At 53.6% G+C, this 144,179-nt stretch overlaps 2 protein-coding genes across 4 annotated transcripts; one reads left to right on the plus strand and one right to left on the minus strand.

The window, feature by feature from the left end:
• Positions 1 to 2,499: 2,499 nt before the first annotated feature.
• On the minus strand, positions 2,500 to 17,256 carry LOC132833866 (mucin-2-like). Of its 2 annotated transcripts, XM_060852499.1 has the most exons (8): positions 16,863 to 17,256; positions 14,706 to 14,826; positions 13,630 to 13,746; positions 12,625 to 12,768; positions 12,292 to 12,435; positions 9,951 to 10,115; positions 5,300 to 6,982; positions 2,500 to 2,679 (listed from the first exon to the last, which is right to left on the minus strand). In XM_060852499.1, exons 2-8 carry the CDS (start codon positions 14,752 to 14,754, stop codon positions 2,591 to 2,593), a joined length of 2,391 nt encoding a protein of 796 aa, XP_060708482.1. In that variant the 5' UTR covers positions 14,755 to 14,826; positions 16,863 to 17,256; the 3' UTR covers positions 2,500 to 2,590. The 2 variants fall into 2 exon arrangements, with proteins under 2 accessions (XP_060708482.1, XP_060708483.1); XM_060852500.1 differs by lacking the exon at positions 9,951 to 10,115.
• Positions 17,257 to 23,863: 6,607 nt separating this feature from the next.
• On the plus strand, positions 23,864 to 114,359 carry lipeb (lipase, hormone-sensitive b). 2 transcript variants are annotated; one of them, XM_060852731.1, is made up of 11 exons: positions 23,864 to 23,947; positions 46,890 to 47,422; positions 58,287 to 58,377; positions 66,639 to 66,784; positions 70,066 to 70,251; positions 100,613 to 100,762; positions 102,126 to 102,270; positions 103,272 to 103,499; positions 104,527 to 104,688; positions 110,393 to 110,805; positions 113,195 to 114,359. In XM_060852731.1, the coding sequence occupies exons 1-11, from the start codon at positions 23,890 to 23,892 to the stop codon at positions 113,513 to 113,515; spliced, it is 2,433 nt and encodes an 810-aa protein (XP_060708714.1). In that variant the 5' UTR covers positions 23,864 to 23,889; the 3' UTR covers positions 113,516 to 114,359. The 2 variants fall into 2 exon arrangements, with proteins under 2 accessions (XP_060708714.1, XP_060708715.1); XM_060852732.1 differs by lacking the exon at positions 23,864 to 23,947 and adding an exon at positions 31,860 to 31,934.
• The last annotated feature ends 29,820 nt before the right edge of the window (positions 114,360 to 144,179 follow it).

The following is a 144,179-nucleotide window of genomic DNA, read 5'->3' on the forward strand; positions in this document are numbered from 1 at the left end:
CACTTTGTTCATGTGTTGTGTCCAGTTGAGTTTCTGGTCAATGGTCATCCCCAGGACATTGATACTGGGCGATTCAGTGATGGGAACACCATTGAATGTCAAGGGAACCATGGTTAGACGGTCTCAGATTGGTGATGGGCACAGCCTGGCATTTATGTGGTGCCAATGTTACTTGCCACTTGTCAGCTCAAACCTGGAGAGTGTCCAGATCTGCTCCAGTATCTGAGGAGTCGCGAATGGGGATGAACACTGAGCAATCCTCAGCGAACATTCCCACTTCTGATCTTATGAAGGAGGGAAGGTCACTGATGAAGGTGGTTGGGCCTAGGACACTATCCTGAGGAACTCCTGCAGAGATGTTGGAAGGGAGCGGGGGGATCCCTCAAGGAAATTCAGGGGAGTCAGTTCTGCCCTGAATGACGTTGGAAATGGTGACGTGGGACTCATCGCAACATGGCCGCCTTCCTGCCCTTCCCCCATTGGTGCTTTGGAACAGTGAGCCGACGTTCCGAATCCGACTTTGCACTTTGACCTGCAGCTTGGTTAGTATTCAACAGAGGAAAGGACGCACAAACTGACAGGTGTTTCTGGGAAATGGCCTGGAAAGTTAACTCCAGGTTAATGATTGTTCTAAGGACAGTACAGTCATTTCACCACCGGAGGCACATTCTGCCCAAGGGGTTAAAGGGGACAATCAAAGCGTGGCCACTGCCAGGCAGGAAAACCGCGAGAACATTGAGAAACAAAAGGGAAAGACAAAACCCAACTTGAACAGGTTTTCTCTCTTTCTTCAGGCCAAGGCAGTGAGGCTGTGGAATCTGTCAGCGCGGAGTTTTGGTTGCTGTCTTGTTTATCTCCAATTATTCAAATGATTGTAAATGCAGAGGAAAGAGCCACAGTCTATAAACCCTCTGTAAAAGTCTTCCAGAGCTCTGTGGAAGCTGTTTCCATTAACAAGTGACTTCGGAATTCACGTTGATGTGCCTCGTCCCATGTGGCATGCAATCCTTGGATAACGAGTTGTTCACAGGCACACAAGACTGGAGACTTCAGATGGAGCTTCCCTCCAAACAGTCCATCAGTTTTGAAGCATCATTGCTGTTTTACTGCTTTGCCTTCCTTCCTCCCTCCCTCTCCCTCTCTGTCCCTACCTCATGTTCCCCCCCACTTCTATCCTCTCACTCTCTCTTTCCTTCCCTCCCTTTCTTGCTCCCTTTCTCCCTCTCTCTCCCTCCCACACCTCCTCCTTCTCTCTCCCTCCCGTTCCCTCCTGCTTCTCCCTCTTGCTCTCCCTGTATCTCTTGCTCCCTCCCTGTCTCCCTCTCTCTCCTTCCCTCTCCTCCTCACCCCCTTCCCTTCCATCACTTTATCTTCCCCAACCTCCCTCTCTCTCTCCTGCCCCTCTCCCTCTCTCCTCACTCTCTCTGTCTCCCTCCCTCCATTCCCCCCTCCCTCTCTCTGTCACTCTTTACTTTCACCTCTCCATCCTTTCCTCCCTCCCTCCGTCCCCACTCCTCCTCTCTCTCCCTCCGTTCCCCCCTCCTTCTTCCCTCCCTCTCTCCCTCCCTCTCTCTCCCTCCCTCCATTCCCCCCTCTCTCTCTCACTCCATACTTTCATCTCTCTGTTCTTCCCTCCCTTCCTCCATCCCCACTCCCTCTCTCTCTCCCTCCGTTCCCCCTTCCCTCTCTCCCTCACTCCTTACTTTCATCTCTCTGTCCTTCCCTCCCTCCCTCTGTCCCCCCTCCCCCTCCCTCTCTCCCTCCCTCCGTCCCCACTCCCCCCTCCCTTCCTCCGTTCCCCCTTCCCTCTCTCCCTCCCTCTCTCTCCCCCCCGTTCCGCCCTCCCTCCCTCTGTCCCCTCTCTCCCCCTCCCTCTCTCCCTCCCTCCCTCTGTTCCCATTCCCCCTCTCTCTCCCTCCGTTCCCCCTACCTCTCCCCATCCCTTTCTCCCTGCCTCCGTCACCATTCCCCCTCTTTCTCCCTCCCTCCCTCTGTCCCCACTCCCCCTCTCTCTCCCTCTGTTCCCCCCTCCCTCTCCCCCTCCCTCTCTCCCTCTGTCCCCACTCCCCGTCTCTCTCCCTCCGTTCCCCCTCCTTCCTTCCCTCTCTCCCTCCCTCTCTCTCGCCCCCTCCATTCCCCTCACCCTCTCTCCCTCACTCCTTACTTTCATCTCTGCGTCCTTCCCTCCCTCCCTCTGTCCCACTCCCCCTCTGTTCCCCCCCTCTCCTTCCTTCCCTCCCTCCCTCCATCCCCACTCCCTCCCTCTCTCCCTCCCTCCCTGTCCCCACTCCCCCTCTCTCTCCCTCCATTCCTCCCTCCCTCCCTCTCCCCTCCCTCTCTCCCTACCTCACTCTGTCCCCAATCCCCGTCTCTCTCCCTCCATTCCCCCTACCTCTCCCCATCCCTCTCTCCCTCCCTCCGTCTCCACTCCCCCTCTCCCTCCCTCCGTCCCCACTCCCCCTCTCTCTCCCTCTGTTCACCCCTCCCTCCTTCCTTCCTTCCCTCTCTCCCTCCCTCTCTCTCGCCCCCTCCCTGAGTGCTCCCTTCCGTGAGCGGTGGGGGTTGTGGGGGTGGAGGAGGGGGTGTTCGATCACAGGCCCAGCCCAGACAGCGAGATGGCACTGACCAGGCCGCTCACCAACAGGGTGGAGATGCTGCTCACTTCCACGCTGCCTCCGACTGTGGGGGGGGAGGGGGGAACAAAACCCAAAACCGTCAGTGAGAGCCGCACGCAACGGGGGGAGGGAGGGGCTGGTGTAACGCTCGGGCAGCCCCTCATGGGGGAGGGAGGCAGGGAGCAACATTGGGGGGAGGGAGGGGAGAACGGGGGGGGGAATGGAGGGAGTGGGGGGGAGTGTGGGATGGGAAATGGGGGCATGGGGGTGGGGGAATGGGAAGGATGGGGGGTGGGGGATGGAGGTTTGGGGTGATGGGATAGTCTGGGATGAGGAAATGGGAGGAATGGGGAGTAGGGGAACGGGGGAATGGGAGAGGGGGGAATCGGAGAGTGCGGGATGAGGGATGGGGGGATGGGATAGTGGGCGAATGGGGAGTGGGGGGAAGGGGAAATGGGGGGAGTGTGGGATGGGGGAATGGTGGGATCAGAGAGTGGGGCTGAGGGAATGGGGGATGGCAGTGTGGGGGGTGGGAATGGGAAATGAGGTTTTATGAGTGGGGGGATGGGAGAGTGGGAGATGAGGGATGGGGGGATGGGAGTGTGGGGGAAGGGGGGAGTATGGGAGAGTCGGGGATGAGGGAATGGGGGGATGGGAGAGTGGGGATGGGGTAATGGGGAGAGTGCGGGATGCAGGAATAGGGGGATAGGATAGTGGGTGAGTGAGGAGTGGGGGAATGGGGGAGTGGGGAGTGAGGGGAGAGTGGAATGAGACTGGGTGGGATATTAAAGGACATTGGTGAGTCCTCGTCTGGAATACTGTGTCCCGTTCTGGTCTCCCTGTTATCGGAAGGATATTATTAAACTGGAGAGGGTCCTGACGAGATTTCCCGGGATGTTCCCGGGTGTGGAAGGTTTGTGTTGGAGAGGAAGGCTGGGTAATCTGGGACTTTCTTCACTGGAGCGAGTGTGTATAAAATAATGACGGGGATGGATAGGATTAGTGGGCGGGGTCTTTTCCCCAGGACGGGGGGGATTTTGAGACTCGGGGGGGGGAACATTTTGAATGTGGGAGGAGAGAGGTTTAAAAAGGAGGGTAGGGGGCCGATGTTTGTCCCAGAAGGGGGTTTGTGTGTGGAATGACCTTCCTGAGGAAGTGCTGGATGTGGGGACAGTTACAACATTTAACAGATGTTTGGATAAGGCCAGGAATGGGAAATGTTTGGAGGGATATGGGCCAGGAGCAGGCAGCTGGGATTGGGTTACGTTGGGATTGTGGTCAGCACCGACTGGTTGGGCCGAAGGGTCTGTTTCCGTGCTGTAGGATTCTATGAAGGGGGCGTGGGCGACCAAGAATTAGGCAACTTTTCAGAACGGGGCGTGTGATTGGGATGTGGGAATGTGCTGTCTGAGAGTGTGGCCGGGTCGGGGGAGGGGAACGAAGGCAATAATCCCATCGTCGCATCCGGGAGAACGCCGTGGAATATCAGGAATCTCAGGACCCGGCCTACCCACACAGGCTCGGTCAGTGACAGGACAGTGATGGGGGGGAGGGGAGGGGGTCCTACCCACACAGGCTCGGTCAGTGACAGGATAGTGATGGGGGGGAGGGGAGGGGGTCCTACCCACACAGGCTCGGTCAGTGACAGGACAGTGATGGAGGGGAGGGGGTCCTACCCACACAGGCTCGGTCAGTGACAGGGCAGTGATGGGGGGGAGGGGAGGGGGTCCTACCCACACAGGTTCGGTCAGTGACAGGGCAGTGATGGGGGGGGGAGGGGGTCCTACCCACACAGGCTCGGTCAGTGACAGGACAGTGATGGGGGGGAGGGGAGGGGGTCCTACCCACACAGGCTCAGTCAGTGACAGGACAGGGATGGGGGGAGGGGAGGGGGTCCTACCCACACAGGCTCGGTCAGTGACAGGGCAGTGATGGGGGGGAGGGGAGGGGGTCCTACCCACACAGGCTCGGTCAGTGACAGGACAGTGATGGGGGGAGGGGAGGGGGTCCTACCCACACAGGCTCGGTCAGTGACAGGACAGTGATGGAGGGGAGGGGAGGGGGTCCTACCCACACAGGCTCGGTCAGTGACAGGACAGTGATGGGGAGGGGGTCCTACCCACACAGGCTCGGTCAGTGACAGGGCAGTGATGGGGGGGGGAGGGGAGGGGGTCTTACACACACAGGCTCGGTCAGCGACACGACAGTGAAGGGGGGGAGGGGAGGGGATGCGGAGGGGGTCTTGCAGTGCACAGAAAGATCCCACGGCCCCTTCCAGGCCTGAGTGTGTGGAGTGGTGTGGGGTCAGTACCTGAGGGAGGGGGTGAGGTTTGAGACGGGGGGGTTCGGGGAGGGAGGTGGCGGTAGAAAATCCGGTCCCATCCCACAGTCTCACCCAACGCTGTACACCAATGGGGAATGTTGGCATTGTCCCCTCCCCCAACACCCCCACCCCCCCCCGCACCAGGGGCAGGGACTGGAGTCTGACCCGCTGAGTGCTTGACCCCAGCTGCTGCTTTCATTCCCCAGTGAAAGGGAAATGTTCCTGGGGGAGGGACAGGAGGGGGTGATGGGGAGAGGAACGGAGGGGGTGGGAGGAAGGGGGCAGGACCCCTCGAGTCACTGAGTGATAAGGTAGGGGCCTCCGTTTGACTGGAATCACCAGGCTGCACGTTTGAAGTTACCGTTTGCTGGGGTCGATGTACTGGTTCCTGCAGGGGTTGATGTGCTGGTTGTTGCTGGGACTGATGTGCTGGTTCCTGCTGGGGTCGATGTGCTGGTTCCTGCTGGGCTCGATGTACTGGTTGCTGCTGGGGTCGAAGTGCTGGTTCCTGCTGGGGTCGATGTGCTGGTTTCTGCTGGGCTCGATGTACTGATTGCTGCTGGGGTCGATGTGCTGGTTCCTGCTGGGATTGATGTACTGGTTGCTGCTGGGACTGATGTACTGGTTCCTGCTGGGATCGATGTGCTAGTTCCTGCTGGGATCGATGTGCTAGTTCCTGCTGGAGACGATGTACTGGTTGCTGCTGGAGACAATGTACTGGTTGCTGCTGGGGTCGATGTACTGGTTCCTGCTGGGATCGATGTACTGGTTGCTGCTGGGATCCATGTGCTGGTTGCTGCAGGGGTCGATGTGCTGGTTCCTGCTGGGCTCAATGTACTGGTCGCTACTGTGGTCGATGTACTGGTTCCTGCTGGGGTCGATGTGCTGGTTCCTGCTGGGGTCGATGTACTGGTTCCTGCTGGGGTCGATGTGCTGGTTCCTGCTGGGATCGATGTACTGGTTGCTGCTGGGACTGATGTGTTGATTCCTGCTGGGACTGATGTGCTTGTTCCTGCTGGGATTGATGTTCTGGTTGCTGCTGGGACTGATGTGCTGATTCCTGCTGGGGTCGTTGTGCTGGTTCCTGCTGGGCTCGATGGACTGGTCGCTGCTGGGGTCGATGTACTGGTTCCTGCTGGGGTCGATGTGCTGGTTCCTGCTGGGGTCGATGTGCTGGTTGCTGCTGGGATTGATGTGCTGGTTCCTGCTGGGGGCGATGTGCTGGTTCCTGCTGGGATCGATGTACTGGTTCCTGCTGGGGTCGATGTGCTGGTTCCTGCTGGGGTCGATGTGCTGGTTGCTGCTGGGATTGATGTGCTGGTTCCTGCTGGGATCGATGTGCTGGTTCCTGCTGGGATTGATGTGCTGGTTGCTGCTGGGGTTGATGTACTGGTTGCTGCTGGGGTTGATGTACTGGTTCCTGCTGGGGTTGATGTGCTGGTTGCTGCTGGGGTCGATGTGCTAGTTGCTAATGATTCTGATGTGCTGGTTATTGTTCGGAATGAAGTGCTGGTTTCTGCTGGGGTTGGAGAGCTGATTGCTACTGGGTCTGATGTGCTGGTTGTTGTTGGGATCGATGTGCGGTTGGCTTCTGGGTATAATGTGCTGGTTGCTGCTGGGATCGATGTGCTGGTTGCTGCTGGGATCGATGTACTGGTTGCTACTGGGTCAGATCTGCTGGTTGCTGCAGGGTCTGATGTGTTGGATGCTGCTGGCATTGATGTGTTGGTTGCTGATGGGATCAATGTACTGGTTGCTGCTGGGACCGATGTACTGGTTGCTGCTGCGATCGATGTGCTAGTTGCTGCTGGAATCGATGTGCTGGTTGTTGTTGGAGTCGATGTACTGGTTCCTGCTGGGGTCGATGTGCTGGTACCTGCTGGGGTCGATGTGCTGGTTGCTGCTGGAGTCGATGTACTGGTTCCTGCTGGAGTCGATGTACTGGTTCCTGCTGGGGTCGATGTGCTGGTACCTGCTGGGGTCAATGTGCTGGTTGCTGCTGGGGTCGATGTGCTGCTTTCTGCTGGAGTTGATGTTCTTGAACCTAAAAGCAGTTCAGACAGACACACTGAGTGGAGAGAATGCTGGGAAATAATTGATCTGAAGTCCCACATGTATCGAGGAGCCAAGACATTGATGGGCCAGATTGAGTGGGAAATTGGCGATGGGTTTGTAATAACTGTCTAATTCCGATTCTGAGGTCTCCCGAGTTGGTGCTGAGGATTCAGGAATCGATAAACCTGTCAGTTTATCCCCAGTAGCTGAGAAATCAGGAAAATCCTGAACCTGGCAAGAGATGCCCGGAGATTTGGAACAAATACACTCCGTAAGGACGGCGAATTATCATAGAATCCCTACAGTGTGGAAACAGGCCCTTCAGCCCAACAGGTCCACACCGACCCTTTGAACATTAACCCACCCAGACCCATTCCCCAACCCGATTAGGGTCGGGTACGTTTTGGCGCCGACCATTTGACCGTGTCGTTTTGGGTCTAAACTGTTTTGGCCCTCATTACTTTGGCGCTGAGCTGTTTTGGTGCCAATTCAGACTAAAAAACGTCTTGTTTTGGTGAAAGACGAGAGGATGACTAACAACGCGATGTCATTTTCTCAACTAGCAAGAGTTGATAGTCAAAGCTGTGAAGACCCGCTGTAGATTCAAATCCCGTTTTGTAATCATTTTCTCATCTAACAATTGTTAATAGTCATCCACTGCCTTGATGATACTTAAGCCCTTCTGTCTTCACATCGGAAAGCTGTCATTCTTTCTATTTTCTTGTGGAGCCCAGACTAGAAATAGCTGAAAACATTCTCAGCAAGAGAGACATACCAACATTTTCACACGATGGTTATCTATATGTGTTTAATAAATGTAGAGATTTGTTTTGATAATGAATAGGTTAAAAATAATGAATAAAGAAGAATTAGATTTATTTCTTACAATGCAATAAAAACAAGTCTTACGGGCTCCACAAGACTTTTTTTTAGTCTGAATTGGCGCCAAAACAACTCAGCGCCAAAGTAATGAGCGCCAAAACACTCTAGAGCCAAAATGGCAGCGCCAAATGATTGGCGCCAAAAGAACAGCGCCAAATACTCCCATTCTGACCCTATTATTCTGGATTTATCCCTGAGCAATGCACCTAGCCCACACGTCCCTGAACGTGACAGGCAATTTAACACACTGTGATGTGGCCAATTTAATTATTAATCCGTGCCCTCATTAATAAAGCAAGGAGATCCCTGACAGAGATGGCCAATGGCCTGCTCACTGATCTCAGTTCATTCCAAAACACCAATTGGAAATCTTCATCACCAGATGTTCTCCGTGAACAGGAGAAGGATTGGACTGGGCAGGATCTGGAAGATGATGCTTCCTAAGAGGTTTGGGAGGAAGGGGGAGGGATTTGGGGATAAGGGGGGGGGGGGGGGGGGGGGGGGGGGGGTTGGTGTTGAGATTTCCACTGCACCTGCCCCTACACTCCAGGCTGTGAATGATCTCTCCCCAGGTCACACTGGGTTAGTGGGAGCTACAAGTTGTGGAGACCGCTCTCGTCAGGCAGAGTCGGAGACTGAAGGATTGAGGGAATGGGCTATTCTGGGATGAGTGAGATTCAATAAGTGAGGGGGAGGGGAGACGGTGGGGGGATTGGAGAGATCAATCCCTTCGGATGGAGAAAGGGGAACCAGTTTCCAGGCAGTCCCCCGGGGATTATGAACGAGCTCCATTTGCAAGTTGGCCTGGAATCTCAAGTCGGAATCTCATCCCCAGCAAAATAAAGCAGCCGTTTGTAAATACAGGAACCATGAGAGCGTTGGATGGTTATAATGACAGCCCAGGATGGGATCACCTTTGTAAGGAGGAGTGTCTGTAAGGGGGACGGCTGTCAATCTGGGAGCCCCACCCCTCTGCTGTATTTTCGAAATGGATGGAGTTAGAAACTGTGGGGGTGAGGAACATCATGACCAGTCCACCATGTGGGCACTTTGGAACTTAATTCATCGGCTGCTTCATTCTGATGCAGAAGTTGAATTTTTCATTGACAAATCAACATTGAGGGATCTGACCATCTGCAATGCTGTCCAGCAGAATGGGTCTCACTCCCTAAGGAGAGAAATTCCTCCCGGATTCCTTCCTGGGATTATTTCCGACTATTGTGACTCCTATTCCCGGAGTCACCACAACGGTTAAAGATATTATCGGAGAACGTAAAGTTCCCAAATGAACCGGCCGTTTAGCCTGAGGTGGGTGGGAAGCACAGACCAGGTTTCTGAGCAAGGAATATTCCTGACCTCAGGAAGGAATTGCTCGGGACAGAAGGTCTCAGTTCTGGGGAACTGCTCACCAACCAAAGACCAATCAGCTCCTGCTCTGGGTGTGTCTGCTGGGACTGAGCTGGTTTCAACCTGGACTGGCCACCACCCCCTCCCCCACAACACACACACACACACACCCTCCCCCACAACACACACACACACACACAGACACAGACACACACATGAAGCAGCAGCTGTGTAAACATCACTCACAGTGAGGAGCAGGGAACTTACTTTTCCAAAATGCTGCGAGCCCTTCACACCCTCCTCAGCAGTAACCATCACACTGACCCCCTTCCCCACCCAACCCCAAAAGGTCAGGAGATTTGAGGAAGGTTGCGTACCTGAATAAAACATCCTGAAGGAGTGTTGGGGATTAGGACACATGATAGTCTCTCTCCTGCATCCAGTGAGGAACAGGGAAGGAATGTCCCTCTGTGGGGAGATGAACTCATGACCACAGGCAGGTGGGGTGGCTAGCTCAATGCATTTAAGGGGAACAGGGTCTGAGGGGGAATGGATCAGAGGGATCGGTCGATGGGGCTGAAAGTGAGGGGATCCCACTGAAGCAGCACGATCCGAGGGGATCTGGTACAGGATCTAGACGCCTTTATTGCCTGGGGACAGTGGGGATCTGAAGATCTGAAGGGGGGACGGTCACTGGGTCTCTCCCACCGAGCCTGTGTCCCCTTTACCTGGATCCACTGTGGTGGTGATCCCTGTGTCTCCATTACACAAAGAGCCTTCACAGCAGGACAGGTCGCTTAGAATCAAACCAAACGGTCGCAAATCCACCCCCGCTCCGCACTGATTCGCCGAAGCACATCCTTTAAATACAACATCTCCGCCAATATCTGACACTGCGGGGCAGAACAGAGAACAGATCACATCGCAACAGAGTGGATCCCTGACAGGAAACTGGATCACTGTCCTGATTGGAGGATCAGTGAGAGCAGGAGGCTGTGATTGGTGAATCAGCGAGAGAGGGAGGCTGTGATTGGAGAGTCAGTGAGAGAGGGAGGCTCTGATTGGAGGATCAATGAGAGAGGGAGGTTGTGATTGGAGGATCAGTGAGAGCGGGAGGCTGTGATTGGAGGATCCCTGAGCTGGGCTGGGGTTGGTGGGTTCCCGGGGAGAGGTACAGCTTTCACCCCGCGATCCGAAATAGAGCGTTCCGAAGAAACCTTTCAGAAGCCGAAATGGCACAAAGTGAAGAATCGGTTCCTTTTCTGGTAAAAGTGAAAATCCTCTTTGGATTTCTTTCGGTGAGTGAAAACAGGTCCTAATGTAGGTCTTTCTGAAAAGGGAGGTGGGGGAAAGTGAACTTTCCAAAAGCAGGGGATACCTGTAGGACGTTACATTCTGAGCAATGTCTGGGTGTGGGCTGTGAGGCTGAGAACCAGAGGAAGAGATTCTGCTGGAGAGCTGCAGGTTCGACGCTGCGGACGTGCGCTGGCGGGGGAGAAATCACGGGGATCGTGTTGGGAGTCATCGGAGCTGCTGCAGACCATCGTTGATACGCTCCTCCCAAGACTTGGCGCACGCCCCAGCCCCAGCACCCCCCCCGAACCAAATACCCAGCACCTCCAGGTGGTTGGTCCTGAAGGTGAAGGGGATCGAGGATTGGTCAGCCCAGTTCCCGAAGAGCATGGCCTCGCTCTTGCCTCGGTTTAGCAAGTAGTGGTCAGCACGTAGTGTCCTTGAGACCCTTCGGGAAAAGGAGAGGACGGATCCTATCGAGCAGTTCCCTGAGCAGACTGTCAAAGCCATTTGGCAGAATGCCTCATCGCTAGAACTTTCCAACAAGCACCAAGACATGGCTTGGCTGGTGGTGAGAAGGGCTCTGCCTGTGAGATCCTTTATGCACGCCCGGACTCTCAGCCACACCGCACGCTGCCCTCGAAGCGGCTGTGGGGGGGGGGGGGGGGGGAACGAGACTGTCACACACCTCCTTCTGGAATGTGCCTACGCAGAGGAAGTCTGGAGAGGAATGCAGTGGTGTTTGTCGAGATTCGTCCCGAGCAGCGCCGTGACGCGGAACTCTGTGCTCTAGGGTCTGTTCCCCAGGACGCACACTGAGACGAACATCAACTGTGCCTGGAGGATCATCAACTCGGTGAAGGACGCTCTCTGGGTGGTCCGAAACCTGTTGATCTTCCAGCTGAAGGAATTGACCCCGACTGAGTGTTGCAGACTGGCACATTCCAAGGTCCAGGACTACGTGTAGAGGGACGCGCTGAAGCTTGGGACGGCTGCCGCCAAGGCGCGGTGGGGAAAGACCACTGTGTAACATCAGCCTGTCTGAGAAGAACAGGGGGCCCACGCAGTCATTTGGACTCCACTGACACCTCAGCTAAAAATATGGGCATATGATTGATAAACGTACATACCTGTATATAACAATGATAAATTCTGATCTCTGTACGTAAATGTTTACGTATGTATGGCATGACCAACTGTACAGACAATCAAATGATTTTATGAATAAAGTATATTTTTGAAATTAAAAATACAAAAAAGTGAGGCTGAGAGCCAGACCAGGGGCCTGAAAACTCCCTCCCCCAGACCCCTACCCTCCCAGGGGATGGTGGGGGGGGGGGGTGAAAGATGCACAGGGAGCAAGAGCTGGATTGGGGAAGGGGCCCAGACTCAGGCACATTCCCTGTCAGCGGCTCCCTGTCAGGGGATGATCCCGAGCCAAGTGCTGAGGCTCACAGAGAGTGTAGGCCCAGGCCCAGGTGAGATTGGGGCTGAAGGATGTTCCCATTCAGCACCAGCCAGTGACCCACCTCTCCCTCTGCATACAGACTGTGGACTGGCAACTGGGTCAAGCAGGGAACCCAGTCTGTACTGCACCCTGGTGGACAAGAATGGGCTGAATGGCCTCATCCTGTGCTGTGCTATCCCATCATTCCACTGTCCTGAACAATGGCTCCCTTCAATCTCCCAAAGCTGGGAGTGAGTTGGACGTTGACCCTGAAGCTCAGTGACCGAGATTGGGGAGAGAGCAGTGGAGGATGGAGTGTATCTACGTACACAATCTCTGTTGGCCTGTTCCATTCACACAGTGATTCTCCAGACCCACACACTCCACCTTCTGTAGATTGGCCAGGCAGGAGGCCATGGATGGGCTGTAGCATCCGAAACATTGCAGTCCGTTCAGGGTGGTGTTGGCAGGCTCTGAAATCACAAAGGGAAGAAGAGAAGATGCCTTCTTTTTGATTCAAGGGCAAAACCATTCTCCCCTCAAACCGTCACATCCCCTCCCCCCAACACAACTCCCCAAACCTGACATTCATCACCTCCCCACCCACCCCCCGGGGTTTTCATGTGGGTCTGCATCGTGACAGACCTCACTGTGATCCTCACCTGCTACTGTCTGGTTATTACATCGGTCTGAGCCACAGAGACGGCTGCTCCGGGAGATATGCACCCTTCCAGTGCTCAACGAAACATCTTCGAAGGGATCCTCACAGCTTTGTTGAATGTGTGTGACAGTCTCAGTCCCATTGTCTACGGTAAACAGGCTGGAGTTAGAACTTCACCACATCATTTGTTTAGCTTCACCCCATCTGCAACAATTTCTGTCGATGTCCCACAGAAAGTATCCTATCCGGATGCATCACAGCTTGGTATGGAGCACAAGAAATTACAGAGAGATGTGAACACAGCCCAGTCCATCACACAAACCAGCCTTCCCCCCGTTATCTCCATCTACACTTCCCATTGCCTCGGGAAAGGAACTAACATCATTGAAGAGCCTTCCCAGCCCGGGAATACTCTCTCCCACCCTCTTCCATCAGGTAGAAGATACAAAGGTTTGAAAACACGTACGAACAGATTCAAGACCAGCTTCTTCCCCGCTGTTATCAGACTAATGACCCGACCGTTCATATGTTCGAGTTGACCTTTCTCTGCACCTTCCCTGTGGCTGGAACACTATATTCTACATTCTGTTCCATTACCCTGATGTACTTCTGTAAGGTGTGATTTGTCTGGATATCATACAGAACAATACTTTTCACTGTATCTCGGTGCATGTGACAATAATAAACACCACATCAACATGGAGATATTTTCAAAGCCATGGTGTTTTGGAAAATATGACCCTATGCTTCTTCCCCGGGGGGGGTGCGTAGGGGGACATTGCCACCGTTCCTGTGTCAGTGCTGAGGTGGATACCCCACTGCATCATGGGAGCAGGTCAATCCCCACTCCCAGTCCCTACAAACACCGACAATGGGCCTGACCCTGAGGAAGAGGGAAGACACGTCTGCACTCAGGCAAAGGGGGAAAGAAACTTCCCTTCACTCCATCTGGGCCCTTTCCCTCCAATCTGGGAAGAGTCGGCTTTCAACAGAAAGGCAGGATTACCGATGATGGTGTGGGATGACACAGTCTGGCAGTTGGTGATGCCAATCAGGCAAGTGGTCTCTCTCAGTGAGCAGGAACCCGAGGAGGCTGAACACGTGAAACATTGAAGAGATCGTCCTGGAAAGGGAGAGATTGCAGAGAATTCAGTGAGACTCGGAGTTTCAGTTTGAGGGCCATTACTGTACTGTGCTTTCAGATTACAGCCCCTCATTCCGATCATAACCTCAAACACTTCACTCACACTGCCAGGGATATAAAGGGTGTGGGGATTGAGAGGGAGAGTGGGATTAGACTGGGTGGGTTTATTAAAGGGTGTGGCGAGTGATGGGGGTATAGGGTGGTTAGACTGGATGGGATATAAGGAAACTGGAATTGGAAAGATGACAGTTATTAACTGAGGGGAACTCCTTCCTGAGAAACTGAATTTTAACATAATTCCTAGATGGAAGCCTTTTCCCGCTCTGTGCTGAACATAACTCACACTCAGTCAGTAGTTCTTTGAGGTTAGTGTCACAGGGGGACGGGGGATAAGAAGGGGTTGAACACGCTCACCATCATTGCTCAGAGCTTTGAGTATCAGAGTTGGGACGTCAGGTTGGGGTTGTACAGGACATTGGTGAGTCCTCGTCTGGAATACTGTGTCATGGGGGGTAAAGACAAGGTGAAACGCAGGTGTTTCTTTTCCCTTGGGTGGAGGATTTCCAGACTCCGAGGGATCTTTTAAGGTGAGAGGAGAAAGATGTAAACAGACATGGGGGGGTAAGGTTTATCTACAGAGAGGGGTTTGTGTCTGACATGTCCTTCCAGAAGAAGGGGTGGCTGTGGACACAGTTACTCTGTTTAACAGACATTTGGACAAGTCGGTGAATAAGAAATGTTTGGAGGGATATGGGCCAAGGGCAGGCAGGTGGGATGAGCTAGATTTGGGAATATGTTGGGATTGGATGGGTTGGGTCTGTTCCTGTGCTGTCTGACTGTAACTCAGCACCTTGAGGGGCAATCCCAGAGAGTGGGACATCAATGATAGCGTCAGGAACCCCCAACCCGATCAGTGACACAAACAGATCATTCCTTACCTGCTGTGATCCCAGCACAGAGCAGGACAATGCTGAAGAACCCCTTCATGTTTTCCCCTGCAGAGCCGGTGTGTCTGGGATGATGGGGAGCTGCTGTCTGTGTTCACAAACTGCTCTCTTTCTGTCCCGGAATCAGGAAACACCATTAGAGATGTTGAAACGAGCCCTCTGCCAGCAGCCACACAGTACAGGCTTCACCCCACCCCGTTCCCCTCCCACAGTCTGTGCCGTGTCGGCTCAGGGACAGACAGTGTACCTCATGCTTTAGAAACTCCGTGACCATTCCTGCCTGACCACAAGGGAAAGGATCGACAGCTCATGGACTCCCTGTGACCCTGCTGCAGCTTTCCCAGGAACAGGGTGGGAACGTGCCTTACAAATACCTCAGGGGCTGGGGGTGATCACCGCGTACAGGGCACGGGGCTGACCCACTCACACAGCACCAGGGACATGGTTCACCACAGAAGGAGGCCATTCGGCCTTCTCTGCCTGTACCAGCCCGTTACACCCAGTGCCATTACCTCGTGCCAACCTCCTGCTTTCTCCCCACAGCCTTGCACGTTGTTTTATGTTCAATCCCCCCCCTCACCATCCAATGGCCCTCTTCCATCGTACCCACCTCCCCCCCATTTCCAGCCGGAACTTTCGGACCCTAACCGGCCAATGGGCCAAGAGAGCTCTTTTGTGCTTTCTGATTCGATGTTGAAACACTCAGTGAGTTAACAAGGCCTCACCTGTCTTGGGGAAATCACTCCACATTCATTCGGTTCCTTACTGAGAAACCTCAGGGACAATCAAAGGCTGAAAGAATGATTTTATCCTTCTTGCACGCAGCAACCCAAATAAGCCCCTCAACGAAGCGAGTTAAACCTCACAACCCGACCTGATGATGGCCTGATTAATGGTGGAACTAGGCCACAATCCCACCAATGGTGGTCCGCCTTTGGAAGTCTTCAGGGTTCCATCCTGATGCCAAGCTGATCTCCAGAATCCTGCTAAAGCTGTTCGATTCTTGCACAAAATAACATCCTTCGGGCCTTTGAGGTGATTTGTTGATCATTTTTCAAGTCCCTTTCATCCAAAATATTGATCATCCTCCTGGTGCCATGAAGTCATACAGCATGGAAACTGACCCTTCGGTCTAACCCGTCCATGCTGACCAGGTATCCCAATCTATTCCCATTTGCCAGCATTTGGCCCATATCCCTCCAAACCCTTCCTGTTCCTATCCCCACCCAGATGCCTTTGAAATGCTGTAATTGTACCAGCCTCCACCACTTCCTCTGGCAGCTCATTCCATACACGCACCACCCTCTGTGTGAAAACGGTGCCCCTTTTAAATCTTTCCCCTTCTCACCTCATACCAATGCCCTCGAATTCTGGACTCCCCCACCCCAAGGAAAAAGGCCTTGTCTATTCACTCTATCCATGTCCCTCATGACTTGATAAACTGAAAGAACTGTGGGTACAGGAGATCAGAAACAAAAACAGAAACTGCTGGAAAAGCTCAGCAGGTCTGGCAGCGCCTGTGGCGAGAAATCCGAATGAACATTTTGGATCAAGGGAGCCTTCCTCGGAAATGAGCTTTTCCAGCAATTTCTGTCATTTTTATGATATTACAAACCTCTGTAAGGTCCCCCCCTCAGCCTCTGAAGCTCCAGGGTACAGTATACCCCAGCCTATTCAGCCTCTCCCTGTCGCACAAACCCTCCAGTCCCAGTAACATCCCTTAAATGTTTACTGAACCCTTCCAAGTTTAACAACATCCTTCCTCCAGCAGGGAGACCAGAATTACACACAATGTTTTAAAAGTGGCCTAACCAATGTCCTGTACAGCCACAACCTGACCTCCCAACTCCTGTACTCAATGCACTGCCCAATAAAGGACAGCATACCAAACACCTTCTTCACTATCCTCTCTACCTGTGACTCCACTTTCAAGGAGCTATGAAGCTGCCCTCCAAGGTGCCCTTGCTCAGGAGCACTCCCAGGGTCCTCCCATTAAGTCAAGAAGCCCAGCCCTGGTTTGCCTTTCCAAAATGCAGCCCCTCACTTTGATCTGAATTAAACTCCATCCACCGCTCCTCAGCCCTTGAGACTGCAGCTGGCTTCCTCCTCAGCAGGAACGGCTCTGTTCCTTGTTACCTTTGGCCTTACCTGGCAGTTGGAACACACAGTTTTCCTGCGATGAACTCCTTCAATTCTCCTTGTCTTCTGGAGTGAGAAAGCATCCACTTTCTCAAGCAGGTGTCCAAGCAGTTTGGAGAATGTGATCTCAACTCCCTCCAGTCCAAGAGCTGGCTAATTGCTTTCAGTCTCTGCTCAACAGCACGTCTTTGTTGTTTAACAGGTTATTCCGTGCAGAGTCATTGATGTTGATTTCTCTGTGTTGATTTGGTAGTTCCAGGAATAGTTAAAAAAAGTTTGTTACCTGAAGTTTATAATAACACAGACCACGCCCTTGTTCCTTATGACATTATGTTGTGAATTTTTGTAGAGTCAGGGACCCACAGAATCATACAACAGGGAAACAGACGCTTCGGTCCAACCCGTCCATACCGACCAGATATCCGGAACTGATCTAGTTCCATTTGTCAGCACTTGGCTCATATTCATCAAAACAATTCCTTTTCACCTACCCATCCAGATGCCTTTTTAATGTTGTAATTGTACCAACCTCCACCACTTCCTCTGGCAGCTCGTTCCACGCACGTACCACCCTCTGTGTGAAAAAGGTGCCCCTTAGGTCTCTTTTATATCTTTCCCCTCTCACCCTAAACCTATGCCCCTCTAGTTCTGGGCTCCCCCACCCCAGGGAAAAAGACTTTGTTTATTTCCCCTATCCATACCCCTCATGGTTTTATAACCCTCTATAAGGTCAGCCCTCATCCTGCGACGTTCCAGACATGACGCCCAGCCTTTTCAGCCTCTCCCTGTCCCTCAAACCCTCCAGTCCCAGCAGCATTCTTGTCAATCGTTTCTGCATCATTTCAAGTTTCCCAACGCGCAGAAAACCAGGCGGAATTATAACCAGCCAAGAGACAGAATCAAATAGAATGGAAAGAACAAAGCTGGAGCCTGATCTCGGAGAGGTACAAATGAGGAACCCAGCTGGGAGGGATTGGGTTAGGGTTAGGGCCAGAGTTAAGGTTAGGGTTAGGGTTAGGGTGAGAATTAGTGGGAGGGTTAGGTTTAGGGTTGAGGTTAGGACAAGGGTTAGGGTTAGTGTTAGGATGGGTTGGTAGGGTTAGGAATAGGGTTGGGCTTAGCGTTAGTGTTTGATTTAGGGTTAGGATTGGGGTTAGGTTGTAGTGTTTATGTTAAATAGGCTTGGTGTGAAGTTCAGGGTTAGGGTTAGTGTTCAGGTTCAGGTTAGAGGTCAGGTTATGGGGACCGATTGGGATGATGTTAGGGTTAGGGTTAGAGTTCAGGTTTGAGAAATGGATAGGATTTGCCTTAGGGTTCGTGTTAGAGTTAAGATTAGATGTTTGGTTAAGGTTACGGTTAGTGTTCGAGCTTTGTTGGGTTAGAGTTAGGGTTTGGGTTAAAGTTATGATTAGTGTTAGGATTAGGGATAGGGTTAGGATTTAGGTTTGGGTTGGGCCAAGGTTTAGGGTTCCGGATAGAGTTAGTGTTAGCATTAGGGTTAGGGTTAGGATTGGGATTAGGGTTAGGGTTAGTGTTAGGATTAAGGTTAGGGTTAGTTTTTGAGTTCGTGTGTAGGATTCAGTTAGGGTTAGGGCTACATTTTGGGCTAATGTTAGAATTTGGATTAGGGTTAAAGTTCAGGTTAGAGATAGGGTTAAGGTTACAGTTTGGGGTAATGTTAGGGTTAGGGTGAGGGTAAGAGTTCAGATTAGAGTTAGGGTTAATGTTAGGTTTCAGGTTAGTTTTACAGTTTGGGATAATGTGAGGGTTTGGGTTAGGGTTAGAGTTCAGTTTCGGGTAAAGGTTAAGGTTCAGGTTAGGTTTACAGTTTGGGGTAATGTTCAGGTTTGGGCCTGTATTAGAGTTCAGGTTAGAGTTAGGGTTCAGGTTAGGTTTACAGATTGGGATGATGTTCAGTTTTGGGTAAGGGTTGGAGTTCAGGTTAGAGTTAGAGTTAGGATAAGGGTTCAGGTTAAGTTTACAGTTTGGGGTAATGTTACGGTTTGGGTCTGTGTTAGAGTTCAGGTTAGAGTTAGAGTTAGGGTAAGGGTTCAGGGTAAGATTACAGTTTGGGGTAATGTTAGGGTTTGGGTTTGTGTTCGAGTCTATCCCATCCACGTTCTTGTTGACCGTTACCCACCAGAATAGAGCCGATTGAAAACCAGCTGTAATCTGACTGCGGGCCTGGTCCTCCTCTCGGAACTCCTGTTGTGTCGACATAAATCCTATCATCAAAAGAGGTGTCTAATAATGATCTCCTCCTTTTCAAATGCCACGGTAAATGGAATTGTACAATTACACATATCCCTCTCCAATCTGGAAGTAGGGTGGGTCTCAGTATTTTGCCTCCACAGTCCCACCACAGATCAGCTCGGGGAACCTTTAGTGCTGAGTAGTTCCCTCCCTTGTCCATTTCGGTGACATTCTTAATCTCTGTACATAATTTCAGCTCCCCCAAATCTCTAGACCGACTTGTACCTCGTCTACACACACACGAGTGATTTCCAACTGCAGCTGAAAACATGGTGGGGGGGAGGTGCTTTTAAGTCTTTCTTCTCCAAGGGAGGGAACATCAGAGATAGGGAGGTACAATTCCTATCATTCCATGCAGTCTCATCCTGATACAGGGCTATCATACATTTCATGCCCTTCCTGTCTCGCTTTCACCCGAGCGGAAAGGGAACCGCCTGGGCCACTGGCCTACCGGAGGCACATGCATAGCAATTGCTTTTGTTCAGACTTTTTACCCATTCAACCCAGGCATTTGCATCCCCGTACCCAGTTTCTATTTCAATGGTCTGCTTCATGTTCTTCACCTCTATCATTTTTAACCACCTTACGGTCATCGGGAGGGGTGAAAGGTTGTACCTTATTATCGAATAGTTCTGCCCGTTTTCTCTGTCCTACGCTAATTCGAAAACTACAGCCCGAGAAATCTTTCCCGTTTGTTTTAATTTCTATCCCAAATGTTTCATCTAATTATACCCGAGAGGTGCCCCCCCCACCCCCCCCCAGAGTTGCTTTGTGCCACGTGGTTTTCTTTATCGTTAAGTATATTGGGTTACACTTTTTATCGGGACAATTGAGAGCTGGTGAGAACGGGGCCCGGTGTACTGTGACGAAGCAATTATACCAAGTACCATCCCCGAGACCATCCCCAAAGGACTTAAGATGTATCTCTGAGCTGCGGTACTGTCTCTGATTATCTACATCCCCACAATTTACTAAGCTGCATGCATCAGCGTCTATTACTTGCAGATTATCAGACTCAGGGACCATTAATAACAAGTATGAAGACGATGTTTGACAAAATCCCAATGCTGAGAGAGCTAATATCATAACCCTAAGCACTCCCAGCATTCTACAATAGTATTGAAACACTGAGAGACTCTACAGGCAATCTATTAAAAAATCCATCCAGCGCTCATATCGCCATGGTATAATCAGTCACTTAAAGTCTTTTTAGTCTGAGTTTCAGTGGTTCTTGTGTTGATTTGGCCGTCCAGACTTCTTTCTCAACCGGGAATTCGACTGGTCCCTTAATCCTGGTGCAGTGAGTCCAGTCTTTCTCTGCTGCTCTTATCGCCAAAAGAGCCTGGTACGGTTCCTCCCAATCCGGTTGCAATTTAGTTTCTGTCCATGCCTTAATTAGGACCCAATCTCCCGGCCGGGTGGGATGAACGGTGAATTCAAGGGGCAGAGTCTGTGCCAATAAACCCTGTTTCCTGAGGAAAGACAAAGGGGAGGACAAGCCCAGTATATACCTCTTTAAGAACAAGTCTTTAGTTTCTGGGATCGGCAGTTCCCCTTTTGTTCCCAGGTAGGGCAGGCTAAACAATATCTCATAAGGATACAGCCCGATACCTTTCCTTGGGGCCGTTCGCACTCACAAGAGGGCTAAAGGTAAACACTTAGTCCAAGGGAGTCTGGTTTCTGTGATTAATTTCGATAACTGCTTCTTGAGTGTCTGGCTCATTCTCTCAACCTTTTCTGATGAGAGTGGGTGCCAAGGGGTGTGGAACTCCCAGGAGATTCCTAACCCCTTCATCGTACCCTGGAGTACCTTGGAAGTAAAGTGACTTCCCCGATCCGAATCTATATGCCTCACAATCCCGTATCTGACAACTACGTGTTCAAGTATTATCTTGGACACCCCACTGGCGGTGGCAGTGGCCAGAGGATATGCCTCCACCCATCCAGATAAATGATCAACTATTACCAACAAAAATCTGTCTTCCCACTCTGGGTAATTTGGTATAATTTATCTGGAATGGTCTTAGCCCAGGTTCTCTCCCTCCTAGGTTTTGTTTCCTTAGCCCCTTCTTGTTTACCTTCCTGTATGTTATACATCCCTCATGTATCTGTTTGGCTATTGTATACATCTCTTTGCATCCATATTTCCTTAAGACTAAATCACACATTGCTTGCACTCCCCAATGACTCCCCTGATGTAAGACAGCCGTAATCTCTTGCATCATTTTATTCAACATCTCCCTCCCATCTGGTAACATCCAGCAGCCAACCACTGTCTTTGCAGCCCCTAAGTCTTTTAGTTCCTCTTCCTCCTTTGCAGTAAACAACAGGGTACCCTAAGGATCCAGAACTACAGGTATTAGGGAGTATATCGCTGCTCCTTGTGGATTCAGGGCCACTTCTTTAGCTACCTCATCGGTCAGTCTATTTCCTCTTACTTCCGGATCATTCCACTTTTGATGTCCCTTTATATGAACTATCACTATTTCCCTCGGGAGTAACACTGCCTGCACACACTCTGGCCTGTAATGTAGCTTTCCCATTCTTTAATTAACAATGAATTGATGCGGTTCATGTTTTTAATTAACCATGAATCAATATGACAGGTCACTGAGAATGTGAAGGAATCCTGCCAATTAATATTGATTCAGGCGAACACAATTGATTTATTATAAATAGTAATTATTCATTAATTATTATCTAAATAAAATAATCATTATCTGTAATTCAGGGTGGAAACGCAACAAGTGACTAAAACATTTTAAAAACTGTATTCTACTGCTTTATCCTTCTTATTGCATCATTCCCTTCCATTCTGTAGTTATCTCCTTGCCTCTATTTTCATTTTAACCTCATTTAACTAATTTATCAATTTATGCTTGTCTAACTTTAAAACCTAACGATACATTTTGGAATCTTACTTGTAAACATATTTATATATTATAAATTCATTCACTCAGTATTTAATATTTAAAATGCATACAGTTCCACTATAATTACCTGGTTTTAGTCCCTTAATTTAAATCCAAAATTAGTTTTCTTAGGAGTCCCGACCAGTCATTACTCAATTACAATGCTATAGGTCGTGAAATAACTGGAGCTGCCTTAAAAGGATTTATCTATTCAAGTTAAAAAAAACTTCTAATGCGTGAATAATGGCCAAATCCAAGGTCACAAATATTAAAATTAGATTACTCACAGAGTGGAAACAGGCCCTTCAGCCCAACAAGTCAACACCGACTTGCAACCCACGCATACCCCAACATTTACTCCCTTCTGCTAACGGTACGGACAATTTAGCATGGCCAATCCACTCTAACCCGCACATCCCTGGGCACTATGGGACAATTTAGCACGGCCAATCCACCCTAACCTGCACATCCCTGGACACTATGGGACAATTTAGCATGGCCAATCCACCCTAACCTACACACCCCTGGGAACTATGGGACAATTTAGCACGGCCAATCCACCCTAACCTGCACATCCCTGGGCACTATGGGACAATTTAGCTTGGCCAATCCACCCTAACCTGCACATCCCTGGGCACTATGGGACAATTTAGCACGGCCAATCCACCCTAACCTGCACATCCCTGGGCACTATGGGACAATTTAGCATGGCCAATCCACTCTAACCTGCACATCCCTGGGTACTATGGGACAATTTAGCATGGCCAATCCACCCAAACCTGCACCTCCCTGGGCACTATGGGACAATATAGCATGGCCAATCCATCCTAACCCGCACATCCCTGGGCACTATGGGGCAATTTAGCACGGCCAATCCACTCTAACCCGCACATCCCTGGGCACTATGGGACAATTTAGCATGGCCAATCCACCCTAACCTACACATCCCTGGGCACTATGGGACAATTTAGCATGGCCAATCCACCCTAACCTGCACATCCCTGGGCACTATGGGACAATTTAGCATGGCCAATCCACCCTAACCCGCACATCCCATGTGCAAACTCCACACGGACAGTCACCCGAGGCTGGAATCGAACCCAGGTCCCCAGCGCTATGAGGCAGCAGTGCTGACCCACTGAGGTATTGACAGAACTGAAACCAACATGGTTGTCCTAAACAACGAGAGGCTTATCAAACAATCAAGGTATTTTTCAATGTATAATTTCAGTTACATCACACCGCAAACTGAGGGGGAAATGAGGAAACTGGTGAAGTCCACATTGACGCGCTGGGGTTGAAGGGTCTGGAGACAGAAGATGAGGCGTTCTTCCCCCAGGCGTCAGGTGGTGAGGGAGTGGAGGGGGCCCAGGACCTGCATGTCCTCGGGGGAGGGGGAAGTTGAAGTGTTCGGCCACGGGGCGGTGGGGCTAGTGGGTATCCCAGAGATTGATGAGGACCCTGTCTCTGAATAAAGGCGGCTAAAGGCCATTTTATCGCTCACTGCCTCTCACTCCGGCCTGGTCTGGGCTGGGCCTGACACGTGACTCCAGACCCAGGGCGGGGCGTGAGCGGGCGGCCGCCTGATTGACGGGGAGGCTGACGGGTTATGATTGGCCCGGCACTGGGGTGGGCGGGGCCGGCGCCCGAGGGCGGTCGAAGCGCACGGGCTCCGATTGGTCCGGATGGGAGAATGTGGGCGTGGCGCTCGCTGACGGACAGGGCGGGGGGGCGTGATCACTCGGGGTTGGCCAGCCCCAGGAGAGGGGCGGGGCCCGGCTGTGACCGACAGCGGGAGCCGGGCGCCGATTGGCCGAGAGCGGAAAGGTGGGGGGGGCGGGACCGGCGGGGGCCCAGCCCGGGGCCGGAAGATGGCGGCGGTCGGACCCGGCACCGGCGGCGAGCCCGAGCAAAGAGAGAGGAGCCGGGGTAAGAGGGGGAGGGGACGACAGGGAGCTGGGGTCAGGGAGGGGTCACCTGGGGGAGGGGAGGTGGGGGGAGACTGCACAGGATCTCCCAGAAAACATCGGGGTGGGGGGCATCCGGTTGTCAGGGCGACAGGTATGGGGGCGTATTGTTGTCAGGGAGACGGAGATGGGGGTATCCGGTTGTCATGGAGACCTGGATGGGGTGTCTGGTTGTCAGGGAGACGGGATGGGGGCATATTGTTGTCAGGGAGATGGGGATGGGGGGGACATCTGGTTGTCAGGGAGACAGGGATGGGGGGTATCTGGTTGTCAGGGAGACGGGATGGGGGCATATTGTTGTCAGGGAGATGGGGATGGGGGGCATCTGGTTGTCAGGGAGACAGGGATGGGGGGGCATCTGGTTGTCAGGGAGACAGGGATGGGGGGGACATCTGGTTGTCAGGGAGACAGGGATGGGGGGGCATCTGGTTGTCAGGGAGACAGGGATGGGGGGGTATCTGGTTGTCAGGGAGATTGGGCTGGCCGTATCTGGTTGTCATGAGGGACCATGATGGGGCTTCTAGTTTTCAGGAGGACTGGGATCGGAATATAACATTGTCGCGGACACCTGCAGGGGGGTTCTGGTTGTCAGGGAGACTGGGTTGTCAGGGTGACAGGTTGTCTGGGATACCATGATGGGTATTTTGGTTGCAGGGAGACCATGATGAGCTTTGTGGTTGTCAAGGACACTAGGATGGGGGTATCAGGTTGTCTGGGACACTATGAAGGGGTTTCTGGTAGTAATGGGAAACCATGATGATGTTTTAGCTTGTCAGTGAGACTGGGATGGGGTTATCTAGTTTTCAGGCAGACTGGGATGAGGTTGTGGGTGTCAGGATGTGGGAATCTGATTGTCAGGGAGACTGGGGTTGAGGTTCTGTTTGCCACACATTGTCTGGGTGTGGGGTACAGTTTCAGGATACTGTAGTGCCTGGATGTGGGGTACAGTTTCAGGATACTGTTGTGACTGTGCCTGGGTGTGGGGTACAGTTTCGGGTTACTATAGGGACTGTGCCTGAATGTGGGATGCTGTTTTGGGATACTGTAGGCTGAGGGTGGGGTGCAGATTCGGGATACTGTAGGCACTGTTCCTAGGTGTGGGGTAAAGTATCGAGACACTGTAGTCACTGTGCCTGGGTGTGGGGTGCTGATATGGGATACTGTAGGCTGAGGGTGGGGTACAGTTTTGGGATACTGCAGGCAGTGTGCCTGTGTGTGAGGTACAGTTTCGGTGTATTGTAGGCACTGCGTCTGGAAGTGGGGTACAGTTTCGGGATACTGTAGGCACTGTGACTGGGTGTGGGGTACAGTTTCAGGATCCTGTTGTCACAGTGCCTAGTTGTGGGGTACAGTTTCGGGGTACTGTAGACACTGTGCCTGGGTGTGGGGTACAGTTTCAGGGTACTGTAGGCACTGTGCCTGGGTGTGGGGTACAGGTTTGGGATACTGTCGGGACTGCGCCTGGGTGTGGGGTATGGTTTCGAGACACTTTACAATGTGTGCCGGGGCGTGGGGTACAGTTCCGGGATACTGTAGGCACTGTGCCTGGGTGAGGGGTTCATTTTTGGGATACTGCAGGCACTGTGACTGGGTGTGGGGTAAAGTTTCGGGATACTGTAGGGACTGTGCCTGGGTGTGGGGTACCGTTTCGGGATACAGTAGGCACTGTGCCTGGGTGTGGGGTACAGTTTCGGGATACTGTAGGCACTGTGCCTGGGTGTGGGGAACAGTTTCGGAATACTGCAGGCACTGTGACTGGCTGTGGGGTACAGTTTCGGGATACTGTAGGCACTGTGTTTGGGTGAGGGGTATATTTTCGGGATACTGCAGGCACTGTGACTGGGTGTGAGGTACAGTTTCGGGATCCTGTAGGCACTGTGCCTGGATGTGGGGTACAGGTTCGGGATCCTGTAGGCACTGTGCCTGGGTGTGGGGTACAGTTTCGGGATCCTGTAGGCATTGTGCCTGGTTGTGGGGTACAGGTTTGGGATACTGTCGGGACTGCGCCTGGGTGTGGGGTATGGTTTCGAGACACTTTACAATGTGTGCCGGGGCGTGGGGTACAGTTCCGGGATACTGTAGGCACTGTGCCTGGGTGAGGGGTTCATTTTTGGGATACTGCAGGCACTGTGACTGGGTGTGGGGTAAAGTTTCGGGATACTGTAGGGACTGTGCCTGGGTGTGGGGTACCGTTTCGGGATACAGTAGGCACTGTGCCTGGGTGTGGGGTACAGTTTCGGGATACTGTAGGCACTGTGCCTGGGTGTGGGGAACAGTTTCGGAATACTGCAGGCACTGTGACTGGCTGTGGGGTACAGTTTCGGGATACTGTAGGCACTGTGTTTGGGTGAGGGGTATATTTTCGGGATACTGCAGGCACTGTGACTGGGTGTGAGGTACAGTTTCGGGATCCTGTAGGCACTGTGCCTGGATGTGGGGTACAGGTTCGGGATCCTGTAGGCACTGTGCCTGGGTGTGGGGTACAGTTTCGGGATCCTGTAGGCACTGTGCCTGGCTGTGGGGTACAGGTTCGGGATACAGTAGGCACTGTGCCTGGGTGTGGGGTACAGTTTCGGGATACTGTAGGTACTGTGTTTGGGTGAGGGGTATATTTTCGGGATACTTTAGTCACTGTGCCTGGGTGTGGGGTGCAGTTTTGGGATACTGTTGGGACTGTGCCTGTGTGTTGGGTAAAGTTTCGGGACACTGCAGGCACTGTGCCTGGGTGTGCGGTACAGTTTTGGAATACTTTAGCCTCCGTGCCTGAGTGTCAGGTAGAATTTCAGGAAATTGTAGGCACTGTACCTGGGTGTGGAGTACAGTTTCGGGTTACTATAGGGACTGTGCCTGAATGTGGGATGCTGTTTTGGGATACTGTAGGCTGAGGGTGGGGTACCGTTTCGGGACAGTGTAGGCACTGTGCCTGGGTGTGGGGTACAGTTTCGGGATACTGTAGGGACTGTGCCTGGGTGTGGGGTACAGTTTCGGGATACTATAAGCACTGTGCCTGGGTGAGGGGTTCATTTTCGGGATACTGCAGGCACTGTGACTGGGTGTGGGGTACAGTTTCGGAATACTGTAGACACTGTGACTGGGTGTGGGGTACAGTTTCGGGATACTGTCGGGACTGTGCCTGGGTGTGGTAAAGTTTTGGGATTCTGTAGAGCCTTTGCCTGGGTGTGGGATTACAGTTTCGGAATACTGCAGACACTGTGCCTGGGTGTGGGGTACAGTTTTCGGATACTGTCGGGACTGTGCCTCAGAGTGGGGTGCAGTTTCGGGATACTGTAGGCACCGTGCCTGGGTTGGGGTACAGTTTCAGGATACTTTAGGCACTGTGCCTGGGTGTGTGGTACAGTTTCGGGATACTGTAGGCACTGTGCCTGGATGTGGGGTACAGTTTCGGGATACTGTAGGCACTGTGCCTGGGTGTGTGGTACAGTTTCGGGATACTGTAGGCACTGTGCCTGGATGTGGGGTACAGTTTCGGGATACTGTGGGCACTGTGCCTGGGTGTGGGGTACAGTTTCAGGTTACTTTAGGCACTGTGCCTGGGTGTGGGGTACAGGTTCGGGATACTGCAGGCACTGTGACTGGGTGTGGGGTACAGTTTCGGGATACTGCAGGCACTGTGACTGGGTGTGGGGAACAGTTTCGGGATACTGTAGGCACTGTGCCTGGGTGTGGGGAACAGTTTCGGGATACTGCAGGCACTGTGCCTGGCTGTGGGGTACAGTTTTGGGATACTGTTGGGACTGTGCCTGTGTGTTGGGTAAAGTTTCGGGACACTGTAGGCACTGTGCCTGGGTGTGGGGTACAGTTTCAGGATACTGTAGGGACTGTGCCTGGGTGTGGGGTAGTTTTGGGATACAGTAGGCACTGTGCCTGGGTGTGGGGTACAGTCTTGGGATACTGTAGGCACTGTGCCTGGGTGTGGGGTACGGTTTCGGGATACTGTAGGCACTGTGCCTGGATGTGCGGTACAGTTTCAGGATGCTGTAGTCATTGTGCCTTAGTGTGATGTACAGTTTCAGGATACTGTAGGCACTGTGACTGGAAGTGGGTTCAGTTTCGGGATACTGTAGGCACTGTGCCTGGGTGTGGGGAACAGTTTCGGAATACTGCAGGCACTGTGACTGGCTGTGGGGTACAGTTTCGGGATACTGTAGGCACTGTGTTTGGGTGAGGGGTATATTTTCGGGATACTGCAGGCACTGTGACTGGGTGTGAGGTACAGTTTCGGGATCCTGTAGGCACTGTGCCTGGCTGTGGGGTACAGGTTCGGGATACAGTAGGCACTGTGACTGGCTGTGGGGTACAGTTTCGGGATACTGCAGGCACTGTGTTTGGGTGAGGGGTATATTTTCGGGATACTGTAGTCACTGTGCCTGGGTGTGGGGTGCAGTTTTGGGATACTGTAGGCACTGTGATTGGGTGTGAGGTACAGTTTCGGGATACTGTAGTCGCTTTACCTGGGTGTGGGGTACTTTCTGGGATACTGTAGACACTGTGCCTGGGTGTGGGATTACAGTTTCGGAATACTGCAGACACTGTGCCTGGGTGTGGGGTACAGTTTTGGGGTACTGTCGGGACTGTGCCTCAGAGTGGGTTGCAGTTTCGGGATACTGTAGGCACCGTGCCTGTGTTGGGGTACAGTTTCAGGATACTTTAGGCACTGTGCCTGGGTGTGGGGTACTGTTTCGGGATACTGTAGGCACTGTGCCTGGGTGTGAGGTACAGTTTCGGGATACTGTAGGCACTGTGCCTGGGTGTGAGGTACAGTTTCGGGATACTGTAGGCACTGTGCCTGGATGTGGGGTACAGTTTCGGGATACTGTGGGCACTGTGCCTGGGTGTGGGGTACTGTTTCGGGATACTGTAGGCACTGTGCCTGGGTGTGAGGTACAGTTTCGGGATACTGTAGGCACTGTGCCTGGATGTGGGGTACAGTTTCGGGATACTGTGGGCACTGTGCCTGGGTGTGGGGTACAGTTTCAGGTTACTTTAGGCACTGTGCATGGATGTGGGGTACAGTTTCGGGATACTGTAGGCACTGTGACTGGCTGTGGGGTACAGTTTCGGGATACTGTAGGCACTGTGTTTGGGTGAGGGGTACAGTTTCGGGATACTGTAGGCACTGTGTTTGGGTGAGGGGTATATTTTCGGGATACTGTAGGCACTGTGACTGGGTGTGGGGTGCAGTTTCGGGATACTGTGGGCACTGTGCCTGGGTGTGGGGTACAGTTTCAGGTTACTTTAGGCACTGTGCATGGATGTGGGGTACAGTTTCGGGATACTGTAGGCACTGTGACTGGCTGTGGGGTACAGTTTCGGGATACTGTAGGCACTGTGTTTGGGTGAGGGGTACAGTTTTGGGATACTGTAGGCACTGTGTTTGGGTGAGGGGTATATTTTCGGGATACTGTAGGCACTGTGACTGGGTGTGGGGTGCAGTTTCGGGATACTGCATGCACTGCGACTGGGTGTGGGGTACAGTTTCGGGATCCTGTAGGGACTTTGCCTGGGTGTGGGATTACAGTTTCGGAATACTGCAGACACTGTGCCTGGGTGTGGGGTACAGTTTTGGGGTACTGTCGGGACTGTGCCTCAGAGTGGGTTGCAGTTTCGGGATACTGTAGGCACCGTGCCTGTGTTGGGGTACAGTTTCAGGATACTTTAGGCACTGTGCCTGGGTGTGGGGTACTGTTTCGGGATACTGTAGGCACTGTGCCTGGGTGTGAGGTACAGTTTCGGGATACTGTAGGCACTGTGCCTGGATGTGGGGTACAGTTTCGGGATACTGTGGGCACTGTGCCTGGGTGTGGGGTACAGTTTCGGGATACTGTAGGCACTGTGCATGGGTGTGGGGTACAGTTTCGGGATACTGTAGGCACTGTGCCTGGGTGTGAGGTACAGTTTCGGGATACTGTAGGCACTGTGCCTGGATGTGGGGTACAGTTTCGGGATACTGTGGGCACTGTGCCTGGGTGTGGGGTACAGTTTCAGGTTACTTTAGGCACTGTGCATGGATGTGGGGTACAGTTTCGGGATACTGTAGGCACTGTGACTGGCTGTGGGGTACAGTTTCGGGATACTGTAGGCACTGTGTTTGGGTGAGGGGTACAGTTTCGGGATACTGTAGGCACTGTGTTTGGGTGAGGGGTATATTTTCGGGATACTGTAGGCACTGTGACTGGGTGTGGGGTGCAGTTTCGGGATACTGTGGGCACTGTGCCTGGGTGTGGGGTACAGTTTCAGGTTACTTTAGGCACTGTGCATGGATGTGGGGTACAGTTTCGGGATACTGTAGGCACTGTGACTGGCTGTGGGGTACAGTTTCGGGATACTGTAGGCACTGTGTTTGGGTGAGGGGTACAGTTTTGGGATACTGTAGGCACTGTGTTTGGGTGAGGGGTATATTTTCGGGATACTGTAGGCACTGTGACTGGGTGTGGGGTGCAGTTTCGGGATACTGCATGCACTGCGACTGGGTGTGGGGTACAGTTTTGGGATACTGTTGGCACTGTGCTTGGGTGTGGGGTACAGTTTCGGGATACTGTAGACACTGTGCCTGGGTGTGGGGTACAGTTTCAGGATACTGTAGGCACTGTGATTGGGTGTGAGGTACAGTTTCGGGATACTGTTGGCACTGTGCTTGGGTGTGGGGTACAGTTTCGGGATACTGTAGACACTGTGCCTGGGTGTGGGGTACAGTTTCAGGATACTGTAGGCACTGTGATTGGGTGTGAGGTACAGTTTCGGGATACTGTTGGCACTGTGCTTGGGTGTGGGGTACAGTTTTGGGATACTGTATTCGCTTTACCTGGGTGTGGGGTACTTTCTGGGATACTGTAGGGACTGTGCCTGGGTGTGGGGTACAGTTTCGGGGTATTGTAGGCTCTGTGCCTGGGTGTGAGGTACAGTTTCGGGATACTGTAGGGACGGTGCCTGGGTGTGGGGTACAGTTTCGGGATACTGTAGGGACTGTGCCTGGGTGTGGGGTACAGTTTCGGGATACTGTAGGCACTGTGCGTGGATGTGGGGTACAGTCTCGGGATACTGTAGGCACTGTGCCTGGGTTTGGGGTACAGTCTCGGGATACTGTAGGCACTGTGCCTGGGTGTGGGGTACAGTTTCGGGATACTGTAGGGACTGTGCCTGGGTGTGTGGTACAGTTTCGGGATACTGTAGGCACTGTGCGTGGATGTGGGGTACAGTCTCGGGATACTGTAGGCACTGTGCCTGGGTTTGGGGTACAGTCTCGGGATACTGTAGGCATTATGCCTGGGTGTGGGGTACAGTCTCGGGGTACTGTAGGCACTGTGCCTGGATGTGGGGTTCTGTTTCGGGCCATCTAATCTCTCTGTCTGGTGTATATTCTCAAATAACCTGTGTCATTATCGCGATGGTGGTGTTTGTGTGTTCCTCATGTCCCTAAAGCCCGGTCTGCTCATTGTTAAAAATGACCGATAACCATACCAGTTGCAATATGGTTCGGGTTCAATTCAGCCTGTTCAGATATTTTCTCTTCAGCCTGTTCCTAGAAGTTTCGATAGTCCCCGGCCAGTAGGTTTTAATCCTGAGCCTCCTGGCTCAGAGGTCTGGACACAGAAGCCCCCTGTGTCAATCCCCCCTTTTTAACTCTCTCCTCGGGATCTGTGTGATTTTGAGGCTGATAGATCTTTTCTCCCCTTCCCCAGTGCCCAGTAAAAGTTGGGAGAGTTCGTGTGCACATGAGTCACTGGGCTGCCCTTGGAACTGTGCTATCAGGGCCAGAAGGAATGTGTGCAGCCTCATAATTTATTCAGACAGGGAGATAAAAGGCTGAAGGGCGTTCAGGCAGGCAGAGCTGAGCTGTCCGAGTTGGAGAGAGGACCTCGCGCTGTCTCTCTCAGAACAGTCAAAGAGTAAACTCAGGCTGTCCCCTTCCATGGACTGGACGACAGCAGGTAAAATTAATCGACAGTTGTGTGTTCATTCAGGCATCGCTGCCTGAGACTCTGCCTTCAGCAGCCCTGCCTGAACTACTGCGGTCTGTTCAGTGTTGGATCACCCACAATACAGGATGGGGAGAGACGTGGGCAGGCGAGAAGGTGGGAAGAGATGGGGGGGACGGAAGAGGTGGCGTTCGAGAGGCCGTTTTGGGCAGGGGTAACGGAGAGAGAATGAAACAAGGAAGCATGGAGAGGGGGAGAGAAAGAGAGAGGGAGCAGGGAGACTTGGGGAAACAGGGAGTAAGCGAGGGGCAGAGTTGGAGAGGAGACAGATTGTCCTGGTATTGACTGAGCAGTGGAGGGGAGATGGACCCATGGATGTCAAAGTCAGACGCGTACCTTTGGAAGGCCCCCTCTTTTTTATCGTGCCCCGTCTCCCTCCTGCCTTTTGTAGTCAGCCTTTTCTGTCTGTCTCTCCTGATTACCCACGGCTATTTCCCTTCTCGCCCCTCAGTTTGTCTCATTTCCTCCATCCTGGTCGCTGACACTTCCCCTTCCTCCTCAGCTCCCTGAATCCATCGTCATCCCTCCCACCCCATGCTACCTGTGACCCTGTATCAATTCACAAACTTCGTATTCTTCCCAACCTACACTGAGTTAATCATAAATTATTGCCATGTCTCTCACACTCCTCATAGCCACCTGACATTCCACAAACTAATCCCACTTTCCCACTCTCTCCCTATAGGCCTGTATGAATCCCCACACTAATCCCACTGCTGTCTTCCCACAGTCCTGTGTCAATCCTCAAATTAATCCCACTGCCCCACTCTCTCCCCTTCACCCTGTATCAGTCCCCACACTAATCCCACTGCCCCGCTCTCTCCCCATTGCCCTGTATCAGTCTCCACACTAATCCCACTGCCCCGCTCTGTCCCCTTCACCCTGTATCAGTCCCCACACTAATCCCACTGCCCCACTCTCTCCCCATTGCCCTGTATCAGTCCCCACACTAATCCCACTGCCCCACTCTCTCCCCATTGCCCTGTATCAGTCTCCACACTAATCCCACTGCCCCACTCTCTCCCCATAGCCCTGTATCAATCCCCACACTAATCCTACTGCCCTGCTGTGTCCCCATAGCCCTGTTTCAGTCCCCACACTAATCCCACTGCCCCGCTCTCTCCCTATAACCTTGTATCAGTCCCCACACTAATCCCACTGCCCCGCTCTCTCCCCCTAGCCCTGTATCAATCCCCACACTAATCCCACTGCCCTGCTCTGTACCCTTCACCCAGTATCAGTCCCCACACTAATCCCACTGCCCTGCTCTGTCCCCATAACCCTGCATAAATTGCCTATCAATCCCACTACTTAGCTCTGGTTGTAGCCCTGCATAATTCCCAAAGTAATTCCCATTGCCATGTATCATTCCCAACCAAATCCCACTGCCCCTCTCTCCCCTTTGATGTGTCGGTAAGAGCTGTGAACTAAAATGTTCAGGGGAAGGGATGAAGTTTGTACAGCGAAAGAGAAAAGTCAAGGGCGTTGAGTTACGTAGCAATCCATGTAAAATAGCACCGAGAGTGTGGCTGGGGTGGGGGGAGGGAATGTCATGGGGCAACACTGATGAATTATAAATCAGGGAAAGATTGTCAGAAGTTTAAAATTTATAGGTGTTTTATCTGAATGCATGAAGTGTTTCGAACACAGTGGACCAATCAATTGCACAAATCGAGATGAATGAGTTTTAGTTTAACCGTCCTTTTCAGAGACGTGGCTAAGCATTGGAAAGTCAGTGTACAGCAAGGGTCCATTCAGCCTGCTGTCTCTTTGCAAACCAACCAATCGCACCTCATTCTGCTTTTCAGCTCTTAGCTCTGTGAATTAGAATACTTTCAGCCAATGGCCACACGTTTTTCTCGGTAACATGTAGTTGGAGCTTCAACCTCTACTTCTCAGGCACTGAGTTCCAACCCCGCCCTCCTCTCCCCCCACCCCGAGTGGGGGTGGGAGAATAAAACTTAACCCCTGCCACTCTCCCCACATCTTTCTGTCAGTGAATTCAAATCCATACCCCCTCTCTCTAGTTATCAGCATCTCTGCTAAGAGGGGAGCAGGTCCTTCCTATCCACTCTTATCTCAGCCGCCCATTAGTTTACAAACCCCGATGGGCCGAACAGCCTGCAGGGATTCTCTGTCAGAGCTCAGGCTCCTCATTTCGAAAGGAGCTGGGCCTGGGTGGAAGGAACAGAGTATAAGCCATCCAAGTCTACTGATGCTGCAGGAGAAATGGAATTGAATTGAATTGATTGTCACGTGGCCCGGGCCCAGTGAAAACCTTTGTCTTGTGAGCGATACAGGCAGATCACAGAGTTAATGAGCATAGATAGTAAATAATAGGGAAACAGCGGCAAAAACAAAAACACAGGGACAGGTGAATGTTCAGAGTTTGAGAGTCCGTTCAGTATTCGAACAACAAGTGGGTAGAAACTGTTTTGAAACCGGCTGGTGTGTGTGTCCAGGCTCCTGTACCTTCTCCCTGATGGGAGAGGCTGTAGAAAAACATTGCCAGGGTGGGATGGAGCTTTGAGAATGCTGGCGGCCTTTCCCTGACAGTGGGCCTGGTGGATGGATTCTATCGATGGGAGGTTGGCCTTTGTGATTGTCCGGGCTGAGTTCCCCACTCTCTGTAACCATCTCCGATCTTGAATGGTACAGTTGCCATCCCAGGTAGTGATACACCCAGACAGAATGCTCTCGATGGTGCACCTATAAAAGTTGACAAGGGTATTCACCGTCACGCCACATTTCCTCAGCTGCCTGAGGAAGAAGAGACGTTGTTGGGCCTTTGTAACCAGTGTGTCCACATGAAGAGCCCAAGAAAGCCTGTTGTGGGTGACCACTCCCAGGAGCTTGACACTCTCCACTCGTTCCACCTCTGTGCTGTTAATGTGTAGGGGGGGCATGAGTAACATCCCACCAAAAGTCAGGAATGAGTTCCTTGGTTTTGCCGACGTTGAGAGCTCGGTTGTTCTCAGTGCACCATCTTCCAGGTCTTCCACCTCCCATCTGTAGTCTGTTTCATCACCATCTGAGATCCGACTGACTATGGTGGTGTCATCAGTGACCTTGTAAATGGCATCAGTCTGGTATTTGGTGATGCAGTCATGGGTATACAGTGAGTACAGTAGGGGGGCTGAGTACACCCTCCCACCCTGGGGGGGGCGGGGGGGCTCCAGTGTTGAGTGTTAGTGAGGGTGAAATATTGTCCCCAATCTTCACTGATTGTGGCCTGTGGGTCAGGAAACTGAGGATCCAGTTGCAGAGAGAGGGGCTTAGTCCGAGATCACTAAGTTTAGTAATCAGTCTCGAGGGGATAATCGTGTTGAAGGCTGAACTGTAGTCAATGAGTAGGATTCTGACGGAGCTGATCTTGGTGTTCTATGAGGACACGAGGAATCTGGAAAGGTCATGTGGGGGGCGCATTGGGTGCTAGGAAGTGCCAAACGGTGAATATAAAAGTGTGAGGTGATTCACTGCGGTAACACGCCGACTTCAGAATGTCACTGTTCAGAGAGACGAGAGTACAGAAGTGTTGCAGCTGATGCGAGCGACTGAAAAGTCAAACAGTGTGTTAGCCTTTATTGCAAAGGTGTTCCCGAGTGAAGAAATCTTGTAGGGAGCATCGCCGAGAGCTGACGAGTGTGTTTACTGCTTTGCCACTGTATCTGAGGAAAGCCACAAGCGTGTGGAATAGGAACCGAAGTGGACCATTTGACCTTTTGTGCTGATTACTGAAAAGCACAGAAAGCTCCAGGGGTAGGCAAGGGGCTTTGTGACCTCCCCCTCCTCCTGGTTGTTTATGTTGAGTTTGCAGCTCAGTGATGGATATCGAGGACAACAAAATTGCATCACTTTAACACCCCTTCGACGTGGAGACAGGTCCAAAGGTGCTTGGCAGGCGTGTGATCAGGCAGCAAGGGCTGAGGCAATCCGTTGGCGTTTTGCTTCACAGCCGACAGGAGGGAAGAAAGGAATCCGCGTGGGGAGATGTGACACCAGCTATCACATTGCATTCACTGCCGCTGTCACTCCCTCTTTGTCCACCCACCCAGCTGAGTCAGAACATGAATTACTCACGAGTACAGTCCCAGCTCTTGTTCCTTGTTTACTGGCTTGCTACTCAGGAGACTCCCTTCATGAGCAACTGCGTGACAATGGCAGACAAATGATGGACCCTCTGCTCCTCCACCTTCACAGTACAGTCCACCCCCACCACTGGCTACAAAGGACACATTCATGTGGCATAAAGACGCACCTCCTGCTAAAAGTTTTCAGTGCGTCTCAGCTATCACTGACCTGGACAATTCCACCCCTCTTCGGGCTCAGCTCCTGTTCAGTGTCCTGCCTCAGCCCAAGCAACACTCTATTGGCCGCAACTTCACTCAGGTCAAGACCTGCGCACGATTGGTCTGCACTCCCTGTCCGGGAACATGTGAATTTAGCCCTTGTTTATAAGTCCCACTCTGTTAGCCTCACCAGGCGCGCGCGCGCACGCGCACACACACACGCGCGCGCACACACACACACACACACACACACACGCACCAACACCTATCCATCCATCCATGAACTTCTTCCAAGATTCAGGAATTCCCTTCCTAAATCTCTGCCTCACTCATCTCCCTTGAGATGCTCTTCATATCGATCACCCAGGGTTTTGCCCACCAGTCCTGATATCTCCTGAATTTAATTTTTTTTTTTGTTTTCAGTCGTTCCTGGGTTACGGGCACAATGTCCATCCCGAGATAGCACGTGGGGAGCAGTGAGCTGTCCTTGCACCTCCGCTCCCTACGTGCTGTAGGTGGGCCCCGCTCCCTACCTGCTGTAGGTGGGCCCCGCTCCCCACGTGCTGTAGGTGGGCCCCGCTCCCCACGTGCTGTAGGTGGGCCCCGCTCCCCACGTGCTGTAGGTGGGCCCCGCTCCCCACGTGCTGTAGGTGGGCCCCGCTCCCTACGTGCTGTAGGTGGACCCCGCTCCCTACCTGCTGTAGGTGGGCCCCGCTCCCCACGTGCTGTAGGTGGGCCCCGCTCCCCACGTGCTGTAGGTGGACCCCGCTCCCTACGTGCTGTAGGTGGACCCCGCTCCCTACCTGCTGTAGGTGGGACCCGCTCCCCACATGCTGTAGGTGGGCCCCGCTCCCCACGTGCTGTAGGTGGACCCCGCTCCCCACGTGCTGTAGGTGGGCCCCGCTCCCCACGTGCTGTAGGTGGGCCCCGCTCCCTACGTGCTGTGGGTGGGCCCCGCGCCCTACGTGCTGTGGGTGGGCCCCGCTCCCCACGTGCTGTAGGTGGGCCCCGCTCCCCACGTGCTGTAGGTGGACCCCGCTCCCCACGTGCTGTAGGTGGGCCCCGCTCCCCACGTGCTGTAGGTGGGCCCCGCTCCCCACGTGCTGTAGGTGGACCCCGCTCCCCACGTGCTGTAGGTGGACCCCGCTCCCTACGTGCTGTAGGTGGACCCCGCTCCCCACCTGCTGTAGGTGGGACCCGCTCCCCACGTGCTGTAGGTGGGCCCCGCTCCCCACGTGCTGTAGGTGGGCCCCGCTCCCCACGTGCTGTAGGTGGGCCCCGCTCCCCACGTGCTGTAGGTGGGCCCCGCTCCCTACGTGCTGTGGGTGGGCCCCGCGCCCTACGTGCTGTGGGTGGGCCCCGCTCCCCACGTGCTGTAGGTGGACCCCGCTCCCCACGTGCTGTAGGTGGACCCCGCTCCCCACGTGCTGTGGGTGGGCCCCGCTCCCCACGTGCTGTAGGTGGGCCCCGCTCCCCACGTGCTGTAGGTGGACCCCGCTCCCTACGTGCTGTAGGTGGACCCCGCTCCCCACGTGCTGTAGGTGGGCCCCGCTCCCTACGTGCTGTGGGTGGGCCCCGCGCCCTACGTGCTGTGGGTGGGCCCCGCTCCCTACGTGCTGTAGGTGGACCCCGCTCCCCACGTGCTGTAGGTGGGCCCCGCTCCCTACGTGCTGTGGGTGGGCCCCGCTCCCCACGTGCTGTAGGTGGGCCCCGCTCCCCACGTGCTGTAGGTGGACCCCGCTCCCCACGTGCTGTAGGTGGACCCCGCTCCCCACGTGCTGTAGGTGGACCCCGCTCCCCACGTGCTGTAGGTGGGCCCCGCTCCCCACGTGCTGTAGGTGGGCCCCGCTCCCCACGTGCTGTAGGTGGACCCCGCTCCCCACGTGCTGTAGGTGGGCCCCGCTCCCTACGTGCTGTGGGTGGGCCCCGCGCCCTACGTGCTGTGGGTGGGCCCCGCTCCCCACGTGCTGTAGGTGGGCCCCGCTCCCCACGTGCTGTAGGTGGGCCCCGCTCCCCACGTGCTGTAGGTGGGCCCCGCTCCCCACGTGCTGTAGGTGGGCCCCGCTCCCCACGTGCTGTAGGTGGGCCCCGCTCCCCACGTGCTGTAGGTGGGCCCCGCTCCCCACGTGCTGTAGGTGGACCCCGCTCCCCACGTGCTGTAGGTGGGCCCCGCTCCCCGCGTGCTGTAGGTGGGCCCCGCTCCCCGCGTGCTGTGGGTGGGCCCCGCTCCCCACGTGCTGTAGGTGGGCCCCGCTCCCCACGTGCTGTAGGTGGGCCCCGCTCTCCACGTGCTGTAGGTGGGCCCCGCTCCCTGCGTGCTGTAGGTGGGCCCCGCTCCCCACGTGCTGTAAGTGGGCCCCGCTCCCCACGTGCTGTAGTTGGGCCCCACTCCCTACGTGCTAAAGTAGACCATCAGTGGTTTGGTGGAAGGAGTTGAACAGTTTTGACCCCAGGACTGTGAAAGGAAAGGTGATGTAGTCCCAAGTCAGGATGGTGTGTGGTTTGGTGGTGTTCCTATCTCCCTACTTCCCTTGTTGTTCCAGGTGGTAGATTTGAAAGTTACTGCTGAAAGAACCTTGGTGGGCTTGCTGCAGTGCATCATTGTGGATGGTCTGCACTGCCTCTACCCAGTATTGTTGGTGGAGGGAGTCTATGTTGATGGTGGTGGGTGTGGTGCCAATCAAATGTGTGCTTTGCCATGGAGACAGTTCAGTCAGAAGTTTAGTTACACTCCGTTGATATCTTAGCCTCCCACCCACTCTTGGAGCCGCTGTGTTTATTTGGCTCATCCAAGTCAGTTTCTGGTCATTATTGATACTGGGAGGTTCAGTGATGGTAATGCCACTGAATGCCAAAGGGCATTGGTTAGATATTCTCTTGTTGGAAACAAAATCATAGAATTCCTAGAGTGTGGAATTAGGCCATTTGGCCCACTAACCCTCCACAGAGTACCCACCCAGACCCATTACCCTCCCCTATTACACTACATTTACCCATGACTAATGCATCTAATCCCTGAACAATTTAGCATGGCCAATCCACCCTAACCTACACATCCCTGGACACTATGGGACAATTTAGCATGGCCAATGCACCCTAACCTGCACATCCCTGGGCACTATGGGACAATTTAGCACGGTCAATCCACCCCAACATACACATCCCTGGGCAATATGGGACAATTTAACACGGACCAATCCACCCTAACCTACACATCCCTGGACACTATGGGACAATTTAGCATGGCCAATGCACCCTAACCTGCACATCTCTGGGCACTATGGGACAATTTAGCACGGCCAATCCACCCTAACCTACACATCCCTGGGCACTATGGGACAATTTAGCATGGCCAATCCACCCTAACCTACACATCCCTGGGCACTATGGGACAATTTAGCATGGCCAATGCACCCTAACCTGCACATCCCTGGGCACTATGGGACAATTTAGCACGGCCAATCCACCCTAACCTGCACATCCCTGGGCAATATGGGACAATTTAACACGGACCAATCCACCCTAACCTACACATCCCTGGACACTATGGGACAATTTAGCATGGCCAATCCACCCTAACCTGCACATCCCTGGGCACTATGGGACAATTTATCATCCAGGGAACAGGAGATTCGACGTTTTGGGCATAAGCCCTTCATCAGGAATGAGGAAAGTGTGTCCAGCAGGCTGAGATAAAAGGTAGGGAGGAGGGACTTGGGGGAGGGGCGATGGAGATGCGATAGGTGGAAGGAGGTCAAGGTGAGGGTGATAGGCCGGAGTGGGGTGGGGGCGGAGAGGTCAGGAAGAAGATTGCAGGTTAGGAGGGCGGTGCTGAGTTCGAGGGATTCGACTGAGACAAGGTGGGGGGAGGGGAAATGAGGAAACTGGAGAAATCTGAATTCATACCTTGTGGTTGGAGGGTTCCTAGTGGAAGATGAGGCGCTCTTCCTCCAACCGTCGTGTTGTTATGGTCTGGCGATGGAGGAGTCCAAGGACCTGCCTGTCCTTGATGGAATGGGAGGGGGAGTTAAAGTGTTGAGCCACGGGGTAGTTGGGTTGGTTGGTGCGGGTGTCCCAGAGGTGTTCTCTGAAACGTTCCGCAAGTAGGCGGCCTGTCTCCTCAATGTAGAGGAGGCCACATCGGGTGCAGCGGATGCAATAGATGATGTGTGTGGAGGTGCAGGTGGATTAGGAGAAAGTGAGGACTGCAGATGCTGGTGATCAGAGTCAAGAGTGTGCTGCTGGAAAAGCACAGCATGTCAGGCAGCACTCCCTTGTCATGGCCTTCCCTCAACCCTGACCCCTCCCTGCTGCTTCTCGGACACTATGCTTTTCCAGCACCACACTCTCTCCGCTGTTTCCTGGGATGGCAGGACTGACGTATGAAGCGAGACTGGATCAATGAGGACTGTGTCCACTGAAGTTGAGACGAATGAAGGGGGATCTCTAAAACGTGAAAGAGGGCGAGACAGGATAAATGCAGGAAGGATGTTCCTGGACTCCAGAGCCAGGAGGCACTGTCTGAGGAGGCCGGATAGGCCCTGTAGGACTGAGATGTGGAGAAAAGTCTTCATCGAGAGATTGGGGAGCTTGTGGAATTCCCTGGCATAGCAAGCTGGTAATGCCAAAGTGTAGAATCATTTGAAGAAGGAGTTCAATATACAGATGTGAGAAACTAAGCTCACACACTTCAATCATTTCAGTCCGAGACAAAATCTGAATCAGTAGTGTCCTTTATTTTACTCTTGCAAGCGGGTGTCAAGTCCACCGTCTGTGTACAAGCCAAGGGACTCACACACCGAATTCAACGGATACTCGATATTTATATAAATTGGTTTCTATTTTTTTATTATTTCATTGCTCCTCCCCTGTTTACATCCTCCCCTTCCCTAAGACCGGTACCCATTACTCCTGTTTATCTCTTGTCTTATCTGGCCTTGTCTGTGACAAAATGCCTCACAAGGCCGTTTGACCTCATCCTGCTGTGGGTCATTGTTAGGCACATCCTTTCCGTACCATTATCTACTCCCTCCATCCGTGCCACCCCTCTCATACAGATCATTAAGGCCCTTTTAATTGGGGTTTGTTCCTGTGTTTCTGTAAAAGTGGGAAACAGATGTTTATACCTACTGTTTGTCCAGGCGTATCTAGCTTAACTCCCTCCCCTCACAGCATCTTATCTAGTCACCTGTAATATCTACCATTGTTTTGCAGTCCCCTTTCTTTCTTGCATACATTTTTAGCTCATACAAAAAACAATTATACATTTCCTCCACAGAGTTCCCATTCTTGTTGACTCAGCTCTTGGCTGAAACAGTTACACACTGGTGTGAGTTCATTTACTTTGTATAAGTCATTATAATTGCAGAAGTAACACTACTTTACCGATATCCCACACAGAGGAACCTCGATTATCCGAATATTGGATTATCCGGCAAGGTCCTGATGCCTAGCTGAACTATGTTATCCGGTATCCGATTATCCAGACTTGGATTAACCGGACAAAATACTCCCCACCCGTGTCCTTCAGATAACCGAGGTTCCTCTGTAGTTCTTAGGTTGAAAGCTATCGAAGGGGCTGGGGTGAATGTGGCTGCAGGGGGCAGAGTTGGATGATCAGTCATGGTCATATAAAATGGTGGAGCAGGTTTGAAGGGCCCAATGGCCTACTGCTGTTCCTTGTTTTCTATGTTTCTGTTCCCAGTCTGTGTTTCGAGACGCCGTTTAATTCACAGTAGATAGATATAGTTGGTCCCAAGTTCCCTCATTATTGGTTCTGCAGCTGCCTTGGGATAGCAGGAAATCACGATAATTATTCAGCCGGAATCTTAATTAGTAAATGCACTGCAATTACAATGTTAACGAGTCTTTAATAAACAGGGGGAGCAAGGCTTGGAAGGAGGCAGCACGAAGCCTTCTGTCTGAAGTTGGACACTTCAAAGAGCCTGCTCTTTGTCCTCGAGTCTGAGGCTACACTCTCCAGCCAACCGAGCTCTTTCTAAAGTACCGTTTCTGTAGTAATGCAGGGAATGTGGCAAACACTTGGTGCACAGCAAGCTCCCACAAGCATCAGGTGATCAGGACAAGAGAGTCTGTTTTCGTGATTTTGGTTGGGAGATAAATATTGACCTCAGGACTCCAGGGAAAACTCGCCTGCTATTCTACCAGCAACACCATGACATTTTTAACACTCACTTGAGAGTACAGAGAGGCCTTGCCTGAGTGTCTCGTCTGACAGACAACGCCTACAACAGTGTAGCACTCTCTCATCAGGGCCTTCCCTCACTCCTGACCCCTCCCATTGAGGAGCGCTCTTTCAGGACAGCACTGCTCAGAACCTTATTCCCTTAACCCTGACACATCCCACCGTGGGGCACGACCTCAGTACGACATTCCCTTAACCCTGACACATCCCACTGTGGGACACTACCTCAGTACGTCACTCCCTTAACCCTGACACATCCCACTGTGGGACACTACCTCAGTACGACATTCCCTTAACCCTGACACTTCCCAAAGTGTGGCACTACCTCAGTACGACATTCCCTTACCCCTGACACATCCCACTGTGGGACACTACCTCAGTACGACATTTCCTTAACCCGGACACATCCCACTGTGGGACGCTACCTCACTACGACATTCCCTTAACCCTGATACATCCCACTGTGGGACACTACCTCAGTATGTCATTCCCTTAACCCCGACACATCCCACTGTGGGACACTACCTCAGTACTCCATTCCTTTAACCCTGACACATCCCACTGTGGGACACTACCTCAGTACGTCATTCCCTTAACCCTGATACATCCCACTGTGGGACACTACCTCAGTACGACATTCCCTTAACCCTGACACATCCCACTGTGGGACACTACCTCAGTACGTCATTCCCTTAACCCTGACACATCCCACTGTGGGACACTACCTCAATACGACATTCCCTTAACCCTGACACATCCCACTGTGGGACACTACCTCAGTACGACATTCCCTTAACCCTGACACATCCCACTGTGGGACATTACCTCAGTACGACATTCCCTTAACCCTGACACATCCCACTGTGGGACACTACCTCAGTACGACATTCCCTTAACCCTGACACATCCCACTGAGGGGCATTACCTCAGTATGACATTCCCTTAACCCTGACACTTCCCAAAGTGTGGCACTACCTCAGTACGACATTCCCTTACCCCTGACACATCCCACTGTGGGACACTACCTCAGTACGACATTTCCTTAACCCGGACACATCCCACTGTGGGACACTACCTCAGTACGTCATTCCCTTAACCCTGACACATCCCCCTGTGGGACGCTACCTCACTACGACATTCCCTTAACCCTGATACATCCCACTGTGGGACACTACCTCAGTATGTCATTCCCTTAACCCCGACACATCCCACTGTGGGACACTACCTCAGTACGTCATTCCTTTAACCCTGACACATCCCACTGTGGGACACTACCTCAGTACGACATTCCCTTAACCCTGACACATCCCACTGTGGGACACTACCTCAGTACGACATTCCCTTAACCCTGACACATCCCACTGTGGGACATTACCTCAGTACGACATTCCCTTAACCCTGACACATCCCACTGTGGGACACTACCTCAGTACGTCATTCCTTTAACCCTGATACATCCCACTGTGGGACACTACCTCAGTATGTCATTCCCTTAACCCCGACACATCCCACTGTGGGACACTACCTCAGTACGTCATTCCTTTAACCCTGACACATCCCACTGTGGGACACTACCTCAGTACGACATTCCCTTAACCCTGACACATCCCACTGTGGGACACTACCTCAGTACGACATTCCCTTAACCCTGACACATCCCACTGTGGGACATTACCTCAGTACGACATTCCCTTAACCCTGACACATCCCACTGTGGGACACTACCTCAGTACGTCATTCCTTTAACCCTGATACATCCCACTGTGGGACACTACCTCAGTATGTCATTCCCTTAACCCCGACACATCCCACTGTGGGACACTACCTCAGTACGTCATTCCCTTAACCCTGACACATCCCACTGTGGGACACTACCTCAGTACGACATTCCCTTAACCCTGACACATCCCACTGTGGGACACTACCTCAGTACGACATTCCCTTAACCCTGACACATCCCACTGTGGGACATTACCTCAGTACGACATTCCCTTAACCCTGACACATCCCACTGTGGGACACTACCTCAGTACGACATTCCCTTAACCCTGACACATCCCACTGTGGGGCACTACCTCAGTACGACATTCCCTTAACCCTGACACATCCCACTGTGGGACACTACCTCAGTACGTCATTCCCTTAACCCTGATACATCCCACTGTGGGACACTACCTCAGTACGACATTCCCTTAACCCTGACACATCCCACTGTGGGACACTACCTCAGTACGTCATTCCCTTAACCCTGACACATCCCACTGTGGGACACTACCTCAGTATGTCACTCCCTTAACCCTGACACATCCCACTGTGAGACACTACCTCAGTACGTCATTCCCTTAACCCTGACACATCCCACTGTGGGACAGTACCTCAGTACGACATTCCCTTAACCCTGACACATCCCACTGTGGGGCACTACCTCAGTACGTCATTCCCTTAACCCTGACACATCCCACTGTGGGACACTACCTCAGTTCGACATTCCCTTAACCCTGACACATCCCACTGTGGGACATTACCTCAGTACGACATTCCCTTAACCCTGACACATCCCACTGTGGGACACTACCTCAGTACGACATTCCCTTAACCCTGACACATCCCACTGAGGGGCATTACCTCAGTATGACATTCCCTTAACCCTGACACTTCCCACTGTGGGACACTACCTCAGTATGTCATTCCCTTAACCCCGACACATCCCACTGTGGGACACTACCTCAGTACTCCATTCCTTTAACCCTGACACATCCCACTGTGGGACACTACCTCAGTACGTCATTCCCTTAACCCTGACACATCCCACTGTGGGACACTACCTCAGTACGTCACTCCCTTAACCCTGACACGTCCAACTGTGGGACAGTACCTCAGTACGACATTCCCTTAACCCTGACACATCCCACTGTGGGACAGTACCTCAGTACGACATTCCCTTAACCCTGACACATCCCACTGTGGGGCACTACCTCAGTACGTCATTCCCTTAACCCTGACACATCCCACTGTGGGGCACTACCTCAGTTCGACATTCCCTTAACCCTGACACATCCCACTGTGGGGCATTACCTCAGTACGACATTCCCTTAACCCTGACACTTCCCAAAGTGTGGCAGTACCTCAGTACGACATTCCCTTACCCCTGACACATCCCACTGTGGGACACTACCTCAGTACGACATTTCCTTAACCCTGACACATCCCACTGTGGGACACTACCTCAGTACGACATTCCCTTAACCCTGACACATCCCACTGTGGGGCACTACCTCAGTACGACATTCCCTTAACCCTGACACATCCCACTTTGGGACACTACCTCAGTACGACATTCCCTTTAAGCTGACCTCTCTCCCCTGTCCCTGACCTCCCCCACAATGGGAATCTTCCTTAGCCCTGACCCCATTCTGGGTTGTGCATTCTGCTGCTGGGGACGTGTTGGTGAAGATCTTGCTGTTATTTCTGTGGGGTGGGATGCGAGCCTCTGACCCCATTCCAAGTGTCATCAAGTCCCACCCCATGGCTTTGTCACTGGATTGCTGGTCAATATATGGTTACTTGATTGAGTGCAGTTCATATACCCCTTGAGGGGCATGGGTGATGTTCAGTTTGTATGATGTCAAGGCAGCAGTGAGGCCAGACCTGCAAGTTTGTGAAGGGGCAAATTTCTCCAGTGGTGCTGTTTGTTAGGTGTTCCAGGATCCCATTCCAGTGACTGGGAAGCAATATACAATCTGAGTTACAGCAATAAGTGCACTTCACACATCCTCGTTCAGTTAAAAACTCTTTTTTCAATGTCTTAGAGTCCTACTTGAGGCACTGTAGCATTCCTCATTTGTTGAAACGCGGTGATGTGGGATGGACGTTGGTGTGATGTTGTTTTGCACAGGGCTGCTCCTATTGTCATAACTCTGCCCCTTCCCAAAGGTCTGGTGAGGCTGGTTCAGTAGATCACCATTAGCGCTGAAAGGTCAATCCAGCGAGGATGGGGAAGAGGGTTTCATTTACAAAATGGCCAGGGCCTGACCGAATGGCAGAATAGTCTCGAACATCTGGTGCCAAGAAACTGGACAGCAGACCCCCTCCTGGTCCTGTTCAGGGGCAGAATGAGATTCCTCCCCCTCCTATTTCACAGGCTTGAGGAGCTGAATGATTCCTCCTGCCCCTCTGTGACCATCTCTCTGGGCTGAATAGCCTCCTCCTGGCCCTGTGAGACAGGTTCAAGTGGGCAGAATGGCCTCATGCTGTCCGTGTGTGACTGACAGGTGTGGGTCGAATGGCCTCCTGCTGTCCCTGTGTGACTGACAGGTGGGGGCCGAATGGCCTTCTGCTGTCCCTGTGTGACTGACTGTTGAGTGGGTCAGTGGATGTGTAATCACCGTGCCCTCCTTTCCCTCTGTCTCGCAGCCACGGTGTCCACTCCATCCATGGACGTCAGGACCATGTTCCTTCTGCTGCACTCCGTCACCGAGGACAACATCCGCTTCTTCAGGCTCAACCCCACGGAGACGGCCCGGCGCTTTGTCACTGCCTTCTCTCAGATCCAGGAGCACGGCCGCCACCTCCAGCCGCTGGTGCAGAGCTTCACCGGGATCTTCCCCATCTTTGACTTTGACGAGCGGACGCCGGCCAACGGCTACCGCAGCCTCATCAAGGTGGTGCGCTCCTGCATCCTGCACATCATCCACAAGTCACGCTACATCTCCGCCAACCGGCGCAGCATCTTCTTCAGGACCAACCACAACTGCATGGAGATCGAGGCCTACTGCTCTGCCCTCTGCCAGCTCCGTGCCCTCGTCTACTTTGCCCAGAGGCTGCTGACCGCCAACAAGCACGGTGACCTGTTCTTTGGTGAGGAGAAGGGGCTCTCAGAGGACTTCCTGCATGAGTCCAACTCCATGCACAAGGGCTGCTTCTATGGGCGCTGCCTGGGTTTCCAGGTCAGTGCAGTCCAACCTCGTCATTAACACACCACCATGGCCTCTTCCCCGACCTATCTCTGTAACTCCCTCCAGCTCCTACACCCCTCCCTATCTCTGTAAACCCCCTCCAGCCCCTACACCCCCTCCCTATCTCTGTAACCCCCTCCAGCCCCTACACCCCCTCCCTATCTCTGTAACCCCCCTACACCCCCTCCCTATCTCTGTAACCCCCTCCAGCCCATACAACCCTCCCTACCTCTGTAACCCCCTCCAGTCCTGACACCCCTCCCTATCTCTGTAACCCCCTCCAACCCCTACACCCCGTCCCTATCTCTGTATCCCCCTCCACCCCCTACACACCTCCCTATCTCTGTAACCCCCTCCAGCCCCTACACCCCCTCCCTATCTCTGTAACCCCCTCCAGCCCTGACACCCCCTCCCTATCTCTGTAACCTCCTCCAGTCCATACACCTGTCCCTACCTCTGTAACCCCCTCCAGCCCATACACCCGTCCCTATCTCTGTAATCCCCTCCAGCCCTAACACCCCCTCCTATCTCTGTAACCCCCTCCACCTCCTACACCCCCTCCCTATCTCTACCCCCCTCCAGCCCCTGCACCCCCTCCCTATCTCTGTAACCCCCTCCAGCCCCAACACCCCCTCCTATCTCTGTAACCCCCTCCACCTCCTACACCCCCTCCCTATCTCTACCCCCCCTCCAGCCCTGTATGCCTCCCTTTCTCTGTAGCTTCCTCCAGCCCCAACGTCCCTCCGTCTGTCTGTAACCTCTGCCAGATCCTATAACCCTCAGATCTGTGTCTCTTAAGGCTATTCACTGGAGCACTCATTGGACAAAAATTGACCTGGATTTCCTTCATTGGACGATTGTTGGGCGTGCCATCAGATGCCTGGGGTCCTGAGCTCTGCAGCTGCCTCCCTCAACCTTCCCATTCCTCTTTTTCCTGTTAAGTCAATGCTTAGAATGTCCCGCTCGGAGCAGAATCACATCCCAAGGCGAGGCTGCTGTTCACTTGGCCCGAAGTCCAATTTATGTTCCACTATCCCTCCCGTGAATTGCCTTGGGACAGTTTAAATTGGTTCCTCGCAGGGGCTATGGGCAGTTACAGGGATAGAGGAGGGTGGGGGTAATGTGAGGCCATGGTGTGTAATCTGTGGGAACTTCCCCTTCTCCCATCCTTGGGTTAGTGGTACCTCTGAACTCAAATTGCTTGGAATAAGGACCTAACCTCTGACCTGGAGCTATATTGAGTCAAGGAAAGCGACAGCTGCCCTTGTGAGACTCCCTCCTCTGTCTTTATTCAGGGCTGAGCAGGAAACTCAACTGCGCCTCCACTCATGTTTCCAAATAACCTCTGCATTCCTTACCCTCGGCTTCATTAATAGCATCGCATCGTATGTGAGCCAAGGAGGTTCGGAGTTAAATTTGTGTGCAACACTAGCTGAGTGTGGGAGCAAACCTAACAACTCCTCCGACCAGCTAGCACCAGAACAGTGGGCTGAGTGGTCTCAACGGTTTGGAATTTCATTGCCTAGGGGGAAGTTGAAAAGAGGCTGCGTTCTCGGGGTCTGGATACCATGGGTTGGCCATGGGAAATTGCCCCACAGTGTCCAGGGATGTGTAGGTTAGGGTGGATTGGCCATGCAAGGTAAAAACAATGACTGCAGATGCTGGAAGCCAGACTCTGGATCAGTAGTGCTGGAAGAGCACAGCAGTTCAGGCAGCATCCAACGAGCAGCGAAATCGACGTTTCGGGCAAAAGCCCTTCATCAGGAATAAAGGCAGTGACCCTGAAGCGTGGAGAGATAGGCTAGAGGGAGGTGGGGGTGGGGAGAAAGTAGCATAGAGTACAATGGAAGGAGATGAAGGTGATAGGTCAGGGAGGAGAGGGTGGAGTGGATAGGTGGAAAAGGAGCTAGGCAGGTCGGACAAGTCTGGACAGAAGTGTTCCGAGGCGGAAGATGAGGCGTTCTTCCTCCAGACGTTGTCCCATAGTGCCAAGGAATGTGCAGGTTTGGTTGGATTGGCCATGCTAAATTGTCCCATAATGCCCAGGGATGTATGCATTAGCCAAGGGTAAATGTAGAGTAGTAGGGTAGGGGAATGGGTGGGTTATTCTTCGGAGGGTTGGTGTAGACCTGTTGGGCCGAAGGGCCTGTTTCCACCCAGTAGGGATTCTACGATTCAGTGGCCAGCTGCTTTGCCTTGGGCTGGTCATACAGCCCTCCGCCTCCAGGAGGCGCCTTCCCATTGACGTGGCTGGGGTGTCACTGTCAGCACGGGGTCAGGCACTCTGCAGTAAGTGGTCTATGACTGTGGCCTCAGACACCCGAGTCCTAGAACTACAGGATAGTACAACAGCAAAGAGGGCCATTCAGCCCATCGAGTATAGTATGTCTTTTTGCAGGACAATCCACCCACCGCTCTCATTCCATCATATTATGTCCTACGTGTTTTCAACCATGTGTACTGTGTGGCCACAGCCCCTATCCAAACCTAATCCGAACTATTTGTCATGTCAGAAAGTTCTTCATCACTTCCTTCCGATCTCCATCGCTCTGCCCTGTGTGTTCCTCGACCCTGTTGCCATTGGCAATAGTTCCCCTTTGTTGCCTGCGGCTATAGTCTCCTCGAAAGTCAAGCACCTGTATCAGAACCCCTGTTCAGCTTCACTGCTCCACAGAGAACAATCCCAGTTTCTCCAGTATACCCCACTGCCGTCACCGTCATCCCTCACTCCTGGCTGTAGCCTGGATCCTCCTAAACGTATGGTGCCTGGCAGCGGACTGGGGCTGAACCACCGTTTCATCAAGAATTTGGCTTAACGTTCTGGCTTTTGGACTCCAGATGATCATAAAGATCAGGATTCCACATGGTTTAGACTCTGCTTCCTTAACCCATTCGTCCTCATCCAAGGAGTTTAGGGGTAAAAAGATTTATCTTTCCATGAAAATTTGTGGTGTGTCCAAAGATTGGCCGGAATTTTTTTTAATAATGCAAAGCACAACTGCTAAAAGAACATAACGAGGGAGAAATCAGAGGAAGGGGGATAGCTCACTAGAAATATGAAATAACATAAGAAGATTTCTGCAGGTATTTAAAAAGGACTGGAGTAACTTATACTGCGTGTAAGTTAGCAGGGACACTGACAATGGAAAATGAGGATACGGCCTACCGAATTAAACTGATATTTTTCATCTGTCTTCACTGCAGAGTAACATCCTCACAAGGAATTGTAAGTCAAGAGGTGAAAGGAGCAAGCGACTTTTTATCAGGACAGGGTATTGAGAAAATTATGAGAACTAGAGACTGGCAGGCCCCCTCTCAGACCTTATCCTGGGTTCTGAAAAGAGTGAGATGGTGGATGCACTGGTTTTAACTTTCCACAGTCCCCTGGATTCTGCTGAGGTGCCATCAGAATGGAAAGCAGGAAACCACAAGACGGTTAGCTTTCATCCTGTTCACTCACAGAATGTGGGCGTCCCTGATTAGGCCAGAATTTATTGCCCATCCCTAATCGCCCAGAGGGCAGTTAAGAGTCAACCACATTGCCGTGGGTCTGGAGTCACATATGGAGGGGTGATAGATGGAGGACAGATGTACAGGACACTTATTAAAGTGTCACATAACCTGAATCAAAGGGAATCTCTAAATGTGGAGTATCATAGAATCCCTATGGTACTTGGATTTACAGAAGTCAAGGTGCTAGATCAAACTTTATACCCAAAATAATAGTTTATGGTGTGATGGGAGTTACGTATTAGCGTGGATAGAGCGTTGGTTAGCTAACAGGAAACAAAGGAACACAGACGGCTCATTTTTTTGGCAAGATGCGACCAGTACCATAGATCAATGTTGGATCCTCAACTATTTGCAATTTATATAAATTACTTGATAAGTGGACTGAAGGTGCACTTGCTAAATCAGAGGCAAAATATTGCAGATGCTGGAAATCTGAAGCAGACCCAGAGCACTGGAGAAACTCATCAGGTCTGGCAGTGTCTGTGTAGAGAGAAACAGAGTCTGGTGCGACCCTTCTTTGGAGCTGTTTTTCCCTCGATCCACAGCTGCAGCCAAACCTGCTGAGTTTCTCCAGTGTCCTCCATGTGAGTTGCTGGCTGAATTAGCAGATGAGTTGGAAAGGCAATTGTGAATAGGGGTCTGCAAAGGAAGACGTAAAAATGAGTGAATGGTACGGTGTAGGCAAAGTATGAACTTGGCCACTGTGGAGCAAGAATACAATAAAGCAGCATAGTCTTGAAATGGAGTAGGATTGTAGAACCCTGAGAAATAGCAGGGACTGGGCGTTCTGGTACATGGTTGACAAAACGTTCATGTGCAGATGCAGCAAGTGGTTAGAAAGGCCAATGAATTGTTTATTGTGAGAGGAGTGCTATGTAGAAGGAGGAATGTTTCCAGTTCGATGGGGCATGGCTGAGACCCTGTCTGGGGTCCTTGTACAGGTTTCGACTTGTCATTTAAGAAAAGATATAATTGCATTAGAAGCAATTAGAGCCGTAGAGATGTACAGCTCGGATACAGACCCTTCGGTCCAACTCGTCCATGCTGAACAGATATCCTAAATTAATCTAGTCCCATTTGCCAGCATTTGGTCCATACCCCTCCAAACCCATCCAGATGCCTTTTTAATGCTGTAATTGTACCAGCCTCCACCACCTCCTCTGGCAGCTCGTTCCACACACGTACCACCCTCTGCATGAAAAAGTTGCCCCTCAGGACCCTTTTAACTCTTTCCCCTCTCCGATGCCTCTATGTCTGGACTCCCCCACCCTAGGGAAAAGACAGTGTCTATTTTAGTATCTTCTTGAACTGCTGCAGGGTCAATGTGCTGTAGGTAGACCCACAGTACCACTAGTGATAGAGTTCCAGTGACACTGAAAGAACAGTGTCTGTGCCCCTCATGATTTTATAAACCTCGATAAGGTCACCCCTCAGCCTGTCCAGCTCTGGTTGCTCTGTTATAGGAAGGATATGATTAAGTCGGAGTCAGTTCAGAAAAGATTTTACCAGGATGGGATGGGACTTTTGTCACTGGAGCATAGGAGGTTGAGGGGTGTTCAGGGAAAATCCAAAGGAATCAGAGAATTTCTGGGATCTCTGGCCGAGGAGTGGGGCAAGGTTGGACGAGCTGGGTCTGCGTGCATTTGGTGTTTAGAAACGTGAGAGTTGATCTGAGTGAAACTTGTTGGACCCTGAGGGTAATTGATAGGGTGCGTGACAGAGGGATGCAACCAGAGAGTTGCATTCCCTCCCTCCCCACCCCCATTTCAGTCTACACAGAAGCCCTGCGCACATTTACCTACAAAACTGTGACTCAGCTACAAGAGGAGATTTCCATCCCCCCATCTCTTTCCTTATTAGCACATTCACACACATCAGGCTACCCCACCCCAGTCGCTGTTAGGCGGTGTCCTGGCTCTGCTGTGCATGAGACCGGAAAGAGAGAGAGGGCCGTTTTTTAAAAAATTATTCATTTGTGGGATGTGGGGTCTGTGGCTGCACCCATCATTTATTACCCCAGTCCTAGTTGCCCCTGGAGACGGTGGGGGTGAGCTGCCATCTTGAACCCGCTGCAGTCCACCTGCTGTGGGTTGACCCACAATGTCCTGAGGGGGAGGATTCCAGGATTCTGACTCAGTGACAAGTGTTGGAGCGGCGATATATTTCCAAGTCAGGATGTTGAGGGGAGGGGAGCTTTGAAAATGATGGTGTTCCCATGTATCTGCTGCCCTCGTCCTTCTGGATGGAAGTGGTCATGGGTTTGGAAGGTGCTGTCTGAGGATCTTTGGTGAATTCCTGCAGGGCATCTTGTAGATAATACACACGGCTGCTACTGATCGTCGATGGTGGAGGGAGTGGATGTAGTATTAAAGGATTAGAGAACGTAAGGGGGTTAAGAGCTCAGCGAATGTCATGTGGTTGCTGTCACCCTGCTCCTTACGTGGCCTTCAGTCCAGATGCTGCCTCTCTCTCATCACTGCTACGTTCCTTCAGATCCTGGCTGAGAAAGTGAGAGAGTTTAAGTGAGCCTGGGCAGGCAGTACAGCCGCAGCGAGGAAATGATTACCCGACCTGACCCTGTGGGCAGAGAGAAACGCGCAGGTACACAAATGTCCCGCCAACACACGGGCAGGAGTTCCGTGTAGCCCAGGCTGCTGCCTTCTCTCACTGTGCTCACTGTGCCTCCCTCCCTCCCTCATAAACAGACCTCTCGCCTGCGCTCCCTCATGTACACACTCTCTCGTGTTGTCTCGTTCCCTCTTAAACAAGTTAGACAACTCTGAGCAGAATGTTATGAATGAACATGCCCAGGTGTCACCACAATACCGAAGCAGTCAAATCAATGTGAACACAAGCGTGTACCAGTGCAGAACAGTCCCAACTTTATTAGGAAAAAGTTACGAGAACCTTTGGTATGAAACATACTCTCTATTTGGCCCCTTAACACTTGCAATACTTCCCAAGTCTCTTAATAAATTTATACAGTCTCTCTCTCTCTCTTCCTCTCCCTCTGTCTCTGCAAAGCTGCTTTCCACCACCACCCTCTTTCTCTCTCTGTCTCTCTCTCTGTCTCTCTCTCTGTCTCTCTCTCTCTGTCTCTCTGTCTCTCTTTCTCTATTTCTCCACCTCTCCCTCTGCGAAGCTGCTCTCTTCCTCTCCCCCCCCTTTCTCTGCAAAGCTGCTTTCCACCCCCTCCCTCTCTCTCTCTGTTTTTCTTTCTCTCTCTTTCTGTCTGTCCCTCTGTCTCTCTTTCTCTTTCTCTCTCTGTCTCTCCCTCTGCGAAGCTGCTCTCTTCCTCTCCCTGCCCCACTTACTCTCTTTTCCTGGAGCTCTATATTCTGCCCAGTAAAGGAGACACAGTCAGTAGTTTCAATATTGTCAGTCACTTGGATGGCGTAGTACTGCTTGATGTTTTATGAAGCAGGATACAGTGCCTTTCTATCAGTCCCTTCTTTGTTTAGTGGATAAATTGTTGGGAATATATCTATCCAGGATAACTGTTGCCTTTTACATTATGCTGAAGTCATTAACACCTGGCTTCCATGTTTCCAGTGTGTCTGGTATGTGAGTTTTGTGATGTTGCTTGGCCAGTGTACCCAGCATTCCTTTCTGTTTGGCCAAGTTAGCCATCTACTTGTGTGTTAGCATCCAGGAGGCTGCTACACCCTCATTCACTCTCATGTGCGCACAAGCACTTACTGTCGCCTTCATTGATGCACTCCTCGCAGACGTACACCAAACAGATATACACATGTTCTCATACCTCCCCTTGTACTCACTCATCCCCGCTCCCGTGCACTCCTCTCTCAGTTACACTCCTCGTGCATACAAACAAATGCACAGTCTCTCCTCCTCGTGGGGTGCCTTCTATACATACAGGCACACCGCAAGAATACATTCCTCATTCACGCTTTTTAAGTTAATTCCTGGAATCTAGGAATTGTTCGCCAGGGCAGCGTTTATCATCCATCCGTCACTGCCCTCGAAGGTGGTTATGAGGTTCCTTCTTGAACTGCTCCAGGGTCGATGTGCTGTAGGTAGACCCACAGTACCACTAGCGGTAGAGTCCCAGCGACACTGAAAGAACAAGGGATATACGTCCAAGTCAGGATGGTGAGTGGCTCGGAGGGGAACTTGCAGGGGACGGTGTTCCCATGTAGCTGCTGCCCTCATCCTTCCAGCTGGAAGTGGTGGTGGGTTTGGAAGGTGCTGTCTGAGGAGTGTTGGTGAAGTTCAGCAGTGTATCTTGTAGTTGGCTGCTCCGACTGAGCGTCGGTGACGAAGGGGCTGTTTGACTGGCTGGTTCGGTTCAGTTTCCAATCAGTGGTAACCACCAGGATATCATTTGGTGTCACAACTTCATCACCTCATGCAGGTTCCTCATATTAACACGCAAGGCAGCTGCTTACTTACACACGTGCTCACAGAGTCCTCATTCACATACACCACATAAATGCACACATGGCTTAATCCTCATCCACACGCACCACAGCCTCATGTTCTCACACACCACAGGCACGTACGTGCATGCAACACACGCTCACAGCTCTCATTCGCATATACTACAGACACGTACATACATGTGCAATCCTCATAACATGCACGCCCCCCCCCCCCCCCCACACACACACACACACACACACACTCTCACGGACGCACACACACACACTCTCACGGACACACATGCAACCCCACAGAGAGACACACACGGACATGCACACACATGAACACATGGACACACACTCACGCAGACACACACACACACACTTTCTCATGGACGCACGCACACACAGACACACACACTCTCACAAACCCACGCAGACAAACAGTCCTACTTCCTGCCCATTCCTTGTGAATATACTCTCTACCTTTGAAAATGCACACACATCCCAACACAAGCCTACCCCTTCCCAACATTCTCAACAACTCCCACCGTTTGGTTTCAGTCCCAAAGCGAGAAGCATGTTTCTTGTAGTTTCCTTCTCTGATTTATGTATTATTCGCCCTGCCCACAGCTCAGTGTTAATGCTGTAAACAATGGCCTCACTGTCAGAGAAGCTCTTTGTCAAGTGGTCCTTTCAGGACAGGCACCGGCAGCTCGCGATCAGTGGCTGCTTGTGCTTGGTACAGGCTGTTTGCAGTGTGAGTGAATCCCAGCTCACAGCCTCCGCTCTCTTCACAAACCCAGCAGTGCACACTGAGCCTGACCATAGCTATCCCCCATGTGCTTCCCGGTATTTACTGAAAACCAATCAAAATCATTAACTCTGACTGTAAGATGAGATAAGGGTGGCACGGGGGCTCAGTGGTTACCATTGCTGCCTCACAGCGCCAGGGACCTGGGTTTGAATCCAGCCTCGAGGTGACTGTCTGTGTGGAGTTTGCACATTCCCCCCTGTGTCTGCGTGGGTTTCCTCCCTCAGTCCAAATATGTCCAGGTTAGGGTGGATTGGCCATGCTAAATTGTCCCATAGCGCCCAGGGATGTGCAGGTTAGGGTGGATTGGCCATGCTAAATTGTCCCATAGCGCCCAGGGATGTGCAGGTTAGGGTGGATTGGCCATGCTAAATTGTCCCATAGAGCCCAGGGATGTGTAGGTTAGGGTGGATTGGCCATGCTAAATTGTCCCATAGAGCCCAGGGATGTGCAGGTTAGGGTGGATTGGCCATGCTAAATTTTCCTATAGTGTCCAGGGATGTACAGGTTAGGGTGGATTGGCCATGCTAAATTGCCCCAAAATGGCCAGGGATGTTCAGTTTAGGGTGGATTGGCCATGCTAAATTGTCCCATAGTGCCCAGGGATGTGCAGGTTAGGGTGGATTGGCCATGCTAAATTGTCCCATAATGCCCAGGGATGTGTAGGTTAGGGTGGATTGGCCGTGCTAAATTGTCCCATAGTGCCTCCTTACTGGGCTCAGATAGCATTGCGGAATGCTGCTGCTCCTTCCTGTGCCTCTCACTACGTTTTCTCCTCAGTGTTGTCTAGCTGCAGCAGTGAGTGGGAAGAGGTGGGTGTGCCCTGTGTTGGCTTGGTGCTGCACATCACACATGCCCACCGTAACCCTTCTTCAGAGTTGACTGAACTGGGTCATCGGAGTCGAAACGTCAACTCTGCTTCCTCTCTTCACATATGCTGCCGGACCTGCTGAGTTTCTCCAGCAACTTCTGTTTTGATTTGCAAAAACTTTCCCGCCCGTCGTCTCAAATTGCCTGATAGGATCTTTTACGTGGACCTGTCCGGGCGTGATGGGGGCCTTGTAAAGTAAAGTAGTTAGTCTTAACTTCTGCACTCAGTACGTGGAGTGGGCTCGAACCTGGAAGCACGTGGGTCAGGGGGTGAGAGTGTGGCTAACTATTTACCCGAGTAACTCCTGGGGATAAATGTCAGGAAGGGGATTTCGTATGTATTCCTGAGAAGGTGGAGGATTAAGGGTTGGGTATTGTTTAGAAGTGTTCCACCTGTGAAGGAAATCAGGCAGTTAAAGAGTAACGGTATCCCATAGACGGGGGTGTCACGGTCCAAAGGTTAGAATTAGAGCTGTCAATTCTGTATGCAATGAGATCTTGGAATTTTGTTTTGAAAGCTGCAATTAATGCTGGACCAGTGGTTAATTTTAAATCCAAGATTGGATTGGTGTCATCCGAAGATGTTGAAGGGCATGGGTGTGATGATACCATGGCTTTAAGTGGTGTATTTTGTCCTGGGTGTTTGTTTTTGAGGAGAAGTTTTAGGTGACGAACAGTCTATTGAAAACCAGTAACTTGTGAGGCCTTCAGTTTTTAATAAAGTTGGAACAATAGAAGCAGCCTGAATGGGTGGTGTCTGGCTCCCACAGAACCGGGATTTTTATTTTCGGTTTTAGTTTCTCAGTAGCCGTTGCTGGGATCTCGAAGCTGGATGTGAGCTGGGGGTCTCTTCCTGTGAGGCAATCTATTTTCCTGAATTTGCCTTTGCCGGGGTCTGTTTTTGGACTGTTGCTGTTGAGTTGGTAAATAGTCTATTATTCTGTTAAGCTTGCCAATAGAGTCGTTATTCCAATTTCTCCTTCTGTTTGTATTTTAGCTGGAGGATAAGAATAAAGTGTGTTTTGCTTCAAATCTGGTGGCTTGACCAATCAGATTGCACCCAGAATGCAACACCTTGCTCTTGCCTTAAAAACAGGAAGAGGTTAGAGTTAGGTTACCTTCTTAATATATTTTGAGGGTTTGGTCCAGTCTATCCCAATGGGGACAGGCAACTGTATAGAATTAGCTTACAGCTCAACTATTGAGTGGAGGGGAAACAAATTCACTCCATTTCTATTTCCCAACATTACTTGTGACCTTTCTCTGTCCCTTGCAGTTCACCCCCGCAATCCGACCTTTCTTGCAAACTATCTCCATCGGACTGGTATCGTTTGGGGAGAACTACAGGAAACATGACACTGGCTTGGGTAAGGAGCACTGGCTAGCGCACGAGTGTGTTCACCCGTGCGTACGTGCGTGTCTGTCCACTGAACAAGTCTGTCCGTTTGCTGGGCGCTCAGCCTTTATTGCATTTTGTGTCGGCGTTCAGCTGAGTGAGTTTTTGGTGCTTGTTAAAGAGAGAGGCTCAAATATTCAGATTGTTGCTGATCACCCAAAGCCTACCAAAGTTAGTCAGCCCTGAATTTCCGAACGCACTCAATAACTTTGGACTGATTCAGAGCTCTCGGATCTGATCTAGAACTCTCCTGTAAACTTTACTGTGTATCTAACCCCGTGCTGTCCCTGTCCTGGGGTTGGGGGACAGTGTAGAGGGAGCTTTACTCTGTATCTGACCCCGTGCTGGCCCTGTCCTGGGAATGTTAGATGGGGAGACAGTGTAGAGGGAGCTTTACTCTGTATCTAACCCCGTACTGTCCCTGTCCTGGGATTGGGGGACAGTGTAGAGGGAGCTTTACTCTGTATCTAACCCCATGCTGTCCCTGTCCTGGGAGTGTTGGATGGGGAGACAGTGTAGAGGGAGCTTTACTCTGTATCTAACCCCATGCTGTCCCTGTCCTGGGAGTGTTTGATGGAGGGACAGTGTAGAGGGAGCTTTACTTTCCATTTACTCAAAGAGTAGAGAAAGCTTAACCCTGACTTGGAAAGCCGTTCCGTTTAACACAACCCAAAATTCTCAGGATGGATTTGAATTAAGATGGTGAGGGAGATTCAATGGTGTGTGCACAGTAACTTTGAAATGTTTTGTCTCTGTTTTAACTTAATGCCTTCATTAGTGGAAGTCAGTAGCTTACCTCAGTACGGTGAGTGCCTTTCTCTTTCTCTGTGAGGATGTTCACTAGCTTGTAAAACCTTCTACACTCTGTGAGGACACGGGTGCGAATCCGGGTCGTCTGAGGGTCTCGAAGGTCAGGGTGGGCGGGGGGGGAATGTGGGGAGGGAGTTGGGTGTGGTGTTTGGGCTGTGTGAGAGTCTGAGGGTACCTGTCTTGGGGGCGAGCCTAAGTAGGGGGCTTCCTCCGCTGTTTAGAATTAGATTTGTGTAATCCTGTGACAGTGAGTGCAGTGAATCGGGGACAAAGTCACCATTCACCAGCACCGTCTTGGTAACAGAACCATAATCTTGGGGGAAAAAAAACAATCGTCTTAAACCATAGTAACAGCAGAAATAAAATAAAAACAGCCCAGAGGAAAGAATGAAAGAAAGAGAGCGTGGTTGGCGTGGAGTCTGGGACAGCCTTGCGAGTCTCAGATCGATTGTCGGTAGGAGTGGTGACCTTGCGCCCGCCCCGATCGCTGGGAAGCTGCCGCCATTTTGTGTACGGCCCACTCCTGCCGATCGCCAAGAGGTGCTCTGGGAAAGGCCGTGTTGCTCTGCTCTCGACGCCTTGCCGATACCGCCTCACAAGTCTTGAAAGGAAAGGAAAGGCAAAGAGAAAAGACAGCAACGGTTAAAAGAAAGAAGACGAAAGAAAGAAAACCGACAGGAGCAGAAGAGCTTCAGTCTCCGCCGCATTGGGGCAGTGGGTGGATTTCGGGGGCTGCCAACCCCCATTAGAGATCCTTTGGCCTTGGGAGGGCAGCACACGCGAAGGTGTCTCTGACCCCCAAAATGTCCTCTGAAGGGGCACCCACCTCACGTGAACTTTGCCAGACCTGTTCCATCTGGCACAGGCCCTCCCCTCCCCCCACTTGCCCCAGAAGGCTGGCTCCTGTTGCTTGGAGCTCACTGACTGAAGCTGCCCCGGTATTGGGACATGACCAGGAGAGTACCCTCCTCCTCCTGTGTACCCCGCTCCAGTCCTCTGCTGGGCAGCGAGTCTGCCAACCTGATCCACGGTGGCATCCAGGTCCCAGTGGCCTAGTTACAGGAGGTAAAGTGCAGGTAGATGCGAGATTATCCACTTTGGTTGCAAAAGCAAAGAGGTGGATTATGATCCGAATGACAAAAGACGATATATCGGGAAAGGGGCAGGTGCAACATTACCTGGGTGCCATCGTACCCCGGTCGCTGAAGGGAAACATTGCAGGGACAGCAGGGGGTGAGGAAGGTGAAAGGTAGAGTGGCCTTCATAGTGAGAGGTTTGGAGGACAGGAGCTGGGAGGTCTTGCTGCAGTTATACAGGGGGCCTTGGTGAGACCACACTCTGGAGTAGCGGGTGGACAGTTCTGGTTTCCTTCTCTGAGGAGGAATATCCTGGTGATGGGGGGGGAGGTGGGGGCAGTGTAATACAGGTTTCTCAGTCTGACTCCCGGGATGGCAGGACTGACGGATGAAGAGAGACTGAATCGGTGCGGACCACATTCAGTGCAGTTTGGAGGAAATGGAGGGAGGGATCTGACCGAAACCTGTGAAATTCTAACCGGACCAGGCAGGGGGAGAGGATGTTCCTGACGACGAGGGAGTTCAGATCCGGGGTGGGGAGGGGAGGGGGGGGGGTCACAGGCGAAGGAAACGGGATCAGCCACTCAGGACTGAGATGGGGAGATTCACCCAGAGATTGGGGAAGACTGTGGAACTCTCTGCCACGGGGAGAGCGATCGAGGCCGAAACACTGGAATGTTTTCAAGAAGGAATGGGATAGAGTTCCTCGGACTGAAGGGATCAACAGGGAGAAGGTGGGAACAGGGGACTGAGTCGGGTGGTCAGCCATGATCATATTGGATAGTAGAACAGGCAGGAAGGGCTGAACGTGAATAGAGAGGATGGCACTAGGAAAGCACAGCAGGTCAGGCAGCATCCCAGGTGCAGGAGAGTTGACGTTTCAGGAATAAGACCTTCATCAGGAATGAGGCTTGTGGGTCAAGGGAGCTGAGAAGACCCAGAAGCCACATTCCTGATGATGAACTCATTCCCGAAACGTCAACTCTCCTGCCCCTCGGATGCTGCCTGACCTGCTGTGCTTTCCCAACGCCCCTCTCTTCAACTCTGATCTCCAGCATCTGCAGTCCTCACTTTCTCCTCAAAGAGCTGAACAGCCTCCTCCCAATCCTATTTCCTACATTTCTATGTTAATTTCTACAGATCAATAAGTCGCTGTTCCTCCCATTCCCATTGTCGAGCCCACTCGCCATGTAAGACTGGGAATATGCTGCCCGCTCTGGGCCAGCACACAGATGGGCAGTCAGAATTATTTCAGCTCATCTCCCAATCCCTTTGAGGACTCAGCGCCATTCTGCGAATCCTTCTCACCCTCCTACCCTCTGCATCTTCACCTCAATCTCTTCAATAGCCTTCACCCAGTCTGTCTCTTCATTCTGCCTTTCCCGACAGTATCCATCAACTCCTCCCTTTCCTTGCTCAACTCACCACCACCCTCTGAAGACCATGATGTGGAGGTGCCAGTGTTGGACTGGGGTGGACAAAGTTAGAAATCACACAACACCAGGTTTATTTGGAAGTACAAGCCTTCGGAGCACTGTTCCTTCGTCAGGTCACTAGTGGGGCAGGATCATAGGACACAGAATTTATAGTAAAAGATCACAGTGTCATACACTGGTTAGCAAGGTTAGATCTCATGGAATACAAGGAGAACTAGCCATTTGGATACAGGACTGGCTCAAAGGTAGAAGACAGAGGGTGGTGGTGGAGGGTTGTTTTTCAGACTGGAGGCCTGTGACCAGTGGAGTGCCACAAGGATCAGTGTCATTTACAGAAATGATTTGGATGTGAGCATAAGAGGTACAGTTAGTCAGTTTGCAGATGACACCAAAATTGGAGGTGTAGTGGACAGCGAAGAGGGTTACCTCAGATTACAACAGGATCTGGACCAGATGGGCCAATGGGCTGAGAAGTGGCAGATGGAGTTTAATTCAGATAAATGTGAGGTGCTGCGTTTTGGGAAAGCAAATCTTAGCAAGACTTATACACTTAATGGGAGTGTTGCTGAACAAAGAGACCTTGGAGTGCAGGTTCATAGCTCCTTGAAAGTGGAGTTGCAGGTAGATAGGATAATGAAGAAGGCATTTGGTATGCTTTCTTTATTGGTCAGAGTATTGAGTACAAGAGTTGGGAGGTTATGCTGTGGCTGTACAGGACATTGGTTAGGCCACTGTTGGAATATTGCGTGCAGTTCTGGTCTCCTTCCTATCGGAAAGATGTTGTGAAACTTGAAAGGGTTCAGAAAAGATTTGAAAGGATGTTGCCAGGGTTGGAGGGTTTGAGCTACAGGGAGAGGCTGAACAGGCTGGGGCTGTTTTCCCGGGAGCGTCGGAGGCTGAGGGGTGAGGGGAACGGATTTCCCCCTGGGGTGGGGGAGTCCAGAACCAGATGGCATAGGTTTAGGGTGAGAGGGGAAAGATATAAAAGAGACCTAAGGGGCACCTTTTTTATACAGAGGGTGGTACGTGTAGAATGAGTTGCCAGAGGATGTGATGGAGGCTGGTACAACTACAGCATTTAAAAGACATCTGGATGGGCATATGAATAGGAAGGGTTTGGAGGGATATGGGCCGGGTGCTGGCAGGTGGGACTTGATTGGGGTGGGATATCTGGTCGGCATGGACGGGTTGGGCTGAAGGGTCTGTTTCCGTGCTGTGTATATCTATGATTCAATGGATGCAGGTTTCAATTCATTAACATGTACATCCCAGAACTTCTTTCAAGTCACATTCCCAAGATAACTTGAAGTTTTGTCAGGAGATGGAAAGGTGACATCTCCACTCAGACAGGTGTGAGGTTAGAGTCTGTCCGGTTCCCAACCTGGAGACCAGTTGGGGAATGAGCGACCAATGCCAGCCCAGTTTGGGATACCTACAGACCACAGTCAACTGGTTTCTCTCTCTTGACCTCCTTCGCCCATGGAGTGACATTTTGAATTTTCTCAATCCAATGGCATCATTCCTCAGCAGAGTCGAGAGTTTTGGAAAACTCACATCCGAACTTCCTGCAGTTTGGACATCAACTCCTCAACACTCTGGGGTGTAAGCCATCACATCCTGGACAGCTGTCTGTCTTCAGTCCCACGATTTTCTTCCATGGCCGTTCTTTTTCTCCAAACATACTAAATTCCTCTACTTACTTTAGTTTGATTTCTTTGTCCTGTTGTGTTCATGAAACCGATCTTGAGCCCTCGTATAACATTGACAGAAACTCAGAACGCTGCTGGTGCTGAGCTCTGAAATAAAAGCTGACTGCCCTGGAGAAAGTCAGCAGTCCCAGAAGCATCTGTGCAGAGAGAGAACCGGAGGCCGAATCGACTCTCCCTTGGAGATCCTCACGTGGAAAGTCTCTGCCTTCCTTTCCATTATCACCTGTGACTGTGTAAGGTAGAGGGGGCGGCACTAATCAAGGCTAACACCTCTCTCCTCACCCTCCTACCTCTGCCGCTCGGTTTGCTGGTCTTTGTGAGATTTCATCTGGTGTCTTTGAGTCCCTTTGTCACTTCATATCGTTGTTTCAGTCTGCTGGTCTCTCGTTTTGCCTCTTGGTGTTTTACCCAGGCTCCTGTAGTGACAACTATCGCTTTACTTTAAGTAGCGTTTCTTCTGTTTTTCCTCTCCGTTGCTTCTGTGTTAAAACTTTTGAATCGCTCCTGCCCTACGGTCACCTGATAACCATCCATCCATATTCACTGCAGCGTTTGCCTTCCGTCTCACCGCCTCCCCCTAAAACTCGGTTATGTTTGCACCCGTTGTCATTTGTCATTTCCCATGAAATCCGCTCCCCCTCTGTGTTCCAAGGCACAATGCAGCAGACAACGGCCTGGAACGCACACTGGAAATTCACTGCCTTCCTTTCCAGCATGATCTCCCCCTGGTCTGTGGCTGAAGCCTTCTGTTGTGTTTGCACAGGAATTAGGGAGCAGGCAGTTCAGCCCTTCTAGCCCGCTCCGCCATTTAACGGTGTCCACGATCTCAGCTCCACTCTCCTGCCTGCTCCCCATCGCCCTTTATCCCTAGAAACAGACCTGTTCCTTTCTTGTTGGGTGATTCTGCAGATTCGCAACTCTCTGAGAGAAGGAGTTTCTCCTTGCCTCAGTTTTGAACCTAACTCCATTATCTGTGACCTCTTGTTCAAGACTAGCCCCCCAAAGAGACATCCGTTCAACACCCACCTCATCAACCCCCTTTGGCATTTGAAATACCTCAGTCAGGTCCCCCCTCACTCGAGAATAGAATGGAACAGATTCCCTAAAGTGTGGAAACAGGCTCTTCAGCCTCACAAGTCCACACTGACCCTCCGAAGAGTAACCCGCCCAGACCCATTCCCCGAATAATCTAGATTTACCCCCGACTGATTGACCTAACCCTGGACACTATGGGACAATTTAGCACAGTCCATCCACCCGAACCTGCACATCCCTGGGCACTATGGGACAATTTAGCGTGGCCAATCCACCCTAATCTACACATCCCTGGGCACTATGGGACAATTTAGCACGGCCAATCCACCCTAACCTGCACATCCCTGGGCACTATGGGACAATTTAGCATGGCCAATCCACCCTAACCTGCACATCCCTGGGCACTATGGGACAATTTAGCATGGCCAATCCACCCCAACCTGCACATCTTTGGACTGTGGGAAGAAACCGGAGCACCCAAAGAAAACCCACGCAGACACGGGGAGAATGTGCAAACTCCACACAGATGGTCGCCCAAGGGTGGGATTGAACCCAGGTCCCTGGCGCTGGGAGGCGGCATCGCACTGAGCCACCAGGTCACCCCCAAACTCCAGCGGGTACAAACCCAAGTTCTGCAACTGCTCCTTGGACCCCAGCCCTTTCATCCCTGGGATCAATTTGGTGTACCTCCTCTGAAGCACCTCCAGTGCCACCACATCCTTCCTCAAGGAAGGAGACCAGAACTGGGCACAATGCTCTAGGTGTGGTCTCGCCAGCGCCTTATATCATTGTAACAACATTTCTTCATTTTTATAATCCAGTCCTTTTGTAATAAACACCAGAAGTGTGTTTGCAGACATCACGGGCAAGTGTAATGACTTTACCACAACCACCCGACCCTGCACGACTCCCATCAGAGTCTGGCGCCCAACGCTGTCCCTTAACCCTGCAGCTACTCTTCCGACTGCACACAACCTCTGAGGTGGTCAGCCCCTGTGGGGAACGGTGGGGAGCAGTGTGCCCTTGAAGGGGTGGGGGGTGGTGGGGGCAAAATTGCTCAAGTGGGCGCATTGGCAGAGGTGCACTCTGCAGGGCTGAGAGGAAGATGTGACCTCACATGACACCTCTCCGAAATTTCCTGTTTTCTTTATTCATTCACAGGGTGAGGACGCTGCTGGCCACCCCTGCATTTATGACCCGTCCCTAATTGCCCTCTGGGCAGTCTGTCACCTTGCTGTGGGTCACATGTAGGCCCAGACCAAGTAAGGAGGGTAGTTTCCTTCCCTTAAGGGCATTCGTGCACCCAGTGGGTTTTTTCCTGAACAATTTTCAGTCATTGTTAAAGCTCCTAATACTAGACGTGTATTGAATTTAAATTTCTGTCGTGATCGGGTTCGAACCGTGGATCCCCAGAACGTAACCGGGCTCTCTGCATTGACGATCCAGCGATAATACCATGAGTCCATCACCTCTCTTGTACCAGCAGTAACCCTGCTGCGCTCTGGGCTGACCCACGCAGTGCAGGGAAGGGGCTTGGGGGAGGTGGACAGTGCTGCTGTAGGGGCCCCTAAGGTCAGTGAGACAAAGGATGGGGGGGAAGGGGGAGTTGGGGGCGCTGATCATTGTCTGGGAACAGGAGCAGTGCAGATGGCCACCTCTCGCTGCCTTGCTGAGCCTGACAGAGCAGTGATAAGAGTGAGACGGGGGGGTATGAACCTGTTTCCCTTGGCACAGAGTGTCCGGGGCTCATGGATTCAGGGGAAGCTGTGGACGGACTTCGAGGGGACACAAGGATAAGGTTCCATTTTCACGCTGAGGATGACGGGTGCCTGGGATTCACTGCCTGCGCTAAGTGCTGGAGGCACTTGGTTTACAAGGACCCAGGGTTTTAATGCACCGCCAGCGTGGAGATTAGAAAGGGCGCCTGGGGCCGGCACGGAGGAGATGGGCCGAGCGACCCCAGTACGTCCACGTTGTATCATTTCTGCAGTCCTGCGCCCACTCTCCTGGGTTTGGATGGTGGGGGTAGGGAACAAGGTTGTGCGGGAGAAGGGACGAAGGCGTTCAGGCTGGGGGAGGAGACGGGGAGGGGGTTTGCGGATCAGTGACGTGCCGCTCCCTGCTCTCGCCGATGCTGACGGATTGATTTCCTTTCCCCCACTTCAGGCGTGGCTGCCACCTCCATCTTCACCAGTGGCAAATACGCCATTGACCCCGAGCTACGCGGCTCCGAGTTCGAGCGACTCACTCAGAACCTGGACGTGCATTTCTGGAAGAGCTTCTGGAACATCACTGAGACCGAGCTGCTGGCGGTAAGGAGGAGCAGAGATTTCCCTCACTACCCCGTCTCCTCCCCACTCCAGGGGAGGGGCAGGGGCAGGTCAGAACAAGGGCCCCCTCCAGCCCTCGGGTGGGGGGGAGGTGGCAGGGGTGTCATAAAAGGACAACTAGAAGGGCAGAACGCACACACTGCAAGCCCCTCGGATTGGCACCACTTCCCCGTTATCCCTCCACAGCCCAGGCTCAGTGTGTACCGTCTGTAAGGCATGCTGCTGAAACTCAACGAGGGTGCTCGGAACACAGAGGCGGTGACAGCCTCTCCTAGTACCGTCGCCCAGCTGGTAATCCAGGGACCCTGGTAATGCTCCGAGATTCTCGCCACAGCAGATGGTGGAATTTTAATACGCTGCCTCCCAGCGCCAGGGACCCGGGTCCGATTCCAGCCTTGGGGTGACTGTGTGTGGAGTTTGCACATTCTCCCCGTGTCTGTGTGGGTTTCCTCTGGGTGCTCTGGTTTCCTCCCACAGTCCAAACATGTGCAGGTTAGGGTGAATTGGCCATGCAGAATTGTCCCATAGTGCCCAGGGATGTGCAGGTTAGGGTGGATTGGCAATGCTAAATTGTCCCATAGTGCCCAGGGATGTGCAGGTTAGGGTGGATTGGCCGTGCTAAATTGTCCCATAGTGCCCAGGGATGTGCAGGTTAGGGTGGATTGTCCATGCTAAATTGTCCCATAATGTCCAGGGATGTGTAGGTTAGGGTGGATTGACCATGCTAAATTGTCCCATAATGTCCAGGGATGTGTAGGTTAGGGTGGATTGACCATGCTAAATTGTCCCATAATGTCCAGGGATGTGTAGGTTAGGGTGGATTGACCATGCTAAATTGTCCCATAGTGTCCAGGGATGTGCAGGTTAGGGTGAATTGGCCATGCTGAATTGTCCCATAATGTCCAGGGATGTGTAGGTTAGGGTGGATTGACCATGCTAAATTGTCCCATAGTGTCCAGGGATGTGCAGGTTAGGGTGAATTGGCCATGCTGAATTGTCCCATTGTGTCCAGGAATGTGTAGGTTAGGGTGGATTGTCCATGCTATATTCTCCCATAGTGTCCAGGGATGTGCAGGTTAGGGTGGATTGGCCATGCCAAATTGACCCAGAGTGCCCAGGGATGTGCAGGTTAGGGTGGATTATCCATGCTAAATTGTCCCATAGTGTCCAGGGATGTGCAGGTTAGGGTGGATTGGCTGTGCTAAATTGTCCCATAGTGTCCTGGGATGTGCATGTTAAGGTGGATGGGCTGTGCTAAATTGTCCCATAGTGTTCAGGGATGTGGAGGTTAGATGCATTAGTCAGGGGTAAATGTAGAGTAGTAGTCTATGGGGAAATTAGTCTGGGTGGGTTACCCTTCAGAGGGGCAGTGTGTGCTTGTGGGCTGAATGGCCTGTTTCCCCACTGTCGGGATTGTGTCTGTGTTCTGTGATCGGTACAAGCCTGTGGTGAAGTGTCTAACAATGAGCATACAGTTGTTGATAGTTTGCAAAGCCCCTCTGGCTCACTGGCGTGATTTAGGGACGGAAATCTGCTGTCCTCGCGTGATCTGGCCAACATGCCACTCCAGACCCACAGCAACGCGGCCGACTCTTAACTGCCCTTTGGGCAATTAAGGATGGGTGATAAATGCAGGCCTGACTCACGATGTCCTCATCCTGTGAACGAATTTGTTTGACAGAAGACTGCATCTCCCGAACCCATGACCCCTTCCACCTGGTACATAGAACACCATCCAAAGAACGTACAACTTTCCAGTCCAGTACAGACCCTTCGGCCCTCAATGTTATAGAATCATAGAGATGTACAGCACAGAAATAGACCCTTCGGTCCAACCCGTCCATGCCGACCAGATATCCCAACCCAATCTAGTCCCACCTGCCAGCACCCGGCCCATATCCCTCCAAACCCTTCCTGTTCATGTTGCACCGATCTGTGGAACCAATCTGAGGCCTATCTAACCGACACTATTCCATTCTCCTCCATACGTCTATCCAATGACCACTTAAATACCCTTAAAGTTGGTGAGTCTGCTACTACTGCAGGCAGGGCGTTCCATGCCCCTACTACTCTCTGAGTAAAGAAACTACCTCTGACATCTGTCCTGTATCTGTCATCCCTCAATTTAAAGCTGTGTCCCCTCGTGCTACCATCACCATCCGAGGAAAAAGGCTCTCCCTGCCCACCCTACCTAACCCTCTGATTATCTTATATGTTTCTATTAAGTCACCTCTCAATCTTCTTCTCTCTAACAAAAACAGCCTCAAGTCCCTCAGCCTTTCCTCATAAGACCTTCCCTCCATACCAGGCAACGTCCTGGTAAATTGCCTCTGAACCCTTCCACATTCTTCAGCAGCAACCAGAACTGTACACAATGCTGCTGTAAATTCCCCTCCGAATTAAACGCTATAAGGCATTGGCATCACAGAATCCCCCACTGTCACCATCCTGGGTGTTACCGTTGACCAGAAACTCAACTGGACTCACCACATCAACACGGTGGCTACAAGAGCAGGTCAGAGGCTGGGAATCCTGCAGCGAGTAACTCACCTCCCGCCTCCCCAAAGCCTGACCATTATACAAGGCACAAGTCAGGAGTGGGAGGGAATATTCCCCACTTCCCGGGATGGGGACACCTCCAACAACACTCAGGAAGCTCGACACCATCCAGGGACAAAGCAGCCCCCACTTGATTGGCCCCACACCCACAAACACCCACTCCCTCCCACCCCGACGCTCAGTAGCAGCAGGGTGTCCCATCTCCATGATGCACTGCAGACATTCACCAAGACAGTACCTTCCAAACCCACGGCCACTTCCAGCGGGAAGGCCAAGGGGCAGCAGATCCATGGGACACCATTCCCTGCAAGTTGCCCCCTGAGTCACTCACTATCCTGACTTGGAAATGTATCGCCGTTCTTTCACTGTCACTGGGTCAAAATCCTGGAGCTCCCTCCCTAACAGTACTGAGGGTTTCACTCTCCCGAGAACTGCAGTGCTCCAAGAAGGCAGCTCACCACCTTCTCACGGGGCAACTAGGGACGGGGTAATAAATGTTGGACCAGCCAGCAGCGCCCAATGAACGGTGTTTTTAAAATAGAGCCCAGATTAATCTCTATCTGAGTGTGAGGTTCAGTGTTATCCACAAGCTGTCTCCCTCCCCATCGTCCCCATTCTGGGCTCCCTGCGTCCCCCAACGTCTTCAACACCTTCACCAACTTCCCCTGACTGACTGAGTCCATTGTCTTTTCTCTTCCTGCCAGTCTCTGGTGACTCTAACCTCGACCACGGTGCGTGTGAACAAGACTCTGGCCGTCCCACCCAACCCCTTCAAGCTGTCGATGCAGGCTGACCCCAATCTGACGGTGGACATTAGCCCTCCCGTGGCGCACTCTGGCCCGGGGCCGGTACACATGAGGCTGATCTCCTACGAGCTGCGAGAGGGACAGGTAAAGTGCCCCACAGGGTGGGCTGTCGGCTGAGGAGCGGAGGGAGCTGATGTGTGCGCGGCACTCTGCTTCTTACCGGGGCAACCAAGGCATGTGCTTTGCAGGTCTCAGCTTATACGTTGGAGCGGGAAAAGATGGTGTCCATGGTGGGTTTCACTATGTGCACTGCAGCCCCACACTGACCCCCCACTGGGGCAGACACCTGGTACTGCAGCCCCACACTGACCCCCCACTGGGGCAGACACCTGGTACTGCAGTCCCACACTGACCCCCCACTGGGGCAGACACCTGGTACTGCAGTCCCACACTGACCCCCAGGGATAGACACCTGGTACTGCAGCCCCACACTGACCCCCAGGGATAGACACCTGGTACTGCAGCCCCACACTGACCCCCCAGGGATAGACACATGGTACTGCAGTCCCACACTGACCCCCAGGGATAGACACCTGGTACTGCAGTCCCACACTGACCCCCAGGGATAGACACCTGGTACTGCGGTCCCACACTGACCCCCAGGGATAGACACCTGGTACTGCAGTCCCACACTGACCCACAGGGATAGACACCTGGTATTGCAGTCTCACACTGACCCCCAGGGGCAGAAACCTTGTACTGCAGTCTCACACTGACCCCCAGGGATAGACACCTGGTACTGCAGTCGCACACTGACCCCCAGGGATAGACACCTGGTACTGCAGTCCCACAATAACCCCCAGGGGTAGACACCTGGTACTGCAGTCCCACACTGACCCCCAGGGATAGGCACCTGGTACTGCGGTCCCACACTGTTACCCCAGGTATAGACACCTGGTACTGCGGTCCCACACTGTTACCCCAGGTATAGACACCTGGTACTGCAGTCCCACACTGACCCCCAGGGACAGACACCTGGTTATGCAGTCCCACACTGTCCCCCAGGGATAGACACCTGGTACTGCAGTCCCACACTGACCCCCAGGGATAGACACCTGGTACTGCAGTCCCACACTGACCCCCAGGGATAGACACCTGGTACTGCAGTCCCACACTGACCCCCAGGGATAGACACCTGGTACTGCAGTCCCACGCTGACCCCCAGGGATAGACACCTGGTACTGCAGTCCCATGCTGACCCCCAGGGACAGACACCTGGTACTGCAGTCCCACACTGACCCCGAGGGATACACACCTGGTACTGCAGTCCCACACTGACACCCCAGGGATAGACACCTGGTACTGCAGTCCCACACTGACCCCCAGGGATAGACACCTGGTACTGCGGTCCCACACTGTTCCCCCAGAGATAGACACCTGGTACTGCAGTCCCACACTGACCCCCAGGGACAGACACCTGCTACTGCAGTCCTACACTGACCCCCAGGGATAGACACCTGGTACTGCAGTCCCATACTGACCCCCAGGGATAGACACCTGGTACTGCAGTCCCACACTGACCCCCAGGGATAGACACCTGCTACTGCAGTCCTACACTGACCCCGAGGGATAGACACCTTGTTCTGCAATCCCACACTGACCCCCAGGGATAGACACCTGGTACTGCGGTCCCACACTGTTCCCCCAGGGATAGACACCTGGTACTGCAGTCCCACACTGACCCCCAGGGACAGACACCTGGTACTGCAGTCCCACACTGACCCCCAGGGATAGACACCTGGTACTGCGGTCCCACACTGTTCCCCCAGGGATAGACACCTGGTACTGCAGTCCCACACTGACCCCCAGGGACAGACACCTGGTACTGCAGTCCTACACTGACCCCCAGGGATAGACACCTGGTACTGCAGTCCCACACTGACCCCCAGGGATAGACACCCGGTACTGCAGTCCCATACTGACCCCGAGGGATAGACTCCTGGTACTGCAGTCGCTCACAGACCCCCAGGGATAGACACCTGGTACTGCAGTCCCACGCTGAGCCCCAGGGATAGACACCTGGTACTGCAGTCCCACGCTGAGCCCCAGGGATAGACACCTGGTACTGCAGTCCCACGCTGACCCCCAGGGATAGACACCTGGTACTGCAGTCCCACGCTGAGCCCCAGGGATAGACACCTGGTACTGCAGTCCCACACTGACCCCCAGAGATAGACACCTGGTACTGCAGTCCCACACTGACCACCAGGGATAGACACCTGGTACTGCTGTCCCACACTGACCCCCAGGGATAGACACCTGGTACTGCAGTCCTACACTGACCCCCTGGGATCGACACCTGGTACTGCAGTCCCACACTGACCCCCAGGGATAGACACCTGGTACTTCGGTCCCACACTGACACCCAGAGGGAGGAGCCTGGTACTGCAGTCCCACACTGACCCCCAGGGATAGGCACCTGGTACTGCAGTCCCACACTGACCCCCAGGGATAGACACCTGGTACTGCAGTACCACACTGACCCCCAGGGATAGACACCTGGTACTGCAGTCCCACACTGACCCCCCAGGGATAGACACCTGGTACTGCCGTCCCACACTGACCACCAGGGATAGACACCTGGTACTGCAGTCCCACACTGACCCCCAGGGATAGACACCTGGTACTGCAGTCCCTCACTGACCCCCAGGGATAGACACATGGTACTGCAGTCCCACACTGACCCCCAGGGACAGACACCTGCTACTGCAGTCCTACACTGACTCCCAGGGATAGACACCTGGTACTGCAGTCCCACACTGACACCCACAGGGATAGACACCTTGTTCTGCAATCCCACACTGACCCCCAGGGATAGACACCTGGTGCTGCGGTCCCACACTGTTCCCCCAGGGATAGACACCTGGTACTGCAGTCCCACACTGACCCCCAGGGACAGACACCTGGTACTGCAGTCCTACACTGACCCCCAGGGATAGACACCTGGTACTGCAGTCCCACACTGACCCCCAGGGATAGACACCCGGTACTGCAGTCCCATACTGACCCCGAGGGATAGACACCTGGTACTGCAGTCCCTCACAGACCCCCAGGGATAGACACCTGGTACTGCTGTCCCTCACAGACCCCCAGGGATAGACACCTGGTGCTGCAGTCCCACACTGACCCCCAGAGATAGACACCTGGTACTGCAGTCCCACACTGACCCCCAGGGATAGACACCCGGTACTGCAGTCCCATACTGACACCCAGGGATAGACACCTGGTACTGCAGTCCCACACTGACCCCCAGGGATAGGCACCTGGTACTGCAGTACCACACTGACACCCAGGGATAGACACCTGGTACTGCAGTCCCACACTGACCCCCAGGGATAGACACCTGGTACTGCAGTCCCACACTGACCCCCCAGGGATAGACACCTGGTACTGCCGTCCCACACTGACCACCAGGGATAGACACCTGGTACTGCAGTCCCACACTGACCCCCAGAGATAGACACCTGGTACTGCAGTCCCTCACTGACCCCCAGGGACAGACACCTGCTACTGCAGTCCTACACTGACTCCCAGGGATAGACACCTGGTACTGCAGTCCCACACTGACACCCACAGGGATAGACACCTTGTTCTGCAATCCCACACTGACCCCCAGGGATAGACACCTGGTACTGCGGTCCCACACTGTTCCCCCAGGGATAGACACCTGGTACTGCAGTCCCACACTGACCCCCAGGGACAGACACCTGGTACTGCAGTCCTACACTGACCCCCAGGGATAGACACCTGGTACTGCAGTCCCACACTGACCCCCAGGGATAGACACCCGGTACTGCAGTCCCATACTGACCCCGAGGGATAGACACCTGGTACTGCAGTCCCTCACAGACCCCCAGGGATAGACACCTGGTACTGCAGTCCCACACTGACCCCCAGAGATAGACACCTGGTACTGCAGTCCCACACTGACCACCAGGGATAGATACCTGGTACTGCTGTCCCACACTGACCCCCAGGGATAGACACCTGGTACTGCGGTCCCACACTGACACCCAGAGGGAGGAGCCTGGTACTGCAGTCCCACACTGACCCCCAGGGATAGACACCCGGTACTGCAGTCCCACACTGACCCCCAGGGATAGACACCTGGTACTGCAGTCCCACACTGACCCCCAGGGATAGACACCTGGTACTGCAGTCCCATACTGACACCCAGGGATAGACACCTGGTACTGCAGTCCCACACTGACCCCCAGGGACAGGCACCTGGTACTGCAGTCCCACACTGACCCCCAGGGATAGACACCTGGTACTGCAGTCCCACACTGACCCCCAGGGGTAGACACCTGGTACTGCAGTCCCACACTGACCCCCAGGGATAGACACCTGGTACTGCAGTCCCACACTGACCCCCCAGGGATAGACACCTGGTACTGCCGTCCCACACTGACCCCCAAGGATAGACACATGATACTGCAGTCCCACACTGACCCCCACTAGGGCAGACAGCTGGTACTGCAGTCCCACACTGACCCCCAGGGATAGACACCTGGTACTGCAGTCCCACACTGACCCCCAGGGATAGGCACCTGGTACTGCAGTCCCACACTGACCCCCAGGGATAGGTACCTGGTACTGCAGTCCCACACTGACCCCGCCAGGGATAGACACCTGGTACTGCAGTCCCACACTGACCCCCAGGGACAGACACCTGGTACTGCAGTCCCACACTGACCCCCAGGGATAGACACCTGGTACAGCAGTCCCACACTGAACCCCAGGGAGAGGCACCTGGTACTGCACTCCCACACTGACCCCCAGGGATAGACACCTGGTACTGCAGTCCCACACTGACCCCCAGGGATAGACACCTGGTACAGCAGTCCCACACTGACCCCCAGGGATTGACACCTGGTACTGCAGTCCCACACTGAACCCCAGGGATAGACACCAGGTACTGCAGTCCCACACTGACCCCCAGGGATAGACACCAGGTACTGCAGTCCCACACTGACCCCGCAGGGATAGACACCTGGTACTGCAGTCCCACACTGACCCCCAGGGATAGACACCTGGTACTGCAGTCCCACGCTGAGCCCCAGGGATAGACACCTGGTACTGCAGTCCCACACTGACCCCCAGAGATAGACACCTGGTACTGCAGTCCCACACTGACCACCAGGGATAGATACCTGGTACTGCTGTCCCACACTGACCCCCAGGGATAGACACATGGTACTGCGGTCCCACACTGACACCCAGAGGGAGGAGCCTGGTACTGCAGTCCCACACTGACCCCCAGGGATAGACACCCGGTACTGCAGTCCCATACTGTCACCCAGGGATAGACACCTGGTACTGCAGTCCCACACTGACCCCCAGGGATAGGCACCTGGTACTGCAGTCCCACACTGACCCCCAGGGATAGACACCTGGTACTGCAGTCCCACACTGACCCCGAGGGATAGACACCTGGTACTGCAGTCCCACACTGACCCCCAGGGATAGACACCTGGTACTGCAGTACCACACTGACCCCCAGGGATAGACACCTGGTACTGCAGTCCCACACTGACCCCCAGGGATAGACACCTGGTACTGCAGTCCCACACTGACCCCCCAGGGATAGACACCTGGTACTGCAGTCCCACACTGACCCCCAGAGATAGACACCTGGTACTGCCGTCCCACACTGACCACCAGGGATAGACACCTGGTACTGCAGTCCCACCCTGACCCCCAGGGATAGACACCTGGTATTGCAGTCTCACACTGACCCCCAGGGATAGACACATGGTACTGCAGTCCCACACTGACCCCCACTAGGGCAGACAGCTGGTACTGCAGTCCCACACTGACCCCCAGGGATAGACACCTGGTACTGCAGTCGCACACTGACCCCCAGGGATAGACACCTGGTACAGCAGTCCCACAATAACCCCCAGGGGAAGACACCTGGTACTGCAGTCCCACACTGACCCCCAGGGATAGGCACCTGGTACTGCAGTCCCACACTGACCCCCAGGGATAGACACCTGGTACTGCAGTCCCACGCTGACCCACAGTGAGAGACACCTGGTACTGCAGTCCCACACTGACCCCCAGGGATAGACACCTGGTACTGCAGTCCCACACTGAACCCCAGGGATAGACACCAGGTACTGCAGTCCCACACTGACCCCCAGGGATAGACACCTGGTACTGCAGTCCCACACTGACCCCCTGGGATAGACACCAGGTACTGCAGTCCCACACTGACCCCCAGGGATAGACACCTGGTACTGCAGTCCCACACTGACCCCCAGGGATAGACACCTGGTACTGCAGTCCCACACTGACCCCCAGGGATAGACACCAGGTACTGCAGTCCCACACTGACCCCCAGGGATAGACACCTGGTACTGCAGTCCCACACTGACCCCGAGGGATAGACACCTGGTACTGCAGTCCCACACTGACACCCAGAGGGAGGAGCCTGGTACTGCAGTCCCACACTGACCCCACAGGGAGAGACACCTGGTATTGCAGTCCCACACTGACCCCAAGGGATAGACACCTGGTACTGCAGTCCCACACTGACCCCACAGGGATAGGCACCTGGTACTGCAGTCCCACACTGACCCCCAGGGATAGACACCTGGTACTGCAGTCCCACACTGACCCCCAGGGATAGACACCTGGTACTGCAGTCCCACACTGACCCACAGGGATAGACACCTGGTATTGCAGTCTCACACTGACCCCCAGGGGCAGAAACCTTGTACTGCAGTCTCACACTGACCCCCAGGGATAGACACCTGGTACTGCAGTCCCACACTGACCCCCAGGGATAGACACCTGGTATTGCAGTCTCACACTGACCCCCAGGGGCAGAAACCTTGTACTGCAGTCTCACACTGACCCCCAGGGACAGACACCTGGTACTGCAGTCCCACACTGACCCCCAGGGATAGACACCTGGTACTGCAGTCCCACACTGACCCACAGGGATAGACACCTGGCATTGCAGTCTCACACTGACCCCAGGGGCAGAAACCTTGTACTGCAGTCCCACACTGACCCCCAGGGATAGACACCTGGTACTGCAGTCGCACACTGACCCCCAGGGATAGACGCCTGGTACTGCAGTCCCACACTGACCCCCAGGGATAGGCACCTGGTACTGCAGTCAAACGCTGACCCCCAGGGATAGACACCTGGTACTGCAGTCCCACGCTGACCCCCAGGGACAGATACCTGGTACTGCAGTCACACGCTGACCCCCAGGGAGAGACACCTGGTACTGCAGTCCCACACTGACCCCCAGGGACAGAGACCTGGTACTGCGGTCCCACACTGTTCCCCCAGGTATAGACACCTGGTACTGCAGTCCCACACTGACCCCCAGGGACAGAGACCTGGTACTGCAGTCCCACACTGACCCCAAGGGATAGACACCTGGTTATGCAGTCCCACACTGTCCCCCAGGGATAGACACCTGGTACTGCAGTCCCACACTGACCCCCAGGGATAGACACCTGGTACTGCAGTCCCACACTGACCCCCAGGGATAGACACCTGGTACTGCAGTCCCACACTGACCCCCAGGGATAGACACCTGGTACTGCAGTCCCACGCTGACCCCCAGGGACAGACACCTGGTACTGCAGTCCCACACTGACCCCCAGGGATACACACCTGGTACTGCAGTCCCACACTGACACCCCAGGGATAGACACCTGGTACTGCAGTCCCACACTGACCCCCAGGGATAGACACCTGGTACTGCGGTCCCACACTGTTCCCCCAGGGATAGACACCTGGTACTGCAGTCCCACACTGACCCCCAGGGACAGACACCTGCTACTGCAGTCCTACACTGACCCCCAGGGATAGACACCTGGTACTGCAGTCCCACACTGATCCCCAGGGACAGACACCTGCTACTGCAGTCCTACACTGACTCCCAGGGATAGACACCTGGTACTGCAGTCCCACACTGACACCCACAGGGATAGACACCTGGTACTGCAGTCCCACACTGACACCCACAGGGATAGACACCTTGTTCTGCAGTCCCACACAGACCCCCAGGTATAGACACCTGGTACTGCGGTCCCACACTGTTCCCCCAGGGATAGACACCTGGTACTGCAGTACCACACTGACCCCCAGGGACAGACACCTGGTACTGCAGTCCTACACTGACCCCCAGGGATAGACACCTGGTACTGCAGTCCCATACTGATCCACAGGGATAAACACCTGGTACTGCAGTTCCACACTGACCCCCAGGGACAGACACCTGGTACTGCAGTCCCACACTGACCCCCAGGGATAGACACCTGGTACTGCAGTCGCACAATGACCCCCAGGGATAGACACCTGGTACTGCAGTCCCACAATAACCCCCAGGGGTAGACACCTGGTACTGCAGTCCCACACTGACCCCCAGGGATAGGCACCTGGTACTGCAGTCCCACACTGACCCCCAGGGATAGACACCTGGTACTGCAGTCCCACAATGAACCCCAGGGATAGACACCAGGTACTGCAGTCCCACACTGACCCCCAGGGATAGACACCTGGTACTGCAGTCCCACACTGACCCCCTGGGATAGACACCTGGTACTGCTGTCCCACACTGACCCCCAGGGATAGACACCTGGTACTGCACTCCCACACTGACACCCAGAGGGAGGAGCCTGGTACTGCAGTCCCACACTGACCCCACAGGGATAGACACCTGGTATTGCAGTCCCACACTGACCCCCAGGGATAGACACCTGGTACTGCAGACCCACACTGACCCCACAGGGATAGACACCTGGTACTGCAGTCCCACACTGACCCCCAGGGATAGACACCTGGTACTGCAGTCCCACACTGACCCCCAGGGATAGACACCTGGTACTGCAGTCCCACACTGACCCCCAGGGATAGACACCTGGTACTGCAGTCGCACACTGACCCCCAGGGATAGACACCTGGTACTGCAGTCCCACAATAACCCCCAGGGGTAGACACCTGGTACTGCAGTCCCACACTGACCCCCAGGGACAGACACCTGGTACTGCAGTCCTACACTGACCCCCAGGGATAGACACCTGGTACTGCAGTCCCACAATGAACCCCAGGGATAGACACCAGGTACTGCAGTCCCACACTGACCCCCAGGGATAGACACCTGGTACTGCAGTCCCACACTGACCCCCTGGGATAGACACCTGGTACTGCTGTCCCACACTGACCCCCAGGGATAGACACCTGGTACTGCACTCCCACACTGACACCCAGAGGGAGGAGCCTGGTACTGCAGTCCCACACTGACCCCACAGGGATAGACACCTGGTATTGCAGTCCCACACTGACCCCCAGGGATAGACACCTGGTACTGCAGACCCACACTGACCCCACAGGGATAGACACCTGGTACTGCAGTCCCACACTGACCCCCAGGGATAGACACCTGGTACTGCAGTCCCACACTGACCCCCAGGGATAGACACCTGGTACTGCAGTCCCACACTGACCCCCAGGGATAGACACCTGGTACTGCAGTCGCACACTGACCCCCAGGGATAGACACCTGGTACTGCAGTCCCACAATAACCCCCAGGGGTAGACACCTGGTACTGCAGTCCCACACTGACCCCCAGGGACAGACACCTGGTACTGCAGTCCTACACTGACCCCCAGGGATAGACACCTGGTACTGCAGTCCCATACTGGCCCCCAGGGATAGACACCAGGTACTGCAGTCCCACACTGACCCCCAGGGACAGACACCTGGTACTGCAGTCCTACACTGACCCCCAGGGATACACACCTGGTACTGCAGTCCCATACTGACCCCGAGGGATAGACACCTGGTACTGCAGTCCCACACTGACCCCCAGGGACAGACACCTGGTACTGCAGTCCCACACTGACCCCTACGGATAGACACCTGGTACTGCAGTCGCACACTGACCCCCAGGGATAGACACCTGGTACTGCAGTCCCACAATAACCCCCAGGGGTAGACACCTGGTACTGCAGTCCCACACTGACCCCCAGGGATAGGCACCTGGTACTGCAGTCCTACACTGACCCCCAGGGATAGACACCTGGTACTGCAGTCCCACAATGAACCCCAGGGATAGACACCAGGTACTGCAGTCCCACACTGACCCCCAGGGATAGACACCTGGTACTGCAGTCCCACACTGGCCCCCAGGGATAGACACCTGGTACTGCAGTCCCACACTGACCCACAGGGATAGACACCTGGTATTGCAGTCTCACACTGACCCCCAGGGGCAGAAACCTTGTACTGCAGTCTCACACTGACCCCCAGGGATAGACACCTGGTACTGCAGTCCCACACTGACCCCCAGGGATAGACACCTGGTACTGCAGTCGCACACTGACCCCCAGGGATAGACACCTGGTACTGCAGTCCCACACTAACCCCCAGGGGAAGACACCTGGTACTGCAGTCCCACACTGACCCCCAGGGATAGGCACCTGGTACTGCAGTCCCACACTGACCCCCAGGGATAGACCCCTGGTACTGCAGTCCCACGCTGACCCACAGTGATAGACACCTGGTACTGCAGTCCCACACTGACCCCCAGGGAGAGACACCTGGTACTGCAGTCCCACACTGAACCCCAGGGATAGACACCAGGTACTGCAGTCCCACACTGACCCCAGGGATAGACACCTGGTACTGCAGTCCCACACTGACCCCCTGGGATAGACACCTGGTACTGCAGTCCCACACTGACCCCCAGGGATAGACACCGGGTACTGCAGTCCCACACTGACACCCAGAGGGAGGAGCCTGGTACTGCAGTCCCACACTGACCCCACAGGGATAGACACCTGGTACTGCAGTCCCACACTGACCCCACAGGGATAGGCACCTGGTACTGCAGTCCCACACTGACCCCCAGGGATAGACACCTGGTACTGCAGTCCCACACTGACCCCCAGGGATAGACACCTGGTATTGCAGTCCCACACTGACCCCCAGGGATAGACACCTGGTACTGCAGTCCCACACTGACCCCACAGGGATAGGCACCTGGTACTGCAGTCCCACACTGACCCCCAGGGATAGACACCTGGTACTGCAGTCCCACACTGACCCCCAGGGATAGACACCTGGTACTGCAGTCCCACACTGACCCACAGGGATAGACACCTGGTATTGCAGTCTCACACTGACCCCCAGGGGCAGAAACCTTGTACTGCAGTCTCACACTGACCCCCAGGGATAGACACCTGGTACTGCAGTCCCACACTGACCCCCAGGGATAGACACCTGGTACTGCAGTCGCACACTGACCCCCAGGGATAGACACCTGGTACTGCAGTCCCACAATAACCCCCAGGGGTTGACACCTGGTACTGCAGTCCCACACTGACCCCAACGGATAGACACCTGGTACTGCAGTCCCACGCTGACCCACAGGGATAGACACCTGGTACTGCAGTCCCACGCTGACCCCCAGGGACAGACACCTGGTACTGCAGTCACACGCTGACCCCCAGGGAGAGACACCTGGTACTGCAGTCCCACACTGACCCCCAGGGATACACACCTGGTACTGCAGTCCCACACTGACCCCCAGGGATAGACACCTGGTACTGCGGTCCCACACTGTTCCCCCAGGTATAGACACCTGGTACTGCAGTCCCACACTGACCCCCAGGGACAGAGACCTGGTACTGCAGTCCCACACTGACCCCAAGGGATAGACACCTGGTTATGCAGTCCCACACAGACCCCCAGGGATAGACACCTGGTACTGCGGTCCCACACTGTTCCCCCAGGGATAGACACCTGGTACTGCAGTACCACACTGACCCCCAGGGACAGACACCTGGTACTGCAGTCCTACACTGACCCCCAGGGATAGACACCTGGTACTGCAGTCCCATACTGACCCACAGGGATAAACACCTGGTACTGCAGTCCCACACTGACCCCCAGGGACAGACACCTGGTACTGCAGTCCCACACTGACCCCCAGGGATAGACACCTGGTACTGCAGTCACACAATGACCCCCAGGGATAGACACCTGGTACTGCAGTCCCACAATAACCCCCAGGGGTAGACACCTGGTACTGCAGTCCCACACTGACCCCCAGGGATAGGCACCTGGTACTGCAGTCCCACACTGACCCCCAGGGATAGACACCTGGTACTGCAGTCCCACAATGAACCCCAGGGATAGACACCAGGTACTGCAGTCCCACACTGACCCCCAGGGATAGACACCTGGTACTGCAGTCCCACACTGACCCCCTGGGATAGACACCTGGTACTGCTGTCCCACACTGACCCCCAGGGATAGACACCTGGTACTGCAGTCCCACACTGACACCCAGAGGGAGGAGCCTGGTACTGCAGTCCCACACTGACCCCACAGGGATAGACACCTGGTACTGCAGACCCACACTGACCCCACAGGGATAGACACCTGGTACTGCAGTCCCACACTGACCCCCAGGGATAGACACCTGGTACTGCAGTCCCACACTGACCCCCAGGGATAGACACCTGGTACTGCAGTCCCACACTGACCCCCAGGGATAGACACCTGGTACTGCAGTCGCACACTGACCCCCAGGGATAGACACCTGGTACTGCAGTCCCACAATAACCACCAGGGGTAGACACCTGGTACTGCAGTCCCACACTGACCCCCAGGGACAGACACCTGGTACTGCAGTCCTACACTGACCCCCAGGGATAGACACCTGGTACTGCAGTCCCATACTGACCCCCAGGGATAGACACCTGGTACTGCAGTCCCACACTGACCCCCAGGGACAGACACCTGGTACTGCAGTCCTACACTGACCCCCAGGGATACACACCTGGTACTGCAGTCCCATACTGACCCCCAGGGATAGACACCTGGTACTGCAGTCCCACACTGACCCCCAGGGACAGACACCTGGTACTGCAGTCCCACACTGACCCCTACGGATAGACACCTGGTACTGCAGTCGCACACTGACCCCCAGGGATAGACACCTGGTACTGCAGTCCCACAATAACCCCCAGGGGTAGACACCTGGTACTGCAGTCCCACACTGACCCCCAGGGATAGGCACCTGGTACTGCAGTCCTACACTGACCCCCAGGGATAGACACCTGGTACTGCAGTCCCACAATGAACCCCAGGGATAGACACCAGGTACTGCAGTCCCACACTGACCCCCAGGGATAGACACCTGGTACTGCAGTCCCACACTGACCCCCAGGGATAGACACCTGGTACTGCAGTCCCACACTGACCCACAGGGATAGACACCTGGTATTGCAGTCTCACACTGACCCCCAGGGGCAGAAACCTTGTACTGCAGTCTCACACTGACCCCCAGGGATAGACACCTGGTACTGCAGTCCCACACTGACCCCCAGGGAAAGACACCTGGTACTGCAGTTGCACACTGACCCCCAGGGATAGACACCTGGTACTGCAGTCCCACACTAACCCCCAGGGGAAGACACCTGGTACTGCAGTCCCACACTGACCCCCAGGGATAGGCACCTGGTACTGCAGTCCCACACTGACCCCCAGGGATAGACCCCTGGTACTGCAGTCCCACGCTGACCCACAGTGATAGACACCTGGTACTGCAGTCCCACACTGACCCCCAGGGAGAGACACCTGGTACTGCAGTCCCACACTGAACCCCAGGGATAGACACCAGGTACTGCAGTCCCACACTGACCCCAGGGATAGACACCTGGTACTGCAGTCCCACACTGACCCCCTGGGATAGACACCTGGTACTGCAGTCCCACACTGACCCCCAGGGATAGACACCGGGTACTGCAGTCCCACACTGACACCCAGAGGGAGGAGCCTGGTACTGCAGTCCCACACTGACCCCACAGGGAGAGACACCTGGTATTGCAGTCCCACACTGACCCCCAGGGATAGACACCTGGTACTGCAGTCCCACACTGACCCCACAGGGATAGGCACCTGGTACTGCAGTCCCACACTGACCCCCAGGGATAGACACCTGGTACTGCAGTCCCACACTGACCCCCAGGGATAGACATCTGGTACTGCAGTCCCACACTGACCCACAGGGATAGACACCTGGTATTGCAGTCTCACACTGACCCCCAGGGGCAGAAACCTTGTACTGCAGTCTCACACTGACCCCCAGGGATAGACACCTGGTACTGCAGTCCCACACTGACCCCCAGGGATAGACACCTGGTACTGCAGTCGCACACTGACCCCCAGGGATAGACACCTGGTACTGCAGTCCCACAATAACCCCCAGGGGTTGACACCTGGTACTGCAGTCCCACACTGACCCCAACGGATAGACACCTGGTACTGCAGTCCCACGCTGACCCACAGGGATAGACACCTGGTACTGCAGTCCCACGCTGACCCCCAGGGACAGACACCTGGTACTGCAGTCACACGCTGACCCCCAGGGAGAGACACCTGGTACTGCAGTCCCACACTGACCCCCAGGGATACACACCTGGTACTGCAGTCCCACACTGACCCCCAGGGATAGACACCTGGTACTGCGGTCCCACACTGTTCCCCCAGGTATAGACACCTGGTACTGCAGTCCCACACTGACCCCCAGGGACAGAGACCTGGTACTGCAGTCCCACACTGACCCCAAGGGATAGACACCTGGTTATGCAGTCCCACACTGTCCCCCAGGGATAGACACCTGGTACTGCAGTCCCACACTGACCCCCAGGGATAGACACTTGGTACTGCAGTCCCACACTGACCCCCAGGGACAGACACCTGGTACTGCACTCCCACACTGACCCCCAGGGATAGACACCTGGTACTGCAGTCCCACGCTGACCCCCAGGGACAGACACCTGGTACTGCGGTTCCGCACTGTTCCCCCAGGGATAGACACCTGGTACTGCAGTCCCACACTGACCCCCAGGGACAGACACCTGCTACTGCAGTCCTACACTGACCCCCAGGGATAGACACCTGGTACTGCAGTCCCATACTGACCCCCAGGGATAGACACCTGGTACTGCAGTCCCACACTGACCCCCAGGGACAGACACCTGCTTCTGCAGTCCTACACTGACTCCCAGGAATAGACACCTGGTACTGCAGTCCCACACTGACCCACAGGGATAGACACCTGGTATTGCAGTCTCACACTGACCCCCAGGGGCAGAAACCTTGTACTGCAGTCTCACACTGACCCCCAGGGATAGACACCTGGTACTGCAGTCCCACACTGACCCCCAGGGACAGACACCTGCTACTGCAGTCCTACACTGACCCCCAGGGATAGACACCTGGTACTGCAGTCCCATACTGACCCCCAGGGATAGACACCTGGTACTGCAGTCCCACACTGACCCCCAGGGACAGACACCTGCTTCTGCAGTCCTACACTGACTCCCAGGAATAGACACCTGGTACTGCAGTCCCACACTGACCCACAGGGATAGACACCTGGTATTGCAGTCTCACACTGACCCCCAGGGGCAGAAACCTTGTACTGCAGTCTCACACTGACCCCCAGGGATAGACACCTGGTACTGCAGTCGCACACTGACCCCCAGGGATAGACACCTGGTACTGCAGTCCCACAATAACCCCCAGGGGTTGACACCTGGTACTGCAGTCCCACACTGACCCCAACGGATAGACACCTGGTACTGCAGTTCCACGCTGACCCACAGGGATAGACACCTGGTACTGCAGTCCCACGCTGACCCCCAGGGACAGACACCTGGTACTGCAGTCACACGCTGACCCCCAGGGAGAGACACCTGGTACTGCAGTCCCACACTGACCCCCAGGGATACACACCTGGTACTGCGGTCCCACACTGTTCCCCCAGGTATAGACACCTGGTACTGCAGTCCCACACTGACCCCCAGGGACAGAGACCTGGTACTGCAGTCCCACACTGACCCCAAGGGATAGACACCTGGTTATGCAGTCCCACACTGTCCCCCAGGGATAGACACCTGGTACTGCAGTCCCACACTGACCCCCAGGGATAGACACTTGGTACTGCAGTCCCACACTGAGCCCCAGGGATAGACACCTGGTACTGCACTCCCACACTGACCCCCAGGGATAGACACCTGGTACTGCAGTCCCACGCTGACCCCCAGGGACAGACACCTGGTACTGCGGTCCCACACTGTTCCCCCAGGGATAGACACCTGGTACTGCAGTCCCACACTGACCTCCAGGGATAGACACCTGGTACTGCAGTCCCACACTGACCCCCAGGGATAGACACCTGGTACTGCAGTCCCACACTGACCCCCAGGGATAGACACCTGGTACTGCGGTCCCACACTGTTCCCCCAGGGATAGACACCTGGTACTGCAGTCCCACACTGACCCCCAGGGACAGACACCTGCTACTGCAGTCCTACACTGACCCCCAGGGATAGACACCTGGTACTGCAGTCCCATACTGACCCCCAGGGATAGACACCTGGTACTGCAGTCCCACACTGACCCCCAGGGACAGACACCTGCTTCTGCAGTCCTACACTGACTCCCAGGAATAGACACCTGGTACTGCAGTCCCACAATGACACCCACAGGGATAGACACCTTGTTCTGCAGTCCCACACTGACCCCCAGGGATAGACACCTGGTACTGCGGTCCCACACTGTTCCCCCAGGGATAGACACCTGGTACTGCAGTCCCACACTGACCCCCAGGGACAGACACCTGGTACTGCAGTCCTACACTGACCCCCAGGGATAGACACCTGGTACTGCAGTCCCACACTGACCCCAAGGGACAGACACCTGCTACTGCAGTCCTACACTGACTCCCAGGGATAGACACCTGGTACTGCAGTCCCACACTGACCCCAGAGGGAGGAGCCTGGTACTGCAGTCCCACACTGACCCCACAGGGATAGACACCTGGTATTGCAGTCCCACACTGACCCCCAGGGATAGACACCTGGTACTGCAGTCCCACAATAACCCCCAGGGGTAGACACCTGGTACTGCAGTCCCACACTGACCCCCAGGGATAGGACCTGGTACTGCAGTCCCACACTGACCCCCAGGGATACACACCTGGTACTGCAGTCCCACGCTGACCCACAGGGATAGACACCTGGTACTGCAGTCCCACACTGACCCCCAGGGACAGACACCTGGTACTGCAGTCACACGCTGACCCCCAGGGAGAGACACCTGGTACTGCAGTCCCACACTGACCCCCAGGGATACACACCTGGTACTGCAGTCCCACACTAACCCCCAGGGATAGACACCTGGTACTGCGGTCCCACACTGTTCCCCCAGGTATAGACACCTGGTACTGCAGTCCCACACTGACCCCCAGGGATAGAGACCTGGTACTGCAGTCCCACACTGACCCCAAGGGATAGACACCTGGTTATGCAGTCCCACACTGTCCCCCAGGGATAGACACCTGGTACTGCAGTCCCACACTGACCCCCAGGGACAGACACTTGGTACTGCAGTCCCACACTGACCCCCAGGGATAGACACCTGGTACTGCAGTCCCACACTGACCCCCAGGGATAGACACCTGGTACTGCAGTCCCACGCTGACCCCCAGGGATAGATACCTGGTACTGCAGTCCCACACTGACCCCCAGGGATACACACCTGGTACTGCAGTCCCACACTGACACCACAGGGATAGACACCTGGTACTGCAGTCCCACACTGACCCCCAGGGATAGACACCTGGTACTGCGGTCCCACACTGTTCCCCCAGGGATAGACACCTGGTACTGCAGTCCCACACTGACCGCCAGGGACAGACACCTGCTACTGCAGTCCTACACTGACCCCCAGGGATAGACACCTGGTACTGCAGTCCCACACTGACCCCACAGGGATAGACACCTGGTACTGCGTCCCACACTGACCCCCAGGGATAGGCATCTGGTACTGCAGTCCCACACTGACCCCCAGGGATAGACACCTGGTACTGCGGTCGCACACTGTTCCCCCAGGGATAGACACCTGGTACGGCAGTCCCACACTGACCCCCAGGGACAGACACCTGCTACTGCAGTCCCACACTGACCCCCAGGGATAGACACCTGGTACTGCAGTCCCATACTGACCCCCAGGGATAGACACCTGGTACTGCAGTCCCACACTGACCCCCAGGGACAGACACCTGCTACTGCAGTCCTACACTGACCCCCAGGGATAGACACCAGGTACTGCAGTCCCACACTGACCCCCCAGGGATAGACACCTGGTACTGCAGTCCCACACTGACCCCCAGGGATAGACACCTGGTACTGCAGTCCCACACTGACCCCCAGGGATATACACCTGGTACTGCAGTCCCACACTGACACCCAGGGATAGACACCTGGTACTGCAGTCCCACACTGACCCCCCAGGGATAGACACCAGGTACTGCAGTCCCACACTGACACCCCAGGGATAGACACCTGGTACTGCAGTCCCACACTGAACCCCAGGGATAGACACCAGGTACTGCAGTCCCACACTGACCCCCAGGGATAGACACCTGGTACTGCAGTCCCACACTGACCCCCTGGGATAGACACCTGGTACTGCAGTCCCACACTGACCCCCTGGGATAGACACCTGGTACTGCAGTCCCACACTGACCCCAGAGGGAGGAGCCTGGTACTGCAGTCCCACACTGACCCCACAGGGATAGACACCTGGTATTGCAGTCCCACACTGACCCCCTGGGATAGACACCTGGTACTGCAGTCCCACACTGACCCCCAGGGATAGACACCGGGTACTGCAGTCCCACACTGACACCCAGAGGGAGGAGCCTGGTACTGCAGTCCCACACTGACCCCACAGGGATAGACACCTGGTATTGCAGTCCCACACTGACCCCCAGGGATAGACACCTGGTACTGCAGTCCCACACTGACCCCACAGGGATAGGCACCTGGTACTGCAGTCCCACACTGACCCCCAGGGATAGACACCTGGTACTGCAGTCCCACACTGACCCCCAGGGATAGACACCTGGTACTGCAGTCCCACACTGACCCACAGGGATAGACACCTGGTATTGCAGTCTCACACTGACCCCCAGGGGCAGAAACCTTGTACTGCAGTCTCACACTGACCCCCAGGGATAGACACCTGGTACTGCAGTCCCACACTGACCCCCAGGGATAGACACCTGGTACTGCAGTCGCACACTGACCCCCAGGGATAGACACCTGGTACTGCAGTCCCACAATAACCCCCAGGGGTTGACACCTGGTACTGCAGTCCCACACTGACCCCAACGGATAGACACCTGGTACTGCAGTCCCACGCTGACCCACAGGGATAGACACCTGGTACTGCAGTCCCACGCTGACCCCCAGGGACAGACACCTGGTACTGCAGTCACACGCTGACCCCCAGGGAGAGACACCTGGTACTGCAGTCCCACACTGACCCCCAGGGATACACACCTGGTACTGCAGTCCCACACTGACCCCCAGGGATAGACACCTGGTACTGCAGTCCCACACTGACCCCCAGGGACAGAGACCTGGTACTGCAGTCCCACACTGACCCCAAGGGATAGACACCTGGTTATGCAGTCCCACACTGTCCCCCAGGGATAGACACCTGGTACTGCAGTCCCACACTGACCCCCAGGGATAGACACTTGGTACTGCAGTCCCACACTGACCCCCAGGGATAGACACCTGGTACTGCAGTCCCACACTGACCCCCAGGGATAGACACCTGGTACTGCAGTCCCACGCTGACCCCCAGGGACAGACACCTGGTACTGCGGTCCCACACTGTTCCCCCAGGGATAGACACCTGGTACTGCAGTCCCACACTGACCACCAGGGATAGACACCTGGTACTGCAGTCCCACACTGACACCCCAGGGATAGACACCTGGTACTGCAGTCCCACACTGACCCCCAGGGATAGACACCTGGTACTGCGGTCCCACACTGTTCCCCCAGGGATAGACACCTGGTACTGCAGTCCCACACTGACCCCCAGGGACAGACACCTGCTTCTGCAGTCCTACACTGACTCCCAGGAATAGACACCTGGTACTGCAGTCCCACAATGACACCCACAGGGATAGACACCTTGTTCTGCAGTCCCACACTGACCCCCAGGGATAGACACCTGGTACTGCGGTACCACACTGACCCCCATGGATAGACACCTGGTACTGCTGTCCCACACTGACCCCCAGGGATAGACACCTGGTACTTTAGTCCCGCACTGTTCCCCCAGGGATAGACACCTGGTACTGCAGTCCCACACTGACCCCCTGGGATCGACACCTGGTACTGCATTCCCACACTGTTCCCCCAGGGATAGACACCTGGTACTTTAGTCCCGCACTGTTCCCCCAGGGATAGACACCTGGTACTGCAGTCCCACACTGACCCCCTGGGATCGACACCTGGTACTGCATTCCCACACTGTTCCCCCAGGGATAGGCACCTGTTACTGCAGTCCCACACAGTTCCCCCAGGGATAGGCACCTGGTACTGCATTCCCACACTGTTCCCCCAGGGACAGACACCTGGTACTGCAGTCCCTCACTGACCCCCTGGGATCGACACCTGGTACTGCATTCCCACACTGTTCCCCCAGGGATAGGCACCTGGTACTGCAGTCCCACACAGTTCCCCCAGGGATAGGCACCTGGTACTGCACTCCCACACTGTTCCCCCAGGGGTAGGCACCTGGTACTGCAGTCCCGCACAGTTCCCCCAGGGATAGACACCTGGTACTGCAGTCCCACACTGACCCCCAGGGATAGATACCTGGTACTCCAGTCCCACACTGACCCCGAGGGATAGACACCTGGTACTGCAGTCCCAAACTAACCGCCAGGGCCAGACACCTGGTACTGCAGTCCCACACTGACCCCCAGGGATAGACACCTGGTACTGCAGTCCCACACTGTTTCCCCAGGGAGAGACACCTGGTACTGCAGTCCCACACTGACCCCCAGGGATAGACACCTGGTACTGCAGTCCCACACTGACCCCCCAGGGATAGACACCTGGTACTGCAGTCCCACACTGACCCCCAGGGATAGACACCTGGTACTTTAGTCCCGCACTGCTCCCCCAGGGATAGTCACCTGGTACTGCAGTCCCACACTGACCCCCAGGGATCGACACCTGGTACTGCAGTCCCACACTGTTCCCCCGGGGATAGACACCTGGTACTGTAGTCCCGCACTGACCCCCAGGGATAGACACCTGGTACTGCAGTCTCACACTGACTCCCAGGGATAGATACATGGTACTGCAGTCCCACACTGACCCCCAGAGATAGACACCTGGTACTGCAGTCCCGCACTGACCCCCAGGGATAGGAAGCTGGTTCTGCAGTCCCACACTGACCCCCTGGGATAGACACCTGGTACTGCAGTCCCACACTGACCCCCCAGGGATAGACACCGGGTACTGCAGTCCCACACTGAACCCCAGGGATAGACACCTAGTACTGCAGTCCCACGCAGTTCCCCCAGGGATAGACACCTGGTACTGCAGTCCCACACTGTTCCCCCTGGGATAGACACCTGGTACTGCAGTCCCACACTGCCCCCAGGGATAGACACCTGGTACTGCAGTCCCACACTGACCCCCAGGGATAGACACCTGGTACTGCAGTCCCACACTGTTCCCCCAGGGATAGACACCTGGTACTGCAGTCCCACACTGACCCCCTGGGATAGACACCTGGTACTGCATTCCCACACAGTTCCCCCAGGGATAGACACCTGGTACTGCAGTCCCACAATGACCCCCATGAATAGACACCTGGTACTGCAGTCCCACACTGACCCCCAGGGATAGACACCTGGTACTGCAGTCTCACACTGTTCCCCGAGGGACAGACACCTGGTACTGCAGTCCCACACTGACCCCCTGGGATAGACACCTGGTACTGCAGTCCCACACTGTTCCCCCAGGGATAGACACCTGGTACTGCACTCCCATACTGTTCCCCCAGGGATAGACGCCTGGTACTGCAGTCCCACACTGACCCCCAGTGATAGACACCTGGTACTGCAGTCCCACACTGACCCCCAGGGATAGACACCTGGTACTGCAGTCCCACACTGACCCCCAGGGATAGGAAGCTGGTTCTGCAGTCCCACACTGACCCCCTGGGATAGACACCTGGTACTGCAGTCCCACACTGACCCCCCAGGGATAGACACCGGGTACTGCAGTCCCACACTGAACCCCAGGGATAGACACCTAGTACTGCAGTCCCACGCAGTTCCCCCAGGGATAGACACCTGGTACTGCAGTCCCACACTGTTCCCCCTGGGATAGACACCTGGTACTGCAGTCCCACACTGCCCCCAGGGATAGACACCTGGTACTGCAGTCCCACACTGTTTCCCCAGGGAGAGACACCTGGTACTGCAGTCCCACACTGTTCCCCCAGGGATAGACACCTGGTACTGCAGTCCCACACTGACCCCCTGGGATAGACACCTGGTACTGCATTCCCACACAGTTCCCCCAGGGACAGACACCTGGTACTGCAGTCCCACAATGACCCCCATGAATAGACACCTGGTACTGCAGTCCCACACTGACCCCCAGGGTTAGACACCTGGTACTGCAGTCTCACACTGTTCCCCGAGGGACAGACAACTGGTACTGCAGTCCCACACTGACCCCCTGGGATAGACACCTGGTACTGCAGTCCCACACTGTTCCCCCAGGGATAGACACCTGGTACTGCACTCCCATACTGTTCCCCCAGGGGTAGGCACCTGGTACTGCAGTCCCGCACAGTTCCCCCAGGGATAGACGCCTGGTACTGCAGTCCCACACTGACCCCCAGTGATAGACACCTGGTACTGCAGTCCCACACTGACCCCCAGGGATAGACACCTGGTACTGCAGTCCCACACTGACCCCCAGGGATAGACACCTGGTACTGCACTCCCACACTGACCCCCAGGGATAGACACCTGGTACTGCAGTCCCACACTGACCCCCAGGGATAGACACCTGGTACTGCAGTCCCACACTGTTCCCCCAGGGATAGACACCTGGTACTGCTGTCCCACACTGACCCCCATGGATAGACACCTGGTACTGCTGTCCCACACTGACCCCCAGGGATGGAGACCTGGTGCTGCAATCCCGCACTGACCGCCAGGATAGACACCTGGTACTGCAGTCCCACACTGACCCCCAAGGATATACACCTGGTACTGCAGTCTCACACTGACCCCGAGGGATAGACACATGGTACTGCAGTCCCACACTGACCCCGAGAGATAGACACCTGGTACTGCAGTCCCGCACTGACCCCCAGGGATAGGAACCTGGTTCTGCAGTCCCACACTGACCCCCTGGGATAGACACCTGGTACTGCAGTCTCACACTGACCCCCAGGGATAGACACATGGTACTGCAGTCCCACACTGACCCCGAGAGATAGACACCTGGTACTGCAGTCCCGCACTGACCCCCAGGGATAGGAACCTGGTTCTGCAGTCCCACACTGACCCCCTGGGATACACACCTGGTACTGCAGTCCCACACTGACCCCCAGGGATAGACACCTAGTACTGCAGTCCCACGCAGTTCCCCAGGGATAGACACCTGGTACTGCAGTCCCACACTGACCCCAACGGATAGACACCTGGTACTGCAGTCCCACACTGACCCCCCAGGGACAGACACCTGGTACTGCAGTCCCACACTGACCCCCAGGGATGGACACCTGGTACTGCAGTCCCACACTGACCCCCAGGGATAGACACATGGTACTGCAGTCCCACACTGACCCCCAGGGACAGACACCTGGTAATGCCGTCCCACACTGACCCCCAGGGATAGACACCTGGTAATGCAGTCCCACACTGACCCCCATGGATAGACACCTGGTACTGCAGTCCCACACTGACCCCCAGGGATAGACACCTGGTACTGCAGTCCCACACTGACTCCCCAGGGATAGACACCTGGTAATGCAGTCCCACACTGACCCCCATGGATAGACACCTGGTACTGCAGTCCCACACTGACCCCCATGGATAGACACCTGGTACTGCAGTCCCACACTGACCCCCAGGGATAGGCACATGGTACTGCAGTCCCACACTGACACCCAGAGGGCGGAGCCTGGTACTGCAGTCCCACACTGACTCCCAGGGATAGACACCTGGTACTGCAGTCCCACACTGACCCCCAGGTATAGACACCTGGTACTGCAGTCCCACACTGACCCCCAGGGATAGACACCTGGTACTGCAGTCCCGCATTGACCCCCAGGGATATACACCTGGTACTGCAGTTTCACACTGACCCCCAGGGATAGACACCTGGTCCTGCAGTTTCACACTGACCCCCAGGGATAGACACCTGGTATTGCAGTCCCACACTGACCCCCAGGGATAGACCCCTGGTACTGCAGTCCCACACTGACCCCAAGGGATCGACACCTGGTACTGCAGTCCCACACTGACCCCCATGGATAGACACCTGGCACTGTAGTGCCGCACTGACCCCCAGGGATAGACACCTGGTACTGCAGTCCCACACTGACCCCCAGGGATAGACACCTGGTACTGCAGTCCCACACTGACCCCCATGGATAGACACCTGGCACTGTAGTGCCACACTGACCCCCAGGGATAGACACCTGGTACTGCAGTCCCACACTGACCCCCAGGGATCGACACCTGGTACTGCAGTCCCACACTGACCCCCAGGGATAGACACCTGGCACTGTAGTGCCGCACTGACCCCCAGGGATAGACACCTGGTACTGCAGTCCCACACTGACCCCCAGGGATAGACACCTGGTACTGCAGTCCCACACTGCCCCCTTGGGATAGACACCTGGTACTGCAGTCCCACACTGACACCCAGAGGGCGGAGCCTGGTACTGCAGTCCCACACTGATCCCCAGGGATAGACACCTGGTACTGCAGTCCCAGACTGATCCCCAGGGATAGACACCTGGTACTGCAGTCCCACACTGACCCCCAGGGATAGACACCTGGTACTGCAGTTTCACACTGACCCCCAGGGATAGACACCTGGTACTGCAGTCCCACACTGACCCCCAGGGATAGACACCTGGTACTGCAGTTTCACACTGACCCCCAGGGATAGACAACTGGTATTGCAGTCCCACACTGACCCCCAGGGATTGACCCCTGGTACTGCAGTCCCACACTGACCCCCAGGGATCGACACCTGGTACTGCAGTCCCACACTGACCCCCATGGATAGACACCTGGCACTGTAGTGCCGCACTGACCCCCAGGGATAGACACCTGGTACTGCAGTCCCACACTGACCCCCAGGGATAGACACCTGGTACTGCAGTCCCACACTGCCCCCTTGGGATAGACACCTGGTACTGCAGTCCCACACTGACACCCAGAGGGCGGAGCCTGGTACTGCAGTCCCACACTGATCCCCAGGGATAGACACCTGGTACTGCAGTCCCAGACTGATCCCCAGGGATAGACACCTGGTACTGCAGTCCCACACTGACCCCCAGGGATAGACACCTGGTACTGCAGTCCCACACTGACCCCCAGGGATAGACACCTGGTACTGCAGTCCCACACTGACCCCCCAGGGACAGACACCTGGTACTGCAGTCCCACACTGACCCCCAGGGATAGACACCTGGTACTGCAGTCCCACACTGACACACAGGGATAGACACCTGGTACTGCAGTCACACACTGATCCCCAGGGATAGACACCTGGTACTGCAGTCCCACACTGACCCCCTGGGATAGTCACCTGGTACTGCAGTCCCACACTGACCCCCAGGGATAGACACCTGGTACTGCAGTCCCACACTGACCCCCCAGGGATAGACACCTGGTACAGCAGTCCCACTCTAACACCCAGGGATAGACACCTGGTACTGCAGTCCCACACTGACCCCCAGGGATAGACACCTGGTACTGCAGTCCCAAACTGACCGCCAGGGATAGACACCTGGTACTGCAGTCCCACACTGGCCCCCAGGGATAGGAACCTGGTACTGCAGTCCCACACTGGTCCCCCAGGGATAGACACCTGGTACTGCAGTCCCAAACTGACCGCCAGGACAGACACCTGGTACTGCAGTCCCACACTGACCCCCAGGGATAGACACCTGGTACTGCAGTCCCACACTGTTCCCCCAGGGATAGGCACCTGGTACTGCAGTCCCGCACTGACCCCCAGGGATAGACACCTGGTACTGCAGTCCCACACTGTTCCCCCAGGGATAGACACCTAGTACTGCAGTCCCACACTGACCCCCTGGGATAGACACCTGGTACTGCATTCCCACACAGTTGCCCCAGGGATAGACACCTGGTACTGCAGTCCCACACTGACCCCCTGGGATAGACACCTGGTACTGCATTCCCACACAGTTCCCCCAGGGATAGACACCTGGTACTGCAGTCCCACACTGACCCCCAGGGATAGACACCTGGTACTGCATTCCCACACTGTTCCCCCAGGGATAGACACCTGGTACTGCATTCCCACACAGTTCCCCCAGGGATAGACACCTGGTACTGCAGTCCCACACTGACCCCCTGGGATAGACACCTGGTACTGCATTCCCACACTGTTCCCCCAGGGATAGACACCTGGTACTGCAGTCCAACACTGACCCCCAGAGGGTGGAGTCTGGCACTGCAGTACCACACTGACCCCCAGGGATAGATACCTGGTACTGCAGTCCCACACTGTTCCCCCAGGGATAGACACCTGGTACTGCAGTCCCACACTGACCCCCTGGGATAGACACCTGGTACTGCAGTCCCACACTGACCCCCTGGGATAGACACCTGGTACTGCAGTCCCACACTGTTCCCCCAGGGATAGACACCTGGTACTGCAGTCCCACACTGACCCCCTGGGATAGACACCTGGTACTGCAGTCCCACACTGTTCCCCCAGGGATAGACACCTGGTACTGCAGTCCCACACTGACCCCCAGGGATAGACCCCTGATTCTGCATTCCCACACTGTTCCCCCAGGGGTAGGCACCTGGTACTGCAGTCCCACACTGTTCCCCCAGGGATAGACACCTGGTACTGCAGACCCACACTGTTCCCCCAGGGATAGACACCTGGTACTGCAGCCCCACACTGACCCCCAGGAATAGACACCTGGTACTGCAGTCCCACACTGACCCCCAGGGATAGACACCTGGTACTGCAGTCCCACACTGTTCCCCCAGGTGTAGGCACCTGGTCCTGCAGTCCCACACTGACCCCCAGGGATAGACACCTGGTACTGCATTCCCACACTGTTCCCCCAGGGGTAGGCACCTGGTACTGCAGTCCCACACTGACCCCCAGAGGGTGGAGTCTTGTACTGCAGTCCCACACTGACCCCCTGGGATAGACACCTGGTACTGCAGTCCCACACTGACCCCCAGGGACAGACACCTGGTGCTGCAGTCCCACACTGACCCCCAGGGATAGGCACCTGGTACTGCAGTCCCACACTGACCCCTAGGGATAGACACCTGGTACTGCAGTCCCACACTGACCCCCAGGGATAGACACCTGGTACTGCAGTCCCACACTGACCCCCAGGGATAGACACCTGGTACTGCAGTCCCACACTGACCCCCAGGGATAGGCACCTGTACTGCAGTCTCACACTGACCCCCAGGATCGACACCTGGTACTGCAGTCCCACACTGAACCCCAGTGATAGGCTCCTGGTACTGCAGTCCCACACTGACCCCCAGGGATAGACACCTGGTACTGCAGTCCCACACTGTTCCCCCAGGGATAGACAGCTGGTACTGCAGTCCCACACTGACCCCCAGGGATAGACACCTGGTACTGCAGTCCCACTCTGACCCCCAGGGATAGACACCTGGTACTGCAGTCCCACACTGACCCCCAGGGATAGGCACCTGGTACTGCAGTCCCACACTGACCCCCAGGGATAGACTCCTGGTACTGCAGTCCCACACTGACCCCCAGGGATAGGCACCTGTACTGCAGTCCCACACTGACCCCCAGGGATAGACACCTGGTACTGCAGTCCCACACTGACCCCCAGGGATAGACACCTGGTACTGCAGTCCCACACTGACCCCCAGGTATAGACACCTGATACTGCAGTCCCACACTGACCCCCCCAGGGATAGACACCTGGTACTGCAGTCCCACACTGACCCCCAGGGATAGACACCTGGTACTGCAGTCCCACACTGACCCCCAGGGATAGACACCTGGTACTGCAGTCCCACACTGACCCCCAGGGATAGACTCCTGGTACTGCAGTCCCACACTGACCCCCATGGATAGGCACCTGTACTGCAGTCCCACACTGACCCCCAGGGATAGACACCTGGTACTGCAGTCCCACACTGACCCCCAGGGATAGACACCTGGTACTGCAGTCCCACACTGACCCCCAGGGGTAGACACCTGGTACTGCAGTCCCACACTGACCCCCAGGGATAGACACCTGGTACTGCAGTCCCACACTGACCCCCCCAGGGATAGACACCTGGTACTGCAGTCCCACACTGACCTCCAGGGATAGACACCTGGTACTGCAGTCCCACACTGACCCCCAGGTATAGACACCTGATACTGCAGTCCCACACTGACCCCCCCAGGGATAGACATCTGGTACTGCAGTCCCACACTGACCCCCAGGGATAGACACCTGGTACTGCAGTCCCACACTGACCCCCAGGGATAGACACCTGGTACTGCAGACCCACACTGACCCCCCAGGGATAGACACCTGGTAGTGCAGTCCCACACTGACCCCCAGGGATAGGCACCTGATACTGCAGTCCCACACTGACCCCCAGGGGTAGACCCCTGGTACTGCAGTCCCACACTGACCCCCCAGGGATAGACACCTGGTACTGCAGTCCCACACTGACCCCCCAGGGAGAGACACCTGGTACTGCATTCCCACACTGTTCCCCCAGGAGTAGGCACCTGGTACTGCAGTCCCACACTGACCACCAGGGATAGACACCTGGTACTGCATTCCCACACTGTTCCCCCAGGGGTAGGCACCTGGTACAGCAGTCCCACACTGACCCCCAGAGGGTGGAGCCTTGTACTGCAGTCCCACACTGACCCCCTGGGATAGACACCTGGTACTGCAGTCCCACACTGTTCCCCCAGGGATAGACACCTGGTACTGCAGTCCCACACTGACCCCCTGGGATAGACACCTGGTACTGCAGTCCCACACTGACCCCCAGGGATAGACACCTGGTACTGCAGTCCCACACTGTTCCCCCAGGGATAGACACCTGGTACTGCAGTCCCACACTGTTCCCCCAGGGACAGACACCTGGTACTGCAGTCCCACACTGACCCCCAGGGATAGACCCCTGGTACTGCATTCCCACACTGTTCCCCCAGGGGTAGGCACCTGGTACTGCAGTCCCACACTGACCCCCAGGGATAGACACCTGGTACTGCATCCCACACTGTTCCCCCAGGGGTAGGCACCTGGTACTGCAGTCCCACACTGACCCCCAGAGGGTGGAGTCTTGTACTGCAGTCCCACACTGACCCCCTGGGATAGACATCTGGTACTGCATTCCCACACTGACCCCCAGGGATAGACACCTGGTGCTGCAGTCCCACACTGACCCCCTGGGATAGGCACCTGGTACTGCAGTCCCACACTGACCCCCAGGGATAGGCACCTGGTACTGCAGTCCCACACTGACCCCCAGGGATAGTCACCTGGTACTGCAGTCCCACACTGACCCCCAGGGATAGACACCTGGTACTGCAGTCCCACACTGACCCCCAGGGATAGGCACCTGGTACTGCAGTCCCACACTGACCCCCAGGGATAGGCACCTGGTACTGCAGTCCCACACTGACCCCCAGGGATAGACACCTGGTGCTGCAGTCCCACACTGACCCCCAGGGGTAGACACCTGGTACTGCAGTCCCACACTGACCCCCAGGGATAGACACCTGGTACTGCAGTCCCACACTAACCCCCCCAGGGATGGACACCTGGTACTGCAGTCCCACACTGACCTCCAGGGATAGACACCTGGTACTGCAGTCCCACACTGACCCCCAGGTATAGACACCTGGTACTGCAGTCCCACACTGACCCCCCCAGGGATAGACACCTGGTACTGCAGTCCCACACTGACCCCCAGGGATAGACACCTGGTACTGCAGTCCCACACTGACCCCCCAGGGATAGACACCTGGTACTGCAGTCCCACACTGACCCACTGGGATAGACACCTGGTACTGCATCCCACACTGACCTTGGCGTAGACACCTCGGACTGCAAGCCAGCAGTTATCACCCCCTCCCGGGGATGGATTGCTGGGACTGTAGTTCCATGGTCTGCTTGTTATGTAGCCCTGGTGAGATGCTGTCTCGTTCAACATGGGCAGGAGATTTATCGTTGAACTGTCCTGTCAGCTGTGATACTCTTGATCAATGTGTCTGTGCCCACTCTGTGTTTTATTCACTAACCTTGGCTGTTCTCTCCTCACACCAGGACAGCGATGAGCTGAATGAACTCTGCAAACCTGAGGCACAGCTGGCTCTGGACATCCGCCTGACAACTAAGCGGGCTCCACGGTCCAAGTTCCTCATTGTTCATTTCCACGGGGGAGGGTTTGTGGCTCAGACCTCCAAATCCCATGAGGTAAAACGTTCAGACCTTTCCCTGAGTCTGCTCATTCTGGGGTGGAGCGGGTTCGAGCTGTGAGGGAGAACGGTGACCACACGGGGTTAGGTACATAGTAAAGCTCCCTCTACACTGTACACCATCAAACACTCCCAGGGACATGGACAGCACGGGGTTAGATACAGAGTAAAGCTCCCTCTACACTGTCCCCCATCAAACACTCCCAGGACAGGGACAGCACGGGGTTAGATACAGAGTAAAGCTCCCTCTACACTGTCCCCCCATCAAACACTCCCAGGGACAGGGACAGCACGGGATTAGATACAGAGTAAAGCTCCCTCTACACTGTCCCCCCATCAAACACTCCCAGGGACAGGGACAGCACGGAATTAGATACAGAGTAAAGCTCTCTCTACACTGTCCCCCATCAAACACTCCCAGGGACAGGGACAGCACGGGGTTAGATACAGAGTAAAGCTCCCTCTACACTGTCCCCCCATCAAACACTCCCAGGGACAGGGACAGCACGGGATTAGATACAGAGTAAAGCTACCTCTACACTGTCCCCCCATCAAACACTCCCAGGGACAGGGACAGCACGGGATTAGATACAGAGTAAAGCTCTCTCTACACTGTCCCCCATCAAACACTCCCAGGGACAGGGACAGCACGGGGTTAGATACAGAGTAAAGCTCCCTCTACACTGTCCCCCCATCAAACACTCCCAGGACAGGGCAGCACAGGGTTAGATACAGAGTAAAACTCCCTCTACACTGTCCCCCATCAAACCCTCCCAGGGACAGGGACAGCACGGGGTTGGATACAGAGTAAAGCTCCCTCTACACTGTCCCCCATCAAACCCTCCCAGGGACAGCATGGGGTTAGATACAGAGTAAAGCTCCCTCTACACTGTCCCCCATCAAACCCTCCCAGGGACAGGGACAGCACGGGGTTGGATACAGAGTAAAGCTCCCTCTACACTGTCCCCGATCAAACCCTCCCAGGGACAGCACGGGGTTAGATACAGAGTAAAGCTCCCTCTACACTGTCCCCCCATCAAACACTCCCAGGGACAGGGACAGCACGGGGTTAGATACAGAGTAAAGCACAGTGTTAAACTGGGCCCCCCCCCACCTCTCTCTGACCCACTCCCCCTATCCCTCTCTGTGTCTGTGTAGCCCCCCTCAGAACGAGATGCCCCCCCCAGTCCTCTGCCCTGTGACATTGAGCAGTTCCCCCTCCATCCTCTCCCCTGGGCTCTCCCTGGTGCGTTGTGCTGCTAGCTGCTGCGTGTTGGGGGTGGGGTTGGGTTGTTTCTGGCTGTGGTGTGACTCTCTCCCTGTCTCCCCCCCCCCCCCCCCACGCCCCCCCCCTCACACAGGCCTACCTGAAGAGCTGGGCCCAGCAGCTGAACTCGCCGATCCTGTCTGTCGATTACTCCCTGGCCCCCGAGGCCCCATTCCCACGCGCCCTCGAGGAATGCTTCTTCGCGTACTGCTGGGCCGTGAAGAACTGCCACCTGCTGGGTAGGTCTGCATCCCCTCCTCCCCCCCTCCCCGGCACTGTGGGAGACCCACATCTCCAACCCCCCCCCTCCCCTCCTCACCAAGACCAGAGCGGACGGTGTGGGACACAGGCAGAGGGGAGGGCACGTCTGCAACTTCCAGTGTTCCTCGGAACAGGCTGTTCACTGTCACTGCAGGATCATAGTAAAGGAGGGACAACACTCCGGGCTATCTCCCTGTCCCCCCCCCCCCCCACCCGTCTTTCTCCTCTCCCTTTCTCTCTTTGCCTCATCTTTCTCTCTCCCTCCCTATTTCCCACTCTACCTTTTCTCTCTCCCTGCCTCTTTCTCTCTCTCCCCCGTCTCTCTCTCTCTCTCTCTCGCTGAATTAGCTTTATTGTCACATGTACTAAATGAGTACAGTGCATAGTTTGTAAGTCACTTATAATACATTTTCTGTCTCACTACATCTCTCCGTCTCTCCCCATCTCTCTCTCCCTCTCCCCGTCTCTCTCTCTCTATATCTCCCACCGTCTCTCTCTCTATATCTCCCACCGTCTCTCCCCATCTCTCTCTCTCTCCCTATCTAGCTCTCTCACCTCCCCATCTCTCTCTCCCTCTCCCCATCTCTCTCCCTCAACCCCCATCACTCACTCTCTCTCTCCCCCCGTCTCTCTCCCCCCGTCTCTCTCTCTCTCTCTCTGTCCCCCGTCTCTCCCTCTCCCTCTCCCATCTCTCTCTTTCTCTCTTGCTCTCTCTCTCTCCCCCCAGCTCTCTTTCCCTCTCTCTCTCTCTCTCTCTCTCTCTCTCTCCCTCCGTCCCTTTCTCTATGCCCCCTCTGTCTCTGTCTCTCCTTCCCTGTCTGGGTGTGAGTGAGGGGCTGGATGACAGTGGAGTGCCGCACTGTCGGAGGGTCAGTGCTCTGTGGGCTGGGCTGGGCTGGGCTGGGTGGGGCGGGGTGGGGTGTACAGGGATGTGTCACTGCGCCCCTCATTGTCACCTCCCATTCTGCCTCCCCTTCAGGATCGACGGGAGAGAGGATCTGCCTGGCCGGGGACAGTGCCGGTGGGAACCTTTGCCTCACGGTGTCGATGCGAGCTGCCTCATATGGAATCCGCATGCCAGACGGGATCATGGCCGCTTACCCAGCAACCCTGCTGCAGGCCAGCGCCTCGCCATCCCGTCTACTCACCTTCATCGACCCACTGCTGCCCCTCAGTGTGCTCTCAAAGTGTCTGAGTGCGTACGCAGGTGAGGTGCATCCGAGAGACCTGCAGGCTGGCTGCATCCCGACTGTGGGCTAGCATGGCGACCACTTAACAAGGTCTAGCCCAACAGTGCTGAGGGAGTGGGCACTGTCAGAGGGTCAGTGCTGAGGGAGTGGGCACTGTCAAAGGGTCAGTGCTGAGGGAGTGCCATTCTGTCAGAGGGTCAGTGCTGAGGGAGTGGGCACTGTCAGAGGGTCAGTGCTGAGGGTGTGCTGCACTGGCAGAGGGTCAGTGCTGAGGGAATGGGCACTGTAGGAGGGACAGTGCTGAGGGAGTGCCGCACTGTCGGAGGGTCAGTGCTGAGGGAGTGCCGCACTGTCGGAGGGTCAGTGCTGAGGGAGGGCCGCACTGTCGGAAGGTCAGTGCTGAGGGAGTGCCGCACTGTCAGAGGGTCGGTGCTGAGGGTGTGCCGCACTGTCAGAGGGTCAGTGCTGAGGGAGTGCCACACTGTGGGAGGGTCAGTGCTGAGGGAGTGCCATGCTGTCGGAGGGTCAGTGCTGAGGGAGTGCCGCACTGTCGGAGGGTCAGTGCTGAGGGAGTGCCGCACTGTCAGAGGGTCAGTGCTGAGGGAGTGCCACACTGTGGGAGGGTCAGTGCTGAGGGAGTGCCATGCTGTCGGAGGGTCAGTGCTGAGGGAGTGCCACACTGTCGGAGGGTCAGTGCTGAGGGAGTGGGCACTGTCGGAGGGTCAGTGCTGAGGGAGTGCCACACTGTCGGAGGGTCAGTGCTGAGGGAGTGCCGCATTATCAGAGGGTCAGTGCTGAGGGAGTGGGCACTGTGAGAGGGTCAGTGCTGAGGGAGTGCCACACTGTGAGAGGGTCAGTGCTGAGGGAGTGCCACACTGTCGGAGGGTCAGTGCTGAGGGAGTGCCGCACTGTCGGAGGGTCAGTGCTGAGGGAGTGCTGCACTGTCGGAGGGTCTGTGATTTCTCTGTCCCTCCACCCCCGCCCCCGGCCCAGAGTCTGGAACACTGAGACTGTCCCGTGACCCTGTGCGTTGTGTGTTGACAGGGACGGAGGCTGCATCCAGTAGCTCCAGGAATACCCACAAGACGGATTCCCTGAGCCTGGTTCGGAACGATGTGGCAGCTCTCCTGCTCCGAGACATGCGACTGGGAGCCTCGGCCTGGCTCAACTCCTTCATTGACAGCAGCAAGAGCAGCCGTAAACCGGGTAGGGAGCCCTTTCATCGTTCCGCCAACTCCTTCCCCCTCCCACACCCAAACCCCTCCATCCTGCTTTCAATTCGTCCCTGAACACTCTCTCCCTCCCCAAACGCCCTCTGTCCATCACAGTTTGACCTCTACTAGAGTGGCCGCTGACCTCAGCTGGTTGCTGGGATCTTGCTGTTCCTTTGCACACTGAAGTTTAGTGGGGGGGCTGTGAGGAGGGGTCTTTATCCAGGGTTCATGCCCCAGGGGTTGCGATGTAGCGACCAGATCAGTCTCCACCACGCAGTCACCTGGAGCAGGCTGGGGGAATGACCCAGTGCCTCGGGGCCGCAGGGAGCTCACTGTGGGGTAGGGGCTGTTCCGGACAGGGTCAGGGGTACAGGGACAACCTCCACACCATGGATCCACACAGAGGGAGGCTGTGATTGGAGCTTCTTCGAGGGAGGGAGCTATGTGATTGGAGGATCATCATGGGGGACTCTGTGATTGGAGAATCATCGAGAGGGGGATCTATGATTGGAGGATAATCAAGGAAGGATCTGCGATTGGAGGATCGTCAGTGAGGGCGAATTTGTGATTGGAGGGTCGGGGGAGTGTGGTCTGTGATTGGAGGATTGTCGAGAAGGGATCTGTGATTGGAGGATTGTCAAGAGGGGGGGTCTGTGATTGGAGGATTGTCGAGAGGGGATCTATGATTGGAGGATTGTCGAGAGGGGATCTATGATTGGAGATTGTCGAGAGGGGGGTCTGTGATTGGAGGGTTGTCGAGAGGGGATCTATGATTGGAGGATTGTCGAGAGGGGGGTCTGTGATTGGAGGGTTGTCGAGAGGGGATCTATGATTGGAGGATTGTCGAGAGGGGGGTCTGTGATTGGAGGATTGTCGAGAGGGGGGTCTGTGATTGGGGGATTCTCGAGAGGGGGTCTGTGATTGGAGGATCGTCAAGGTGTGGGTGTGAGATTGGGGGATCGTCTGACAGTCATAGAGGGAGGGTGAGTGAGTGGTCAGGGCAGAGGGGGGAGTGTGATAGATATAGAACAGTAGAGGAGGGACAGAGAGAGAGAGAATGAGAGAGGTCAGGGGGCGGGGAGGGGGAGGAGGAGTGGAGGGCGAGGGGAGGCAGGGTGGTGTGGTGTCATGGCCTCCAGGGATAACTGAACGAGAGTTTGGCAGGGAGGCGCACACAGGGAGCAGACTGGAGCAAGCCCTACTGGTGTAGGAGGAGAGAGAGAGCTAACCAGAAGGGATATGGGAAGGAGGGTTGCACACAGACCTGAAGGATGACCCTGAGATAATGTCAGCTGTGGTTACTACATGCTGTGGAAATGATGCTGTGTCTCAGGGCTGGGAACAATAGCACTGAGGAAATGCTGCCGGGGTTTGGGAGGAGTTGGCTATTTAAAGTAACACGGTGACATTATCCAGCAGGAAAATCAGCCAGAAGGCATTGCGGGGCCAGAGAGAATGTAGGGGAATGTAGACAGATATTGGGATGGGGAATTTGTTCCACTCCTGAACTGCCACCAGCCCAGGATCAGGATCAGGTGTTAATGTTATCCTGAACTCCCTCTGTCCCTGGATCGGGATCAGGCGTTAATCCTATCCTGAACCTCCACTGTCTTCGGATCGGGATCAGGCGTTAATCCTATCCTGAATCCCCACTGTCCCCAGGATCGGGATCAGGCGCTAATGTTATCCTGAACTCCCACTGTCCCAGGATCGGGATCAGGTGTTAATCCTATCCTGAACCCCTAATGTCCCAGGATTGGGGTCATATGTTAATCCTATCCTGATCTCCCACTGTCCCCAGATCGGGATCAGGTATTAATGCTATCCCGAACTTCCACTGTCCCCGGATCGGGATCAGGTGTTAATGCTATCCTGAACTCCCACTGTCCCAGGATCGGGATCAGGTGTTAATCCTATCCTGAACTCCCACTGTCCCAGGATTGGGGTCATGTGTTAATCCTATCCTGATCTCCCACTATCCCCGGATCGGGATCAGGTGTTAATGCTATCCTGAACTCCCACTGTCCCAGGTTTGGGATCGGGTGTTAATCCCACCCTCCATGCCCGCTGTTTCCGAATTGGAATCAGGAGTTAATCCCACCCTCCATGCCCGCTGCCATGGGATTTGATTTGGGAGTTAGTTCTCTGAGCTCATCCCCAATATCCCAGGATTGGAATGAGGAAATGGCATCCACACCTGGGGTCAGGATCCTGTCCAGGTGCGGGGGGTGGGAGTAGGGGTGGAGCAGACGAATGCCGTTCCTGTTGGTAGGGAGGAGGTTGACATGGTCACTGCCTTGTCAGTTGAGGTATCTCTGACTGGCACGTTGCCTATCTGCTCCGTGTGTGAAAGCTGAGCTGTGTCTTGTCTCTGTACAGTAGGATTGCAGCTCTGGGCTTGCCTTAGGCAGCCCCTCACCCTGCTGGTACAGCTGCTGCAACTCAAGAAGCCGGTCATTTCCCACTGTCCTGTCTCCGGTAGGAAGCTTCGCTTGGCTGTCGCCTGGCTTTTGTCTCCCTTTGTGCATTCCTGCATGCACTCCCCCTCCTTAGTAACTGTTCCGTGGACCCTGTGTCTCGTTCTGCATGGGCCCTTTATTCACCTCAATCTGTCGCCGCTTGCCTCTTTCCCTTTGCACGCTCTCCCAGCGTTATCGGGAGGTGAAGCAGTAACACAGACTGTCGCCTGCCGGGCATGGTTTAGGATAAGGCGCAGGGGGCTTATTAGTGTCACAATGAGCACTAACAGGATCATTCAGTAAGTGCTGTTGAATTGCAGAATCTATTCTCATAACCGTTCTCAAAGTGCAGGCGCAGATTGACACAGAGCTGTAATGAAGGATCATCTCAATTCCAAACGTTAGCTTGCTCTCTCTCTACGACTGCTGTCTGACCCCACTGTCATCCCCAGCACTTTGTTTTGTTGACTTAAATTTGCAAAGTGGTTCATTCACAAGAGACCATGGGCCGTTGCATTTGAGTTAAAAATCACACAACACCAGGTTTATTTGGAAGCACTAGCTTTCGGAGCGACGCTCCTTCGTCAAGAACCACCTGATGAAGGGGCGTCGCTCCGAAAGCTAGTGATTCCAGAGAAACCTGTTGTACTAGAACCTGGGGTTGAGGGATTTTTTAGTGTTGTTCCCCCTCCCCCAGTCCCACACCGGCCCCTCCATGTCATTGCATTTGAGGCCAGTGCAGAGAACCTTCTCGACCTGAATTCCAGCGATGGGGAGCCTCTCCTCTGAGGAGGGAATGGCAGTTTTGACCGAGAGAGGAACCAAAGGTACATGAGATGTGGAAGAGGGTTGACCAAATTGACCTGGAGAGGATGGTTCCTCGTGTTGGGGCAGACTAAGACAAGAGGTCAGCGTTTTTCAGCTAAGGGGTGGCAGATTTAAAAGAGAATCGCACGTCTCTCCAGATCAGGACTTATACACTTAATGGTAAGGTCCTGGGGAATGTTGCTGAACAAAGAGACCTTGGAGTGCAGGTTCATAGCTCCTTGAAAGTGGAGTTGCAGGTAGATAGGATAGTGAAGAAGGTGTTTGGTATGCTTTCCTTTATTGGTCAGAGTATTGAGTACAGGAGTTGGGAGGTGATGTTGCGGCTGCACAGGACCTTGGTTAGGCCACTGTTAGAATATTGCGTGCAATTCTGGTCTCCTTCCTATCGGAAAGATGTTGTGAAACTTGAAAGGGTTCAGAAAAGATTGACAAGGATGTTGCCAGGGATGGAGGGTTTGAGCTACAGGGAGAGGCTGAACAGGCTGGGGCTGTTTTCCCTGGAGCGTCGGAGGCTGAGGGGTGACCTTATAGAGGTTTACAAAATCATGAGGGGCACGGATAGGATAAATAGACAATGTCATAGAGTCATAGAGATGTACAGCACGGAAACAGACCCTTCGGTCCAATCATCCATGCCGACCAGATATCCCAACCTAATCCAGTCCCATTTGCCAGCACTTGGCCCATATCCCTCCAAACCCTCCCTATCCATATACCCATCCAGATGGTTTTTAAATGCTGTAATTTTACCAACCTCCACCACTTCCTCTGGCAGCTCGTTCCACACACGTACCACCCTCTGTGTGAAGAAGTTGTCCCTTAGGTCTCTTTTATATCTTTCCCCTCTCACCCTAAACCTCTGCCCTCTAGTTCTGGACTCCCCCACCCCAGGGAAAAGACTATCAATGCCCCTCATGATGTTATAAAATTCTATGAGGTCATCTCTCAGCCTCTGAAGCTCCAGGGAAAACAGCCCCAGCCTGTACAGCCTCTCCCTGTAGCTCAAACCCTCCAACCCTGGCAACATCCTTGTAAATCTTTTCTGAACCCTTTCAAGTTTCACAACATCTTTCCGATAGGAAGGAGACCAGAATTGCACGCAATATTCCAACAGTGGCCTCACCAATGTCCAATACAGTCGCAACATGACCGCCCAACTCCTGTACTCAATACTCTGACCAATAAAGGAAAGCATACCAAACGCCTTCTTATGTCTTTCCCCTGAGGTGGGGAAGTCCAGAACTAGAGGGCATTGGTTCAAGGTGAGAGGGGAAAGATTTAAAAGGGACCTTTTTCACCCAGAGGGTGGAAGGTGTGTGGGATGAGCTGCCAGAGGAAGTGGTGGAGGCTGGTACAATTACAGCATTTAAGAGGCATTTGGATGGGTATATGAATAGGAAGGGTTTGGAGGGATATGGGCCGGGTACTGGCAGCTGGGGACGAGATTGGGTTGGGATATCTGGTCGGCATGGACGGGTTGGGCCGAACGGTCTGCTTCCATGCTGTACATCTCTATGACTCTAAAGGATCACACGAATCCATGGAATTTGCTGTCCCAGGGAGTGGTGGAAACCTGGCCAATCAGTGAAATTATATTATTAATTGGTAACGGGTAAAAGGATTATGGGAAGGTGGCAGGAAAGCAGAGTTGAGGCTGCAATTAATATTGAAAGGTGAAGGCAGACTCGAGGGGGCTGAATGGCCGCCTCCTCATCCTAGCCCTTGTGCCCTGAGACGCAATGGCAAGCCAAAGGCATATTTTCCAAACTGTGCAACTTTGTTTGACTCGTCAATGGTAGCCTTGACCAACAGGAGCCAGTGGGTGACCTCCTTTCCTGTTGGGGTGAATTGTCGAAATTTGGCACTCTTGCACTCGGTCCTGATGAGGGAGAAGGAAAGCAAAACTGCAACACATCTCCCCGTTTCCGTAATCAAGTGGGCCGTCCGTTCCTCACCGCGTGGGCGTGAGTGGGTTCTGGCTGTCCCACCTCCCGCTTTGGAACCGTGACGAGAAAACGGGTTATCGTCCAACAGGTTTATTTGGAAGCACTAGCTTTCGGAGCGGCGCTCCTTCATCAGGTGGTTATGGAGAATAAGATCGTAAGAGACAGAATTTATTGTGACAGGTTCAGAGCGTCGTGGTATTTTAAACAAAAGCCAGGATTGTTTGTTGTGGGGTGCCGCACGTTGAGAGAACGATGACGCTTTCAGGGACTGGGAGAGGGTGCGGGCCGCAATAGAAATGCACGTCCCTCCCAGCTGGGCTGAGGCGAGTGTTGGGAGTATTCAGGGGGTTTGTGCGCAGAGGGGTTGGAGCCCCTCACCACCCTCCCCCGTCCTTTCCCTGGTGTGCGGGCGACGAGACTGACAGGAGCTTGTCTTCTTTACACCCCCCTCCCCCCTCTCCAGAGACAGTACGGAAGAGCTGCTCCGAGGCAGCACTGACCGTCACCAGCAGCAGCACCACCACCTCCAGCAGCTCGTCCACAGACCTGGAGCAGGGCTTCGTGATGAGCCGGACCTGCCAGGAGCTGGGAGAGAGCAGCAGCCCAGCGCCAGAGCCGCCAGCCAGGGGCGGACCGCGGGCCTCGTTCTACCAGGACGGGGGAGAGGAGGAGGAGGAGGAGGAGGAGGAGGAGGCACGGTCGCAGCCCCCCGGCCTGCAGCGGACCCAGTTCCCCGGGGGATTCCAGCCCCTCCGCAGTCAGGCAGCGGCGGCCACCATCAAACTGCAGAGCTCAGCCATCGTCAGGAACCCCTTCATGTCGCCGCTACTGGCCACCGATGACATGCTCCAGGGGCTGCCCCCGGTCCACCTGGTGGTGAGTGTGACCCTGCGGGGGCTCTCCGCTCACCCCCCACCTTTGTCTGCAATCCCTTCACCCGGGACCCCCACCGTGAGGAGCGGGAGGGTCTCGGGGGGGTCCCGGGTCAGTGTCGGGCGGGGGAGAGAGGGTTTGTGGGAGTATAGTGCCTCAGGGGGTCCCGGGGGGGTCGGGGGAGGGTTTGGGGGGGGGGGGGAGTGTGTCTCACGGGGTCCTGGGTCAGTGTAAGGGGAGAGGGTTTGTGGGGTAGTGGGTCTCAGGGGGTCCCGGGTCAGGGTGGGGAGGAGAGGGTTTGAGGGGGGAGAGGGTGTCAGGGGGTCCCAGGAGTTGGGGGAGGGTTTGAGGGGATAGTGGGTCTCAGGGGGTCCCAGGTCAGGGTGAGGGGGAGAGAGTTTGAGGGGGGAGTTCTCTCAGGGGGTCTCGGGTCAGTGTAGGGGGAGATGGTTTGAGTGCGGAGAGGGTCTCAGGGGGTTCCTGGTTGGGGGGGTGAGGGTTTGTAGAGGGAGAGGGTCTCAGGGGGTCCAGGAAGTTGGGGGAGGGTTTGAGGGGGGAGTGGGTCTCAGGGGATGCCAGGTCAGGGTGGGGGTGAGAAAGTTTGTAGGAGGAGAGGGTCTCAGGGGGTGTTGGGGTGGGGAGTGGTCGAGGGAGGAGTGTGTTGGGGTGGAGGGGGTTGGGGTTGAGGTGGGCAGGGAGAGGTTGTTTGGGATGGGGGGGTGTTGGGCTAAGGGTGGGGTTGCTGTGGGCGGGGAGGGGTGTGTTGGGGTGGGGTTGCTGTGGGCGGGGAGGGGTGTGTTGGGGTGGGGTGGGGTTGCTGTGGGCGGGGGAGGCATGTGATGGGATGGGGGGTGTTGGGGTGGGGTTGAGGAGGGCGGGGAGGGGTGTGTTGGGGTGGGGTGGGGTTGCTGTGGGCGGGGGAGGGGCGTGATGGGGTGGGGGGGGTTTGCTGTGTGTGGTGGGTGGAGGGGTGTGGGGGGGTGGGGGGGTGGGATTGGGATGGGGTTTGGGTAGCTGTGGGCGGGGGAGGGGCGTGATGGGGGGGGGAACTGTGTTGGTGCATTCACCAACTCATCGTTGTTGGGGTCAGGTGTTGACGATGCTCTTTCTGTTCACCCCCCCCCCCCCCACCGTGTCCCATACACGTCCCCATCCTCTTTCTGTCCCCTCCCCCTCAATCCCTCCCTCACCCCACTCCCCCCACCTAACTCTCTCCCTCCTCACTCTCCCCTCCTCACTCTCCCCTTCCTCACTCTCCCCCTCCTCACTCTCCCCTCCTCACTCTCCCCCTCCTCACTCTCCCCCTCCTCACTCTCCCCTCCTCACTCTCCCCCTCCTCACTCTCCCCCCTCATTTCCCCCTCCTCACTCTCCCCCTCCTCACTCTCCCCCTCCTCACTCTCCCCTCACTCTCCCCTCACGCTCCCCCTCCTCACTCTCCCCCTCCTCACTTTCACCCACCTTGCTCTCCCCCCTCATTTCCCCCTCCTCACTTCCCCCTCCTCACTCACTCCCTCCTCACTCTCTCCCTCCTCACTCTCTCCCTCCCCTCACTCTCATCCTGCTCACTCTCACCCTCCTCACTCTCACTCTCTCCCTCCTCACTCTCCCCCTCCTCACTCCCTCCCTCCCCACTCCCTCTTTCCTCACTCCCTCTTTCCTCACCCCCTCCTACTCCCTCCCACTCTCTCCCTCCCCCTCACTCTCTCCCCCTTACTCCCTCCCTCCCCCTCACTCTCTCTCTCCCCCTCACTCTCTCCTTCCCCTCTCCCCATCACTCCCCCTCCCCTCACTCTCCCTTCCTCACTCTCTCCCTCCCCCACTGCCTCCCCCCTCTCACCCTCCCCCTCACTCACTCCCTCCTCTCCACTCTCTCCCTCCCCCTCACTCCCTCCCTCTCTCCCCCTTCCTCCCCCTCACTCACTCTCTCCCTCCCCCACTCCCTACCTCCTCACTCTTTCCCTCCCCCACTCTCTCCCTCCCCCTCACTCCCTCCCCTCACTCCCTCACTCCCTCCCCTCACTCCCTCCCCCTCACTCCCTCCCTCCCCCACTCTCTCCCTCCCCCCTCACTCCCTCACTCCCTCCCCCTCACTCCCTCACTCCCTCCCCTCACTCCCTCTCCCTCACTCCCCCTCACTCTCCCTCCCCCTCACTCCCTCTCCCCCCCACTCTCTCCCTCCCCTCACTCCCTCCCCCTCACTCCCTCACTCCCTCCCCTCACTCCCTCCCCCTCACTCCCTCACTCCCCCTCACTCTCCCTCCCCCTCACTCCCTCTACCCCCCACTCTCTCCCTCCCCCTCACTCCCTCCCCCTCACTCTCCCTCCCCCTCACTCCCTCCCCCTCACTCCCTCACTCCCTCCCCTCACTCCCTCCCCCCCCCACCCACTAGGCCTGTGCCCTGGACCCAATGCTGGACGATTCGGTGATGTTTGCCAAGCGCCTGCGGAGTGTGGGCCAGCCGGTCACCCTGCAGGTGGTGGAGGACCTACCTCACGGCTTCCTGAGCCTGTCCCACCTCTCCCGCGAGACCAAGGCTGCCTCCGCCATCTGCGTGGACCGCATCCGCGAGGTCTTCCAGGGCCGAGCAGCCGCCGGCCAGCCCCGCAAGCACCGCAAGCTGGAGAGGCTGGTCGCCAGGGCGCCGTCGGCGGTGGAGGTCAGGCAGATGGCGGACCTGACGGTGGTCACCAACACCGAAATCGGAGCCTAGACCCTCGCACCGGCTACACTCCCCCCTCGCTGGAGGGATCTTGCTGGAGGGGAGGGGCGCCTCTCCGAGACCACGCCGAACGCCCGCCGTTTCCCTCTCACCGGGGCGCAGAGCCCTCGGAACGGGCACTCACTGTTAACAGGGCTGAGGGACTGCGCACTGAGCTGAGCTGCCGGTGTGCACGGTGAGCCAGGGACGGTGTGTGAGACCCTGGTGTCGGGCCTGGGGCTGACGGAGCTCCCTGAGCCACACCGGGGCTGGGTGATAGCCCACAGCACAATGCTTCCTTTCAGCCAGGACTGGGGCTGGGGAGGTGCAATTCACTTCACCCCCATCAGTCAGATGCTGCCTTCATGTGTTTGTACATGCCTGTCTGCCTGTGTGTATCTGACAGGTCTCTGTGGGGACACATAGTCTGTCTGTTTGTATTTTCCTGTGTGTGTGTCTGTGTGTGTGTGTGTCTGTGTGTGTGTGTGTGTTTGTGTTTGTGTCTGTGTGTCTGTGTGTGTGTGTGTGTACATGCACCCATATATTTGTATCTATGGGTTTGTATTTACATATATGTGTGCCTGTGTGAGAGAGTGTGTGTGTATATACATGTGTATGTGTCTCTTTATATTTGATGGTTTGTGTTTGTGTGTGTATATATATACACATGCATATGTCTGTTTGTGTCTGACAGTTTGTGTGTGTGTGTGTGGGCAGGGTGTTGGTCTGACTGTGTTTTTCTGTGTGTCTATGTTTTTATGTTCTTGCAAGTCCACGTCTTTCCACTGACGTTAAATTCTTCAACTGTGTACATAAACCTGTACATGATTTTAAATGAATTCTTCAGCTGCTTTTACATTGCTGACAGAGGCAGTGTGTTTATTCTGTTACCTCCTGTGTCGTGAGCTCCCCTTCCCCCTCCCCCTCACCCCGCCCAGTTCCCACTTCCCTTGTCACGGTGATCCCTGAGTGCTCTCTCCAACTGTGTGTGTGTGTGTGTGTGTGTGTGTGTGTGTGTGTGTGTGTGCGTGAGTGTGTGTGTGTGTGTGTGTGTGTGTGCGTGTGTGCGTGAGTGTGTGTGTGTGTGTGTGTGAGTGCGTGAGTGTGTGAGTGTGAGTGTGTGTGTGTGTGTGTGTGTGTGTGTGTCAGCCGCAGAGCCAGCTGCAGCTCTGCTCGGGAGCTGTTACATCGGCTGTCTCAGGGTAATTCAGACCCCCAGTGCCCAGGGCTAACCGGGCACAGTTGAGGGGAGTGGGCAGGAGGGAGACTCGGGGGGTTCCCTACGTCGATGCTATTGATGTAATTGTTGAGTGACCCTGCCCCCAGTGTGTTTCAGACTCGAGCCCTCTTTATTCTCTCAGTCGCACCCGCTCCCTTTTACAAAGCATTTGGAAAGCATGCCTGCTCGTCCTCCGGCCTTTCCCAAGTGGGACCACCTGCTGCCCACCCATTCTGAGCGGCTCTCTCACAGGTGGGAACGCTCTGACCAGATCTCCTGTCTCGGCCTTCTCCTGTTCACAGACAGCAGTCCCGTCAATACACATCACGCTGTTGGGAAATTCCATGGAACTACAGGCAGCTCCAAGGGCAAAATGAAGAGAATATTAGGGAAACAGCTCAATACCGTTTAATTCAACTGCATGGTCCATGTGGATGATGAAAATCCCCCCCACATCTTTCTTCCAAAAGCACTCTCTCTCTCGCTCGCTCTGACCCAATTCTCCCCACTCTCTTCCTCTCTCTCTTCCCTCCCTCTCCCTCTAACACATTTCCCTCTCTTTCTGACCCATTTTCCCTCTCTCCCTTACCCAATTCTCCTCAACCTCTCTTTCTCTTTCCCTCTTTCCCCGCCTCCCCCTCTAACCCATTTCCCCCCTCTCTCTCTGACCCATTTCCCCCTCTCTCTGACCCATTTCCCCCTCTCTCTCTGACCCATTTCCCTCTCTCTCTCTGACCAATTCCCCTCTCTCTCTCTGACCCATTTCCCCCTCTCTCTGACCCATTTCCCTCTCTCTCTGACCCATTTCCCCCTCTCTCTGACCCATTTCCCCCTCTCTCTGACCCATTTCCCCCTCTCTCTCTGACCCATTTCCCCCTCTCTCTGACCCATTTCCCCCTCTCTCTCTGACCCATTTCCCTCTCTCTCTCTGACCCATTTCCCTCTCTCTCTGACCCATTTCCCCTCTCTCTCTGACCCATTTCCCCTCTCTCTCTGACCCATTTCCCCCTCTCTCTGACCCATTTCCCCCTCTCTCTCTGACCCATTTCCCCCTCTCTCTGACCCATTTCCCCCTCTCTCTCTGACCCATTTCCCTCTCTCTCTCTGACCCATTTCCCTCTCTCTCTGACCCATTTCCCTCTCTCTCTCTGACCCATTTCCCCCTCTCTCTCTGACCCATTTCACTCTCTCTCTCTGACCCATTTCCCTCTCTCTCTGACCCATTTCCCCCTCTCTCTCTGACCCATTTCCCTCTCTCTCTGACCCATTCCCCTCTCTCTCTCTGACCCATTTCCCCCTCTCTCTGACCCATTTCCCCCTCTCTCTCTGACCCATTTCCCCCTCTCTCTGACCCATTTCCCCCTCTCTCTGACCCATTTCCCCCTCTCTCTGACCCATTTCCCCCTCTCTCTGACCCATTTCCCCCTCTCTCTGACCCATTTCCCTCTCTCTCTGACCCATTTCCCCCTCTCTCTGACCCATTTCCCTCTCTCTCTCTGACCCATTTCCCCCTCTCTCTCTGACCCATTTCCCTCTCTCTCTCTGACCCATTTCCCCCTCTCTCTCTGACCCATTTCCCTCTCTCTCTCTGACCCATTTCCCCCTCTCTCTCTGACCCATTTCCCTCTCTCTCTCTGACCCATTTCCCCCTCTCTCTCTGACCCATTTCCCCCTCTCTCTGACCCATTTCCCCCTCTTTCTGACCCATTTCCCCCTCTCTCTCTGACCCATTTCCCACTCTCTCTCTGACCCATTTCCCCCTCTCTCTCTGACCCATTTCCCTCTCTCTCTGACCCATTTCCCCCTCTCTCTCTGACCCATTTCCCCCTCTCTCTCTGACCCATTTCCCCCTCTCTCTGACCCATTTCCCCTCTCTCTCTCCCTGATCCAATTCTCCTCACTCTCTTTTTCTCTCTCTCTCCCTTCCCCCCCAAACCCATTTTCCCTCTCTCTCCCTGACTCATTCACTCCCATGAACCATTTCCACTCTTTCTCTCTCTCTAACACAATTCTCCTTCCTCTCTTTCTCTCTCTGACCCATTCCCTTTGTCACTGACCCAATTTTCCTCCGTCTCTTTCTCTCTCTCTCTGCCTCTCTCTTTCTCTTTCTCTCTCTCTCCTCTCTCAGACCCATTTCCCCCTCGGGCAACTTTGCACATTCTCCCCATATCTGCGTAGGTTTCCTCCCATAGTCTAAATATGTGCAGGGTGGATTGGCCATGCTAAATTGTCCCATAGTGCCCAGGGATGTGCAGGTTAGGGTGGATTGGCCATGCTAAATTGTCCCATAGTGCCCAGGGATGTACAGGTTAGGGTGGATAAACGCTGCTGTTTAATTTAGAGCTGGCACCGGTGGGATTTAATTTCCCTCTCACCGCCTGAGGACAGTTTGACCAACTGTAATCGGAGCCTTGCTCTGAACAGTCCGTGGTGAAATCTGGGTCTGTGCTGACAGGAGTGTAGAGGGATGCAGATTGAAGTGTATAAAACTCTGACAGACTGGATGCAGGGAGGATGTTTCCCTTCCTCTGGGGAGTGGATGAACCAGGCCGCACCATCTTAGCCGATGAGTTAGACCTTCAGCACTGAGTTTAGTAAAGCCGTCTTCACTCAAAGTGTAGTAAATTCTGGAACGTTCTACCATAGAAGGGTATGGAGGACAGCTGAGTTTTTTTAGGATATTGCTATTTTTGGCTGCATTGTCAGAGTGACGTCAACAGTACAAGTACAGTTCCCACACCAGCGGAGATTACCACGTTATCCTCCTCAATCTCTTCCATCAGTCTGTGGCATGGTGACCCTCAGGTTAAACACCACCAATCATAGGTGTACCGATGTGCACCATGGACACAGACCCTTCAATCCAACTCAGTGCCAACCAGATATTCTACATTAATCTCATCCCATTGGAATTGGAAAGGGTGGACGCTAGGAAATTGTTTCCGGTAGGCAGGAGACCAGGACCCGTGGATACAGCCTTAGAATTAGAGGGGGTCAATTCAGAACAGAAATGCGGAGACATTTCTTCAGCCAGAGGGTGGCGGGCCTGTGGAATTCATTGCCGCAGAGTGCAGTGGAGGCCAGGACGCTAAATGTCTTCAAGGCAGAGATTGATAAATTCTTGATGTCACGAGGAATTAAGGGCTATGGGGAGAATGCGGGTAAGTGGAGTTGAAATGCCCATCAGCCATGATTGAATGGCGGAGTGGACCCGATGGGCCGAATGGCCTTAGTTCCACTCCTATGTCTTATGGTCTTATTATGGTCATTTGCCAGCACCCAGCCCATATCCCTCCAAACTCTTCCTGTTCATATACACATCCAGATGCTTTTTAAATGTTGTGATTGTACCAGCCTCCACCACTTCCTCTGGCAGCTCATTCCATACACGTACCACCCTCTGTGTGGAAAAGTTGTCCCTTAGGTCCCTTTTATCTTTCCCCTCTCACCCTAAACCTATGCCCTCTAGTTCTGGACTCCCAGGGGAAAAGACCTTGTCTAGTTACCCTATCCATGCCCCTCATGATTTTATAAACCTCGATAAGGTCACCCCTCAGCCTCCGATGCTCCAGGGAAAACAGCCTCTCCCTGTAGCTCAAATCCTCCAACCCTGGCCGCATCCTTTTCTGAACAGTTTCAAGTTTAATAACATCCTTAGGAGGGAGACCAGACTGAACGCAGTATTCCAGAAGTGGCCTAACCAATGTCCTGTACAGCCGCAACATGGCCTCCCAACTCCTGTACTCAATACTCTGACCAATAAAGGAAAGCATACCAAACACCTTCTTCACTATCCTATCTACCTGCGACTCCACTTTCAAGGAGCTATGAACCTGCACTCCAAGGTCAAATGAGAGAACAGACTGGTCAGACTATGGCAACATTAGTTATGAAAATAAGTTGCCACTCGTCGTTTCAAATACAGCAAACTTTGAATTAACCAGCACCTGTGGGACTAGGAGTGGTCTGGTTATTGAAATATTCCAGATAGTCAAGAGGACCTCATGATCAATGTACAAATGCATGCTATGTAAGGCAGAGGTGTACACAGAGCTGTTATACTGCACAAATCACTTCAATAACAACGCAACTTTGCCTTTAATAAAACTTATCGGCAGACAGCTTTCTCACTCGCGACCTCAACTGGGAGGTTGTGATAGTCCAGTAAAACCTCACGTTATTCCTGTCGGTTTATGAGAGTGCCCTTTCACAGGGTGTGGGTGAAAGCAAAATCCGCTATGGATTCCTTTCTGCCTGAAACACTGGCCTGTGTAAAACCTAACCCGGTGTTCGCAACAATTCAGAAGGAGGCCAGTCTGCCCGTTGGGTCTGCCTCCATGCTAACCCTGGGACTTGTGTTTTCCGGACTCAGAGCTGACCATACTGCGACAGGGGTAGAACCAGAACCAGGTAAGGGATAGGCAATCTCTTTCCCCAGGCAGGGTGGACGATGGCAAGTGTGAACCAGGGAGTGGGCTTTCACAACTCCACCTGAACCTGAGGGGAGGCGGCTTCGATTCACGTGTCATTAAACGGAGTATAAGAAGGAAGGATGTCTCTGTTTGTTCGTGGATGGGGAGTGCGAGGGGTCGGCCACAGATTCATAATCAGGGGTGGGTTATTGTGGATGGCGATGAGGAACAATTTCAGCTTGCCATCATCAGTCGGGCGATAATATGAAAAATTGACAAGTCACATTGTAGTTGTGTAAGATTTTAGGTCACATTTGGATTATCATAGAATGGACTCCCTCAGGTGTGGACACAGGCCATTCAGCCCAACAAGTCAGCACCGACCCTCTGAAGAGTAACCCACCCAGACCCATTCCCCGACCCTATTACTCTTGATGTACCTCAGACTAATCCACCCTAACCTGCACATCCCTGGGCACTATGGGACAGTTTAGCATGGCCAATCCACCCTAACCTGCACATCCCTGGGCACTATGGGACAGTTTAGCATGGCCAATCCACCCTAACCTGCACATCCCTGGGCACTATGGGACAGTTTAGCATGGCCAATCCACCCTAACCTGCACATCCCTGGGCACTATGGGACAATTTAGCATGGCCAATCCACCCTAACCTGCACATCCCTGGGCACTATGGGACAGTTTGGCATGGCCAGTCCACCCTAACCTGCACATCCCTGGGCACTATGGGACAGTTTGGCATGGCCAGTCCACCCTAACCTGCACATCCCTGGGCACTATGGGACAGTTTAGCATGGCCAGTCCACCCTAACCTGCACATCCCTGGGCACTATGGGACAGTTTGGCATGGCCAGTCCACCCTAACCTGCACATCCCTGGGCACTATGGGACAGTTTAGCATGGCCAATCCACCCTAGCCTATTCATCTCTGGATTGTGGGAGGAAACCGGCGCACCTAGGGGAGAATGTGCAAACTCCACACAGACAGTCGCCCCAGGCTGGAATCAAACCTGGGACCCTGGCGCCGGGAGGCAGCAGTGCTATCCCACTGAGCACCGAAACTGAGTTAAAATTTCACCATCTGCTGTGGTGAGATTCAAACCCAGGTGCCCAGAACATGACATGGGTCTCCAGAGTGATCCAAGCAACCACCACCACCCTCTGTGTGAAAAAGCCACCTTATATGCTTCCTTTAAAGTTTTCCCATCTCACCTTAAATGTACACTCCCTCCAGTATTTGGCATGTCCACCCTGGGCAAAAAAAGAGTCTTGACTATCTACTGTGTGCAGTTCTGGTCGGCACACAATAGGAAGGATGTGAAGGCTTTGGAGAGGGTATAGAGGGAGCTTAAACAGGATTGGAGTGTATTAGTGACAAGCAGAGATTGGATTGTTTCTGTCGGAGCTATAGAAGTATAGAAAGTTATGAGAGATGTGGATAGTCAGAGTCTTTCTCCCAGAGTGGGAATGTCAAATACTCGAGGGGCACAGGTTTAAGGTGAGAGGGAGAAGGTTGAAAGGAGATGTGCAAGACAAATCTTTCACACAGAGGGTGATGGGTGCCTGGAACACCGATGCCAGGGGAGTTTCGAAGACAATATTTAAAAGAGGGATTTAGAGAGAGGCACGTGGCCAGGCAGGGAATAGAGGGAAACAGACCACATACAGGCAAGTGGGATTCATTCAGAATCACATCACAGTCAGCACAGACATGGTGGGCCGAACGGCCTGTTCCTGCTTTGTAGAATCAGAGAATCCTGACTGTGTGGAAACAGGCCATTCGGCCCATCAAGTCCCACACCCACTGTTGGAGAAATTAGCCTCAAAAAGGCAGAGATCACCCTAGCCAGATCGGGTGAAATGTTGGCGAGCTGTTTATTATAAGCAATATCTCTGGAAGAGAAATTGACGATGCAGACACAGAACTGATGGTCTGTGCAGGTAGATCAGGGGTTCCCTTCCCTGAGCTGAGAATCAAGCCAGCTTTTATAGGAATGCTGTACAATGATGCTAATTGAAAACAGGGAAAATACAATGGGTTTGATAGTCAAGTAATCCAGTTCTGATGGTGATCATCACAAAGCAGTGATCAGAAGGATGTCCTGAATGCAGATACAATGAAGCATCTGGCAGCATCAATCAGTTCCTCACGGGATCAGGAGATTCCATCTCACTTCGAGGGGAGGTGAGAATGTCCCTTTTCTTGGCAGTAAGCTGTTCCCATCGTTCCTGAGAGTGAGGTATTCTGGTGCCACTGTGTCTGACCTGTTCTGTGGGTGGCTGGGGGATCACTGGGATACGAGACTGCCCTGGGCGCTTTGGGATAGCTGTGTAGATCGGGTCCAGGAAGCTTATTGTCAGTTTGTGTTGGGGAGTGTACTCCCCGGCCTGTGAGTGACTGTGGTCATGTCCAGTTTCCCGTGTCAGCCTGTTCAGTCAATGCTGAGACAGTCTGGGTGTTTCTGGTAGGGTTTAGACAGGCTTGATAATCTGTGTGGCCATGCTGTGGGTACGCTGGGTAGCAGGTCTTTTCCCACACCGGCCCTCCTAAGAGTAACCCACCCAGACTCATTCCCCGATGACTCTACATTACCCACTGACTAACGCACAGAGCCTGCACATCCCTGGCCTTGATGGGACAATTTAGCATGGCCAATCTACCCTAACCTACACATCCCTGGGTACTATGGGACAATTTAGCATGGCCAATCCACCCTAACCTGCACATCCCTGGGCACTACGGGACAATTTAGCATGGCCAATCTACCCTAACCTGCACATCCCTGGGCACTATGGGACAATTTAGCATGGCCAATCTACCCTAACCTACACATCCCTGGACACTGTGGGACAATTTAGCACGGCCAATCCACCCTAACCTGCATACCCCTGGACACTATGGGACAATTGAGCATGGCCAATCTACCCTAACCTGCACATCCCTGGGCACTGTGGGACAATTTAGCATGGCCAATCCACCCTAACCTGCACATCCCTGGACACTATGGGACAATTTAGCATGGCCAATCCACCCTAACCTACACATCCCTGGGCACCATGGGACAATTTAGCATGGCCAATCTACCCTTACCTACACATCCCTGGATACTATGGGACAATTTAGCACAGCCAATCCACCCTAACCTGCATACCCCTGGACACTATAGGACAATTTAGCATGGCCAATCCACCCTAACATACACATCCCTGGACACTATGGGACAATTGAGCATGGCCAATCTACCCTAACCTGCACATCCCTGGACACTGTGGGACAATTTAGCATGGCCAATCCACCCTAACCTGCACATCCCTGGACACTATGGGACAATTTAGCATGGCCAATCTACCCTAACCTGCATATCCCTGGACACTATGGGACAATTGAGCATGGCCAATCTACCCTAACCTGCACATCCCTGGGCACTGTGGGACAATTTAGCATGGCCAATCCACCATAACCTGCACATCCCTGGGCACTGTGGGACAATTTAGCATGGCCAATCCACCCTAACCTACACATCCCTGGACACTGTGGGACAATTTAGCATAGCCAATCACCCCTAACATCCACATCCCTGGGCACTATGGGACAATTTATCATGGCCAATCCACCCTAACCTGCACATCCCTGGGCACAATGGGACAATTTAGCATGGCCAATCCACCCTAACCTGCACATCCCTGGGCACTATGGGACAATTTAGCATGGCCAATCCACCCTAACCTGCACATCCCTGGGCACTATGGGACAATTTGGCATGGCCAAACCACACTAACCTGCACATCCCTGGGCACTGTGGGAAAGTTTAGCATGGTCAATCCACCCTAACCTGCACATCCCTGGGCACTATGGGACAATTTAGCATGGCCAATCCACACTAACCTGCACATCCCTGGGCACTATGGGACAATTTAGCATGGCTAATCCACCATAACCTACACATCCCTGGGCACTATGGGACAATTTAGCATGGCCAATCCACCCTAACCTGCAAACCCCTGGGCACTATGGGACAATTGAGCATGGCCAATCCACCCGAACCTGCACATCCCTGGGCACTATGGGACAATTTATCATGGCCAATCCACCCTAACCTGCACATCCCTGGGCACTATGGGACAATTTAGCATGGCCAATCCACCCTAGGAGGAGCTAATCGAGAAGGCAGAGCAGTGGATACCGGTTAAAAGCAGGAAGAGAAAATCCTGCCAGGCCCCCAAGCCTCCCAGCAAAGGGGGGAAAGACAGCTGCACGAGGGAGAGACGGCCAACGCTTCAGACGGGGAAGACAGGTGCAAAGAAGGTCATCACCACCAGAAGAAGAGACAGAGCGCCGTAGATAATGAGGAGGGCATTACCTCCCAACCAGGAAACAACGGACCCCCCGAAGCCCACACTCCACCCGGTGAGAACCAGGGGGTACCCACTGCCCCACAACTACAGGTAACTGAAAGCTGTGATCCTCTGACAGCCCCAATGTCAGACACAGAACTGGACGGTGCGGACCCTTGCCTTGGCTCAATGACACCAGAGCGGGTAAATGACCCCAGTGAGGAGCTGGATAGCTACCTCAGCCCAGCGAAGGTCCAGCAGTTCGTGCTCACCATGGGGATGCAGACAGCTACCCCAGAGACAGGACAGTCAAATGGACAATGGTAACCCCATAAACTGGGGATTAAAGAAGGTTCTTTTGCTATCGTATAACAGGGCACCCACTCACTAGGTGGGTTCCGCTGAAGACACAGCTAAATAATAAGAGACTGGATGGTTAATAAAGGGAACTGTAAATAGGATAACTGTCAATTCGATTAATTCAATCTGTTCTTTCTAATGTTAAGACATACAATGTATATATCTATGAACAACATGACATATTGTACAGGTACCAAAGATTTATTTCTATGAATAAATGATATTTTGAAATTTAAAAAATCCACCCGTGGGCGGCACGGTGGCACAGTGGTTAGCACTGCTGCCTCACAGCGCCTGAGACCCAGGTTCAATTCCCGACTCAGGCGACTGACTGTGTGGAGTTTGCACGTTCTCCCCATGTCTGCGTGTGTTTCCTCCGGGTGCTCCGGTTTCCTCCCACAGTCACAAAGCTGTGCGGGTCAGGTGAATTGGCCATGCTAAATTGCCCATAGTGTTAGGTAAGGGGTAAATGTAGGGGTATGGGTGGGTTTCGCTTCGGCGGGTCGGTGTGGACTTGTTGGGCCGAAGGGCCTGTTTCCACACTGTAAATCTAATCTAATCACCCTAACCTGCACATCCCTGAACACTGTGAGACAATTTAGCATGGCCAATCCATCCTAACCTACACAGCTTTGGATTGTGGGAGGAAGTTGGACCACCCAGAGGAAACCCACGCCGACACGGGGAGAATGTGCAAACTCCACACAGTCGCCTGAGGCTGGAATCAAACCTGGCTCCCTGGCACCGTGAGGCAGCCGTGCTAACCCACTGAGCCACCGTGCCACCCTTACAGTCACATGGTCTTCACCCCAAAAGGGTGATGAATCTGTGGAAGTGTCTACCCCAGAGGGCAGGGAATGGCTCAAACACACAGCACATTCAAGACTAAATCAGTAGAAGGTAAGGTTTTGTTCCAAGGGGAATTGAATGCAAGAGGAGGGTGTGATACCTCAGCTCTACAGAGCATTGAGGAGACCACTGTGGAGAAAGTGAGGACTGCAGATGGTGGAGATCAGTGTCAAGGGTGTGGTGCTGGAAAAACACAGCTGGTCAGGCAACATCAGAGGAGCAGGAGAATCGACGTTTCGAGCATAAGCCTTTCATCAGGAATCAATCCCAGATGAAGGGATTATTCCTGAAACGTCGATTCTCCTGCTCCTCAGATGCTGCCTGACCTGCTGTGTTTTTCCAGCACCACACCCTTGACACTGATCTCCACCATCTGCAGTCCTCACACTCTCTCAGCAAAGGTGGTTACCGCAGATTACAGTGGGACGTTGATCAGATGGGCCAATGGGCTGAGGAATGGTAGATGGAGTTTAATTTAGATAAATACGAGGTGCTGCGTTTTGGCAAGGCACATCAGGGCAGGGCTTATACGCTTAATGGTAAGGTCCTAGGGAGTGTTGCTGAACAAAGAGACCTTGGAGTGCAGGTTCATAGCTCCTTGAAAGTGGAGTCGCAGATAGATAGGATCGTGAAGTAGGCTTTTTGTATGCTTTCCTTTATTGGTCAGAGTATTGAGTACAGGGGTTGGGAGGTTATGCTGTGGCTGTACAGGACATTGATTCGGCCACTGTTGGAATATTGCGTGCAATTCTGGTCTCCTTCCTATCGGAAAGATGTTGTGAAACTTGAAAGGGTTCAGAAAAGATTGACAAGGATGTTGCCAGGGTTGGAGGGTTTGAGCTACAGGGAGAGGTTGAACAGGCTGGGGCTGTTTTCCCTGGAGCTTCAGAGGCTGAGGGGTGATCTTATAGAAATTATGAGGGGCATGAATAGGATAAATAGACAAGGTCTTTTCCCTGGGCCAGGGGAGCCCAGAACTAGAGGGCATAGGTTTAGGGTGATTGGGGAAAGACATAAAGGGACCTAAGGGGCTACTTTTTCACACAGAGGGTGGTACGTGTGTGGAATGAGCTGCCAGAGGAAGTGGTGGAGGCTGGTACAATTACAGCATTTAAGATGGGTATATGAATAGGAAGGGTTTGGAGGGATATGGGCCGGGTGCTGGCAGATGGAACTAGATTGGGTTGGGATATCTGGTCGGTATGGACAGGTTGGGCCGAAGGGTCTGTTTCCGTGCTGTACATCTCTATGACTTGATGATATTCTGATGGGTTAGAATTTCCTTTATAGCTACAGGAGGGCAGTGAAAAGTATAAAATGTCTCCCAAATAGCACCATCTTTGGCACAAAGTACCTCGGTACAAACTCTTAGATACAAACTAGAGAAGTGTAGAAATTAAAAGTGACATTACATGACAGTGATTCATAGTCTAAGTTACAAAACTAAAAACTAAAATTAAAAAGGTAAACATTGCATATACCATTACAAGTATTTTAAACCACCCTGTCCAGAGATATTATCACAACCTACCTTGGTGTGAAGCAGATGAGATTTGAACTTGGGCTCTTCTGACTCAGAGATAGAGATAATACCACTGCACAGGCCTCTCATTGTTGGATATTGCTGATGTATTAATCAATATTGTTGGATATTGTTGATATATTAATGAATATTGTTAACATATTCATGAATAATGTTGATATTGTTGTGGGGAAAACCACTATTCTCAAAGTTAGAATCGGGATCCAACGACAGAATTTAGATTCGATTCCCTACAGTGTGGAAACAGGCCCTTCGGCCCGACCAGTCCACACCGACCCTCCGTAGAGTAATCCACCCAGACCAATTTCCCTTTCACTCATGTACCTGATGCTTTGGGCAATTTAGCGTGGCCAATTCACCCTAACCTGTACATCCCTGGGCACTATGGGAAAATTTTGCATGGCCAATCCACCCTAACCTACACATCCCTGGGCACTATGGGATAATTTAGCATGGCCAATCCACCCTAACCTGCACATCCCTGGACACTATGGGAAAATTTTGCATGGCCAATCCACCCTAACCTGCACATCCCTGGGCACTATGGGACAATTTAGCATGGCCAATCCACCCTAACCTGCACATCCCTGGACACTATGGGACAATTTAGCATGGCCAATTCACCCTAACCTACACATCCCTGGGCACTATGGGAAAATTTAGCATGGCCAATCCACCCTAACCTGCACATCCCTGGACACTATGGGACAATTTAGCATGGCCAATCCACCCTAACCTGCACATCCCTGGACACTATGGGACAATTTAGCATGGCCAATTCACCCTAACCTGCACATCCCTGGGCACTATGGGACAATTTAGCATGGCCATTTCACCCTAACCTACACATCCCTGGGCACTATGGGAAAATTTAGCATGGCCAATCCACCCTAACCTGCACATCCCTGGACACTATGGGACAATTTAGCATGGCCAATTCACCCTAACCTGCACATCCCTGGGCACTATGGGATAATTTAGCATGGCCAATCCACCCTAACCTGCACATCCCTGGGCACTATGGGACAATTGAGCATGGCCAATCCACCCTAACCTGCACATCCCTGGACACTATGGGACAATTTATCATGGCCAATTCACCCTGACCTGCACATCCCTGGGCACTATGGGACAATTTAGCATGGCCAATCTACCCTAACCTACACATCTTTGGACTGTGGGAGGAAACCGGAGCACCCGGAGGAAACCCACACAGACAAGGGGAGAACGTGCAAACTCCACACAGAGAGTTGCCCGAGGCTGGAATTGAACCTGGGTCCCTGACACCGTGAGGCAGCAGTGCGAACCACTGAGCCCCTGTGCCATCCCTACATTGTACAAAGAAACCAGAGCTCCAGGGAGAAAGAGAGACACATCCGACTGCACAATAGTCAGCTGCGAGCCTTCTCTCTCCCTCGGAGCACGTGTCACGATATTTGATATATTTCATGGTACAATAGTTCGAGTATCTGAGTCTTTGTGCAGCTTGGTTTGTTGGTTTGTTGATGTGTATTCTCTCCCCCACCCACCTTAAACTAATCATCTATGTTCTGTGTCTATTGTGCTGGTATCGTGTAGGTCTCCGGCAGTATCTGTGTATGCTTTGCTGTGTTTCTCCATGTAATAACTCAGTGACCATCTTGTGTGCTACATGAACCAACTTATGGCTCAGCGGCCATCTTGTGTGCTACATGACCAAAGTATGGCTCAGCAGCCATCTTGTGTGCTACATGAACCAACTTATGGCTCAGCGGCCATCTTGTGTGCTACATGACCAAAGTATGGCTCAGCAGCCATCTTGTGTGCTACATGAACCAACTTATGGCTCGGCGGCCATCTTGTGTGCTACATGAACCAACTTATGGCTCGGTGGCCATCTTTAGTACTAAGTGCCCAACTTATGGCTCAGCGGCCATCTTGTGTCTGTGTGTCCCGTGTCAGCATGCCCCATGTCAACTCCCACTTCACTTCCCTCTTTGTGGTCAAGGAGGTGACTTTGGAGATCTCCCACATCCCATAGATCACATATAGAGGTCGGCCTTTTCTCAGGCCTCCCCATCCCGAGGGGTGTTAAAGAGTGCGGGTTTCTCTGGGGGCTCTTCCACGGTGACACTCGCTCCTGGCACGGCCTGAGTCAGTAACACCTTACAGCAGAGCTTTTAACACCTGGCAGAATGGCGTGAAATAAGGGGAACAGTCCCGTGTGCCAAATGGAGTCCCCAGGATTTGCCTTATCAGCCATTCTCGCCAGCTACCTCCCCCTGAGTCTGCTTGTCTGAAGCCGTCTGGCTGGTCCCGACTGGTGTTGATCCCCTGTGTAATATTGTAAGATTCGTCAATGACATGGGCTATACACTTGTCCCCAGTGATGGTCCATCCTCCCCCTTCCTGGGCTAACTGATAGTACACCGTGTAACGTGTCTGCTGTGTGGAAAGTCTGTGTTCAGCCAATCCACCACTGATTGCTTCCAGAGCCTTCGATGCATTGTTTCCCTAAGATTGTCAATACGTGCACAATGTAGGTTTGGGTTTTAGCCCTGACAACCCCCTGCTGCGGATCCCCTCCCAAAGATAGAGATCCCAAAAACCCCGAGCCCAATGGTGATCCCCAGGGTGGTGGGGATCTGCCAATCAGCGCAGAATTCCTGGCTGGTGGAGTGGGTCACTATCCTTCTCCGAACATGTCTCCCGCTGGAGTATGGGACAGTGAGGGGTCCTAACGTTCCTACTGGGAAACGGTCTGGGGAGGGGGATTTGGTGTGTCAGTCACATAAACCCCCTTAATTAAGAAAAGGAATCCCTTCGCTGTCCGATAGCATACAGTGTCCCGTTTGAATCTCACCTCTGACTCCCCCCTTTGTTCCCCACAGCTGGGAGGTATTGAGCGGGGTATGTCCATGTGGCTAAGTTGAGGTGAGTGGCCATTGCACTGACCACACATAAACCGTCTTCCCGTGGTCACCTTCAAACATCCTGCTCGCTGTAGGTGTAGGTAGGTTGTCCCTGGGTGATTGGACAGTGCTGGTGAGTACATTGTGTCTGTACGCATGAACAGTTCCTAGATACCAGGGCATAAACACATCCCCACCCCTGTGAAACAGAGTGGGTAATCAGCGATCTTTAAATAGGCCTTCACACAGCTAGGTTAGATCACTTACAGTGTGGAAACAGGCCCTTCGGCCCAACAAGTCCACACTGACCCGCCGCTCACCCAGACCCATTCCCCTACACCTAACACTACGAGCAATTTAGCGTGGCCAATTCACCTAACCTGCACATTTTTTGTGACTGTGGGAGGAAACCGGAGCACCCGGAGGAAACCCACGCAGACACGGGGAGAACGTGCAAACTCCACACAGTCAGTCGCCTGAGGCGGGAATTGAACCCGGGTCTCTGGCGCTGTGAGGCAGCCGTGCTAACCTACAGTGCCACCGTGCCGCCCAATGCCAGCGTGCTGCCCCCTGGAGATCCCTTTTGTATTTCCCTCGCTGTCCCTTACATGGCACCCCATTGTGTATAAGTCAGGAGGGGTCCACACAGGGATGGTCAGACATAAGGATTCGACTGGCCGCGCCAGTGGGTAACAGAAAGTTCAGTTCCCCTGTAAATTTAGGTGGGTTTTGTAAACGATGCTATCCCCAAATCCTGACAGGCTTCCAGCTATCATAACATTTAGAAACAGTGGCATATATTCGAGTATGTACACAATCAAAGTTAAATGAGCTTCATGGCTGCAACGTTTGAATCATATTGATGCTGACTTACTGACTATATTATCTAAGGCCTCTGTGTAACCGCGAGGGCTGTGTCTGTTGGTTTGGGGACCTGTCAGGGGAGGGGGAAGAGTCCTGAACAAATACAGGTTTGCTTACGAATGCTCCCAGTAGTGGGGAGATGCAGTGAGATTGCACTGAGCGTGACAGTTTAATTGAATATAATTTTAAGTTACCTTGCTCTAACTCGGTTTGATTTTATTTTCTTCGAAGAGAAAGTGATGCTGGAGTATCAGAGCTGAAAATATGTTGCTGGAAAAGCGCAGCAGGTCAGGCAGCATCCAAGGAAAAGGATGAAGGGCTTATGCCCGAAACGTCGAATTTCCTGTTCCTTGGATGCTGCCTGACCTGCTGCGCTTTTCCAGCAACACATTTTAAGCTTTGATTTTATTTCGTTTGTTTATTTATTTCTCTTCTTTCTCCTTGGTTATTTAGTGAATTGTCGTTTTTGTAGAGGTTTTATTACCTGTTTTTCCTTCCCCATGTTTCAGTGGTTTGTGAAGCAGAATGATAGGGTCCCCACACTGTGGTAATAGGCCATTTGACCCAACACGTCCAACACAAGATTAATAGTTTGGTTTCTATTATTGTTATTATATTATAAAATGGTCACACTATTTTGTACTGTAAATTTGTAAAAAAAACTTAAAATCTTTCTTTTCAATAAAAATATTTGTTTAAAAAAATGTTAAATGAGCTTAATAGTCAGCGTCCCTTTTGTTTGAACAATGACACACACACACACTCACACACACACCCCTTGATCACTGCCTTGCTTAGGGGAGGGTAAATAGACAAAGTCTTTTTCCCTGGGGTGGGGGAGTCCAGAACTAGAGGGGCATAGGTTTAGGGTGAGAGGGGAAAGATATAAAAGGGACCTAAGGGGCACCTTTTTCACACAGAGGGTGGTACGTGTGTGGAACGAGCTGCCAGAGGAAGTGGTGGAGGCTGGTACAATTTCAACATTTAAGAGGCATTTGGATGGGTATATGAATAAGGAGGGTTTGGAGGGATATGGGCCGGGTGCTGGCAGGTGGGACTGGATTGGGTTGGGATATCTGGTCGGCATGGACGGGTTGGACCGAAGGGTCTGTTTCCATGCTGTACATCTCTGTGACTCTATTTGGAGGTGTTTCCAGGGTCCCCTTGGCCTGGGTTGGTGTCCCATCCTCTCCTTCATGGGCCTACCTGGGTTGTGCTGTGCACTAACCGCATACCTGCGGCAATGCTTGGCTACATCTCTTCCCAGTCCCTTCCACCACCACCCTCTCCCTCGAGTTGCTCTCATAGCTTCCCTGCCTGTACGTGAGAGGCCGTGGTGCAGACCCAGGAAGGTGCCACCACCTTATCCTCTTGCCTCCAGACACCGTCCTCCCCTTTCAGCTCTCCCTGCATTCTCTATCTCTCTCCCTCTCCCTGCAGGGTGTCCTCCTGTGTGTGAATGGCACCCTCTGTTAGTCCTATTGTTGCTATTGGCACTTCGTCAGTGCTTTCCTGTTCTCTAACTCTCTGGAAACCTTTAAACCCAGCCAGCCTGGAATATCTGTCCGTGGATCCTTTTTTTTATATATCGCTGCAGCCTCTTCGCTGACCCTCAGCTTGGATTCTTAACGGGTGTTTGATGGGGGCCTCGCCCAGCAGTGCTGAACCCTCTTCCCTCCCTCCCCACCCCCCCATGCAACCAATTAGTCATGTCCAACCCCTCAGGCATACTGGCTGCCTGTGGAAATGTTCACAATTCTCCCCGTTGACAGCTCCAATGCTCTGGTTAGCGCTCTATCTCTACTATTAGCGCGGACTCAATTTGGCCAATCCTTCCTGACATAACGTTTATTGTTTATCACGGTCCATCCTGCGTGGGGCGACCCCGCTAGACACCCATTCATGAAGAGGGTCTCCTCAGCTGTGTCCAGGGGGAGGTATCCTTTACCCCACCCCCTACCCACATCTCCGTCGACATCTCCGCAACTGTGTGGTTCCCCTGTGTCCAGGAATCCCTCGGCTGGGTTTTCTCCCGTATCCCCAAGTATTCCCACAGAATGGCTCGGTGGGAGGAGAGCTTCTGATATTGGAGACGGCCCTCAGCTCCCCAGGGTTTGACATTTCCGGTCGGGTGTAGGGGATGACACTCCCCGCCATTACTATGGGCTCGCTGACCCTCACATCCCAAGCAGCACATATAAAAGGGAACTAAGGGGCAACTTTTTCACACAGAGGGTGGTACGTGTGTGGAATGAGCTGCCACAGGATGTGGTGGAGGCTGGCACAATTGCAACATTTAAGAGACATTTGGATGGGTATGCATCTGGACAACCCAGTGACTACTGGCCATTCCATGGTAGAGTAATACCCAATGGGTTGTTTCCTGCTACTGTGGTGCTGAGTGACCACTGTGGAGTAAAATCCTCCCTCATTATTATAACGTATGAGGAGGTCTTTGCTGGGATCTGGTAGCCTGAGCCTGGGGCCTAATATTAACTGAGTTTTTAGCTCCCGGGTCACACATTCCAAGGCCGACTTGTCTCCTTTGAATAATTTTTGAATCGGTTCAGCCAATTTTGCAAAATCTGGTACAAGGCCCCGGCGAGAGTTAAATAACCTTGCAGGGGCCTGGCATTTGCCGAATTGTCTCCTTTCGGGCGCTTGGCATCTCCTTGAGTCTCTGGGATATGAGGCGACCCAGGTAGAGAACCTGTGCTTGCCCAGTTTGTGCTTTTGCGGAGTTGACCTTTAACCCTGCGGCTGCCAACTCGCACAACATGAGGTACGAGGGTTTCCTGGTGCCCTGATTCGGACTCTGAAACAATCAGGTACCATTTGTGGGCGGTACGGTGGCACAGTGGTTAGCACTGCTGCCTCACGGCGCCAGAGACCCGGGTTCAGTTCCCGCCTCAGGCGACTGACTGTGTGGAGTTTGCACGTTCTCCCAGTGTCTGCGCGGGTTTCCTCCGGGTGCTCCAGTTTCCTCCCACAGTCACAAAGATGTGCGGGTCAGGTGAATTGGCCATGCTAAATTGCCCGTAGTGTTAGGTAAGGGGTAAATGTAGGGGTATGGGTGGGCTGCGCTTCGATGGGTCGGTGTGGACTTGTTGGGCCGAAGGGCCTGTTTCCGCACTGTAAGTAATCTAATCTAATCTAAAACCCTGTATTGGAGGGCATGAACAGGGAGGGTTTGGCGGGATAAGGTGCTGGCAGGTGGGACTAGATTGGGTTGGGATATCTGGTCGGCATGGACGGGTTGGGCCGAAGGGTCTGTCTCTGTGCTGTGTATATCTATGACTTGATGTCGCTCATCGCTTGGTGAAAAAATAGTTGGGCAGTTGTGCAACTCCTGTGACAGGAGAGTCCACGTGTACTGCTGGTCCCTGACCGTGAAGGTGAATTTACCCTGGGATCCAGGATGTACTGGGATGGACCAGAATCCACTGGCCATGTCTGATAGTGTGCTCGGGGTGGGGGGGGGGGGCAATCCGTTCAGAATGGTGGAGGGGCCTGCTCTAATGGTGTGCCATCTGGGGTGACTTTGTCTAGCCCCCTACAGTCAATGGTGGGCGGGTACCTGCCATCAGGCCCGATCCCTGGCCACGTTGGGGAGTTGGTTGTACACGTGGTTTCTCTCGGGATTCCCTGTCTCACTCGTCCTTGCACCATCTCCACAGCTGCTTCAGACCTGATTGGGTACTACATTGGGGATTATGCTCCACTCTGGGGCACCATTATAGGGTCTATCTCGATTAAACCCGTCTCTGCCCACCCCTTGGGGACGGAGGTGCAGATGGCTCTGAATCCCCCTGCTCCGAGGTTCCTGTCCCTACTGGTGCCTGGAGCTGCTTTAATAGTCTCGGGGTGACTTGTAAGTTTCCCAATCTTTCGACCGTCCTGTTTTGGTCAGATCCATTTCCCTTTGGCACAATCAAGACTTTGTATTCCTTCATCTTCCACAGTGGGGCCTACATTATTTTGGCGCACATAAAATCTCGCAGGGATGTGTATGTTACGGATTTCCACCGGGATCGTCTCGCTGTGAGGAAGTGGGTGTCTAATCCCCTCCTACCTCGGTAAGGTGGGTCATTTTATTTGTACGGGGTAAGGGTTAGTTGGTGATAGATACGACCACTCCTGTGTCGAACCACATCTCACACCGTCTACTTCCAACTCCCTTACGAACAGGGTGGGAGGGGGCAGCTGATTACCAGCTCTGCAGATAAGACCATAAGACATAGGAGTGGAAGTAAGGCCATTCGGCCCATCGAGTCCACTCTGCCATTCAATCATGGCTGATGGGCATTTCAACTCCACTTACCAGCATTCTCCCCGTAGCCCTTAATTCCTCGAGACATCAAGAATTTATCAATCTCTGCCTTGAAGACATTTAGCGTCCCGGCCTCCACTGCACTCTGCGGCAATGAATTCCACAGGCCCACCACCCTCTGGCTGAAGAAATGTCTCCACATTTCTGTTCTGAATTGACCCCCTCTAATTCTAAGGCTGTGTCCATGGGTCCTAGTCTCCTCACCTAACGGGAACAATTTCCTAGTGTCCACCCTTTCCAAGCCATGTATTATCTTGTAAGTTTCTATTAAGTCTCACCTTAATCATCTAAGCCCATGATCCTCAGCCGTTCCTCATAAATTAGACCTACCATTCCAGGGATCATCCGTGTGAATCTCCGCTGGACACGTTCCAGTGCCAGTATGTCCTTCCTGAGGTGTGGGGACCAAAACTGGACACAGTATTCCAAATGGGGCCTAACCAGAGCTTTATAAAGTCTCAGTAGCACAACGGTGCTTTTATATTCCAACCCTCTTGAGATAAGTGACAACATTGCCTTCGCTTTCTTAATCACGGACTCAGGGGTCCCATGGTCCCGCGGTGTTCTGGGTGTTGTTTGAGGGTTCCCCCATGCTGTTCCCAGCATCCTGCCTCTGTATGGCCTGCTCTATCGCAGTGGCTGCTGGACTCGATGCTGTTCCTTGTCCAATTCCCTGCCGTTGGGGCCCTATAGTGTCCTTGTCGGCCATATTTGCTCCCTGTCGGCCATATTTGCTCCCTGTCGGCCATATTTGCAGCAGGATAGTTTGGTTCTACCTTCGCCTCTGTTCTCTGAGGGGGGGGCTGTTCGGTCAGGTTTTGTTTCTATTGCGGATGTTTTTACCTCCTGAGCCCCGCGAGTCCCCTCTACCAGGGCGTCCCCATTTTGGGACGTTATCACGCCCATTTTCAGGATGGGTTGGATGGGCACGGGGGAGCCCCGTCTCTAAAAGCCTGAATGAATGCCCGGTCCCCACGATTAGATTAGATTACTTACAGTGTGGAAACAGGCCCTTCGGCCCAACAAGACCACACTGACCCGCCGAAGCGTAACCCACCCAGACCTATTCTCCTACATTTACCCCTGCCCCTAACACTTTGGGACAATTTAGCAGGGCCAATCCACCCTAACCTGCACATTTTTGGATTGTGGGAGGAAACTGGAGCACCTGGAGGAAAGCTGGGCAGACACGGGGAGAACGTGCAAACTCCACACAGAGAGTCGCCTGAGGGGTGAGTTGAACCTGGGTCTCTGGCGCTGTGAGGTAGCAGTGCTAACCACTGTACCACCGTGCCGCCCACGATCTGGGTTTGCGTGTCCTGACCACTCCGGGTTTACCGTAAATAACCGTTCCGCCATACTCAGGGGCTCCTTCCCCTTTCCCCGAGTCGTGCTCTTGCTCCAGTTCATGGCTGCATTTCCTAATACCCGGCTGGATCTCTTCCTTGTGGCGGCACGGTGGCACAGTGGCTAGCACTGCTGCCTCACAGCACCTGAGACCCGGGTTCAATTCCCGCCTCGGGGCGACTGACTGTGTGGAGTTTGCACGTTCTCCCCGTGTCTGCGTGGGTTTCCTCCGGGTGCTCCGGTTTCCTCCCACAGTCACAAAGATGTGCGGGTCAGGTGAATTGGCCACGCTAAATTGCCCGTAGTGTTAGGTAAGGGGTAAATGTATGGGTGGGTGGCAGGTCAGTGTGGACTTGTTGGGCCGAAGGGCCTGTTTCCACACTGTAAGTAATCTAATCTTAAAACGGGCAAAGAGGGGGACCATGGGCTGAAAATGTATTGCTGGAAAAGTGCAGCAACATCCAAGGAACAGGAGAGTCGACGTTTCCTGATGAAGGGCTTATGCCCGAAACGTCGAATTTCCTAATCCTCGGATGCTGCCTGACCTGCTGCGCTTTTCCAGCAACACATTTTCAGCTCTGATCTCCAGCGTCTGCAGTCCTCACTTTCTCAAAGAGGGGACCCTGCTGGGTATCTATCTCAGCTGTAAGGGCAACGGTACCTGTCCACTGTCCCACTCCCCATTGTCTCGGGCTGCTGCGGCATTGGGTCGGCCATTTGTTGGTTGGGCAGGCCGCCTGGACCAGCTGGCATATACCCCTCAAGTACAGCTGGTACCCTGCCCATACACGGCCTGGCTCAGGCGTGCAGCTGGTACCCTGCCCATACACGGCCTGGCTCAGGGTACAGCTGGTACCCTTCCCATACACGGCCTGGCTCAGGGTACAGCTGGTACCCTGCCCATACACGGCCTGGCTCAGGGGTGCAGCTGGTACCCTGCCCATACACGGCCTGGCTCAGGGTACAGCTGGTACCCTGCCCATACACGGCCTGGCTCAGGGTACAGCTGGTACCCTGCCCATACACGGCCTGGCTCAGGGTACAGCTGGTACCCTGCCCATACACGGCCTGGCTCAGGGTACAGCTGGTACCCTTCCCATACACGGCCTGGCTCAGGGTACAGCTGGTACCCTGCCCATACACGGCCTGGCTCAGGGGTGCAGTCTTCTCGGTCATTGTGAATTTTGCAGAACAAATCTTTTATTTCTTATTAATACGTTTTCTTTCATCCTTTATTATTTTTATTTTAAAATCTTAAAAATGAATGTATTTCAAATACCCAGAGAGTAGAAGAAAATTCAACGAAATGATCGTCACAGACTGACCGCCACAACTAAAAAAAAATCTGAATTTTGAAGAATATATAATTGAAGTTTCTTGGGTGCGGCCTGATGAGATTACAACGACCATCATGTGGCCTTCCAACATGGAGAGGTTCCCCACCTCTGTACTTACCCTTCGGGGCTGGAATTTGTCCAGGGAGGCCATGACCCCCAGGGTAAAGGGTTTATAGCTGGCTTTTCACTCCAACTCTGTCCCCTCCCCCTCTAGCGACTGTCGCTGGATTATATCCTTGGACCTCCTGCTCTGCAGTAGGCCTCTGCTGGACGGTTTCGTAGGAGGGGAGAGGGTCAGTCTCCCTTTTCTCCTATTCTTCTTCTAATCTTTCCTCTAGCTTCTTTTCCCCATCCTTGGCCTTTTCTCCAGCTGGTAGAGGGGGGACCCTACTTGGCCAGCTAGCTGGCACACCAACGTTACCCCAATCTCTTTAGATTACCCCAATTCCGCTGCTGTGCTGATGTCTGGGATGAGTCCCAACCCTCCCCTTTCTTCATCTGTTCTGCCAGCGTTAGCCTGTCTGCCTTGTATTTCTCGATAAAATCCTGATCTGACATCTCCCCGGATACCCCCAACAGTAACGTGTTCCTAATCCAATGGGGATTTCTGTACCCCCGGCAAATAAAACTGTCCCAGCACTGTCCGTACGGCCATGGCAGTCTCCTAGGAAGGTGTGCTCTCTATTGGTGGGACTCTGTACCCTCCCGGCCATCACTACTGGTCAGTACTTACCGGACGGCTGGGAATGCTGGCTCAGTAGGGTGTGTGGTCTCTACCGGGACTCCTCTATCCTCCCGGCCGCCATCGCTATTCAAGCTCTCCTACGGACCGGCAGGGTAACGCGGTTCCTCACATTTCCCCCCCCACCCCACCTCGGTGACGTTCCGCCCCCCATTGGAGACTGGCGCTTGGTCAGAGTGATCAGCTCCTTTTCCTCATCACTTCAAGTTAAAACACGACGGCAGGCAGCACCTGACCTTTGACCAGGCTCACTCTGCGTTGTCCGCCCCAACGTTACCCGGCTTTGCCACTTCTGCTTCACAACTCCGGGCGCCCCGGCCGGGAGGATAGAGGAGTCCCGGTAGAGACCACACACCCTACTTCAGTTCCCAACCATCGCGCGGAGGCCTACCCTTCTGAACAACCCCTGCACAAGGGGTTTTGGACACAGCCACTACCTTGTCGTCTGGTTGTTTCCACATTTGCAGCCGGTTAATACACTTTCCTACTTACGTTCCCCAGGCAGACACTCCACAACCCAGTACTATCACACCAGCTACACGTGACAATGGTATACCCTACTAAACTGTGGCTTCGGCCTGGTCAGACACTTCCTGTTTGCAGTGTCTCTTACCCCGGCTCCCCGATCGTGACTCTTGACCAGAACACCAGGAGTAAGGGATCCTGCCAACCGCACCAGTTGTTGTGGGGAGTATCACCAGTCTCGGAGTCAGATCCGGGATCCAACGACAGAGTTTATTGTACCAAGAAACCGGAGCTCCGGGAAGAGGGAGAGGGAGAGAGAGAGAGAGATAGAGAGAGAGAGAGAGAGATAGAGAGATAGACACACACATCTGGCAGCTCTGCTGTCAGCTGCGAGCCTTCTCCCTCCCTCGGAGCGCACACGTCACGATATCTTACCCATTTCACGCTGTAGTGGTTCAGCATGGTTTGTCGACGGAAAACATGACAGAGTCACTGTCAGTTTCAGCAGCTCCCCGGAAGCCCCTTGCTGCAGGTGTTGTTGGTGATTGTTCTTCCTGAGAAGGAGATGGTTTCCATTTCAGCCAATCTCGGGTATTAACACGTGTCCACAGGCAGTCCCAGGTAGTTCACTTTTCTATTGAAGGTGGTGGCTGGACTCAGACACTTAGAACATAGAACATAGAACATAGAAGGATACAGCGCAGTACAGGCCCTTCGGCCCTCGATGTTGCGCCGACCGAATCCTACCTAACCTATACTAGCCCAATAACTTCCAAATGCCTATCCAATGCCCGCTTAAATGACCATAAAGAAGGAGAGTTCACCACTGATACGGGCAGGGCATTCCATGAACTCACAACCCGCTGTGTGAAGAATCTACCCCTAACATCTGTCCTATACCTACCACCCCTTAATTTAAAGCTATGTCCCCTAGTAACACCTGACTCCATTAGCAGTAAAAGGTTCTTAGTATCTACCCTATCTAAACCCCTAATCATCTTATACACTTCTATCAGATCTCCCCTAAACCTTCTCTTCTCCAATGAGAACAGCCCCAAGTGCCTCAGCCTTTCCTCATAAGATTTTCCTACCATTCCAGGCAACATCCTGGTAAACCTCCTCTGCACTCGTTCTAAAGCTTCCACATCCTTCCTATAGTGTGGCGACCAAAACTGCACACAATACTCCAGATGAGGCTTCACCAGAGTCTTATACAACTGCAACATGACCTCAGGACTCCGGAACTCAATTCCTCTGCCAATAAAGCCCAGTACACCATATGCCTTCCTCACAGCACTATTTACCTGGGTGGCAACTTTCAGAGATCTGTGTACATAGACACCAAGATCCCTCTGCTCATCCACACTACCAAGTAGCCTACCATTAGCCCAGTAATCCATCATCTTGTTATTCCTACCAAAGTGAACGACTTCGCACTTAGCTACATTGAATTCCATTTGCCACATTTCCGCCCAGCTCTGCAACTTATCTATATCCCGCTGTAACCTACCACTTCCTTCCTCACTATCCACAACTCCACCGACTTTTGTGTCATCCGCAAACTTGCTTACCCAGCTTTCAAGTCCTTCCTCTAGATCATTTATAAAGATAACAAAAAGCAATGGTCCCAAAACAGATCCTTGTGGTACACCGCTAGTAACTGCGCTCCAAGGTGGGCAATAGACGTTACTGATGTGTATTCTCTCCCCCACCCACCTTAAACTAATCATCTGTGTTCTGTGTCTATTGTGCTGGTATCCTGTAGGCCTCCGGCAGTATCTTTGTGTGCTTTGCTGTGTTTCTCCATGTAATGACTCAGCAGCCATCTTGTGTGCTAAGTGACCAATGTATGGCTCAGCGGCCATCTTGTGTGCTATGTGACCAATGTATGGCTCAGCGGCCATCTTGTGTGCTATGTGACCAAATTATGGCCTAGCGGCCATCTTGTGTGCTAAGTAAACCAACTTATGACTCAGTGGCCATCTTGTGTGCTATGTGACCAAATTATGGCCTAGCGGCCATCTTGTGTGCTAAGTAAACCAACTTATGGCTCAGTGGCCATCTTGTGTCTGTGTGCCCCATGTCAACTCCCACTTCAATATATTATTGAATATTGTTGATATTTTGTTGAATGTTATTGATATATTAATAAATATTATTATAGTCATACAGGTGTACAGCATGGAAACAGACCCTTTAGTCCAACCCGTCCATGCCAACCAGATATCCGAACCTAATCTCATCCTCATTTGCCAGCACTTGGCCCATATCCCTCTAAATCCATCCTATTCACGTACCCATCCAAATGCCTTTTAAATGTTGTATTTGTACCAGTCTCCTATAAAGATTTATAAAATTATGAGAAACGTGGATAGGGTGATGAAGTCCATAGATCACATCTACCGCTCTGCCCTCATCAATCCTCTTTGTTACATCCTCAAAAAACCCAATCACGTTTCTGAGACATGATTTCCCACGCACAAAGCCAATGTTGACTATCCCAATTCAGTCCTTACCTTTCCACACACGTGTACATCCTGTCCCTCAGGATTCCCTCCAACAATTTGCTCACCACTGAGGTCAGGTTCACTGGTCTATAGTTCCCTGGCTTGTCCTTACCGCCCTTCTTAAACAATAGCACTACGTCTGCCAACCTCCAGTCTTCCGGCACCTCACCTGTGACTGTCGATGATACAACTATCTCAGTAAGAGGCCCAGCAACCACTTCCCTAGCTTCCCACAGAGTTCTCGGGTACACCTGATCAGGTCCTGGGGATTTATCCACCTTTACCTGTGTCAAGCCATCCAGCACTTCCTCCTCTGTAATGTGGACATTCTGCATGATGTCACCATCTATTTCCCTACAGTCTATATCTTCCAGATTATTTTCCACAGTAAATACTGATGCAAAATATTCATTTAGTATATCCCCCATTTTCTGCGGCTCCACACAAAGGCCACCTTGCTGATCTTTGAGGGGCCCTATTCTCTCCCTCGTTACCCTTTTGTCCTTAATGTATTTGTAAAAACCCTTTGAATTCTCCTTAATTCTATTTGCCAAAGCTATCTCATGTCCCCTTTTGCCCTCCTGATTTCCCACTTAAGTATACTCCTACTTCCTTTATACTCTTCTCAAGATTCACTCGATCTATTCTCTCTATACCTTACATATGCTTCCTTCTTTTTCTCAAACAAACCCTCAATTTCTTTAGTCATCCAGCATTCCCTACACCTACCAGCCTTCCCTTTCACCCTGACAGGAATATACTTTCTCTGGATTCTCGTTATCTCATTTCTGAAGGCTTCCCATTTTCCAGCCGACCCTTTACCTGCGAACATCTGCCCCCAATCAGCTTTCGAAAGTTCTGGCCTTAGACCGTCAAAATTGGCCAGTCTCCAATTTAGAACTTCAACTTTTAGATCTGATCTATCCTTTTCCATCACTATTTTAAATCTAATAGAATTATGGTCGCTGGCCCCAAAGTGCTCCCCACTGACACCTCAGTCACCTGCCCTGCCTTATTTCCCAAGAGTAGGTCAAGTTTTGCACCTTCTCTACTTGGTACATCCACAGACTGAATCAGAAAATTGTCTTGTAGACACTTAACAAATTTCTCTCCATCTAAACCCTTCACACTGTGGCAGTCCCAGTCTATGTTTGGAAAGTTAAAATCCCCTCCCATAACTACCCTATTATCCTTACAGATAGCTGAGATCTCCTTACAAGTTTGTTTCTCAATTTCCCTTTGACTATTGGGGGGGTCTATAATACAATCCCAAGGAGGTGATCATCCCTTTCTTATTTCTCAGTTCCACCCAAACAACTTCCCTGGATGAATTTCCGGGAATATATTCCCTCAGCACAACTGTAATGCTCTCCCTTATCAAAAATGCCACTCCCTCTCCTCTCTTGCCTCCCTTTCTATCCTTCCTGTAGCATTTGTATCCTGGAACATTAAGCTGCCAGTCCTGCCCATCCCTGAGCCATGTTTCTGTAATTTCTATGATATCCCAGTCCCATGTCCCTAACCATGCCCTGAGTTCACCTGCCTTCCCTGTTAGGCCCCTTGCATTGAAATAAATGCAGTTTAATTTATTAGTCCTACCTCGTCCCTCCCTGCCTTGACTGTTTGACTCACTTCTGTTCTCAACTGTACCACTCTCAGATTGATCTCTTTCCTCACTATCTCTCTGGGTCCCACCCACCCCTCCCCCTTATTAGATTAAATCCTCCCGAGCAGCTCTAGCTAATTTCCCTGCCAGTATATTAGTCCCCTTCCAATTTAGGTGCAATCTGCCCTTCTTGTACAGGTTACTTCTACCCCAGAAGAGATTCCAATGATCCAAAATGTGAATCCTTCTCCCATACACCAGCTCCTTAGCCATGTATTCATCTGCTCTATCCTGCTATTCCTGCCCTCACTAGCTCGTAGCACTGGGAGTAATCCAGATATTACTACCCTCGAGGACCTCCTTTTTAAATTCCTGCCTAACTCTCTGTAATCTCCCATCAGAGTCTCAACCCTTTCCCTTCCTATATCGTTGGTTCCAATGTAGACAATTACCTCTTGCATTCTACATCATCACCTTCTACATTTTCCAAAACAGCATATCTGTTTGAAATGGGTATATCCACAAAAGACTCCTGCACTAGCTGCCTACCTCTCTTCGCTTTCCTGGAGTTAATCCATCTATGTGACTGTATCTGAGACTTCCCCCCTTCCTATAACTGCCATCCATCACATACTGTTGCTGTTGCAAATTCCTCATCGCTTCCATCTGTCTCTTCAATTGAACCACTCGATCTGATAAGATTCGCGTCCAACAGCATTTATGGCAGATATAATCCGCAGTAACCCTTAAACTCTCTTTAAACTTCCACATCTGACAAGAAGTACATATCACTGCATTTTTGCTCCTTCACAATCTACAGACCCAGAAAATAACACCGTCTTATTCCTCTACAAAAACCTGCCCCAGGTTAGATTAATAGTTACAGCTTATATTTTAAGTTTCATCAAGAGATGTATCTCAAAACACATTTAATCAAGAAAGAACCCACTCTACTCACTACTGCAGACTTTCTGTAGGCCACTTAAAACAATTAACCTATATGATTCTGTGCTGTGAGCTTCTCCCAAACAGTTCCTCCACTGTTTTTTATTTTTCCTAGATGTACTCCGACGTCCAGTGATATAGGAATTCAAATAGCAAAGGCAGTAACTCTGCAGGTTCACTCTGTGTCAGTTTCTTTCTGTCTCTCTCTGTCTCTCTCTGTCTCTCTCTCTCCTGCACTTGATGATATATTAATGAATATTGTTGTATATTGTAATATATTGTTGATAGATTAATGAATGTTGTTGATATATTGAAGATATATGAATGAATTTTGTGGTACATTGTTGATATATTAATAAATTTTGTTGCTATATTGATCATTGTTGAATTTTGTTGATATATTAATGTGTATTGTTAATATATTGATGATATATTGATACATATTGCTGTATATTGTTGATATATTAATGAATTTTGTTGTTATATTGATTATACATTAAGGAATGCTGTTGATATATTGATAAACATTGTTGATATATTGCTGATATATTAATGAATGTTGTTGATATATCGATGATTTATTAATGAATTTTGTTGATACATTGATGATAGATTGATAAATATTGTTGATATATTAATGAATCTTGTTGATATATTGCTGATATATTAATGCATTTTGTTGATATATTGATGATATATTGATAAATATCATTGATATATTGTTGATACTTGAATGAATGTTGCTGATATATTAATAAATATTGTTGATACATTAATGAATATTGATGATATATTGATAAATATTGTTGATATATTAATGAATTTTCTTGATACATTGTTGATATATTAATGAATGTTGATATATTGATGATATATTAATGTATTTTGTTGATAATTGATGATA

The sequence above is a fragment of the Hemiscyllium ocellatum genome, chromosome 38 (genome assembly GCF_020745735.1).
Source record: "Hemiscyllium ocellatum isolate sHemOce1 chromosome 38, sHemOce1.pat.X.cur, whole genome shotgun sequence".
Taxonomy (NCBI): Eukaryota; Metazoa; Chordata; class Chondrichthyes; order Orectolobiformes; family Hemiscylliidae; genus Hemiscyllium; species Hemiscyllium ocellatum.

What these genes read in the sequence shown, in the direction of transcription:
- LOC132833866 (XM_060852499.1), bottom strand. Translation starts at nt 14,754, where the DNA reads ATGAAGGGGTTCTTCAGCATTGTCCTGCTCTGTGCTGGGATCACAGCA. An exon ending in GTCATCCCACACCATCATCG is followed by an intron (nt 12,769 to 13,629) that starts GTAATCCTGCCT and finishes TGTTTACCGTAG; the next exon opens with ACAATGGGACTGAGACTGTC. An exon ending in TACATCGACCCCAGCAAACG is followed by an intron (nt 2,680 to 5,299) that starts GTAACTTCAAAC and finishes CCCCCCCCACAG; the next exon opens with TCGGAGGCAGCGTGGAAGTG.
- lipeb (XM_060852731.1), top strand. Translation starts at nt 23,890, where the DNA reads ATGGCGGCGGTCGGACCCGGCACCGGCGGCGAGCCCGAGCAAAGAGAG. An exon ending in GCAAAGAGAGAGGAGCCGGG is followed by an intron (nt 23,948 to 46,889) that starts GTAAGAGGGGGA and finishes TCTGTCTCGCAG; the next exon opens with CCACGGTGTCCACTCCATCC. An exon ending in CTGAGACCGAGCTGCTGGCG is followed by an intron (nt 66,785 to 70,065) that starts GTAAGGAGGAGC and finishes TCTTCCTGCCAG; the next exon opens with TCTCTGGTGACTCTAACCTC.